Genomic DNA, 144179 nt, shown 5'->3' with positions numbered 1-144179 from the left:
TCGTTCCATCTCTAGCAGAGCAGCCCTGTTTTAAATCCATTGTTCACATTGAGCCTCCTGATAAGACTTTCTTTGACAAAAAGATTTGGAAGGAGGGGGGTCTGGGAGAAGAAGGAAGAGGAGGGGGAGGAGACCAAAAACCACCGCTCTAGCCAACAGCAGAAGATCAATATAAAAGAGTCATCTGGGCACAGGAGGTCTCAAGGCTGGGACTCTCCAAACCATCATTCTCAGGGTTAACAGCTAAAGGACACTCAATCTGCCTCTTGCCTCCACTACACTTACTAAAAATCCTCTCTTTTTTTTTTCATTTTATTACTATATATATAGTTGAAGTGATAACATGCACCATGGGATACTACTGCAGAAGAGAAATCAACAGGATAGCTCTGTCAGGCCTAGTTTTTTGCACTTTGTAAAAACCAAAGATGATTTTTCTCTTTCCAGGATCTATCTAATGGCAGGAAGACTTGACAGCCCTATTTATTTATTTATTTTTACTTTATTGCCGCCTCTGATTTTTAGCTCAAACTTCCATTATCACTTCTTCACATCCATTTCAACTGCCAAGTATGCATTCTTATTTGTGAAGGAACATTTGGAATTTTCACTAACGGAAGCCATTAGTTATGTCCTAAGCTATGGCTCCCTTGATGGAGGTAGGTTGGTGAGTAGCAGACTTGGCTCATGAGGTATTTCCCTTCTAACCCTTTTGAGCCTAAGTTTTTCTGTCTCTCCACAACAGGGACAACAGTAACCTAAGGGTGTAGTGAGAACTAATGAGGAGCTATTGTTGTCAGTACTATACTAAAGGTTGCATGGCTGAGAGGCACCTGTGCAACTTCTTGGCCTGGGTTCAAATGCAGCTCTGCTTATAAACTCAGTGACCTTGGGTAAGTTACTATAAAATAGGGATAAGAAGAAGAGTACCTATATCACAAGGCTGTTGTGAGAAATGAGGTCAATAAGCACGAAGTACTTTGTAGGTACAATGCTATCATCCTAGTAAGAGGTATAATTAGGATATTGCCAGAGGGAGTGAAAAGGAACAATTCAATGTGAATAACATTATCGAGACAGAATGTGATGACACCTGTTTGTACTTGAAAGATAAGGGAGAGTAAAGATAACAGTGGGAAATACGTTTTTAGTGTCCTAGAGAAAGCAGTGTCATTAACAGGAACAGAGGCAGCAGGAGGATAAGAGAACTTGGAGGACAATTAGTGAGTTTTTGGGGGGACTATCAAATATGCTAACAAGATATCCATAGGGAACTAGCTGCCTGGCAGGTGGTCAGTATTGTAGGACTAGAACTGAAGGTCAACACAAGGACTAGATACATAGGACTGAGGTGTTTATGTGGTTAGAGTCAGTGGTTGAAGCTATGCCATTGACTGAGATCACTAATAAGAGAGTGAGGAAAAAAGATGACAGAAGATAGACATTTTGGGAAGCCTAGAAAATGCCCTATTATAGCCAGTTTTTAATATATAAAACATTATCCTCCCACTATATTACAAGAATGGGGAGGGAGTAAGCTATGTATTAGTGATTTTTAGGAACTTTTCAAGTTAAAAAAAATGTAATGTTTGCTTACTGTAATGAATTCATAAATATAAGAAAGTGCATGAGGAAAAATAATAATCACCCAAAATCCCACTATTAACATTTAGGTATATTTCCTTCAAAATAATGGTATACTTCTATCTTATACTATTAAAATCATACTACTTAAAAAGTTATATTTTTCATGTAGGAATTATATGACCCTCCCATGAGAGTTTCCTTATATCATTAAAGATTCTAAGGAACTATTTAATGAATGGCTGCATAGTATACACATATTACTCTAAGTAATCACACACTCTAAGGAAAGAGAACCACCATATGAAACATTTAAACTGGAATTAATAAGAACAGCTACCAACAAAACCAAGTGCATTTATTATTCACACTCAGTCATAGCCAATTAGAATTTCTTTTTGGAAACAAGTATAATCCCATTAGTGTTTGAAAGCCACATTAAGCACTCTAGAAAGGCACTCTTGTTTTTTGGCCAGAAGGACTCTACCATCTTTCATATTAGCAATAAAGACTTTATTTCAGTTTTTAGCCTGGCCCGGTACATAGAAAAATTCACACACAATTTATAGCAGTATTGTATGAAAAAAATTGTCGATTTTATGTACTTTATTATCACAATGTCACAAGCTAAACAAACTATTTGGGAGGAAGGAATTGGTAAATTGTTCCCTTAAGTTCATAAATTGGAGTTATCTGCAAAGAAATATTAATTTCTCCCATTAAGTTCCTTTATCAAAGCAATCATCCTATATTTATTCACTGTAAAACAGAGGAGGTGAAATTAAAACTGTGTTGGCTTCTGATAATAAAGCATAAAGGCTGAACTATGGGAAGATACGTAAATTCCCCTTGCATCCTGCCTCACCTACTCAACTGTAAGGTCAATCTTTTAACTAAAATGTGAAATGTGTTTTCCAAATTATTGGTCTTCAGTAGATGCTATGAAATTATTTAGACAGTATACAAGACAGGCTCATAAAAAGAAAGGAAAATTATTTCCAAAATGTATTCAGAATGTAAGAAAAATAATATCTCTCCATTTTCCTTTATCCATGTTGTCCAGGATTCATGTAGCTTGTTTGCTATGTTGTACAAACTAGAAGAAATGGATAAATTCCCCCAAACATAAAACCATTAATATTTAATCACAAAGAAATAAAAAATCTGAATAAAGCAATTACTACTTAGGAGATTGAATCAGTAATCAAAAATCTCCCAAAGAAAAAAAGCCCAGGACCAGAGAGCTTCACTGGTGAATTTTTCCAAATATGTAAAGATGAATTAACACCAATCCTTTTCAATTTTTTTCAAAATATTGAAGAGGAGGGAATACTTCCAAATTCATTTTACAAGGTCAGCATTATCCTGATATTAAAGCCAGACAAGGACACTAATAGAGAAGAAAACTATAAGCCAATAGCCCTGGAGGATATAGATGCAAAACTTTTTCAGCAAAATGCTAGCAAACTGAATTTAGCAGCATATTAAAAGGATTAGTCAACCATCATCAAAATGAAAAGGGAACCACCCATATGGGAGAACATATTTGACAATGATACATCAGACAAAGGTTTGATCTCCAAAATATGTAAAGAACTTATATGACTCAACAAGAAGATGACAAACAATCCAATTAAAAAATGGGTGAAGGACCTGAATAGACACCTCTCCACGGAGGACATATGGAGGGCCCAAAGATGTATTAAAAAATGCTCAACATCACTAGCCATCAGAGAGATGCAAATAAGGTATCACCTCATACTGGTCAGAATGGCCATCATTAATAAATCTACAAACAACAAATTGCTGGCAAGGATGCAGAGAAAATGGAATGCTAGTGCACTGTTGGTAGGAATGCAGACTGGTATAGCCACTGTGGAAAACAGTATGGAATTTCCTCAAAAACTTAAAAATGGAATTGCCTGTTGACCCAGTGATTTTGCTGCTGGGAATATACCCTAAGAATCCTGAATCACCAATTCAAAAGAATTTATGCACCCCTATATTGATAGCAGCGCTATTTACAATAGCCAAGCTCTGAAAACAGCCTAAGTGCCCATCAGTAAACAAGTGGATCAAAAAACTGTGGTACATTTTTTACAATGGAATACCATGCAGCAGAAAGAAAGAACTCCTACCTTTTGCGACAGCATGGATAGAGCTGGAGAGTATTATGTTAAGTAAAATAAGCCAGGGAGTTAAAGACAAATACCATATAATCTCACCTATAAGAGGAATCTAATGAACAGAATAAACTAGTGAACAAAATAAACCACAAGCATGGAAACATGGAATAGACTGACAGTGACCAAAGGAGAGGGGATAAGGGGATAATGGTGAAAAGAAGGGGAAGGGATTAGTTAAAGAGATGCATGAATGACCCATGGACACGGACAATGGTGTAGGAATTGACTGTGAGAGTGGGGTTGGGATGGGAAGAGGAGGGCAAAGGGAGGAAAATTGGGACAACTGTAGTAGAACGATAAAATAATTTTTTAAAAAAGGATTATTCACCATATCAAATGGGATTTATCTTTGGGATGCAAGGACGGTTCAGTAGATACCAGTAAATCAATGTGATTCATCACATTAATAAAAATGAAATATATGATCATCACAATAGACACCAAAAATAGAGTTTGACAAAATTCAACATTTGTTTATGATAAAACCACAATAAATTAGACATAGAAGGAATATATCTTAATAATAATAACGGACATATATCTAACATTATACTCGATGGTGAAAGGTTGAAAGGTTTTTCTCTATAATCAGGAACAAGACAAGGGTGACTACTTTTACAATTATTATTCAACATATTATGGGAAGATCTTGCCAGAGTAATCAGGCAAGAAAAAAATGCATTAGAATTGAAAAGGAAGAAGTAAAACTGTCTCTATTTGCAGGTGATATGATTTTATATATAGAAAATCCTATCATTGCAGCATTATCTATAATTGCAAAGATATGGAAGAAACCTAAGTGTTCATAGATACACAAATGGATAAAGAAAATGTAGTACATGTATACAATGGAATATTATTAAGCCACAAATAATGAAATCTTGCCATTTGTAACAACATGGAAGGTCTAGAAGGTATGCTAAGTGAACAAGTAAGAGAGAGAAAGACAAATACCATATGATTTCACTTATATGTGGAATTTAAAAAACAAAATAAACAAACAAAATATAAAAAAACTCATTGATATCTAGAAAAAATTGATGGTCACCAGAGGTGAAGGAGGTTGGGGGATGTATGAAAAAGGTGAAAGGGATTAAGAAGTAAAAATTTCCAGTTATGAAAATAGTCATAGGGAGCCCTGGCCAGGTACGTCACTTGGTTGGAGTGTCACCTGGATACACCAAGGTTGTGGGTTTGATCCTCATTCAGGGCACATACAAGAATCAACCAATGAATGCATAAATAAATGGAACATCTTTTTCTTTCTCTCCCTTCCTCCTTTCCTCCCTTCTCTCTCTCTTTCTCTTATCAATTAAAAATAGCTGTGGGGATGTAAAGTACAGTATAGGGAATACAGTCAATAAAACTGTAATAATTATGTGTAGTATCAGGTGGATACTAGACTTATCAGATGATTACTCATAAGTTATGTAACTGCTTAATCACTATATTGTACACCTGAAACTAGTATGTCAATGGTAATTTAAAAATAAAATTTAAAAACAAAATTCTAAAGAATCTACCCCAAAAGTGTTAGATCTAATCAATGAATTCAGTAGAGTTGAAGGACACAAAATTAACCTACAAAAATCAGTAGTGTTTCTATATACCAATGATAAATTACCTGAAAAAGAAAGAAAACAATCCTATTGACAATAATGTCAAAAATAACAAAATAGTCAGGAATAAACTCAACCACGAAGGTGAAATATTTCCACTCTGAAAACGATAAAACACTGATAAAAAAAAAAGATCAAGGAACACAAAAATAGAAAGGTATTCCATGTTCATGGAATAGAAGGATTAATATTGTTAAAATGTCAATACTCCAAAAGCCATCTATAGATGCAATACAATCTCTATCAAGATTCCAACAGCACATTTTAAAGAAATAGAAAAAACACTTCTAAAATTTATATGGAAGCACAAAAAAATCCTAAATAGCTAAAGAAATTATAAGAAATAAGAATAAAGCAGGAGGCATCACACTTCCTAATTTCGAACTATATAATAAAGCCAGAGTAATTGGTACTGACATAGTGTTATATAAATAGACAAATAGAACAATGGAACAGAAACAAGAGTCCAGAAATAAACCCAAGCATATATGGTCAACAAATATTCAACAAAAGAAAGTCAAGAATATTCAATGGAGAAAAAAGAGTTGCAGCAATGAATGGGAAACTGAATGCTGGGAAAATTGGATAGTCACATGCAGAAGAATGAAACTTGATCCTTGTCTTACACCACTCACAAAAATTAAGTTGGACTAAAGACTTAAGTGTAAGACCTAAAACTATGAATCTTCTAGAAGAAAACATAGGAAAAAGTCCTGACACGGGTCTTAGTAATGATTTTTTGGAAATCACACCTAAAGCACAACAAGCAACAAATACAAAAGTAAACAAGTGGGACTCTATAAAACTAAACAGTTTTTTTGCACAACAACAGAAACCATCAAAAAATTGAAAAGACAACTTATAGAATGGGAAAAAAATATTTGCCAACCATATATCTGAAAATATAAAGAAATCATGCAACTCAATAGCAAAAAACCCAAATAATCCAATTTGAAAATGGGCAAAGGACCTTAAAAGACATTTTTGCAAAGAATATGAATGGCTGACAGGTAGATGAAATACATGAAAAGATATTCAACATCACTAGTCATTAGGGCTATAACCTGGCACCTAATAAATTGGCCATCATCAAAAAAGACAAGAGATAACAAATGCTGGTGTGGATGTGGAGAAAAGGGAAACCTTGTGCAAGTTGGTGGGGCTGTAAATTGGTACAGCCACTTTGGAAAACAGTATGGAGATTCCTCAAAATATTAAAAGTAAAACTACCATATGTTCCAGCCATTACACTTATGAGAATATATCCAAAGGAAATGAAAACACTAACTTGAAAAGATACATGCACCCCCATGTTTATAGCAGCATTATTTGTAATAGCCAAGACAGGGAAGCAACTTCAATGTCTACTGACAGATAAACATATAAAGAAGTTGTTTTATACATATTATATAAAATGAAATGTTATATATATATATAATGAAATATTATTCAGCCATAAAAATAAAAAAATCTTACCATTTGAGACAACATGGATGGACTTTGAGGACATATTGGCAAGTGAAATAAGTCAGAGAAGTACAAATACTCTATGATTGCACTTACATGTGGACTCTAAAAACAAACTCATAGAAAAGATGATGATTTGTGGTTATCAGAGGCAGAAAATGGGGACAGGGAGAATTGGAGAAAGGTGGACAAAAGGTACAAACTTTAAGTTATAAAATAAAAAATACTAGGAATATAATATACAACATAATGTCTATAATTAACACTAATGTGTAATATATAGGAAAATTAAGAGAATAAATCCTATGAATTCTCATTGCAAGGACAAAAATTTTCTCTTTTATTGTATCTATTGAGATGATGGGTGTTAATTAAACCTATTATGGTAATAATTTCACAACATATGTAAATCAAACCATGACATTAAACTTATACAGTGATATATATCATTTATTAATAAAATTGGAAAAAAGTATACAGTTCAGTGGCTTTCAGTACATTGACTGTGTTGTATGATCATCACCTTCATCTAATTCAAGGGCATTTTTATCACCCCCAAAAGAAACCTGTTGATACTTTATAGGAGCAGAAGAAGGAATTCTCTGCTTTGTGGTAAGTTGCTATTCTTTTAATGATTTCAAAATTCTTGCTTTGCTATTGACTTTCGTCAATTTGATTTTCATGTTTCTTGGTGAGGACTTCTTTATATTAATCTATTTGAAGGTTTCTAGGCTTCATGAATGTTGACATTCACCCCCCTTCCCAGATTTAGGGAGTTTTCTGTAATTATTTCTGCTTAAAAGTCTTTTATTGATTACCGTATAATTTCTTTCTGATATACAGTCAAACCTAAATAATGCTGGGGTCTGGGCACTGATCCTTGCAGTCAAAAATCCACAAAGAATTTTTGACTCTCCCACAACTTAAATTGTCCCTTGGTGTTGTAGGGGACAGGTTACAGGACACTACAGATACCAAAATCCACAGACGCAAAATTCCCCTGTATAAAATGGCACAGATAAATGCATACAATCAGCCTTGTGCATCCTCAGACTGGAAAATTCATTTTGTTTAAGGTTCAACTGTGTATACACTAAGTTAAAAAATTCTTTGTCTATATACTCTTGAAATAGGGCTTGAAACTGGAAATCAACCTCAAAGAGAAACTTCAAAAACTTTCAAACTCATGGAGACTGAACAGTACACTATTAAACAATGAATCGGTCAATAATGAGATAAGAGAAGAAATCAAAAGATTTCTGGAAACAAATGAAAATGAACAGACAACAGTCCAAAACCTATGGGACACAGCAAAGGCGGTCCTGAGAGGGAAGTTCATAGCAATACAGGCCTACCTAAAAAAGATAGAAACATTTCAAATAAAAGACCTAACAATATAACTAAGAACTGGAGAAACAACAGCAAATAAATCCCAGAGCAAGTAGAAGGAAGGAAATAGTCAAGATTAGAGCAGATTAGAGCAGAACTGAATGACCTAGAGACGAAAAGAACAATTCAAAGGATCAACCAAGCCAGGAGCTGGTTCTTTGAAAAGATAAATAAAATTGACAAGCCTTTAAGCAGACTCATCAAGAAAAAAAGGGAGAGGACCCAAATTAATAATATCAGAAATGAAAGAGGAGAAATAACTACGGATACCACAGAAATACAAATGATCATCAGAAACTATTATGAACAAATATATGCCAAGAAATTTGAAAATCTTGATGAAATGGACAAATTTTTAGAAAAGTATAATCTTCCAACACTGAAGGAGGAAGAAACAGAAAGCTTGAACAGACCGATAATAGCTGGGGAAATTGAAGCAGTAATCAAGAAACTCCCGGCACACAAAAGCCCAGGGCCGGACGGTTTCACAGGAGAATTTTACAAAACATTTAAGGAAGAGCTAACCCCTGTCCTTCTCAGACTATTCCAAAAAATCCAAGAGGAGGGAAGACTCCCAGACTTTCTATGAGGCCAACATCACCCTGAGGCCAACATCACCCTGATCCCAAAACCAGATAAAGACACTACAAAGAAAGAAAACTACAGGTCAATTTCGCTGATGAACATAGATGCTAAAATCCTCAACAAAATATTGGCAAACCGCATCCAGCAATACATTGAAAAGATTATCCACCACAATAAAGTGGGATTCATCCCAGGCATGCAGGGATGGTTCAATATACGCAAGTCAATACACGTGATACATCACATAAATAAAAGACAAAAACCACATGACGATCTCGATAGACGCAGAAAAAGCATTCAATAAGGTATAGCAGCCATTTATGATCAAAACACTCAGCAAAATGGGAATAAATGGGGCATTCCTCAATGTAATAAAGGCCATAGATGAAAAACCTACAGCCAACATCATACTCAATGGGCAAAAACTGAAAGCTTTCCCACTAAGATCGGGAACATGACAGGGATGTCCGCTCTCAGCGCTTCTTTTCAACATCGTATTGGAAGTCCTAGCCACAGTGGTCAGACAAGAGAAAGGGATAAAAGGCATCCAAATAGGAAAGGAGGAAGTAAAGCTATCATTGTTTGCAGATGACATGATAGTGTACACAGAGACCCCTGTAGACTCTACCAAAAAACTCCTCAACCTAATAAGTGAATTTGGCAAAACAGCAGGATACAAAGTCAACATTCAGAAATCAAAGGCATTTTTGTACACCAGCAATGAAATAGAAGAAGAAGAAATCAGAAAAAAAAATACCATTCAATATAGCAAGAAGAAAAATAAAGTACCTAGGCATAAATTTAACCAAAAACACAAAAGACCTGTACGCAGAAAACTATACAATATTGAAAAAAGAAATTAAGGAAGACACAAATAAATGGAAGCATATACCATGCTCATGGATTGGAAGAATTAATATCATCAAAATGTCCATACTACCCAAAGCAATTTATAGATTCAACGCAATCCCTATTAAGATACCAATGACGTATTTCACAGAAATAGAACAGACATTTCAAAAATTTATATGGAACCATAAACGACCTCAAATAGCTGCAGCAATTTTGAGAAAGAAAAACTAAGTAGGAGGGATCACAATACCGGACATCAAACTCTACTACAAAGCCACTATACTCAAAACAATATAGTATTGGCACAAGAACAGATCCATAGACCAGTGGAACAGAATAGAAAGCCCAGAAATAAGCCCAGGTCTATATGGACATCTAATATTTGACAAAGGGGGCAGAAGCATAAAATGGAGCAATAATAGCCTCTTCAACAAATGGTGTTGGGAGAGCTGGACGGCTACATGCAAAAAAATTGAAATTGGATCATCAGCTGACACCATACACAAAAATAAACTCAAGATGGATAAAAGACTTAAATATAAGTCGCAACACCATAAAAGTCCTAGAGGAGAACATTGGCAGGAAACTCTCAGATATCCCACACAGCAATTTTTTCACTGATATGTCTCCTAAAGCAAGGGACGTAAAGGAAAGAAGAAACAAGTGGGACCTCATCAAAATAAGGAGCTTCTGCACGGCTAAAGGAAACATCAGCAAAATGAAAAGGGAGGCAACTGTATGGGAAAATATATTTGCTAATTATACATCAGATAGAGGTTTGATCTCCAAGATATGTAAAGAACTCACTCGACTCCACTCCAAGACGACAAACGATCCAATCAAAAAATGGGCAAAAGAACTGGGCAGACGCTTTTCCAAGGAAGAGATACAGAGGGCCCAAAGATATTTGAAAGAATGCTCAGCATCACTAGCTATCAGAGAAATGCAGATCAAAACCACCATGAGGCCATCATAAACAGATCAACAAACAACAGGTGCTGGCGAGACTGTGGAGAAAAGGGAACCCTAGTCCACTGTTGGTGGGAATGCAGACTGCTGCAGCCACTGTGGAAAGCAGTGTGGAATTTCCTCAAAAAGCTGAAAATGGAACTGCCTTTTGATCCAGGGATTCCCCTGCTGGGACTATACCCTAAGAACACCAAAATGCCAATACAAAAGAACCTATGCACCCCAATGTTCATAGCAGCACAATTTACAATAGCCAAGTGTTGGAAGCAACCTAAATGCCCATGAGTAGATGATTGGATCAAAAAGTCATGGTACATATACACAATGGAATACTACGCAGCAGAAAGAAAAAAAGAACTACTAAACTTCACGACAGCATGAATGGAACTGGAGAGCATTATGCTAAGCGAAATAAGCCAGGGAGTGAAAGACAAATACCATATGATCTCACCTATAAGTGGAACCTAACCAACAATACAAAGATGCAAGGAAAATAAGACCAGCAACACTGAAAGGAAAAGAAACCAACAGAGACAAGAGGGAAGGGGGGGCGGGGAAAAGGAAGGGAAGGGGAAAGTCAAGGAACATATAGCAAGGACTCATGGACAAAACCAAAGGGGAAGAGCTGAGGGAGGAAAGGAGGGAAGGGGCAAGGGAAAGTGGTGGGGGGTAGGCAGAAAAAATAATTCTTTGTCTATATGCTCTTGATTTTGAAAATTTTTCTGTGGATTAAATTGTAATTCATCATTGATTTAAATATCTAAATATATTACATGTTTAATAATTCTAATAATATTTTTGTAAAGACATCTGAGATAGATGGGGCTTTCCCTTCTGCTTGGTTTATGTTCCTTTGGATGAATTACTTATTGCAAAACTGAGAGAGAGTTCACACTCAAAAAATCTTGTTCACACAAATAAGTAAATGAAATATAAAAGGTCTAATTATAGCAATGTCACTGAGTTCTTTTAATTCTGAGTTGGATGCCAAAAATATAGTAATTTTTTAATAACATATTATTTTATTTTAATTTTTATGTATTGGGTATCTTCTAGTAATCCTGGAACATCGATGCCATCCTTTTCTACCTACTTTCTCTCTGGAGGCTAATCTGTATAGGCTACACCGAGGTGCTTTCTGGTCCTCCTGCTTCCAGTTGGATTTAACCAGTGAAGAGCCCTTGCAGAGGTGGTAGGAAGACAAGGATATGTATTCTCCCAGCTCCTTCCCTGAAAAGTGATCTTTCAAGATGACCCTTTCTACATTGATGGTCTCCTTCTGGGGTCTGGTAAACAATCCTTCTTATCCTTTTAGGCCCCAAAATGGTAACAACCTTCCCCTTACTATCCTTAGGGTATTGCACTGTTTTTAAAGTTTCCCTATACCCTGCTCACATTTATTAATAGTACATTTATGAAACCCTCCTCGGACCATTCTCCTAATGTGCACGTGTTTCTCACCATGTGACCATGAGTGGTTGCCATGACTCATTCAGTCCAGCATTAGACAATTAATTATATTCTCTTTCAAGTCTGTTTAAAAACAGGACTTGTTTGATCTGCACTGCCCAATATAGTAGTCACTAGTCACATTTAACAAAATTTAAATTAATTTAAATAAAATTTAAAATAAAAATAAAATTTTAATTAAAACTCAAGTCCTCAGTTACATAGACATAACTCAAGTGTTCAATATTCAAATGTGGGTAGTTGCTACAGCATCAGACAATGTACATTTAGAACATTTCTATCATTGCAGAAAGTAACGTATGGTCACACATGAGAGAAATTGAGGATTTCGTAATTTGGTTCCAGACCACTTTCATAAAGTAAGCATTACAATAAATCAAACATTAAATATAATCTCTTTGCTGATGGAAGGTCTTGACTTAAAAAAATGCAACATCTGTGAGTCACAATAAAATGAACTGCAATAAAATGAGGTATACCTAATGTTTAGACAATGATTGGTGATTACAAAATTAAGTCTATACTAGGAAAACATTTATAGTTTTAAAAAATATTCATATATGAACTGAAAGTTATTTTTTGTATTTGTTACTTACAAAATTATTTAATTTAAAAACTATTTTCAAAAATAAATTTAAAAATAATATATGTCAGTGTAGATCATAAACCAATGTAAGACCAATGGGCATAAAACCTGATTCAGAATTAGATGAAACTTTAGGAGTCTTTGAAAATGACTATGATTGCATTAGAAAGTGATGTGAACTTTTATAGCCTGAAAGAGGGCTGGTAGATTTGTCTGCAACTAGGGACAATACAATTACTCTCACCCCTGTGTTCATGTCATTTCTTTGACCAAGAAGGCAGATCTGTTCCCCCCATACCTTAAACCTACACTAGACTTGTGATTTGTTTTGGCAAATTGAACGCAGCAGAAATGATAACATGGAATTTCTGAGCCCAAGCTTTCAAAGGTTATATAGGTTTCAATCACAAGGAATCCATGTGACTCCATGTAAAGAATTCATGTCAAGAGAGGCCATGGGGAGAAAAAGAGGCCCTGGAGCCAATGAAGGGAGAGAGAGAAAGAGGCACAGGCAGCTCCCAGTCAATTTACTCAACTAGATAAGAAGGACATGTGAGGAAAGCTGTCATGGATCCTCCAGCCAGCATCACGTTTTGCAGAGTTGAACTTTTCCTTGTGAGTACTATGTGAATTTCTGAACAACAGATTTGAGCATTAAATGGTTGTTTTAAGTCAATAAGTATTGTAGTGGTTTGTTATTTAGGACTGCTCATGCAAATACTTGGCATGTACCTAATTATCATTTCCCATGTGTTTTGGACTGAATGTCTGTGTTCCCCCACCCCCAGATTCATATGTTGAAGCTTTAACCCCCAATGTGGCTCTATTTGGAGATAGGAGCTCTAAGAAGTTAATTAAGCTTAAATGAGGTCATATGGGTGGGCACTGATCCAACAGAATTAGTGTCCTTATAAGAAGAGACACCTAAAGAATTCTCCCTTTACATGAGCAGAGAAGGAAGACCACGTGAGGATAATGTCAGAAGGTGGCTAGCTGCAAGCCTGGAAGAGAGTCCTCATCAGAAACCAAATTAGCCAGAACCTTGATTTTGAACTTCCCAGCCTGCAGACTGTGAGAAATAAGTTTCTGCTGTTTAAGACACCCAGGCTATGGTATTTTATTATGGCAACCCAAGCTAACTTAGACACCACATTTGTCACTGACTTTGTTGATGGAGAAACTGGGCTTTATGCCCCCCCCGGGCCATGGCACAGATTGTGGTGCAACTTGCTGGAAAACTGAGTGGTTAGCTGGGGGCAGCAGCATTGAATGCTTCTAACCATCGCCTGAGACGATAAGCTGTCCGTAGATGTCTCTGTCCTAGGACACTGTGTTTTATCAGAAAATACTCTGCATCCTGTCTTTGACAGGGAAGTGTTAGTTATGTTGAGTCTGAAAAGGGCAGTAAGGGAGAGAAGGGGTTATGACCAGCCATTGTTTAGATTTATCAACGTGTTAAAGGGACAGCTCTCTTCACTGTATGTGTCTTTCAGAAGTTGGAAGTAGGAAGTACCAAACCTATTCCAGGTGACTTTAATGCAAATATTGATAATAATACTTGGATAAAATATGAAAATATCCAAGGAAAATGCTAAACTGGATAGGATGCTGAGACTATAACCTAATACTTTTCCAGGCAAACTAAGAGATTTTGGTTTCTCCGTTTCCGATGACTATACCTTGAAGACACATCAAGACTTAAACAATTGACTATTAATTATATCTGTTATACTTTCTAATGGGACATCTTCTTTATGGAGCTGGATTTGGTCAAAACCTTGTAAAAACATAAAATTGGAAATTTCAAGAATTCTTTTCCCACCTCCCCCCACAGGAACAAAGATTTATTTTATGCCAATTTCAATATTCTAGTTTGACTTGAAGGGCAGTAAAAAGGTGTGAGAGATGGCTCTGAAGAAAAAAACCTGAGAATTATTACATATGGCTTGCTTAGTAATTTCATTTCATGGTTGAAAATTATTAAGTTTATGATTACACATTGATAGTATTAAAATATCAACATCTGAATAGAAGGAACTAATCCTAATGAAATAAACATAATTTTTTAAATTTCAGGATATTACATCCTAGATTGCATTTTGAGAGTACTTTGTCATACACCCATTCCTAGCTAGACATTCTCCTTTGAAGAGTGCAGTTTACGCTATTGGGAATTAACAGTAAAGAAAAGAGAAGATATTGCATCCCTAGTATTTGCAGATTTTATAAAAAGTACATTAATGATTGCAGTGAAGTGAATTATCTACAGGACAGCAACATTAAGGACATAAATAAACAGAATGGCTGATGACTGACTGATACTGAGCAACAGACATGTGCCCATGTGAAAAACAACAACATAGATTTCTGTTACACAGTAATCTTTGAAAAAAATCGATGATGCAAGTAAACGTGGATATTTTTATCTTTTCCTTGAAACCATGCACAATATGCAGCTGGAAATATAGGCCAAGACACAGGTTAATAACACAAATCACCAAGCTCATTTTTACTACTGGGACTCATAAAGATGCACAGAGAACACAGTTCTTAGCTGACTGGGACTTATTCTAGTATTCTTTTCACAGGTAAATATTTTAACTCTGTGATAAATCACTAAACACTAGATGGAAACATTATTTCATGAGTTTGTCTCTTGAATGAAGTAAGGCACCTAAGCCTTTGGTATTTCTTACTGATGATCTTTTCCTTTTTCTCTGGTAGTATTCCATATGTTTAATAGTTCCTTTGATTTGATGAGAGTTTTTTATACCCTGTAAGAATACAAGATGATTGGATTCAAGAAGAGAAGAGGTTTGTTCTTTGGTAAAGTGGTGAGAGGTCGGACATGAGCCACTGCAAGGCCCAGAGCCCATAGGCAGATGGGGTTTAGGGAAGACTTCATATGGAAGGCGAGGATCTGGAGCTGCACACTCCAGGTCTCCTAGGGCCAGTCTCCATGACTCTGACGTATGCATAATGCAGTGTGAAGAGTGCTGCTTTTCCCTGTCTTATATTTGGTAAAATCGGTTGTCTTTAGTGAGTAATAGGTACTGCACTCTGCCACAGCCTGCGGTGTCGGTGTGCTCATTGCCTGCCCAGGAAGATGAGAGTGTGTCAGGATTTTTCATTTTGATTCCTACTTTTGTGACTTTCAAATTGGATAAGAATTCAAATTTACACATTTTACTGCATCTCTGTGCTTTAGTAAATGCTTAAATGCTCTAAGACTTATTGAACCCAGGTGTTTTATTTCTCAGTGATTACCAGAACTCACTTGATTTAATTATGTGGATCTGTTATTTTCAAGAATTACTTTTTAAAATTCTTCTTTCCAGTTATCATTTTGAATCTGTGGCTTTCTTAGTCTAAAAATATTATAAGAAATTTTATAATCATATGAAAGTGTTTCCTGAGGTTTTTCTCTTTTTTTATGCTATAACAAAGCTTAATAATAATGATTAATAATTGGGGCAAATTCTAAAACATATTTCTAGCAATGATCTCCTCACTTCCTCACGATTACAAAGCAATCTTATGTCTTTCTGGGACTAAAAGTGAATAGCACAGTGATGTAAGTCCTCATTAAACACATTATTGCAGCTCCATAATAAAAACATTTTTGCTTAAATAATTAGTATTTTTGCTTGTCCATAATGAATTCATATGAGACAGGAAAAAAAATGTTTTCCCAGATGGTCCTTTTTTGCATTAATATTACTAACCCAGAAATCTAAAACAAACAATACGGTGTTGAAATACGTAATCTGGGCCAAATCTCAGAGCTGTGAACTTTCAAGGGCTTTTCATTTTAAGGGGACAGCTCGGTGCGCACGTAAGGTCTGCTCGACTGGACTGTCACTTCTCCTGTGTTTCCCTTTTCTATACAGTCATTATGTCTTTTAGAAATTACTTCTTTTGGAAATGGAAGAATGATAATAATCATTCCTGAACTTGGGACAGGCATAAACATTTGCTTACCTGTTGTAAAAGAAGAAAAAAAAAACAATTTGTTTTAATACTTATAGTGAAATTTGTTGTTTTTGTTTGCCAGGTCTCTATTTTTTGCCTAGAGAAAGAAAAAAAATTATCTTGACTAGGAACTGCTGGAGTTACTAAATGGAGAGTGGAGATGAGATATGATAGAGGGATGGGGGAAGTGGGTAATATAGGGAGAGGAGAGGGACAGAAACAAAGACAGAGAGGGCAGATGTGGTTTTGGGTATTTTAATTACATGATCCAAAAATTCATTCCTTGCTTCCGTAAGAGTTGCACCTAAATGAGTTCTAAAACAAAATCTATTCAGATGTGGTCATGTCAAAATGGGACAATTTATCACTCGTGAGGACTTTCTGTGTGCCAGGCACTCTGCTGGTCCTTGGGGACATGCAGGGATCAATGTCAGGGCTTTTCTGTAAAAGGATGGTGCTCTAAACACTTGAATGTATTTCCACCCAGTGACAGTTACAGAATCTCTATTTTTTTCTAAGCAAGATGTCCTTTTACAAAGTTTTTGCAGGTAAGAGGAAAATAGAGAGGGAGAGAATCCGAATTACGTTTGGTTAGTATATGACGTGTTTCTTAACTCCAAGAGAAGTAGCTAGCACTTTAATAAAATGTTCTTTTGGACAAGAAACAGAAGGGCTATTGTTATTTAAATGACGGTCTTAGATGGCAATTCTTGAAGAGACAGAAACCTCCAGGGCTAAAGGCTCTTAACAGAACTACTCAGCTGAGGTTGTGGTTACATATTCTTTCTAAAGCAATATCAGATAGTCAGAAAAAAAAAAAGATTATACTGTTAGGCACCTGATTAAACATAGATTTTAGTATATTTACATACATATATATGTGTACATATATATTTGAAGAGGTAAACATTTTAGATTATTCCTGGTTTGTACATGAAGAGGCTTATCTGTTTCAAATTTTTCTTGGCTAGTTCAATAAGACTTCTTCTTCTCCCAAATGTACACAAGCATACATACACTCTATATCAGTGGAAAGAATGGTTATCATCATGGACTATTTAATATAAAACTTATATTTTAAGCCCCTCAAAAACACTGTAGGCCAGGGTCAAACATTTTAAAAGACAGGATTATCTGCTCTTTTTCTGGAAGAAAGGGAGCAGTGGAGGTTGCCAGTTATGAGTAGCACTCAGTGGGCCCAATGAGTTCATGTACTCAGAAGAATTTGTAGTACAGTGAGGTGAGAAAATAGGAAGAGAACTAGATGAGAAGAACTTCTCATTGTTCCAAGTCAGAAGTTGTCAATCTGTGCCCATCTGTGACCACCTTCCCTCATCCCTGCCACCCCTCACTACCACCACCTGGTACCTACTATTCCCTCACTCTCTGACAGGAAGTCAGGTGGACAGAATGGTCCACTGCATTCACTATTTCTGCCTTTGCTCTGTGCAGAGCTCTTTAGGGAGCAATGAGAGCTACCCCTTCCAGCACAGACTCAGCCACGGGTGTCCCACAGCAGATATGGCCTGGACTTCAAATCCTTTAGGAACCAGGTGTTTCTAATGCACTCTCAGTCATTTCCACTCAGGACACACCCTCAGTGCCAGGGGGTACTGGTTCAAAGAGGTTCTTGCAGAGGCCATGCACTGAGTCCAGAATTAGTGTTCCACTCAGCCGATTAAGGCCCTGGCATTGAATCAAGGTTACCAGTGCACTCGGCTCCCTTCTGGCAAGCTGTAATTACTCTTGCTGGCCATCTGACCTCCACCAGGGCTTTTGAAACCCATCAGATCATTCTGACAACTCTGAACCTGAAAATGGAGAAGTTCAAGTCAGATTTCTGATAGGCCTGGGGAGGTCTGTAAGACCCCATCTACCCACAGAGCCAGAGCCTGGGGCTAGACCCCGCAAAGAACCAGCTATGTCCACCTCTCAGCACCGGGTGGCTTTTTATTTCACATTTATGTCATACAATGGGTTCTTTTGGAATTTCTTTCCTCCTGAAAAGGAAGCCAGCTCCAAAGGTGAGCTGACATTTTCATCATTAGGGACAGAAAACTGTCAGTGATTTTTAAGTAACCCATTTTCAGTTTAAAAAAAAAGGTACAAAAGTTTGCCCATTGAAAGAACTCCATAAACGAAGCTTTCTTGTATTGTCATCATTATCATCATTATATACAGCCTCACTCGTTCCACAAAGGACTACAAGTCCTATTATGTGCTAATTTGACAGTGCAGCTCTCAGTGGTACAGCTTTGCTGTCATATCTGTGCATTTTCTAACTCAGGGTCTCTAACTTCTACCAAAGTCCTTCTAATGGCAGAGGACACTTGTTCCAAGTGTCACATCTCACCTTAAAAATTCATGTCACCTTTGCATTTTACTCCATATTATATTCATTTCCTTTAATACAAAAAGTTGGTGATTTAAATTTGGTAATGGATCAAATGATTCATCACTGAGTAAAATTGACTATGTTTACCCAGCATCTTCTTGTTCATCAGGACATGTACATTTATACCACCTTGAGAAGCATGGCCTATGACGACAAGAATATTAAGTGTGAAGTAGGAAATCTCCTTAGGGATTAATAGCCTTGGCATTTTATGTGGCTACTAGAACTTTCTCAAACACAAAGAAAGGGAATACAATTGGAAAACATGGGCAAGGAGGAATTCCCTGAAAATTTTAGTGGACTCCATTCATTGTCTCCCACCTGACAGGTGACAAAGCACAGATCTTGGCTCCTGAAGCTTTGGCCTCACAGCTATGGACACTGATGATTCACAGGAAATCAGCATGTGCCCGGCTGCTAGGAACTGCCTGCAGCTGGTTTGAGAAATACAGTCATGAAAAGTGCCAACCAAAATAAATTGTGAGTGAGAGAAATCACTGTTAAGCTGAAACACATAAAATGTCCAATATTTGGCCATTTTTTAAGTATAAAAATGGCAATCTCTGAAGTTCAATCTAATATTTCTCTAAAGCCTATTAACCTATACTATGCATAACACTGGCTTTTAAGTTAAATATTACCACTGTAAATCATAATAAGAATAGTAGTTTCAGACTTTTAAAAAGTACACACAGAATAAAAATTGTTGAAGTAGAAAGAAGAATCTAGTGGATAATGCTGAAAACAGAAACTGAGCATTGCATTGTGATCATGGTTCATAGTCAGAATCCTTTTGCACAATTTTGAGAAATGATCTTGTGGGTGCTTGTTCATCTCACAGATGTTAAGAAATAAAACATCAGGACCAGAAGAATAATCCTTGAGTATTTCATGAAAGCACTTGGAAAGATGAAGTTCCCTGTGCTCTTAAAGGCCATGAACAAAGTGCATTAATTCATGCCCTTTGAATTATGCCATTTTATCAGTGTGAGATAGAGATATCAGGGGTTGTTACTCTTCCTCTGTTTTCTTCAGTTGCCAGACAATACTCTACTGCCACAGGAAGAACTTCTTTTCACATCGCCATTATCCTTAGTAGGCACCTTAGCACCCATGACAGATTTTTCAGATTCTTGTATTTAAATCAAGATGCATTCTTTCCTAACATTCATTTAAATTCTAGTCTTTTTTTAAAAAGGAATTCCTTTCTTTCTTTCTTTCTTTCTTTCTTTCTTTCTTTCTTTCTTTCTTTCTTTCTTTCTTCTTTTCTTTCTAGAGAGAGGGGAATGGAGGGAGAAAGAGAGGGAGAGAAACATCAATGTGTGGTTGCCTCTTGTGTGCCCCCTATTAGGGACCTATTGCAACCCAGGCATGTGCTCTGACTGGGACTCAAATGAGCAACGCTTTGGCTCACAGGCTGGCATTCAATCCACTGAGCCACACCAGCCAGGGTCTAAATTCTAGTCTTTATCTCAAATCTTAAGTTGTGTACAGGAGTTGAATGACACAGAGACAGAGAGAGTAACCACACTGAGCAGCATCAATGACACAGGAAGAGCACAGTTTCGAGCATACAGTTGCTTTAAACTTTGCAAATTAGAGGAGTACTTTTGTCATGAGCCAGCCGTATCTGCTTCTTCAGATTTTAAATTCCCAGGTCTGGATCTGGATTGGGTGGAAAGGAGAAACGGAGGCTCAGAAATACGTATTTGGTAATCAGGAAGGGAAAGGAGAGGGTATTTCTAAGCACATATGAGAGTTTCTACATTTAGTCTGATATACCTTATATAGCCTTGAATTTCAGATTTGCTGCCTTAATTATTTCTTGAAGCTTATGATTTGAAACTTCAGTGGAGTAGGCAAAAAAAAAAAAAAAAAAAAAAAAAAGAAGGAAAAAACCCCACAAACTCCAAACCCTAACTAAAATAAAAACCAAATCAAAGTCAGAAAAATATATGAACCACAAATCAACAAAAATTTTTCTGATGAAAGCATAAGTGGCAAGTTAACAAAAATCTTGGCTTCCCATTACATCAGAAATTTGATCCAAATAAAAAGTATTTTCTAATTTCAAATTTTAAACATATACAGAAATTGAGAGAATAAATTGTAAAAACTACTTAGATTCCAAATTTTTAAGTTTTCATCCCTGCTTTATTGATCTTTTTTATTATTGTTAAAGAGACAAATCACAGCTCTATATCATTTTACTCCCATATATACTGCAGTATGCATCACTCACAAGTTAAGGATAATGAGAGAGACTTCCAGTCAAGATGGAGGCATGGGTAAAAACACCTAGTCTCCACACACAACTAGAGCAGAAATTACAGCTACACTATAAAACAAATATCATCCAGAATTGTCATAAAATTGAGCTGTGTGGAAGTCTGACAACCAAGTATTTAAAGAAGCCATATTTATCCAGACAGGCAGAGACACAGAGACATGGAGACCACATGGAATGGGAAGAACCACATCCACAGTAATGGATAAAAAATTGGAGGGATATCTTGGGAGTGAGAGACCCCAGCCTCAGTCCAGACCACCCAAGCCCAGATCCCAGTGCCAGGAAGATAAATCCTCAGAACTTCTGGGCATAGAAACTAGTGGGGATTGGGACAGAGAAGAAATTGCATCCTCTTAAAGGGCCCACAATGGACTTAGGACTCACACAGACCCATCCCCACTGGGACTCAGCACCAAGGCAACAACTGGAAGGGCATATGTGGCATACAGGGAGAAAGTGAAATGCAGCTAGAGACAGCTTCTTCCTGGGCAAAACTCCAGAGGCCAGGCATGGCATTATCCCCTACGTAAGCCCTCCTCAACACAGAGCCACAGAGCAGTGACATGGGTTGCCTTATCCTGGTAATTACCTAAGGCTCTGCCCCAAACAATTTAACAGGTATGCTAAAACAGGGAGTCAACGCAGCTCTACCTAATACACAGAAACAAACACAGGGAGGCTGCCAAAATGAGGGGACAAAGAAATATGGTCCAAATGAAAGAACAAAACAAAACTCCAGAAAAAGAACTAAATACAATGGAAATAAGCAACCTGTCAGGTGCACAGTTCAAAACACTGGTTATTAGGATGCTCTAGGAACTCATTGGGTGCTTTGATGCCATAAAAAAAGACCCAGGCGGAAATGAAGGCTGCATTATGTGAAATAAAGAAAAATACACAAGGAATCAACAGTGGAGAAGATGAAGGTGAGAATCAAATCAATGATTTGGAACACAAGGGAGGAAAAAACATTCAATCAGAACAGCAGGAAGAAAAAGAATTTTAAAAAAATGAGGAGAGGCTTAGGAACCTTTTGGACATCTTTAAATGTACCAACAATCAAATCATAGGGGTGCCAGAAGGAGAAGAGGAAGAGCAAGAAATTGAAAACTTATTTGAAAAAATAATGAAAAAAAACTTCCCTAAGTTGGTAAAGGAAATAGACTTACAAGTCCAGGAAGCACAGAGGATCCCAAAAAAGATGGACCCAAAGAGGACCATACCAAAACACATCATAATTAAAATGCCAAACGTTAAAGATAAAGAAAGAATCTTAAAAGCAGCAAGAGAAAAGCAGAGAGTTACCTAGAAAGGAGTATGCATAAGGTCATTAGCTGATCTCTCAGAAGAAACTTTGCAGGCTAAAAGGAACTGGCAAGAAGTATTCAAAGTGATAGAAAGCAAGGACCCACAACCCTGATTACTCTATCCAGAAAAACTGTCATTTAGATTGGAAGGGCAGGTAAAGTGCTTCCCAGACAAGATAAAGCTGAAGAAGTTCACTATCACTAAGCCATTATTATATGAAATGCTAAAAGGAATTACATAATAAAAGATGATGATCAAAATGATGAACATTAAAATGGCAATAAATTCACAACTATCAATAATTGAATCCAAATAACAAACTAAGCAAACAAGCAGATCAGGAACAGAATCATAGATACGGAGATCATTTGGAGTGTTATCAGTCGGGAAGGGGAAGGAGGAAAATGGGGGGAAAGGTGCAGGGATTAAGAAGAACAAATTGGTAGGTACAAATATACAGGGGGTTGTTAAGAACAGTATAGGGAAGGGAGTAGCCAAAGGACTTACATGCATGGGTAACTTACACAGAACTTAGTTCCTGACCCACGTACATGAACTAAGGAGGAAAACTGCTGGAAGGAATGGGGATACCTGATGGAGAGGGCAAAGGAGAAAAATTGGGAAAACTGTAGCAGCATAATCCATAAAATATATTTTAAAAAATTAAGGATAATTTCTTTCATAACTACAATGCCACTTGAGCAAAATTTTAAGTGACAGTTTATTACTTAAAAAATTTAAACTTGCACTCTGACTGGTATGGCTCAGTCGGTTGGGAGTCATCCTGTGAAGTGAAAGGTTGCCAGTTCGATTTCCAGCCAGGGTACATGCCTGCAGGTTTGGCCCCTGGTTGCAGGTTCTGTCCCTGGTTGGGGTGCTTACAAGAGGCAGCCTATCCATGTTTCTCTCTCACATCAATGTTTTTCTCCCACTCTTTCTCCCCTTTCCTCACTCTAAAAATAAATACAATCTTAAAAAAATAAAACTTGTATTTACTCTTCATTTATACTCTGCTACATCATAAAAAGAATACAAGAAAAAGAGATAAAACTAAAAGGAAAACAAACATAAGATGGCCAAATGAAACCAGGAATAAAGCATTAAACATCAAGGAATATGGAAGGCCCTAGCCTAACCCTAAATCCAGTCCCTGCTTCACAGAGGCCAGAGCAGGAGAGAAATCCTGGCAGTCACCCACTCAAGTGTTGCATAAAGGAGAAATATAACCATTTCTCTGGAGAACATAGCTTTTGCTGTCTCTAAGGTCTCTGACGAATTTCTCCTGGATATCTTCATGAAGAAGGCAGTGTGAGATTTATTGGCCAACATACTTTACAAAATCCCCATAATAAATACAAAAGGGGTTCTGTGCTGCTTCTTATTAGGGTGCCCTCCTAGCAAGCAAAGGCATAATGCTGATGTCTAAGTGAATAAAAATCATCCAAAAAGCAGCCAGACCAGTGTGTCATGTCTGCCTGGTGGCTGCAATCCCCAGGTACAGCACAAACCCCATTCGTTTCAAATAAGCTTTTCGTCTGCCTGAGACTCACCTCGTACTATTTCCCCCAATGAAAAATACAGCCCTAATTTTAAAAACTCGAGTCCAGCTGTTACTACTTTTAAGTGCAGCTATCCATAGCAAGTCAATGTGACACAAAATGTGTCCTCCCCATTCATTCACTGTTTGTGAATTTGGCCTAACCACTGGATTTCCCCTCTGTTGTTCAGAAGGGTTGCCACTGCCAAAAAGCAATCAATCTATATGCAAATCAATGTGAACAGCCCTCAACGGGAAGAGCTTACTCTGCAGCTATCGGGTTTTTATTTTTCTTTCTTTCTTTTTTTAAAATAGCAGCTTGTCTTTGGATCTAATGACCAGGATACCCACGCACTAAAGGAGCTGCCTTTGCTCAGCTTTAAAAAATTTTTTCTTATTCGAAGCTAGCTTTGCAGAGTGTCCAAGCTGCAGGAACAGCTTGAGGCTAGGGGCGCTGTCCTGCTCCACCAGCGGAGGAAGCCGGCGGCTCCGCGTGCGTGGCTCTCTCGCCTGCACCCTGTGGCACTGAACCTCCATCAGCACTGTGGCTCCTCAACAATCTACTACCTGCCATCAGTGTCTCCGTGGAGGGAGGTATTTCTAAAATGCAATTTCTTTTTGTCTTTAGTGTTGTGTGACATAGCTCATCATGCTTTTGAAGATTTCCTCCTGGCTTCTGCTAACAGGCTTTGCTTGCTTTTTCTGCAGCTCTATTCATCCCGCAGCAAAATAAACCTGTCTGATGTTACCATCTCTCAGGAATCCCACCTGAAAACAAGCTGAAATCATATATTTCGGTGAACTGATATCAAGGAACAATGAGGAAAAACAATGTCAATAAATAGGAAGGAAATGTGAATGCACAAATATTTTCTTGTAAAACTGAAAATAAAAAAAGAAAGAAAACAAAAATATTTTGGGAAATTTGAACATACCCATAATGGTAAAATATGTCCTGCTCCACACTGCTTATTTTCCTGAGTGTAACATTCCTATTTTTAAATTGTAGCAACAGATTCAAGAAACAAATGTCTTTGAAAATTCCATTTGGTGGAAGCATCACTGCATGCATTTAAGCTTTTTCTTTCCTACTGAAAATTATTGTAAACAGCATGAAAAATGTCAGTTCAGGAAACAGAATAAGTAATGGATGGTCTTAGAAAAACAGAGAGATGAAAGTGTTCATGAAATGCTACGTTTAAATGACTGATGTTAATACTTAAGTAAAATTATTCCCTGTAGGCAAGAAAGTAAGATGTCTACAGAGTAATGTAAAATAACAGTAGCAGGAGAAATAAAATTTAAAAAGTTAGTAATATTTGTAGATGATTTTAGGAATTTGGCAGAGAGAATATCCAACAGTAGAATAAAATTTTGTTAGTATTTCCCAGAAACTGAAAATTTCTGTTTATTTTCCAGCACACCAAAATAAAAAAAGTTGTTAGGTGTTTTGTTGTAGTTGGTCTGAAGTATCCAGATCATTATCTCTATTTCCTGTGTCGCTTTGCTGAAACCTTAATTCTTATTCTTGTACACTGTTTCCCACATACAGACATCCAAACGTACTTTTATTTTACTTTATTTTTTATCCTCACTTCACATTTTTTTTCCTTTTCATTGCTTTTAGAGAGAGAAGAAGGGAGAGAGCAAGGGGGAGAAAGAGAGAGAAACATTGATGTGAGAGAAAAACATCAGTTGGCCACCTCCTTGTATGTGCCCCGTCCGGGGATTGAATTCGCAACCTGGGTGTGTGCCCTGGCTGGGGATCAGACCAGCTCTGTTGGTCTATAGGCTGATGCTCCAACCGAGCCACACCAGACAGGACCCAACCTTACTTTTAGATTTCTATTTATGATTAACAGTATTTTAAGTTCTCTAAACAAAGTCCTTTATTTGAAATCTTTATCATTAAAAAGTCTAGGTGTTGAATCTTACTTTCTTGTGTTATCTTAGACATTTGCTTTTCTAAATTCCAAAACAAGTGTCTCACATGTGCCTCACCATTACTCCATTTTAATTGAAGGTGCCTTGTTAGTATTGTGTTTAATACCCAGGGACTTGCAATATCATACAATCGAGGTATTCACAATTGAATTTTCTTTTTAAATTTGAGGCTAACGTGGAAATACTTGCCTGGAAGAGGTGAAGTTCAAGCTCCCTGTTAAAGAACAGGAGGGATTTAGGTGAAGAGAACAGAGGAGGCTATTTCAAACAGAAAGGATGATATGTAGACCACTTGGCTGCAGAAGAAAAACCTGGACACCAGAGGGATGCCTGGAAGGCTTATAATGGTTACGGAAGCCACGCTGCTGACGAAGGTCAGTGCAAGCTCCGGAAGGTGTTGTATTGGACATGCCCTCTTTAGTTTCACTGCGGGGAAGCAGGGACATTCCCCCACTGAATGCACCCAAAACCACACCAGAAGAGACACGCCCCAGAGATCAGAGCACATGAGGAGCCACTTCAGGGAAGCTTTGAGCATGATTAAAGTGTTTGGTAACGAAATGTTCCACACTAATTTAGATGCTCCATTGCACGGCCTACCCAACTCTTGCAATTCAGAGAGCCCTTCTGGAACTCATCAGCATCTTCATCTACCATCACTGAGTCTTCCTCATGCTAATTAAGGGCTTCCAATTCTTAATTGCCTAAATCTCTCCAGGGAAGTCTCAGAACACAAATCACAAAAACAGAGTAATTTGTGAGACAAAATTACTGTATTTTCCCTTTAGTTTTAAATTCTCTTCTAAATACCTATTAGAATCTATGCTTGGGGTCATTCTTCATATAAAGTTGTAGCACATTACAGGAGGGGATATTCTTAATGACCTAATTCATCTGTAGCTTCACCATAGGTACAGAACACCAAGTTTTACAATCAGATTCCAAATTTGAAATAGTTAAAGAAAAGAATAAGGATTAGAGAAAAAAGCCTTCAATTTATTACTTGATACTCTAATTTGGAGTAATAAATGAGGGTGAATATTTTCCAGAAAATGCTTCATATCTTTTTTCCAGCTTTATTGAGATATAATTGATATATGAGCATAACATTGTGTAAATTTAAAGTGTATAATGTGATTATTTGAAACACATATACTGCAAAATAGAGTTAACACAGTAAGTTTAGCTGACATGTAATTTACCTCACATAATTAACATTTTCTTGTTATGGTGAGATTATTAAAGCTCTACTCTCACAGCAACTTTCAAATATACAATTTAGGACAGTCACCATGCTGCACATCAGATATCTGGAACTCATTTACATTATAACTGAAAGTTTGTACCCTTTGACCAGCAGCTCTACATTTCTCCCCGTCCCTCAGCCCCTGGTAGCCACCGTTCTGCTCTCTGTTTCTGTGAGTTTGATGTTTTTAGATTTCACGTATTTGAGATCATACAGTACTTGTATTTCTCTGTGTGACTTATTTCACTCAGCGTAATGTCCTCAAGGTCATCCATGTTGTTGCAAACAGCAGGATTTTCTTCTTCTTATGAATAGTATTTCATTGTATTCATATATACACAAAATATATATTATCACATATTTTTATATCCATTCATCTGTTGATGGACACTTAGGTGGCTTCCACGTCTTACCTATTTGAAATAATGCTGCGATGAACATGAGGTAGCAATATCTCTTGAAGATAATGATTTCATTTCCTGCAGGTATATACTCAGAAGTGGAATTGCAGATCATATGTTAGCTCTGTTTTTAATTTTTTGTTGAGAAACTGCCTTATGCCAAATACCGTTTTCCATATTCACTGTACTACTTTACAGTCCCATCAACAGTGCACCATGGTTCCTTTCTCTTTACATCCTCCCCAGTATTTGTTATCTCCTGTCTTTTTGATAATAGCCATTTTAACAGGTGTGAGATGATATCTCATTATGGTTTTGATTTGCATTTGATTAGTGATGTTTTGCACATTTTCATATACTTGATCATTTGTGTGTCTTCTTTAGAAAAATATCTATTCAAATCCCCAATTTATTTTTAAATTGGATTGTTTGGTTTTCTTTACTATTAACTATTATGAATTTCTTATATATTTTTGATATTAACCTCATCAAATATATGGTTTGAAAATATTTAAATATTTTCTTCCGTTCCATCCATAGATTGCCTTTTCATTTTGTTGATTTATTTTGCTGTACAGAAACCTGCAGTCTGACATGGTCTCGCAAGTTGATTTTGCTTGTTGTCTGTGCTTTTGATGTTATAGAAGAAAATAATCATTGCCAAGACAGAGGACAATGGTGGAAAGAAGGGGAAGGGAGTAGACAAAGAACATGTATGAATGACTGATGGACAAGGACAGCAGAGTGGGAATTGACTGTGGGAGTGGAAGTTAGGGGGTGGGATGGGTGGAGGGGGCAAAGGGGGAAAAATTGAGACAACTGTAATAGAATAAACGTGATTTAAAAATTAACAACAAAAAAAGACTGAGGTCAAGAAGCTTTTCCCTATGTTTTCTTCGTTTTATTGTTTCACTTCTTATATTTAAGTCTTAAATCCATTTTGAGTTAATTTTTGTGAGCAGGTAAAATTCGGGTCTAATTTCATTTGTTGCATGTAGATATCCAATTTTACTAATAACATTTATTGAAGAGGCTATCCTTCCCCATTGATTATTCTTTGCTCTTTTGTCAAATATTAGTTGACCATATATGCACGGATTTATTTCTGGGCTTTCAATTCTATTCCATTGGTTGATACGATGTTGTATGCCAGTACTGTACTGTTTTGATTATTATTGCTTTGTAATATAGTTTGAAATCAGAAAGTGTGTTGCTTCCAGTTTTGTTCTTTCCCAAGACTGCATTGGTCATTTGAGATCTTTTGTTGCTCCATATGAATTTTAATATTTTTTTAAATAGATTTTATTTATTTAGTTTTGGAGAGAGGGGAAGGAAAGGAGAAAGAGAAGGAGAGAAACATTGATGTGTGAGAGAAACATCAATCGGTTCCCTCTCGTACACACTGCAACTGGACACTGAACCTGCAACCCAGGCACATGTCCTTATCGGGAGTTGAACTGGCAACCTTTTGCTTTGCTGAATGATGTTCAACCAACCTGGCCACACTAGTAGTGCAGGGCAAGGCTTTTTTTTTTTCTATTTCTTTGAAAAATGCCATTGGAATTTTGATAGAGATCATATTGAATCTATAGATGGCTTTAGTAATGAAATTTTTAACAATATTAACTCTTCTGACCCAAGAACACAGAATATGTTTTCATTTATATATTTTTTAATTTCTTTCATCAATGTCTTATTATTTTTGGTGTATAGATCTTTAACTTCCTTGGTGAAATTTATTTCTAAGTATTTTACTTTCTTTATGCTATTATAAATGAGATCTTTATTTTCTTTTCATATAGTTCATTGTTAATATGTAAAAACACAACTGACTTTTGCATGTTGATTTTGTGTCTTGAATGATTACTGAATAAACTTTCAGGGTTTTTTGTTATTGTTGTTGTTATATTTTAGGATTTTCTATATATAATATCATGTCATCAGCAAACAGAGATAATTTTACATCTTCTTTTCTTTTTAAAGAAATATTTTATTTATTTATTTTTAGAGAGGAGACAGGAGGGAGAAAGAGAAGGAGAGAAACATCAATGTGTGGTTGCTTCTTGGGTGCCCCCTACTGGAGACCAGGCCCACAACCCAGACATGTGCTCTGATTGGGATCGAAACAGCAACCCTTTGGTTTGTAGGCTGGCGTTCCATCCACTGAGACACACCAGCCAGGCTCTTCCTTCCTGACTTAAATATTTTTTATTTCTTTTTCTTGCCTAATTACTCTGGCTAGGACTTTCAGCACTAGGTTAAAAGGAATGGACACCCTTGTCTCATTCCTGACCACACAGAACAAGTTTTCAACTTTTCATAATGCTGAGGTATGCTCCTTCTATACCTAATTTGTTGAGCATTTTTTAATCATAACAGGGTGCTGAATTTTATTAAATAGTTTTTTTCAATCTACCAGGATGATCATATGATTTTTATCCTTAATATTGTTAGCAATATTTTTTATTTACATTTGTTGAGTTATCCTTCCATCCCAGGAGTGTCATTTGATTGTAGTGTATAATTTTTTAGTGTACTGTTAAGTTTTGTTTGCTAATATTTTGTTGAGAAGTTTTTCACTAAGGATATTGGTCTGTAATTTTCTTTTCTGGTCATGTTTTTTTATGGTTTTGGTGTCAGAGTAATGGAGTCCTTGTAAAATAAATTTGGGAGCATTTCCTCCTCTTCAATTTTTGGAGGAATTTGAGAAGAGTTGGAATAATTTTTCTTTAAATGATTGGTAGAATCCACCTGTAAAGCTATCTGGTCCTGAATTTTTCTTTAATGGGAGGTTTTTGGTAACTGATTCAATCTCTTTGTTATTGATCTGTTCAGATTTTCTATTTCTTCATGATTCAGACTTGGTAGGTAGCATATTTCTAGGAATTTATCCATTTCTCCTAGGTTGTCCAATACATTGGAATATAATTTTTTATAGTAGTCTCTTGTTATCTTTTGTATTTCTGTGGTATCATTTGTAATATCTCCTTCATTTATAATTTATTTGAGCCCTCTTTTCTCTTTGTATGTCTAGTTAACGAGGTTTCAATTTTGTTTATCTTTTAAAATATCAACTAGATTCTAGTCCTAGCCAAGCAGCTCAGTTTGTTAGAGCATCATTCCAATACACCAAGGCTGTAGGTTTGATTCCTGGTCAGGGCACATACAAGAATCAACCAATGAATGCATAAATAAGTGGAACAACAAATTGATGTTTCTCTCTCTCTCTCCCCCCACTTCCTCTCTCTCTCTACAATCAATCAATAAAAATAAATAAACAAAAATTTAAATTTCAACTAGTTTCCAACCTTTCCTGTTGTTTTTCTATCCTGTTTCATTTATTTCTTCTCTGATCTGTGTTAAATCTTTTCTTCTGCTAACTTTGAACTTACTTTATTCTTGTTGATCTAGTTCCTTGAGGTTTTCAGTTAGGTTATGTATTTGATATCTTTTTTTCTTAACACAGTCATTTATCACCGTAAACTTTTCTCAGCATTGCTTTTGCTGCATCCTATAAATTTTGATGTTTTGTCTTTATTTGTTTGTTTTAATATATGTTTTGGTTTCATCTTTGACCAATTATTTATTCAAATGTGTGTTTAATTTCCACATATTTGTAAATATTTTCTTTTCTCCTTTATCAATTTTTAATTTCAGACCAACATGGCTGGGAAAGATGCTTGGTGTAATATCAATCTTTTTAAATTTTCTGATGCTTATTTTGTGACCTAACGTATATCTATCCTGGAGAATGTTATGTGTGTGCTTGAGAATATATATTCTGCTGCTGTTTGATGAAATGCTCAGTATATATCTTTAAGGTCCTTTTTTATTGTGTTGTTCAAGTCTTTTGTTTCCTTATTGACTTTCTGTCTGGATGACTTATGCATTGTTGAAATACATACTACTATCGTATTGCTTTCTATTACTCCTTTCATATTTGTTAGTGTTTCCTCAATGCACTTATGTGCTCCAATGTTAGGTGCATATATATTTATAATTGTTATATCCTCTTGATGAATTGACCCCTTTATCATTATATAATGACTCTCTCTGTCTCTTGTTACAGGTTTGACTGAAAGACTATTTTGGCTGACATAAGTATAGCTATCTCTGCTCTCTTTTCATTTCCACTTGTGTGAAATATATTTTTCCATTCCTTCACTTTGAGCCTGTGTGTGTTTTTGAAACTGAAGTGAATCTGTTGGAGGCAAGATAAAGTTGATTATTCTTGTTTTAAATTCATTCATTCATTCCCTCTCTTTGGTTGGAGGATTTATCCATTTATGTTTAATTATTGGTAAGTAAGAACTATTACCATCTCATTAATTGTTTTCTGGCTCTTGTAGTTCCACTGTTCCTTTCTTACGCTCTTGCTATCATTCTTCATGAAATGATGACTTTCCATTGTAGTACACTTGGATTCCCATCTCTTTATCTTGTATTTACTATAGTTTTTTGTTTTGTGGTTACCTTCTGGTTTACTTGAAACATCTTATAGATATGTTTCTTTTAAACTGATAATTTGACTTTGATCACACACAAAATCTCTTCTCTTTTACTCTACCTTCCCACATTTCAACTTTTTGATGTCATAACTTTACATCTTTTTATATTATATATCCATTTAGAAATTATTGTAGCTATATCTGTTATTGATACTTTTGTGCTTCCACCTTTATACTAAAGTGGTTAACACAACACCATATAACATTACTACAGTATTCTGAATCTGACTATATACCTGTCTTTGCCAGTTTTTCCCATATGTTTTCACGTTACTAGTTAGTGTCTTTTTATTTCACATTGAAGAGCTCCTTTCAACTTTTCTGGTAAGTCAGGGCTAGTGGTGATAAGCTCCCTCAGCCCTTGTTTGTTTAGGAATGTCTCCAACCCACCTTTATTTCCAAAGGACAACTTTGCTGGAAAAAGTGTTCTTGGCTAGCTGTTTCTTTCAATACTTTGACTATATCATTTTATTCTCCCCTGGTTTCTCTTCTGAGAAACCTGCTGACAGTCATATGGCGATTTCCTTGTATGAGATTTTGTTTTTTTTACTTGCTCCTTTTAAATTCTCTCTTTGATTTCTGTCACAGGGAGAGCTGCATGAGGCATTCCTAGACCTGACAGTTACTGTCCAGAGCCAGCTGAGGAGGGAGAGGGGCTCTGAATCCCACAGAGCCAGTCACAGGGTTGTCACAGATGGGGGAATAAACATGGGTCATTGCAAACACTTCTCTGTTTGCCAGGAGAGGGGACGTGGCTCTCCCCTCTAGGGGAGAAGGCCCTGAGCCCCCATGTCCAAAGGCTTTTATTGAGAACCATAAGCATAGGGCTATGGATGCAAAGCTCATCCATCAATGTCAAAACGTTATGTTTACAGAAAACAAGTAGAGATCATAGATAACAATTGAAGGAACACAAGAGATCTGCCTCAGGTTAGGGTCTATGAATAATGTAAATTTCCTTCCCAATATGAGCCAGTTATCATCGCTTTTGAGGGAAGAACAAAGCATGCTTTAAGGAACTTACTTCTAGGCTTGATTGTCTCTGGGAACCACCAATCCAGGTTAGGGCTGTACCTGCCTTTAGTATTGTTTCAAGCCTGACCCAGGTGGGTGGGGCAGAGCCACCAAGTGATAAGGAGACTTCTTTCAGATAGAATGAGGACTCCGGCCATATCAAAGCCAAGCCAAGGGGTGCAGGCCTTTTTACCCTTTCTTCGTGTCTCCCAAGTCCTTGTCTGCTGCTCATACTGGCTGTGTCTGTCTTAGGTTGCCTCTCCTCTTTAGAGATCTTACCCGTCTTTGACTAACCAATCATCACAGGGCCAAGCAGGGTGATGTGAGCGCTGCCAGAAGAACAGTTTTTGTCTCTTCAGTGGCCTATTTCTCCAAGGCCTCCTTGATTAGCTCCAGCCTTGGGGCCCTCTCATCTGTCAGTGGGGCAACAAGTCCCTGAAACCAGACAGGGCGTTTCCCAACAGATTTCAAATGGTTTTATTTTACTGTGTCTTGGAAAAGATCATTTTGGATTGAAATTTTGTGGTGACGTATTAGCTTCATGAACTTGAATGTCCAAATCTCTCTCCAGGTTTGGAAAGTTCTTAGCCATTATTGCTTTAAATAAGCTTTCTATCCCTTTCTCTCTCTTCTTCTCAAACTCCAGCGATATATAGATTGTTTCTCTTAATGGTGTCCCAGTAAGTCCTGTAGGCTTTCTTCCTCTTCATTCTGTTCTCTTTTTGCTTCCCTGACTGGATAATTTCAAATGATATGTCTTTGAGTTTAGTAAGTCTTTCTTCTGCTTGGTCTAGTCTGCTGTTGCAATCGAATATTTCAGTTCAGTCATTGTATTCTTTAGCTCTAAAATTTCTGTTCTTTTTTTTTTTAAATCTTTATTGACCTTTCCATTTTGTTCTTGTATTGTTCTCCTGATGTCACTAAATTGTTTATTTGTGTTTTTATAGCTCTCTGAGCATCTTTAGAATGATTATTTTGAATTCTTTATTGGGCAATTCCTGCATCTCCCCTTCTTTGGGGCCAGTTACTGGAGGCTTACTGTATGCCTTTAGTTAAGCCATGTTTTCCTGATTCTTTATGCTCCTCATAGCACTGCATAGGTGTCTGCTTATTTGAGGCAGTCACCTCTTCCAGACTTTCTAGACTGACTTTGATAAAGAATGACTTTTACCTGTGGGTGAGGGCATGTTGGAGTGTTCTGTGACTCCAGACCAAGTGATATAGGAGGGCACCAAGTACTTGGGTGTGTGATAACACTAGTCTGGAAAGACATAGTGACTCATGTGTCAGGCTTTGACATATTATTGACGAAGACATGGTCTTTTGTGAGCATTGTAGGGGGTGGGGAGGTTTCAGAGCCTGCAAGGGTTATTGGGGTCCACAGGAGTGCCCCTGGGTCCAGTGGCTAGAGCTGGTAGTGTGCACATGCTTGGCTACAGGGGCCAGCTGCAGATGCCTGGGTAGTGTTAAGGGCTGACTGCAAACTTATATGTAGTGCTGGGGACTATAAGTCAGTTTTTAAGGACTAAGGCCAACTGTGAGGACACTGGAAGCTGTGGGCACCCTTGCTATTGGCAAGTACTACCATGACATCACAGTCTTCCGTGGGTGTACACATGCAGTGACAAGTGTCAGGCTGGTGGTGTGCAAACACATAGTTGTACCAGCTAGCCCCAAGTGCACACACAGTGATAGGTGTCAGCTCTGGGGGTCTAGGCTGGTGTCCTACACTCACACAGCTGCAGAAACCTGGGCTGTAGTTGTGGTTTTGGGGCCCTGGTTGGTGCAGGAGAAAGGAGGGTGTCGGGTGGAACTCAGGTGGCTGGTGTCAGCAAACACAAATACCTTTGGGGTAAAAGCTGGTGAAATCTGCAAGGCGTCCACAGAAGCTTTGTTGGCTGTTGGTTTCTTCAGTGGCAAAAGCTGCTGAGGTCATTTGCAAAGCTGTGAGGTCACTGGGAACCTCAGGTGCTCATGCCTTGTGTCTACTACTGGTGAGGATGTGGAGAAAGGGAAACCTTTTTGCACTGTTGGTGGGAAAGCAGATTTGTGCAGCCACTGTGGAAAGCAGTAAGGAGATACCTCAAAAAACTAAAAATGGATCTGCTTTTTGACCCAGTGATCCCAGAATATATTCTCAGAATATATCCAAAGGAACACAAAACACTAATTCGAAAGAGCATAAGCACCCCTATGTTAATTGCAGCATTATTTAAAATCACCAAGATATGGAAGCGGCCTGAGTGCCCATCGGTAGATGAGTAGATAAAAGAACTATAGGACATTTACACAATGGAATACTACTTGGCTGTAAAAAAGAAGTTTTGCTTTTTGCAACAGTATGGATGGACCTTGAGAACAATATGCTAAGTGAAATTAGCCAGTCAGAAAAAGACAAATCACTTATGATTTTTCTCAGTGTAATCTAATGAACAAACTGAAATAACAAGCAAAACAGAGACAGACTCAGAGAGAACAGGATGACAGCTATGGCTGGCAGGGGGATGGTAGCGGGTGAAGGGACTGAGCAAAAATGAAAAAGGACTCATGGGCATAGACAGCAGTGTGCTGATTGCTGAGGGGAGCGGGGCATAAGGGGACTAAATTGTAATGGAAACAAATACAATAAAAAAAGAATATCCCATATTTTATACCAGATATGTTTGAGCTCTACACAACTGATATGTGATTCAGTCATTCTAATAATCCTTTATTCATTTTTTTCTTGCCCTGTCTCTGTTAATGGTCACTGATGAACACATACTGAACACAGAGCTCCAAGCAATGAATGTGTCCCAGGAAACTCAGCTTCTTCGCTTCCGCCTTGGCTCAGTATCTACAAATGCCTGTGACTCAGACTGTCTCTAACCAAGAGACTGGTTTTCACCTGCCTGTTTGTTGTGTGATCAAGCCATTGGATGTGCACAAGTCCCAAGGGCCGTTCTCTGTCCTAAACATTCTGATCTAATCAGAATGAAAAACATTCACCATAGTAAATACCACTTTAATTATAAACTTGCTCCAATTGGATTAGAATCAAAATAAGCATGCTTAAGACAAAAATTAGATCTGAAGAGCAAAATTAGTCTTTGAGCTTCTGAGAGGGGAGTCCATTTCTATTTCATGATTAAGTGATTTTCTTTTCTAATTCTTATTTTAATATTCTCATTTCCACCATCAACCTATGTCATCATCCAATCCCATAAATTATTTCTTAAGTAATTTTTTTCTTTTCTATCTGCCTTCTATTTACTTTTCTGTTATCACTTTAGGTTTATTGCCCCTCTCCTCTTCAGGGCACCCCAAGTTTTGGATGCAGATGCTAAGCATTGCAAAGAAGTCCTAGCAGTGGATATTAGTAAGAGGAGTATGAACGGTGGCTTTAGAGTGAGACCTGCTTTCATATTCTGGCTCCACCACTTAGTGGTGTAATTTGCACACAACATTTATCTCTCTAAGCTTTGATTTCCTTCGTAACAAAATAGAGAGAAATCATACTTATTTCACAGGGTGATTGTAAAAATAAATGATAATGTAGGTGAAGCCTTGACAAAGGGCCTGGCAAATGCTGTAATATTATCTGACAAAGGCAACTTACTGATATGAGAGAGAGGATGCTCAGCAGGTCTACAGGTAAGTCTGCAATCAGGAAGACTTGAGTTTGAATCCCAGATCTGGCTCCTGAGAGTTGCAAGAACCTGGGCAAATTGTTTAATTTCTCTTTGCGAAATGGAGATTAAAACACCTGTTCTGTAGGTATCATTTTTGGGTGCTGTGTTTATTAATACAAGTTTCTTCTAAAAGATACATTTCAGGCTATATTGATATATAAAGAAAAAAGTGACCACAATACACCTTCCTCTGAAATATCCTGGTAATGAGAAACAAACATGACTGTCACGTTACAAAGGTTTCTAGGGGTAGGTACTCTTGTTCTTATCCCCATGGCAATAAACACCTTCTACTCAAATAATTTAGTATCAGAGTTTTTACTTTAGGTGGGGTTCTCTGCAACTAAATAGGTAGAGTTATGAGCAAGTTTTCTCTGCTTTGTATTCATTCTACAGATTCAGGTTACAGTAGGAAAGGAACCAGTCCAGCCGGGTCTAGCTGGAGGCTGATAACAGACTCCAGAAACCACAGTGGCTTACTAAAGAATCAAATATAATACCTCAGATGTTCTAAGCATGGGATTCTTTTTTCTAGTCAGGGGTAAGAATACTACCTAGGAACTAGCTACTTTGTCACAAGATACATAGAAGAGAGTGTGTGAGCTGTTTATTTTTCCATTAGCAAGTGGCCTTGCATTACCATCCTGTTAGTTGCTGCTGCTTTCTGTGAGGAGACTACACGTTTCTACCCCATTAACATCAGATTTTATGTGACTTGATTTGGCCAATGAAGTATGAGCATTAATGCCACTTCCAAAAAGAAGCTTCAATAGCCATTGGTCATTCCATGCTTCTAGGAATTCCTTGAAGGAATCCTCCCTAATAATTGCCTTATGTGGGTCAGCAGTACAAAATGGTCACTGGACTTGACCAGCCTCTTCTTGGCAATGCCGTAAAAATAAGCAGGATATGTCCAGCATTTCACTTTAGAATGTAGGAACACATTGTCCTTGAGTTTGGTTTTTAGTCCACACACACACACCACCCCCCCTTCATGTATTTACTTTTTCTAGAATGCTGAGTTAATTCTCCTGTCTTTTGTTATCTCCTGTGCAATAATTTAACTTCTTAATGCAGTTGGAAAATGCAGTGCAAATGATACTGTAGTAAATGAAAGAACTTCATCAACTTCTAATTAGAAATTGAATCACTATGTGGATAGCATAATAAAATAGCTGGTTCAGAGAAGACTTTATTGAAAGGATAAGATTTAAAAACTGTAATTAAATTTATTTTTTAAAACTATCTCCCTGCCCTGGCCAGGTAGTTCAGTGGGTTAGAGCATTGTCCCAAAATGCCAAGGTTGCAGGTTCAATCTCCTTCAATAAACTTTCAATAAAGTCAGGACACATACAAGAATCAACCAACAAATGTATATGTAAGTAAAACAACAAATTAATCCCTCCTCTTTACCCAACCAATCCCCTGCCTTCCTCTCTAAAATCAAAATTTTTCAAAAGTATCTCCCTAACTTCTGGATCAGCACTGTCCAATAAAACTTTTCATAATGACATAAGAATTCTATAATTGTGTTGTCTGGTATGGTAGCCATTAGCCACATGTGGCTATTGAAAACTTGAAATGTGCGAGTACAGCTGAGGAGCTAAATGTTAAATTTAATTTAATTTATACTTAAATTTAAATAGCTGCATATGACTAGTAGCTACTAAATTAGAAAGTGCACCTTTGACCCTACATTGGAATAATGTCTTTTCCTAATAGTTGAAGTACTTTTTCATGTTACTATATTTGGTACTAAGAACCTCATATGTATGCATATGCATGTGTGTGTGTATATCTATATCTATATATATATCTATATCTATATCTATCTAGTTCTTTCTCTCTCTCTGTAAGTAGCAGGCAACCTCACCCTTTTATGTTTATATCAGGCAGCCATATTGTTGCAGATCCTAGAAAGAACTGCCTGTTCTGTTTCAGACTCATATGGGTATTCTCAATAGGGATCTCTTTTAACTTCATGAAATAAATTTTACAATAAAGCATTTCCCCAAGACGGTTCCAATATGCAAAAAATAGTACCACATCCTAGAATCATAAGTCAAAGATGTTCTTATTTACAATTCCAAATACAGTGTTGTTTCTTTTAAGATATTACTTGTTCTTATGAGAAATGAACACACAATGCAACATATAGATGGTGTATTATAGATTTGTACACTTGAAACATATATAATTTTATTAAACAATGTTACCCCAATAAATTTTATAAAAAAGATGTTCTTATTTACTCTATCCATTGATCTAAAAAGGATCACTCCCAAATTATCCTGACAACTTCCAATATTATACTTCCAAATCTCCGTACTTTAGCTCTTCATCTTTATGCTGTAACTTAGATTCCCATGTTCTCCAAATAACCAGAGTTTAGTTGCTCCAGTCACTGAATTAAATCTTAACTATATTTCGTCTTACTATATAACTAAGGAGTTTATGTCCCCCATTTTCAAGAGATTTATCTCACGGTAAAAATATAGTATTCTAAAATGTACTATAATTGTTAAGACCATGGGATTTGGAAAATAATAATTTCTAATTGTGAGGATATAATTATTTGGGAAGGCTGGAAGTTGATGTATCATGAAGGACCTTGGACACTGATTCTTTCTCCATTCCGTGGCTGAGGCCGTCAGGCCAGACACATCCTTGCCAAGACAGGCCACAGTGGTCATGGCTTCAGAGAGGGCCTTTACTGTGGAGTAATTAACTAAGACATTTAATCTATTCTTAACAAGAGTGTGGTGGGTTCTCTTGCCCTTGATTATAGAGCACCAGAAATAACCGGGCTCTACTCCCTAGGGACAATGTGAGAATTAATTCAGTGATAGTACCCAGAATAGAACTAATATCATGTCCTGAGAAATGATTATTGATATTGATTTGTTTTTATTGAGTTCTAAAATTAAAGTATAATTTTACTCAAAGAACAAGAAAAGCCTCTAAGAAGTATAGATCCTTTGGAATAAAGTAATTGACTATTCAATAGAAAGAGATGAATATACACTAAGTATATTAACAGCAAAGGTACTCCTGAATGCAAGGTTTTATAATTTTCCATTAAAAAATAAAATATAACAGAATGACTAAAGTCAGTCTCCGTCCTACAGACAAGCTAGGCATGACCAAACTTGATGTCTATTCATCTGAGAAAAGGAAGTTAATTAGAAAATATGAAGAAGGAAAGCTGAGACACTCAGATTTTCCATATGCTGTTTGTAGCATGGCAGACCTGGAAGTTCTCCCCTGCTTTGTGTCCAGATTCCCTCAGCCCAATTGCAGTGTATTCATAACACTCTAATCCATCTGCCCCTATGAGCAGTGGGGCACAGGAAGCTCTTTGGGTGGTTTTAGGAATCCTCTCTGCAGACTGGAAGCAGCGGACAGTGCTAGTCACCAAGTCTTCCCACCACAGAGAAGTAACGCCACCGGTAGGACTAGCCTCAAATACACAGGGTGACACATTTGAGTCAGATTTTCTTAACTTGGAAACTAAGTTAACAGCTCTAAAAATGTATTAACCCTTTCAAACACTAACCTGAAAGGGAAATGCCATTTTCCAAAGTGGCTGACCAGAATCAGGATTCAAAGTTACGGCTAAAGAAGAATAAAATTTGAGAGCAGATATTTTACAATGTTTAATGCAAACCCTCTACCAATCTTACAAGGGGTTTATCTAATGCAAAAGACAAATCAGGTTTATTTATTTCTCCAAATATAAATAGAGCAAGGATCAGAAAGAGTGGATTTATCAGGAATATGTTATATATTTTTTGTGTGTTTATGTTCTAGAGAAAAATGTAAAACTGTATAGCTAAAGCATCAACTTGTTTGCTTGGTAATGGCTAACATTTAAGAATTTTCTCTGGGGGAAATAAAGTGGAAATTTAAATAGTGTTGCATTTTGTCATTCATGCAGGTTTTCACTGTCTATTTCCAAATGCAAGTGAAAGATAATGGGGGACCTGCTCGGACTACATTACATTCAGTCAAATCCTGCTTTAACTGCATGGATGGCTTTGTTTTTAAGCCGTTAGCTTTTAAAAACACTTTAAAGTTTCCCTGTTTAGCAAATATTCCTATAATCCTTGGAGACAAAATGTCTTCATGGGCACAGAAACACAGAGATATATTTTATATTCACCAAACAGAACAGCAATTTATTCTAAGTTGCAGAGTCATCTCCCCTAAGAAAATATTGACACTCATTTCTGAAAATATATAACGCCCACCCCCAGCCTTTGTTGGATTATGTACTGTCCAGCCCTCTTACTTCTAAAGCCCAGAAGAGGGTCTACTATCCTGTGAGATGAGTCTAATTAACTTTTAGGGCATATTCAAAATAAACAAAAATAATACAAGAGCTCAAGCATAATGACAATAATAATCATCAGAGCTGTCATGTAACACTTTTAATCAAGCACCCTAAATAAACATCATAATGCAAAAGTAGAATAGAATTTAACTTTAAATCAACATTCTACCCCATTAAAACAAAACAGGTGGGTGGGAATGAAACTAAAAATACTTTTACTTTACCCATGTAAACATCAGACTATTTTTTTTCTCCCTAGGCTTGCTTTTCTTTCTTTGGCATGACAGTTCTGATTCTTCAGCCTCCCCATGAAGAAGAGAAAAATTCCCTTGAAGCTGAACTAAATTCATCAGCAAATGAAATTACATTCATTTGATAAAATGCTAAACGGAAAAAGGCAGGTTTATTTTAAGCCGTCAACAGGCTGTTTTAGTTAATCATGCACAGTGCAGAAGACAGGAGTTTGGTTGCTAAGAAAATGGTTGGCACAGTTCCACAAGATCCATGTGACGTGAAATGCATCTGCTCCTTTTAACGGTGAAAGAGAAAAAATAAAATAAACAGTTCAGGGTGTATTTGGTGAGTCACTGTGGAACACAGGGCCAAAATAACTTATGTGTTGTCAGTTTATTTTATACAACCTTATTGTTATGGTATAAGCCTTTTCTTATAATTCAAATTTTTTCATTTTAATAGTGATATTTTGTTAGAAAATTGATGCATATTTATTGCAGATAAATTGGAAAATATAAAATCATGAAATTAAAATCTGCAATAGCACACATGCAAACATGAATACCAATATCTACAATGCCTGATGCATGTGTAGGGGCTCAATAGTTGCTGAATGAATTAATATATATTTTATTTACAAATATGGGCTTATACTGTACTTATTTTTATAACCTGCTTTTTGTTCATTATAATATTGATCATAAACATTTTTCTGTGTTATTAAATATTCTTCTTAAACTTTATTTTAATAGTCTCATTTTTATGGGACATATAAGCTGTTCTTTTACAAGACTTTTATCAGAGCTAGAAACTGGCTCCTCCCCACAAGTGAGGTTGATACCATGGTGCTCATGAGATCCAAACATGTTCAAGATTTCCTCCTTGGATGTTATACTTATTTCTCTGCCTATTCAGTCAGTCACTGGAGACTCAGCTGTTCTAAGTATATGCAGTTTCCCCATTTCCACCAGCAGATACAGACCTCACTACCTACGCAGATGCTAGCTGTTGTCAGCATCTGGGCGCACTATGTGAGAGGGAATAGCCAAAGACGGCAACCTGCTGGGCATTCCCTTGCGTGCCACGTGGTCTTCAGAGTAAGGTAACCATGGTCATCAATGTCCGCAGCATCTTCAAGGTGGCTGCTGTGGACAAAAAAGCGCGGCCAAGTCTTAAATCACAATGTGGAAGAATACATTGGTTTAAAAAGGTATTGATTACATGATCCAGAAGGCAGGGAAGTTCAAAGCAAAAAAAGGAGAAGCAGAGAAACACGGTTATCTCCTGAGAACTCACTCGAATCCACTGTCTTCACTAAGAAAAAAAATAGAAAATGGGAAAATTCAAGGCAAAAACAATGATGGAAGGTATACAGATGATGCTTGAAGATTAAGTAAAATCATCAGCTGGCTGAACAAGAGCTAGCCAGCTAAGAAGGAAGAATTTGAGTATCAGCAGGCACGCTGAAGAATTCCAGAATTTTGCAAGTTCATCACCACAAAGTGTACCAGGGAGCTGAGGACAAGCTCTCCCAGGGACAGAGCACATCTGTCACGATGTGTCTTGTCTGAACCCACGATCAAAGAAGGTGACCATGCTGACAAGAAAGCATGTTTTACAGATAGATCTGTTGCAAAGTTTAAATATGTGGCCAAGTCAGTTCAGTTTTAAAAACTGTATTTAAACTGTGAATTAAGCTGTAAAAATAAATCGATTGAAGTATGTTTAAGAACTAAATCAGGAACTCAATAGGAGTTCATCTCTTGCTCATTTAACAGTCTAAGGCAGGTGTCCCAGCTTGGTGGACGGTTCTGCACACGGTGACTCAGGGAGTGACCCTGGCTCATTCTGCCTAATCTCCACCAGGGCTCCTCAGCACCTGCCTCCAGTCAATGACAACAAAAAAAAGAGAACATAGAGGGACTACACATCTGCTTCTTTGCAGCCTTGTCTCAGACGTGGTATTCATCACCGAAAACCAGTCAGGTGATCTAACTGCAGAGAGGCTGGCATATGGAGTCCAATTGTGTGCCCCAAAAGAGGATAAAATGAAGTGGTGGAAGGAGGGGGAAGAGCTAGCATAGTTTTCAGCTGTTTAAATTTGATCATATTTTGGTCATATTTTGTATATTTGAGTGATTCTCATGGCACTCTAGCACTGTGGTAATGAGTAAAAAATAAAATTTATGTCTTGACGAATAAAGACCCATTTTAAATTAATGCCTTGAAAACAAGTAGCATTTCTGGGTCAGATGGCATAGGAAATTTTAGAGCTTTTCATTAAATATCATCAAATTGACCTCGAGAATTTATTCAGTTTATACTCTCACCTCCATGCCATTAACTACACCACTGCTAACACTGCATACAGTATTAACGTTCTTAAATTTTTTTATAAATAAAATTAAGTATTTAAACAATAGAGAAAAGATGAGGGAGGGATACAAAAAGAAAATCACCAGAGGTGATCACCACTAATCTTTTGTTGACTATCTTTTCCTTCAACTCTATACACAAAATATTCCACACAAAAGATTATATTACACTTAACATTTTAAAAACTCGTGCAATGCCCTATTCTCTTGTTCTATTTTCCTTCATATTTTATGGTATCTTTATCTCCTTTTTCCTCCCTTCCTCCTCTCTCTCTATCCACTTTCTCATGCTTTGTTTTTGATGGCTCTAACTGATGTGCTTTACTGAGCCAGTCCTGACTTGAGGAGGTCGTATAGCATGGTAACTGAGAACATGGGTCCTAGAAACACCCTCTATGGCTCTGAATGCTATCTTGTCTCTGTCTTGCTGCCATAATCTTTCTGTGTCTCAGTTTCCTTATCTGTGAAATGGAATAATAATAGTACCTACCTCATTAGGTACTATTAATCCTTGTGAAGATTAAATGAGTTAGTACATGTAATGTGTCTTAAACAGCATCTGGTACATAATAAATACTGTGTGTTTGATATTATTATTACTAATCTATCACATATGTTACCAATATTTTCCCTGGCTATTGATTTTTTTGGCTTAATGTACAGTACTGTTTTCATGCAGTAAAATATGCCTAGCCTTCCCTTTATAGCTTTTGTATTTCCAAACATGTCTGATAAAGGTCTAACTCCTTATTTCCTTTTATGTCACCATGTTACATATGTTTCTTCTAATTTATGCTTTCTTTTGATGATAATTGAGAGTGGAGGTTTTGGTGATTGTTTTGTTAAAATAAAAGCTATCATTCTTTCTCTTCAAAATTTCCATATTTGCTAGCCATTTCCAGTGTAATTCATTTATGGAGAATTGATATAGGTAAAGAGGTAACTTTTTTCTAAATTGTTTGCTAGTTGCCTCAACAGCATTTATTATTCTAAACTTTGATTAAAGGGATCCACTGAGGCTTGGTCCCTTACTCATTGGAATTTGACCTGACTGAAGCCACATTCCATCTTTAGTTATAGTATTCTTTAACAGAGAGGTCTGTAAGTAGAGGCAGCTCTCAATTACCATCCCATAGATAACCTACTTAGGAGATCAATAAAATTAAAAAACAAACAAACAACAGACTCAAATTTAAAAAACCCCATCCTGGCTTCTCACATTAACTTCACATAAGTCAGCTTGGAAGAACACTTTTTTAAAGCTTTATAAATTTTTACAAAGCTAACTATGAGTGAATCTTGAAATTCCACCATTTAGTTTTCTGTGCATTTGGCTGTTTAATGATTACAAGTAATGCAAAGATGAATAGTACATCTGAAAAAATGAAATCCACATGTGGTTTCTCTGAATCAGGTACTCTGATATGATTTTATAGAATAGGAATCAGAAGACAAAAGGGATTAAAGGAAGTTTGGCAGAGGTAGGTAACCCAGAGAAGACATAGATTTTTTTTATTCTGGAATTTAGGATTAGTCAGTTAACAGCTCACAAAACTTTTTTTATAAGCACTTCCTTGTCATGGAGGTGCTTCCATGTCAACCGTGAGCATTCTGAGTGAGGACCTTAAAGGATCTCAAATGCCGTCATGTCTTTTTTTAATCCCTCCCCCCTCCAAAAAAAAAAAATCTTATTAATAGAGTGATGGAGCTTGGACTTTTAATATCCATTTCTTAAAATAATTATGGCTGAGTTATGGTCTATAACAATGTTCCTCAAATAATCTGTGGTAAAGAACCAGTTATTATTTTTTAATTTGCAAAGGAACATTTATGTATGGTACTGTTTGCATGCAGTAAAATCTATCTAGAAATAACAATGAATTACAAGAAAAATAAAAATGAAAAATACATACAAAAGCAGAAGCCCAATTTTTTTTATTATTAGGTTTAACAGATACAAAATTATTATGTCAAATGGCTATAAAAGTTTCTTAATGTGAACTTCTAATTTGTGTGCTTATTTCATTGCAAACCCGTGATTGTTGGCGGACGGGACAGGCCGCTGCTACCTGCCACTTCCAGCCCCCGAAGCGCCGCCCGGAAGGCTCCTCTTGCAGAGGATGCTGAAGGACGGATTGAACTACGACAGTGACCTGTTGTGTTAGATGTGACTCCGAAAATATGTCTTTTGGCTGAATATTTAGTTCTGAACCGATAAAGTCATGATACATTTGGAATTTCCCATTCAGTAAATAATGTTCAAATCCTAAAGGTGTTGGTTGTGTAGCACATTTTCCTTTCCAACTGTAATTTACTAAGTATTTGTTTTCTGTGCTTTAGGTTGTTTGTTTGTTTGTTTGTTTGTTTGTTTTGTTTTGTTTTAGATCACTGCCTATGAATTCAGAGCCTGGTACATAGCTCTATGGTACATAGCCCAGAGCTTCACATTCTTGTTTTACTCCAAGTGGGGATTCTCCAGGTCCCCTTTGTTCTCTGGTTCCCTAAACTGGGAGCTCTTGGCTTTTTAAGCACTAGCTCTGCCTTTCTCTCCACGTTGGAAGACTCCTTGCATCCAAACAGGAGCCTTCATGGAGATCATGCTGCTGATGATTGCTTTTCCCCAGGACTTCCGTCATGCTTTCAGCGCCCCCTGTTTTGCTTATGACATGTACCGTCATTCAGGGTGATCAGACTGGGTCAGGTACTAATAATCACAATTATGTCGTTGGACTGTAGGGAAATCCATTTCTTGACTGTCCCGTCTCTATTAAAAATGTGAATTTAATCACCCAGATTTAAAAAACACCAATTTTATGTAGTTACTTAGTGGTATAACTTCATTTTACTGTTTAGATATCAAGTGGGAATTTTCTTGAGCAATACTGCTTCATGCAACAACATAGTGGTGGGCAAAAGTACATTTACAGTTGTAATACCAAAAAAGAATACAATAATTAATTAATAATAATACAAGAATAAACTCTGTTTCACATACTCATACTCTAAATCTACTTCTGTGAACCTCATATTGCTCCTTGCAATACCTTTAAACATTTGTATAAATGCCGAAAAAAATTAAACCATTTATTCACTTTCCATGGTATACAGCAAGTAGTTTTCAGTCACCTTTGAATAGGTGTTTTAGAAAAAGTCAGTTTAGGGTTAATATACTGGGGACAACAAATAAGCAAAATTTTAATGTCAAGTTCCCAGTGAAATGCCATTGCATACTGTTAATTTTATCACAGTCTGTCTGAGCTCATGATGTTACTGACAGTTCTAGCTTAGCACTGACACTGTAGCTGGCCTCTTTTTTGGTTGTCATCCTCTTTTACTCCCTAAATTTGTTATATTATCATTTTAAGAAAGAAAATATGCTAATATGAAAGTCCACATTTACTAAACAAATACTACTCTTAAAACATTTATATGCCAATCAAACATATATATGGTTATACATAATTAACAAGAATTATAAATAGGAGTAATTTCTAAGCTCTACTCTAGATAACTTTTACTTATTCACCAGAAAGATAAAGTCCATTAAGTCTTAATAGTCTCTCTGAATCTGTTTCAGAGAAAAGGCTGTAATTTGAAGGGGGAAAAAGGGGGTGGGGATATGAATATCCAGAAACCAGGCATTTCCCCAAGCAGGGGGAGAGACTACAAAAGCTACTAATTAGTAAAACCCTTGGAAAGACTCAAGGCAAGCCACAGACTTTCTGTCTGACCATCAGGCATCACCCTTTTTCCAGGACTCATCCTGCCACTTCCATTCTGGATTTCATCTCTTCCAGCTCCTTCTTCCTCTGGGACCCAACTCCATTCATTGCCCTGGACCTGTGGCTACAGAAAATTCAAGTCTAGGGAGCTTGATCATGTTCTTATATCTTGTTCTTACACAAAGGTGAAAATTCCTCCAAAACATTTCTAACTAATCCAATAACTGGAATTTCACAAGTGAAAACCCACTTCTGACATTCATTATGTTAATTATCAAACCTCTGGTGTTAGAGATAAAAAATAGCTAAGGCACATTTAGCTGCCTCTGAAGTTTGGCATTTTGATTAAATGCTACCAGTAACCAGCACCGGAGTATGTATTTCCAATTAGAGTAACTGCCTGCCTTAGGGTCTAGATGAAAACAAACTGAAACCCATATTTGCACACATATTGTCTACTGAAGTATTTTAAAGCAAATTATAGGCCACATTAACACCTTACCTTAAAAAAAGAAAAATCAAGCCACTTGAAATAGGACTGCACATCAGAATGTCCTCTTCCTCATTCCCTGTTCACTTTTAACCCACGGCTGTCCAGCTCCCGCCGCTTCCCTTGCAATAAAACTGACCCTGCCCAGAGTGTTCATGGCCTTGAAGCAAAATCCAATGTGCTAGACCCTAGCACAGGTCCTGAAATATCAATGTTCCTTTCTATCATTTTAGGAGGAGTTAAACGTGCCTTAATCCTGTTTTTCCCTTGCCCTGTACTGAAACACCTTGATTCAGGCATGAAAAAGGAGAATCTGGTAAAGTATTTAAGTGGAATATGCTATATTCATTACTCAGCAAATGAATTCTCACCTCCCATGAAATGGTTTAAAAAAATATCAGTTTATTTCATTAAGTCCCCAAGCTCTCCTGAAAATGCTCTGCCTGACAACCCAAATACCTGAAAATACCTGAAAATAATGGTAATTAAATGCCTCTGGAGAAAGCACAGCTAGTGAAGATTCTCTCATGGACAAGTTAGGTCCCATACTTTTCTAGTAAATTTAGTAGTCTACTAATTGCTGTTAACAAGATTCCTTCTTGTATTAATATATACTATTTTCCAGTGCATATCAGCTTTAACTTCTCTTCAAAGACTCCAGACTAAGCACGTTCACAGGGGAACCTTTAGGCATGCAATGGTTATATTATACTGTATCCTGTTCTGAAGTTGTCTGAATCTTAATTCAGTACAAACAGGAAATGCACGGTTTCTACTCAATGTATTTGAGTGCTTTCTCTCTCTAAAGGATGGAATGTTGGGCACGCCTTGATTTTCATTCAAGTAAATAATATGTACGCGCATGAAATGTGGGAGATGCCACAAGTAATAGCTGAAATTTTAGTTTGAGAAAACACTCAATTGCAGAGAAATAAGAGCACATTTAAAGTAAGGAGCTGCCAAAACATAAGCAGAAACATGCTACAAAATTCTTTTCCTATTTTTCTGAAACTCAGAATTTTGAGAGCTTCTCTGATTATCTTTGAAACAGCCCCACCAATCCCAGAGAAAGCTGCAAGGAGCAGAAAAGACAGCTGTATAAGGAAAAGTTATCCTTTAGCGGGGAGAGACTCAGACTCCGAGTCAACTGACATTTATGGTGCACCTAAGTTTTAGACACTGTGCTTAGTGTTTTCTCAAACAGTAATACACTGTTGTGTACTACTGTGTATTTTCCTGATATTCAAAGGTATGAGTCAGGGAGGGAAGAAAGAGAAAAATGCATAAGTGCACATATATTTTTTCTTTTTCTTTTACATTATGTGTGTAATAGGACACTTTCTCAGGCCCTCTTTCCCAGAGCTGGCTGACCCAAGCATGCCTGACCCTAACTGTTTTATGAGCCTTTCTCCTCAGGACTAGAAGATTACTGGAAGCACCCTGAAGGCTCAGAGGCCCCGCGAACTTATGAAACAGGACACATCAGACCACAATGACCACAGGACCAGACCCTGCACCCAAAGATAACATCGACCCAAGATGCAGCCTAACTGAAACACCCTGCTCTACAACCACCCCATTCCCCATAAATGCCCAGAGCCCTAACCCCCCAGGGCCGGTGCTGGTGCAGGTTTCCGCACTGAGTCCTTTCCCTCCCTTGAGAAAGTAAAAATAAAAACCTTTACTCCCTGCACTTTCTTCTCTTTGTGAATTCTTTCACAGCCTGTGTCACCGACCACCCTAACAGTGTGTATATTTACATAAAATATATACAGGGGAGGGCAAAAGTAAATTTATAATTGTTCATATTGTAAATAAAACAATAATAAATAACAATACAAGAGAATAAACTCTGTGCTTTCCTATTCACAACTTTTGCCCGTCCTGCATATACATTTATTAATATTTACATCTATTAAAATATACATATATATTAATTGAATAATTCCAGTGATTTTGCCCATCATTTATGAGTAAGTGAGCACTCCTGCAGAGATCATGCCTGGGGTGGGCTTAGAAAAGTACAGAGAAGTCCTTCTCCCTTGTCCAGTCTCAGTTCCCAAATACCTCACACATGGTGAGCATCTATGTACATGGTGATCCTGGTGCTTTAAGAGAAGGATTTTTTTCATGGACACACCAGCCAGATTTCCCTCATGTTCTCTACTGAAGAATTAGTGATTCATTCTAGTACTAGAATTATTAAAGCTGGTGGTGCTCAGTAGGCGAGACTAAGCAGAGTTTTCTTCTAACATTGAGTTGAGAACCTAATCCCAATACAAAATGTTTCTCTACTGAATTCCCTTTAGTTGAATTCTCACAAGAAACTTGTTGGGATTAGCAGATTAAGTGGAATAATAAATATATTGTTCTCTGCTCTATGGTAATAGCCTTCCCTGTTTTAGGGGGACTTGTGCTCCCCTGACTCCAACCTCACAGTTCAAGTGAGGACTTACCAGGTCAGGGGTGACCACAAGGGAGGTCTTGTGACTCAGAATGACCTGTTAACCTGGTCACAGTAACTGTTCCAGGAAAACGCTCGTGAGATCCAGACGAGGCCCACTCAGTGCTCTCTCCTTGAATTTTTCAGCTGGAATTGAGAGGAAAGAGACTTTCTTACCTATGTGATTAAGTTCTGTAAAAATGTTACCCTCAAGTGTCAGCAGGCCATGTCCCTAGATTATAAAGATGTCTGAAAATATAAAATTAATACAGTTGACCCTTGAACAGTTCAGGGGTTAGGGATGTCGGCCCCCAAACTGTCAATAATCCAAATATAATTTTGACTCTAAAAACTTTACTACTAATAGCCTACTCTTGACTGATAACATAAATAGTAGTCCATTAACAGGTGTTTTGTATGTTGTATGTATTCCATACTGTATTCTTACAATCAAGTAACCTAGAGAAAACATTATCAAAAAAATCATAAGAGGAAACACATCTATTGAAAAGAAATCTACATATAAGTGGACCTGCACAGTTCAAACCCATGTTGTTCAAGGGTCAACTGTACTCAGAGAGGAACTGAGATATGAGGTAGAGCCCTGCCAGCACCCCAGCCCCTGCATCCAACATCCTGACGGCCAGATCCTACCCAAGGCTAGTTTTGTTTGTTTCTTATTTTTTATTTCAGAATCCTAATTATTGCCTCTTTTGTCCTGTGTAAGTTAGTGTCTTCCATTGATGAGGCAGTGTTGTCTGCTTCACAGGTGAGGACAACACAGTTCACAGGTTAAATAACTTATTACAGTCCCAAAGCTAGAAATGAGAGAACCAACCAGCTACTAGAACCAAACATGTCGAAGGTATAACACCAACATTCGTAACCCTGGGACTTAATGGTTAGTAGAGGTTTTATGGGATAGATTTTTTAAAAAGATTTTATGTATTTTTAGAGAGAGGGGAAAGGAGAGAGAAAGAGAGTGAGAGAAAGAGCAATGTGAGAAACATCAGTCGGTTGCCTCTCTCACTCACCCTGACCGGGGAACCTGGCCCACCACCCAGGCATGTATCCTGACTGGGAATCAAACCTGTGATCTTTTGCTTTGGGGGATGATGCCAAACCATCTGAGCCACTAGAGTCAGGGCTGGGATTGATTATTTTTCTTACTTCTTTTTAAGTGAGAGCAATTCCTTTTCTATATAGGTACTGGCTGAAAGTCATCTTGGATGATCATTTTTGGGAAAAGTCAGTAAAAGTGATGTCCCCTCCATTATGTAAATGAATAGCAATAAACACTTTTCCTGGGGGGAAAATAAAACAGAAACTTTGGGGATCCATGAGAGCCCAACTTTGTAGAATCTGTTGAACCAATTTACAGAAGGAGCCCAATGCTTTCTGGAAAGAAAAAAATTGAGACCCACTACTTGCCCTCAGAGATTCAAATTTAGGAATGACCCTGTCCTAAACTCTGGTCAGGAAATAACAGCAGGATCTTTATGTTCCTTAATAGTGAGCAATTTTAACTTCCAGATGTGACTTATTAGATGTATTTATTCAGCATTCCCTCACTGGGAGGAGAAAACTTAGCTCCAACCATACAGAGGATATCAGCACCTAAGGAGGGGCCATCAGCACTGCCTTAGATGCCTCCCTTAGGACCTGAAATGCCACACACTGCAGTCATTCCTCCTGAATCTTCCATTACTGGGGAGCCGTCCAAACACCTGGGTCAGTAGAAGGGGCCTAATGAAAATAACAGACAATAGTTTACTGAGTCCATCGATGTGTCGGGTCTGATGTTAAAGAGCTGGACAGTAATGTACATCACAACGTTATCTACACTGGCATCCCTCTCACTCTATCATTCTCATTCTTTTGACCGTGCTTTGTATTTCTTCATGGCATGCACCACTGCTTAATTATATTATAAATTGGTTTTATTTTTTGTTAACTGGCTCCTTGTATAGAAAATCCCACGGCCTTTTTCTCTTGTATATTTCCTTTACTTTCTCACAGAACACTTCACTTCTGACAATTTCAGTAACCAAATGTGTGAGGGTTGCGCCCCCTACCCTGCCAAGCAATTCTCTGTGACACCAATTGGTTGTCCTACAGTCTAACTCAATTTTGACACTACCTGGAGATGCATCAGATCTCACAGGATTAGTCTGCCCCCGCCCCCTGCCCTGACACACACTTTGGATGACAATTGCAAGTAGTAGGTCGCCAGGTCACCTGCAACTTCTGTCTATTTGACTACAAGTCAGAGATTCCTTTGACCTCCTCCCCCTTGAATTCTATTTGCTAAGACAGCTCAAAGAACACAGGGAAACACTTCTTTACATTTACCAGTTTACTGTAAAAGGATGCAATGAAAAATACAGATGAACACACAGATGGAAGCGATGCACAGGGCACGGCCGGCGGGAAGGCGGCGGGGCCTCCATGCCCTCTCCACGTGCACCCCTCTCCCAGCACCTCCGCTTGTTCCCCAGTCAGGAAGCTCCCTAAACCCCTTCCATTTGGGTTTTTTCATGGAGGCTTCATTACAGAGGCATGATTGATTAAATCATTGGCCACTGATGATTAACATCTCCAGCATTTCTTCCCTCCCCAAAAGTGGGTAAGGGAGGGAGGACTGCAAGTTCCAACCGCCCCCCCCCCGCCCCGCCCCCATCCAATCACTGGCTCCACTGGCAACCATCTCCCATTCTTAGGTGCTTTCCAAAGTCGGTCACCTCATTAACATAACAAAAGGCATATTTATGGCTCTCTTTACTTAGGAAATTCCAAGGGTTTTAGGAGCTCTGCCAGAACCTGGAGAAAGACCAAATATGTATTTCTTATTATAAATCACAATATCACACTCCCAAACTAAAATATGAGCTCCAAGAGGAGAGAACTCTGTGCTGCCACCAATTCCTATACTCAGACTGCAGGCAGACAGTGTACTTTCAGTTAAAATTCATCCAATGAATGACGGTAGTATGTGAGTCCATTATAGGAGTCTTACGTCACAAGTTTTTGATAGGTTAAATAAATAGCACAAGACAACATTGCTAGCAAGTAGCAGAATAAAGATCTGAATTCAGTGGTGTGTGACTCCAAAGCCTTCACTTTGAGCCACTAAGTTACACTGGCTGGGGTACCTTGAAGCACTTATTGAGTAGATAGCAGAAAACATAAGAGAGAGAGAACTTTGCCCACTTCACATCTCTGACCAGGGCTTAGCCTTGCGACCAGTATCTGCTAAAGCACAGTCTTGAAGTTTAAATCTGAATTCCATTCCTGAGTGTACCATTCCTCCCGTGGTGACCTCAAGGCCACGTAACATCTCACAACATCAGTTTCTTCATCTGCTATCACCTATTGATGGCAAAGGATTTAGAACAGTTGCTGAGTTGATAAATTATACAATAGTAGCAGTGATCCCAGTGAGAGAGCTTGGTTGTAACAGAAACACCCTAGCTCTCCTCCACCTTCAGTCTGCCCTAGGCTGGCTTCTAATCAGTGTTAATTGGTTGACCACTGCTGAACAACATAGTTCATTTAATATTTTATCCTCTTTCAAAGCCCTTCTTGTTCCCTATGACTCTATATGCGTAGGGAGATCCCAAATGAAATGTCAGAAAAGGCCTTGCTTGCAATGAACATAAGGATCTGATCCGAACTGCCCAGTGGAAGAATATACCTTTCAATGGATTATTGAGCCTGTGTACGTTCGATTTATAAAGGAGCCCCCAGCCCTATGATCTGCCAACATAACAGGGTTGAAAGCATATTTTTCAAATTCTCTGGTAATACATTTGAGGCCTCAGATATTTGGAATTAATTTCCCAGGGCTATCACTGTGAGCTGAGAGGAGCACATAGATCTTCTGACAATTTGTTCAGCAGGCTCTTCCTGCTGTCTTTAGACAATTTTAATAGAAGAGATGACCATTGGTGTGGCTCTTTTCTCTAGTTATATATCTGTGCTAATTTTTAATCATAAAGACCTCTTTTTAATATCAAGAAATATTATGTAACACCAGTGCTCCCCAGAAGAAATTCTCCAGTGACTGAGAAAATATGAAAAACAGTTATAGTTCTTAATTACAGACTTCTAAATGAATTGGAGTTGTATAAATGACATTGACATCTACATGTATTTGGAAGATGGCAGTGCATTTATGTGTATGACATCTTAGCTCTTCAGTGTCTAGGCATCTGGAAAGCTGAGGAACCCCTTGCATTAACATCCTGGTGCCTCAGAGACCTACCTTCCACAGGCTGGGAACTAATGTCTAAAGACATTTAATTGAGAATTTGTAGAAGAAAATGCCACAAAGTTAATTTGAACTTTATCTCTTAGAGTGGTCTATAATTCTACTAATGACTTGCTGAATTTAAAAATTAATATAATGATAGGTTGACTAAATAGAATTTTGTTTTGAAACAGGAAAAACATGAATTTCTAGTTGCTTTGGAGTCTAATTTTTTAACTACAGTAGACTAATCTAAGTCTTGGCAGGATAATAGACATAATTTGAAACCATGAAGCTATAAACCCAAGGAGCAATGTGTATAATGTTTGAGTTACGCTCAAACTGATCAGGGGAAAGGCTATGGGGATTTATTTATTAAAATTATTGAACAGGAAAGTGCTTTCAACCACAGTATAAAAGACAATTTGCAATTACTGTTCTACTTTTCCTCTACTTTCCGTTCTTATTTTAGAGCACAGGCAATTTGTAGCAAAACCAGCTTTTGTGTCTCTTGAGTTTATGTTTTTACAGCCCCCCCCCCCCCCCCCCGCAAAATGCCATCATGTAACAAATTGCTCTCACGTCAAGAGAATTAGTCTCCTTTCTTGCCTCCTTACTTCCATGAATCTTAAAGGGAGTTTCAGATTTACATAGAATGAGATGCAAATTCTTTTCCTTCTTTCCTTAAATGATAAAGCAGGTGACACTGGTGCTATTTTAAAGATTCTGAGGATGAAATGTATATTTATGATACACTGCAAGTGAAGCCTGAACAAAATGAAGCCTTTTTTGGGCAAATCAGTATTTTAAAAGTGGAATCAAATCAAATGTATATACCTTAATCATTTCAGACTAAGTTAGCTCTGGGCTATTTAAAAAGAAATCTCTTACTATAAAAAAATACTGTTTAAATAAAATCATAATTTTGGAACTTAAATACCTAAGAATTATAGAATATAGGAGCACTCAAAAAATGATTTTTTGTGTGTGGATTTGGGGATGAAAATACTACTATTTTTTTCTTAGTATTTTGTTTTTTAATTCTAGACTTTTTAAGAGTTAAAAGTTAAGATCTAAAGAAAAAATTTCACAAATGAACATGTAAACAAAACTATGAAAGCACATTGGAAATTAAAAAGTAATACTGGACCTACACCTATCAACACTTTAATTGAAAACCTATTTCACAAATATTTCACAATATTTTAATTGAAAACATATTACTAATTCAAAAACCATTTGTTGAGAAACAGGATTCTGCTTGTGCTTAGGACTGAACTCTGCACCAGGCAGTGGGAAGCTATATGTTTCAGGCTCCTAGAGTCTGGGTTTGAATCCTAGTTTTGTCCCTTGCTTACCATGCGACGTTGGGCTAATTATGTAGCCTTTCCATGTTTTGATTTTTTCTTCACTGAAATGGTACTTTACTTCATTTCCTTCATGGTACTTCAGATATTAATGGTACTTTACTCATAGAGACACTTGGAGGGTTAAGATGTATAAGTATCGTAAAACTCTTAATGCAAAAAGTGCTTGGAATGGTGGTGTGTAACCTTGACTGCATGCTAGAACCATCCAGAGAGCTTTTTAAAAACATCAGTGAGTTCTTCAGGTGCTACAGCTCTGGTGAGGACAATGGCATGGGCTCTGATTGCTGATAGTGTCATAATGAGGACATTCAAGTCTAGCTTCTCCCAACTCCCTAAAGGAGAGCCCAGTAGAGGTTTGGAATATTGAAGGTAGATTTTAACCAGTCATAACTTTCCCCAAATGGATACAGATGTGCATAAATATCCTAAAAGGCTATAGAAGAATCACAGAGCTTAGATTGGGCCATATTTTACAAGGAAGAACCAAAGAACCTGGTTTGTTCTTTCCCTTGCCATGAAAGATGGTTTGATCAAAGTGGATATGAGAATGATTACACTTGGCTATTCCACCTGAGGAGAAACTTACCAAGGATTCAGTGGCAATTTGTATGGATGATGTGGTCTTTCACCACGTTCAGAATGTCACTGTGACAAATATCGCCAATGCTGACTCAAAATCCATATTTTAGAATCAAGACTCTTTCTTGGGTCCAGTCTGACAGAGGAGAAATTGCATACAACATGCCATGTGCCCTGGATGATACCATTGCTGCCAAAAGGATAGAAGTGCAGTGTGAGGAATTTAGGAATGCAAACTCATCTGTGCAACTCCTATGAGCTATGGTTTCAAAAGCATAGTGTCCTACAGAATCCAAGCCAAAACATTGCAGCTCAGGAGGAAATGGCTACATCCTGGGTTCTGAATTGAAGCCTCAGTGGTCAGTACCCAGCTTCCAGGCATCTTTAGATCTGGGACTTCCAGGCACCAACCAGAGATGCTGAGAAGAACTCTGTCATTGTCTTCTTCTGTTCACAGACATGTGGTGAGGCATTGGATTAGTTTCTATGGCTTCAGTTACAAATTACCACAACCTTAGTGGCTTAAAACAACACAAACATTTTCTTACAGTTCTAGAAGTCAGAAGTCAAAAAAATGGGTCTTATGGGCTGATCAAGGTATTGGCATGGTCACATTCCTTCTAGAAACTGACCATATTCCTTGGTTTGTGGCCTCTTCAATTTTCTAAGCCAGTAATCACATCATTCTGACCTCTGCTTCCATTGTCACATCTCTCTGTGACTCTCCTATCTCCTTCTTCTCCTTATCTGGTTCTCACGTTTAAACTGGGCCCACCCAGATAGTCCAGCGTAATCTACCCATCAAAAAATCCTTTATCACCTGTTCCAAGTCCCTTTTGCCTTGTAAAGTAGCATATTCACTGCCCTATAGAGGTCAAAGAAGAGATTAACCTTCAACACTGAGGAGAAAGTAGGGCAGGGTGACTTAAACCTCCCCTCTCTCTCTCCTTTGCCACATGTTGACTTCGGTATGTCTACAGTCCATTGCAGTTTAAAGAGTTGTTAGCCTGGAAATACCAAGAGACATACACAAAATGGTGATTTTTGAAAGACAATCTCTTAGCTTATAATATTTAACAGTTTTTAATCATTGAAAAGTAGGTTAAATTCCTCTTTTTTTTGGCTTTCTATAGGGTCACTCTGAACCCTAGAAGCTGAGACCATGTCCAATGTGTAGGTTATAACCACCACTGTAGACCTTCTCGTATCCTTTGCTCACTTTTACAGAACCTCTGATTGAAGAAAGAGTTCTCCAGTACTGGTTTGATCTCTGAGCCCAAGCTATATTCTGTAACAGTCCTTAATCTGAAGATTAGACATTTCCTTGCTTGTGTTTTTGGCACAAAGTAAGTAAGCTAGACAGATGATAAAGGTTCCCAACCCTTCCTTGACTTTTAAACCTGCTGTTTTAGCAATCCTTAACAAAACAGTGCTGTTTTCTTTAACTACTTTGGACCTTGTTTTTTTAATGGATGATTCTACTTTGGATTGTCATTTGAACCAGGTAAATTTTGTCCTGCAAGAGTCTATTTTCAAATATCAGGTTTTAAACATTTTTGTTTAGCTCTGTAAATGAATTTTTCTCTACTGAACCAGAGTCAAAGCAGAATAGCAATTTGAACTCACTCTTCTAAATAGCTATTTGAACAGCTTCAGCACTAATGTGCTTATCCTACTGTCTTCAGGGGAGAGATATATTTTACTCCCTGTGTGCGGTCTGCTACTGTGCACTGTGAAGGCCTGGATTCTCACAGTGTACAATAATATTTGCACACTGGAATATATCATATGTGGGACAAGAGAGACATTTAAAAAGCAAAAATCCCAGCCTATCCCTTGCCCATTTGCTTTACCCCACCCCCATCATATAATTGATCTTGGTAAAAGTAGGTGTCCTTCCTGGACCTCAGTTTCTTAGTATGCAGTATTAGGAAGCACACTCCACTCTCAAAGGCCTGTGCATCCGTGCACAGGACACTCTACTTCCTGGGTCTAGGAAGTCAGCTATGGACATTTATATAATTTCTTCTTTGAGGATCTGATTTCACCTTAAAAAGTCCAAAGCTCAGGCCATCCTTTCCCAGAGCCACCCTTGGCATGTGTCCTTGGCTGGACACATCCCAAGGCCAACCAGTCCCAGCCTCTAGTGAAAGCCCCCTCCCTCTTCCCTGAGCTCAGACCCACGCTTTGGCTTCTCACACCCAGGCTCCTAGCCAAGCTTACTGGAAGCATCTGGAGTTTTTGTCTAGAACTCAAGATGTATCTCCTTATTGAAGTTTAAATTTTAGTTTTATCTACTTTCTTCAAAATAATTTAACTCCATCCTGATGGAAAATTAACTTGTCTGACTTAGAATAATGTATGTATTAAAAAAATTAATAATAGAAACCAATGAGACAGAAAGTGTGTGGGGCTGTCAAACATTTGTTCTTAGAAGCCTTAGAACCTGGAGTTTGCAACTACTGGCTCTACTTTTTCTTAGCAACTTCCTAGCCCAGAGAAGTTAAGCATAGGCATGTGCCTGCCCATGTTCCTGGCCAGCAAAACAGAAATGGTATTTTATGGAGCAATATTTGAATGAGTGACTGAAACCTTGATGTTTGAGTTCCCTAGTACAGTGATCACACTAGACAATGTGTCTGAGTGAAGGAAGAAGGCTGAATTCAGGCTTCTGTGTGATGCTCTATCTGATATTATTTAGCTGCCACTAAGGAAGAAAGTACCTGCTCAGGACATGCGGCCTTCTAGGCAACAGACTCTCCAGGGCCTTTGCCAAACCACAGCTACAAAAAAGGACAGTACACAGAAGCTGACTGCATCCTTTAATTTTAATAGATGTCCATACCTAATACCAGGAATCTGATAGAACAGAAATGTCAGCTGGCTTATTCAACAACCTTGGTTTGTCAGAAGATCTGTGAAGTATTTTTTTAGTCATGATTCTTTTAAAAGGCACTGAAGGTAACCACATCTGCTTGGCTAAAATTCCCAGGACAAAAGTGAGTTGCAGGCCAGCTGTTAATGGCTGAAGAAAGACCAGGTTATAAATAGGTGTAGCAAATTAATAGATGCTGTAATAAAGACTTAAGGGACCACTGTTAAAACTCCTCAACCTCAACTTGAGCCACATAAATATATCCTACAATAACTATATAAGATATTTATAACCATATTTTTGCCATAATTATTTACTTTTCCCTTTTCCTACAAAGTAATCGGTCCAAAATTTTTAATGCCAAAATTTTAAATTTGAGGCATTACATGTAAATAGTGAATAAAAAGAATAACTTTAAGATCCAGGAAAATGTACTGACAGCACACTTTTAGGCAATCATTACATGATTTCAAAAAAAAATACAGGTACTCCTGGACAAATGATATTTTATCAACTGCATCTTTGTAACTAATAAGTAAAATACTCTTTTTGTTTTTAAAGAACAGTCATTTCTGTTGATGTGATTTTTATCCAACTTAAAGGTCAAAGTTATATATTAGGATAGAAAACTGGAACAAAAGAAAAACATTTCTATAACATCTGCATTCTGACCACAAGAAAGAAAAGCTAGATTAAATACAATATTCCCCAGAAAATAAAATTAATTCAAAGGTCTCAGGAAAAACTAGTTAATGATTTTTCTATGTAGAAGCCATGATTGCATCTTCAAATCAAAAGAGAGTTTTTATTTGAGGCCCGTAAGACATAATTAAGAAAAGTGTATTCATAGAGAAAAAAAGTAAAAATATTGCTAAGATAATAATAAGTGATTTATTGTGTATCAGCTGATGAGATTCATTTCTGAATTGTGAGTTGTGCTTTACATTCATTAACCTCTGAGTTCAACCGCTGTTTCATGTCACTTTGTTCCCTATTTGGTTATTTTATATACTGCTAGAGTGAATGATGCTGTCTGGTTATTCAGCACCAACCAGAGCTATACACCTATTCATCTGTGGATTAACAGTTGTCTTGGGTGCAGACCCCTAAAAGACTCTGTATGCATTGCAGGTACGCATTAGGGTAACAAAAAAAACACACAACAACTTTCTCTCAGTTGGGTGTTTGGGGCAGAAAGAGGAGGGGAAATAATATGAGCACTTGAGTAATTCTCAATTTGAAGAGGAACCATAAGGTCTCCTAAATTTGGTGACCAAATACCATGTGCATGAAAAAAAAAAGCGAGTAAAATAGTTTATAACTATGACATAGCACCAAGAGTGCTTCAAAATATAGTCTATAAAGTTTTTCAAAACTAATCATGTTTTATGCTCCTTTTTTAAAGAGATTTTTTTTCAGTTAAATTATCATAAAAAATGTAAAAAAAAAATCACATTTCCACTTTACAAGGTTCAATAAATTTTGCCTTGTGTCAAGTGTGTTTTTCTGGCTCCCCAATAACTTGTGAAAGGCCAACAATATTTTTACCTGGTCTCAGCCACAGGTGATCAGAATTGTAGTTTGTGAGACTGGACCTTGGACCTTGGACCTTGGACCTTGTAATATATAGTACCCTATGGTTCTAATAGTTCCTCAGTCCAAGTTTTGCTCCCACATGCATACTAGAATTTCCTTCCAAATTCTTCCATTGCCCTCTCACAAGGTCAGGGATGACCCCAGGAATGTATGCTGGGAGGAAATCATGCAAGGGCAGACTCGCCAGTGGTTTTAAAAGCAGCGTCAGGAAAAACAGCTGGGATTCTAACAGAGTGAAACGTCCTGCCTCTCAGCCCAGAGCTGAAGCCTCTTCTTCAGGCTAGATCAACTGGTAGGAAACTCGCTTCCTATCTGGGTCACGTCACCTTGAATTAAGATATAATTACTATTCTGGCAGGTGCGTGCAGTTGGCAGTAATTGATCCCTTTTCCTGACTCAGAAAGAACCTGGGACAGTCCCCATAGTGATTAGCAAATCCCAGTGACTGGGTTAGTCCTGGGGGGCTACTAGTGCCTGATAAGAAAAGGGATATAGAACTTGGAACTAATTATTTTCCTGTTATATCTGGCATTTCAGTAGAAAGAAAACTGGGATCACATTAGACTTCTAATGAAGAGACTTTTTCACCTGAGTCTTAATCAAGTATCAGGTTCTAATCTCCTATCACTTCTTTCTTTCACCACACAGCTCTTACCTAGAAATCGGTGTGTGTTCACTGTTGGTGCGGACAATACATGCTCAGAAAAGAAAGCCTGTGCGTTAAACCCTGCTAGACCAGGAAAACAAGCAATTATCTGAAAACTTCTGACCCCTAATCTTTTGTGTCCTGCACTACTCAGATAACGCAGGTGAAAATGAAGCTTCTTCTAAATCGTCTCAAAATTGCTTCAATTTCCTTCTTTGCTAGTGGAGAGTTTGTTGCAGTGTGCTTTTGCAGCTGAAAGGCGTTTCAAACAAGAACAAGGTTAGGCATTGTCCTTGTGTCAATAGGGTAGGCGTAGGTTTTCTGAGAGATTAGCGTGATTGCATGTGTTGCTCTTCACTGACCATTGCTCTCAGACACCTCGGAATGCTGATGCGAGGGCTATGGACTAGCACAGCATGAGCCTAGGCAGAACTGTTCCAGAGAAGAACACAGCACAGAATCTGTGGTCAGGCAGACCCGGGTTCCTATCCTGGCTCCTCCCCCAGTTTCCTGTGTGTTGAACCTCTCTAGCTCTAGTTCCCAGTCTGACAGAGGTCTTGATAGGATTGTTGAGACGATCAGATGAGATAACCTAGATTTAAGCAGCTAGCAGCATCTGGGAAACAGGAGCAGTGAACATTTCATTTCCCTTCCTGACCACATAGGAAGGATGGCCATACATCCTGGTTTTCCTGTTGTGTCAATATAATTATTAACAGCACCCGAAGAGTCCCAGTTAGGATGATAAATTACATGGTTGCTCTACCCCCAGGTAAAGTTGGGTTTTTTATTATGTCCCTCAGTCTTTGCTAGAGAACTTCAGTGGCAAAGGAAGAAACCCACTTTAGCCAGCTTAAGCAAAGAGGCGAATTTATGGAAAAGGTGTTGAGGTAGTTCACAAAACAGCCAGCTTCATGAAGGGTCAGAACTCAGAAACTGAAGTCTCTGTTTTTCTCTCTCCAGAGCTCTATGCCTTCTTGATTGCTTCTCTCTGTACATCTGGTTTTGTCTTCTCCCTTTTGGCAGCCTGGCTTTTACTGCTTTAGCATGCATGTGGCCACCATTATCTCTGGCTTTAATATCTTCTTCAGTTCACATGGACTAAAGTCGGATCTTTCACCAACTTCCAGATTCCTGAATAAAAGGATTTCTGGCTTTTTTCATGCACACAAATACATTCCAAATGCATTGCCTTGAGTCTAGCGTCTGTCTATCGCTAAGTCAGCCATGACTGGGGAGGAAAGAGGGTGTCACATGCTCCACTCCCCCGTTTAAGAGGTCTCTGAGCATCCTCTCTACCAAGGGACCCTGAGAAGTTTCTCTAACACGGAGTGCAGGGTTGGCAGAGGCAAAAATGACCTCTTTAGTAACCCGACCCCTCACAGATAGCTTTCTGACATCCCAGTGAGGCACTTTCCCACTGTTGCTCAACAGAAACGAATTCAAGCAAACCTATGCTTCTGGAGTCTCAATACTTCAGGTATTTGCTCTGTGTTGGGTGAATAAACTTGTCTGTCCTTCAGTATTCATGATTGGCAGGGAATATAAATGTTCCCTCGCCCCTGCGGGTCAAGAGGCTTTGTTTTCCCACAGGCTTCCTAGGGAACCTTCAACCAGCACTTCTCAAACTTTGTCAACAAAGTGGCCCTTACTATAGAAAGATTCATATCCTTGGGGTTCTGGGATTCTGGGATTGTAGCACAAAAGAAACATAAAATTTCTCACATTTTAGCTTTTAAACTCAGTTCGGATTTGCATTTTATAAAATATTGTTTGTTTTGATATATTACTTTCTCTCAAATTTTGGCATGAAGCCACCGTTCTTGAACAATGTACCATGATTCCCCTGGAACTGAATATCTCAGGCACACTGCCACACACTTGCCAGGCTGAACAAACACAGATTCAGCCCAATAAAAGGGAAGGAGGATAGTGGAAATCTAGACATCGGGATAAATGAGTGAAGGAACCATTTTGGAGTAGAGGGACTTTTCTCTTTTTATCTCTTAGACCATGTAGCATTTGAACATCTGTGAGTAGGGCTAAGTCTGGATGATATTCATCCTTTCTCCCACTTTCTCGAGATAGACATGGGCTCTAGTCCTAGTGCTATCTGGGCTCTCCCTCCAATTCTCCAACCTATTAGCTATGCAATCTTGAGTAAGTTATTGGACTTTTCTTGATCTCAGTTTCCTTATTAACTTAAATATCAAAATGGTTAATAAAGGACTACTGTGAAAATTGAACGAGGTGCCATATGTCAAATACCAGGTGCGGTGTCTGGCACATGTTATTTCTCCTCTTATCCCTTTTCTATCTTCCTTATGCACATAGATTGCTCCCGCTCTCCTTTCCCAATCTCTAACATGCTTATTTACTCATGTAATTGTTGTTTTATCTCTTTCATTGAAGTATTTTCACATTCTGGGCCTCGGGGGAAAAATAATCAGACAGGCAGGGCTAAAAATCAGGCTGGATTCCTGCAGATCTGAGAGTTACTATTGTACCCTCTTGCCATATGTAAGGAACTGTTTCTTATGTTGCCATTCACATCCACCCTTTCTTTCCTCTTCTACTTTCATATACCATATGGAACCCAGAAATGAAACAGTTACTAAGGAAAGCTGGCATAAGCAATTTCAGAATTCAAGGCTTTAAAGGAGAAGTATTTGAAAGGACCATTCGCTCATGGAGAGGCCACAGACAATTTACAGAAAGCACCGGTGACTACCTTTAGGAACCTCTCAGGTTCATCTGTCCTGTTTTGCGCCTGCTTTCTGCCCTTCTCCCCAGCCCATGCTCCAGTCCCTCTCCTCATGACCTCCATGCTCAGCACTGGCTCTTAGAAGCACGGGCTGGTTTCTCCTTGCTAAAAAGACAGAACAAGGGCAGAAGGGGATTTTGCCTTGCTGTTAAAACCTTCCTGAATGAGTTCCTCAGAGAACAATATAAGATGGACTCAGAACTTGGGGTCCAAAATGGACAAAGCCCCTTCCATACTCAGGTAGATTTGCCCAAGTGTCATTATCTCAGTAAGAATAGAGCAAGAAGAGTGTAAGACAAACTTTACCAGGAGACCACAAAGACCACTATACTACAGCATAAACTCCTTGTTGTTTCAAGGACATAGAGGAAAAAAATAATCTGGTTATTCCTAGAAGGCCCTTAGCCTCAAGGCCATGTTAAGTGTAAACAGGGCCAGCATGTCAACTCTTGGGCACTCATTCCCCTTCCTTCTCTGACTCATACAACCATAGAAGGTGGAATCACAATGCAGGAGAGTGGCAAGGGGAACACTCCCGGTAAAGAACCCAATATCATGAGTGTAATTTGGGAGTTTAGGAAGAACCAGGTATTTGTTAGTCAGCGTTCGTTATAAAAATTCTGCATAGTTACCATCACCCCTTATTCTTACACCCATGGATCTGTGTGTCAGCTGGGGCCTGCTGCTCTCAGCTGGGACCAGGCAGGCTGGGCTATAGGAAGTGGGCTGACTTCACGACTGCTCCACACATATGGATTTCAAAGCCTAGACTAAAGGGGCAGAGGCTACCAGGAGCATCTCACAGAGGATCACAGGGGCTCAGGAGCTGAGCCAACATGAGCAAGCACATTTAAAGATTCTGCATGAGCCACATCCTCCAACGTTTCATTGGCCAAAGCAAGTCATATGGCCAAGCCTAAAGTCAATGGGACTAAGGAATTGTTCCCTATCCCAAGACAGAGAGGGAGTTGAGTGACTATTTGCTGAACAATAATTCTTCTATTACACCAGGTTCAGTCACATACAGTCTCCACTACCACCAATTCACTGAACCCCCACAACCTAGAATTGGAGAAATTAGTCAGCACCTCTTACAAAATCCCCTCCCTAGTACAGGGATGCCGTCCTGGGAATAGGATTCCTGGATTATATGGCAGTTCTGTTTTTAATGTTCTGAAGTTTTACCTCAGGAAACAAATGGAGTCCAGTATTGCAGGGGCACAGACACTAAAAAAAGTTGCAAGAGACAAGGTCCAGTTTGTAAGTCAAGTCTTCACGAGAGAGCAATTGAAAGCCTTGAAAGTTTCAAAGCAGGGAAATAGCATAGTACGATCTTCATTCTCAGTGTGTAGTGTGGTTTAGACAGAGGTGACTGAGTTCATTGGGAGGCTACTCGGTAGTAATTCAGGCAAGAGATGAAAATAGTTTGGACTGGGGTGCCAGCAGTAGAGATGGAGAGAAACTGGTGGATTCAAGAGGTACTTAGGAATAAAATAGACAGAACCTAATAGCTTAGATAAGAGAAGTAAGGAGAAGAGGTATCAAGTATGGCCTTTAGTGTGTCATTTTTATAAGCATATGAATAGTGGTGCTCTTGATTGTGACAGAAACACTGGAGATGGAGTGTTTGCGGAGGGAATGGGATAAGTTTGATTTTAGACTTGTAGGGTTTGGGTACCACTGAGACATCCAAATAGAGATGTTGAGAATAGCAACAGCAAGTGTTTATATTACGTTACATGTCAGGTGCTTTTCAAAACACTTGTACACATGAATTAATTTACTCTTTACAGTAACCCGGTATGGTAGGTACTGTTATTATTACCATTTACAGAGGAGAAAACAGAGGCACAGAGAGGGTGAATAATCTCCCCAGAGTCACATAGCTAGTCAGGGGAGAGTTCAGAAAATAAGTTTCGAGCTGCGATGAAAGGCCTGGACTAAAGTATAAATTTGAGAGTCATTCAGAAGCCATAGGTATGAAGGAAATTGTCACAGAAAAAGAGCATAGGGTAAAAAGAGCTGAACACTGGGATAGAAAACTCTCTGTACTCTGGAAATAAAGCCAAGAGGATGACTGCTTGGTCTTTCAGTGCAACCCAAGTCATTGTTTATCAGACCTATCCATGGATTATTTAATTTTTTAAGAAAATATACCATCATTTAACTTTTCTTTTTACTACTAATTAGGGACTTATTCTGTGAAGTTCCATTTACTCGTATGTTTGTGCCCCGCAGAGATGCAAGTAATTTCTATCCAGCAGAAAATAACATCCCAAAGGTTAAAGCTAAAAAGAAAATGAACCAACTTTGTATCTAAACAGCACTTTTACTCCACATTTCTTGTATTAAAAAGACTATGTAAGTCCCTGTTTCTTAAATCTTTTTAGAGTCAGCTTTACCATTTTGTTGGTTACAACATTAATTAGTGGGTTGAATAAAAACAGTTAACACATATTTATTCTCAGTTTGTACAAGAGTCATGTTTTAACTTCTGAGAATTACCCTATAAACGAATTGGGTCTTAAACACCTTCAACAATCTTTGGGAGACTCCTTTTACTAGCTTCAAATCCATCCACCATTATTGAGACCACATTTCTCCTTCTTTTCATTTATTTGTTTGTTAAATATTATTACTGGAGAAGTACTTAGTACAAGGCATTGTATAAATCTCATAGTGTGGAAAAGAGAGAATGAAAAATGAAAATGATACCTTTGAGGGCTTATGGTCTTTGGGGGTGGGGGGAACAGAAAAATGAACAGGAAACCATAATATGAAAAATGCCACAAAGGAAGAATGCTATAAAGCATACGAGGAGGCTTTGCAATGGGACTTAAATGATAAAGTGGACTTCGACAGGTAGAAAAGACAGGAAGAAAGGAAACAACAACATGAACAAAAGCAGCACAGAGCCAAATGAGATATCATATTACTCTTTTGGTGACATTCACATACCGTTTGCTTTGGCAGTCTCCACTGTGCCGTTTTAGATTCTTTGTGAATGACTTAACCCAGAAACACAAGCTGACTCTCAATGCTTACTGTCCTCCTTCCTGCAGACTCAGAAATGGTTTGTGGTCGCAGCATCTCCTGATATGGGACTCCCATCTAGAACACAGATTGGCATTATACATCCCAAATGCTACATCTGCTCCTTTCATTGCTTAGGGCATGGCATCCATATGGGACTTTGAGTGGAAAACTAAACTTTGTCCTTATCTGTTGAAAAGGAACTAACCAATATAAAAACAGAGAAGTAAAAAAAAAATGGTTACATGGATGGATTTATTTTTCTGAGGAGGTAGTTTTGAAACTCATGCATAAAATGGATAAACTAACTATCCAAAAGCAGACCAAAAACCACGTCCGTAAGTGAGTCCTGAGCAGTCAGGGAGGCAGTCCTGTTCTGCACTCTGCTCACTACCAGAAGCTCTTACTATCAAGCGGGCGTTCTGCTAGTTTCTTTCACTTAATCATTCTTAATTCTCAAAATAACCCAGTAGGATTGTTCTTTCCACTTTACAGAGGAGCAAAGGGACTTCCAAAAAGAGCAGGTATTTTAATATAATGCTGAAGGATATGCAATTGGAGTTTCATTTGGACCTTTAACTTAAAGAATGCAAATGTACATTATTAAGAAATTAGGCATCAGGTGCTATTTCCTGTTTGGGCTTTCTGGCTCGATTCTTGTCACCCATGTTCTACTAGTAGGCTTGGGATTTCTGGCCACATTCTGACAGTGGGAAGAGGAGACTCTAGAGCTCCAATCTTTTTTATTGTTTATTCTCTGCCCCAGTCCAGCGGCTTTACTATCAGAACTTTCATTTAACTCCTTAGAAAATTTTATCTAAGATCTTCCTTATAAAAACAGATCTAGCTAGACCACACCATCAGTAAAAACTGATCACTTAGTTGGGGACCAGAAATAGGATCTTAATCTATGGACACCAGATCAGCAATCTTCCACAAAGACCAAAAAGCCCAGCCCCTTCTTTGCCTCCAGGAGAAACCTAGTGTTTCTCCTACAATTTATTAGTTTCCACAAATATTACCAAACCTGAATTATGTGCCAAGCACTGCTCTGTGCCAAAAGTCACTGAAGATGCTAAAATGTAAAAGGAATAGTCCCTGATTATGTTCTCATCACTAGGGGAGATCAAACATGTTCAAATACCATTAAAGGAGGGTCTGAGAAATATTTGTGGAAGCTTTAACTGGGATACTCTGTTTGATGAACAATTTGGCAGAATTTATCAACATTTTCAATATGTACACTTTTTGATACAGGAATTTTATATCTATACATTTAAATTTAAAGTGCTTACACACATATACAAACATAATTTAAATGCCCATGACAGATTTGTCCTTAACAGTGAAATGTCATAAAATAAATGGCCACCTACACATTACACTGAAGAGAACGAATTACATTTTTATGTACTGATAGGAACAACTATCCAAGTAAGTAATTTCAAAACAATGCAGGCTATTTCATTTATGAAAAACATTAATCACTATTACATGTGCATGTGTATCTGTGCTCACATGTCTACATGTATATGGAAATGCCAACAAAAGTTCTGGGTAGACACACACCAAATTGCCACAGGATATCATCCTGGAGATAGGAATGAGGTATAGATAGAGTCAGAGTCAACATGGATAGATCTTGAGACTATCATTTTAAATGAAATAAATCAGATAGGCCCTGGCCGGTGTGGCTCAGTGGATTGAATGCCAGCCTGAGAACAGAAAGGTCGCTGGTTCAGTTCCTGGTCAGGGCACATGCCTGGGTTGTAGGCCAGGTCCCTAGTAGGGGGTGTGCTAGAGGCAGCCAACCAATATATCTCTTGCACATTGATGGTTTTCTCCCTCTTTCTATCTCCCTTCCCCTCTCTCTAAAAATAAATAAATAAGATCTTTAAATCAGATGGAAAAAGTCAAGAACCATATGATTTCACTCATATGTGGGATATAAAACTGAAAGCAACAAATGAACAAACAAGACAAACAAACAAAACTCATAGACAATAATATGGTGGTTACCAGAGGGAAAGGGAGTGAGAAGGTACTAAAGATTAAAGGAATTCAAATATATGGGGATGGAAGGAAATTTCTGTGTGGTAAATATACAGTGCAATATACAGATGATGTAGTATAGAACTGTAAACTTGACACAAATCATTTTCTTAACCAATATCAACTCAATAAATTAAATTAAAATGTTAAAAAGAAGGGAGTCAGTGTAAAGATGGTCTTCCACTTTTTAATGCCACATATCACTAATTTAAATGGTTTTTTTTTGTTACTTTGCATGTTCATTTAAAATAAATTAAAGTTGTGCCATGAGAAAAACACAGCATGCTGTAGGAATTCAGAAAGGTAACAAAGCCCACCATCACATATACAGCAAATACAGCAAATACAGCCCAGCCACAACAGGCAGGTACCCACAGCTCATACAGGGGACACAGTTGGATCACCTGGCCTTGGTGACTAGGGTGGATTGTGCCACTGGGCCCACAGGACATCTTGTACATAAGGCCACTCTTTCAAGACTAGGAGACATAACTGATGTACTGAATATATAGAAACAAATATCAAGTTTGACAAAATGAGGAAACAAAGCAATATATTAAAAAAAAATGACAAAACCCCAGGGAAAAAAAAAAAACACTAAATGAAATGGAGATAAGCAGCCTACCAGATAAAGAATTGAAAGTAATGGCCATAAAGATGCTCCATGAACTTGAGAGAAAAGTGGATCAATACAGTAAAAACCCATCAGAGCTGACAATAATTGAAATGAAAACTACAGTAGAACAAATCAACAGCAGATTTGATGATGCAGGAGAATGGATCAATGACCTGAGAGTTAGGATGGTGAAAATAACTCAGTTAGAACAACTAAAGCTAAAAAGAAATGAAGATAGTTTAAGGGACTAACAATGAAACAGCAGCCTTAAATGACACACTAGACCAAATATGTTTAATTGACATTTTCAGAGCATTTTACCCCACAGCAGCAGATTATACATTCTTTAAAAGTGCACATGGAATATTTGCCAGGATAGACCACATGTTAGGACACAAAACAAGTCTAGTTTTAATTGATATTTTCAGAGCATTTTACCCCAAAGCAGCACAATATACATTCTTTTAGAGTGCACATGGAATATTTTCCAGGATAGACTACATGTTAGGACACAAAACAAGTCTTAATAAATTTAAGAAGACTGGAATCATATCAAGCATCTCCTCTGATCATATTGGTATGAAACTAGAAACCAATCACAAGAAAAAAACTGAAATGCACATAAACACATGGAAGTTAAATAACATATTACTAAACAATGAATGGGTCAACAATGAAATCAAAGAGGAAATCAAGAGATACCTTGAGACAAATAAAAATAAATATACAACAACCCAAAATCTACAGGGAACAGAAAAAGCAGTTTTAACAGGGAAATTCATAGCAATACAGATGTATTTCAAGAAATAAGAAAAATCTCAAAGGAACAACCTAAACTTACAACTAAAGAGAAGAAAAAAAAAAAAGAACAAACAAGGCCAAAGCAAGTAGCAGGAAGGAAATGATAAATAAAAATCAGAGAAGAAATTTAAAAATAGAGTCTTAAAGAAAAATACAAAATGTCAACGAGACCAAGAGCTCGTTCTTCAAAAAGATAAACAAGATTGATAAACCTTTAATAACATTCATCAAGATAAAACAGAGAGGATCCAAATGAATAAAATCAGAAATGAAAGAGAAGTAACAATTGACACCATGTAAGTTAAAAGGATTATAAGAAAATATTATAAACAACTAACTATATGCCAAAAAAGTTGGACAGTCTGGGAGAAATGGATACCTTCTTGGAAATGTGCCCTCTTCCAAAATTAAGTAAAAAGAAACAGAAAATATGAACAGACCTATTATAATTAATGACATCAAATCAATAATTTTAAAAAATTCCTAAAATATAAAAGTCCTAGACTGATCACTGCCCAGGTGAATTTTCCAAACATTCAGAAAAGACATAACACTTTTCCTCAAACTATTCCAAAAAGATTCAAGAGGAGTGAAGCCTCCCACACTAGTTTTACGAGGCCAGCATTATCCTCATTCCAAAATGAGATAAAGATACTACAAAGAAATAAAATTATATTCCAATATTTCTGATGAACATAAATGCAAAAAATGTCAACAAAATATAAGCACTTTCTTATACTGTACACAAAAATGGGTTAAATTCTCAAGTGTAAAATCTGAAACCATAAAACTGGAGAAAAAAATAGGCAGTAAACTCTTTGACATCAGTCTTAAAAATAATTGTTTGAATATGTCTCCTTAGGTAAGGGTAAAACAAGCAAAAATAAAGAAGTAGGACTACATCAAACTGAAGAGCTTTGCACAGAAAACAGCAAATGAAAAAGACAAACTACTTAATGGGAGAAAATATTTGCAAATCATATATACAATGAGGGGTTAATATCCAAAATTTATTAAAAACTTATATAACTCAGTATCAAAAAATACAATTAAAAAATGAATGGAGGGCATGAACAGACTTTTTTCAAAAAAGACACATAGATGATTAACAGACATCTGAAGAGTTGCTAAACATCATTAATCATTGGGGAAATACAAATCAAAATAACAATGAAATATCACCTCACACCTTTCAAAATAGCTATTACAAAAAATACAACTAATAACAAGTATTGGTGAGGATGTGGAGAAAAGACAACCCTTTTACGCTATTGGTGGAATTGTAAATTGGTGTAGCAACTATGAAAAACATTACAGAAATTCCTCAAAAAATTTAAAATAGGTTCACCATATGACCCAGAAATTCCACTTCTAAATATTTATCCAAAGAAACAAAAATATTAATTTGAAAAGATATATGCACCCCTATGTTCATTGCAGCATTATTTACAATGATCAAAATATGAAAGCAACCTAAGTGTTCACCAATTGATGAATGGATAAAGAAGATGTGATATATATATATATAAATAACTCAGCCAAAAATGGAATGAAACCTTGCCATTTGCAACAACATGAATAGCCCTAGAGAGTTTTATCCTAAGTGAAATAATCAGAGACAGGTAAATACATTATGATTTCATATATAAGTGTAATCTAAAAAACAAAACAAATAAACGAAGAAACAAAACAGAAAGGACTCATAGATACAGAAAACAATCTGTTGGTTTTCATAGAGGATCAGGTTGGGGGATGCACAAAAAAGGTGGAGGTGATTAAGAGGTAAAAACTCCCAGGTATAAAATAAATAAATCACAGGGATGTAATGTGCAGCACAGGGAATATAGTCAGCATATCATAATAACTTTGTAAGGTGATGGATAGTTGCTAGACTTATCATCGTGATGACTTCGCAAGGTATATAAGTGTCAAATCACTATGGTGTACACCTCAAACAAGTACAATATTGCATGTCAACTATGCCTCAAAAAAAGGAAGGAAGGAAGGAAGAAGGGAAGGAAGGCAGGAAGGAGGGAAGGAAGGAAGGAAGGAAGGAAGGAAGGAAGGAAGGAAGGAAGGAAGGAAGGAAGGGAGGGAGGGAGGAAGGAAGGAAGGAAGGAAATGGATTCTTCTGGCCTGGGGAAATCACAGCAGATGAAGAGGTACATTTAAGGATCAGGCCTGAAAGGATCAGAGGTATTTTATGATAAGAAAGCATTTGGAACGAGAAAACGGAGTGAACAGAAGCATGCTATGCATCTTGCCAAATGCCTTCTGACAATGACTAGCAGAGGTCCGGAGTGCTCAGAATATTCCAAATGACTGAATTGAAGCATTAGCATCTCTGAGAAACTTTCCATGGTTTTCCTCTTTGATTTAGATATTTTATGTGTTTGTCCATTGTTTTCATTAGCCTAGGTGCTCAATAAATATTTGTGGAACAAGTGAATTAAATTACCATTAATTATTTAACCATAGTATTGTGTGCATATCTCTATCCTAGCACTTATTAAACTCCCCAGCTAGACTATAAGTCTTTTGATGACGGGACAGATGCCTTTTTCTTTTCTTTTTGTATCTGTCGGGTCTAATACTCAAAAGAGACAATCAAAAATTTTAATGAGAAAATGAATATGCCAATAAATTAAGTAATCAAGTGCAAGATAAAAATATATACACATACATATATACATACATAAATACATAAATAAATGAAAACTAAATTGCCATTCAAACTACAGACAACTGTCATTGCCACACTAAGGCACCTGGACTTATTCTGAGGGGAGTGGGAAATTTTTTCTGCAAGTAACAATGCTATCAGAGCTAATTAGTGCATGAAGAGGAAGGAGAGCTAAGACACTGTTAAAATAGTCAAGATACAAGGGGGTGAACATATAAAACTACCCAGATCAGATCAGATTTGATTCATTTACCACAATGAGAACAAATGAAGAGAACACAATTAGCGCGTTTTCAACAACATCTGTATTCCATAGAGAACGATTCAAAAGGGTGAGAGAGAGGAGGAGAGTATCATCGCAAGAGAAGGAGCAAGGATAAATAGGTAACTGTGTAGCTAAAGGCAAAGATCACTCTGTTCTCTATTTTCCAGGTCAGCTTCTTACTTTCATCTATGCACAAAATATTGCTGATTTGTATGACTGCCTGCTCACATTGGCTCCTTAGCAAGGATATGGCTTCAAGAAAACTATGAAATAAAGAAAGACCGCTGCACATTTATTTTAAGATAACACGGGTAAGCAAGAAATAGGGGGAGCCTTCATTATTCTAACAAACAATGCTGTGGATAGAAAGAGAAATGGGAAATTTAAAAGCATAAGTAAAAGTCTGAGTTACTGCAGCATAAAGTTCCCAAGCCCTGTTGCCCCAGATGACCCCGTTCCTGCTATTGCAGTCTTCTTTACCTCACATTGAAAAGGGAAATAAATAAAATTGGTGTCAAACAAAATGTTTCCTCTTTTGATTGAAGAGGACATGAAAAATTGAGATAAGTTTATACAAATAAACTCTAGGAATCCCTTTCTGCTGTCAAATTCCAGTGGCAGCATTTGGCAAAGTAATACATAGGCCTCAACCCTGGTGGCAAACTTTGCAGCCACCTGAGCAGGAAACTCGAGTTTCCAGCAGAGGACGGAGAAAGAGGAGTGACTTGGGCCTGCTTAAGTGAGAGGTTTTTGACAGAACAGCCACAGACATGAAGCTTTGTCCTTAAAACAAGGAAATAAACTTAAAATTTTTTTTAATGCATGTGACTTTACAGGAAGCTGAATTCATGTCTGATTATACCCCAAAGAGTCAAGGCATAAAACAGGAAAGTTTTCTCTGTTTATCACCTGAAAAGACACATTGCTTGTGTTCTATTTAGCTCAAAGTGGAAACTGGATAAGTGCAACTATGAAATAGTGAGATAGAGTTTTCAAGCAAATGTTAGACTTTAAACAGCTGGTATTTGATTGGGCAGCCAGAGGAGCACAACTCCTTGGGGACGCATATTTACCTCCCCACAGTAATCCCCGGGAGGAGGCCACTGTCCAGGCCAGGAGGGGAACTTCTCCCAGGAGCTGACACTAGAGTCAATTTATTAGACATGCCAGAAAAGCAGTTGTCGCTTTACAACCCCTCTGTGTGATGACTATTACTATGTTAACCCTCTCTGAATTTCAATATGCTTTTCTTGGTAAAACAAACTCTCATCCTGTTTCTGCAGGGCAAAGAAGGCATGAGAGGGAAGAAAAGCAGCATTCATTCATTCATTGATTTGTTTGACAAAATAGGTGCTAAAGTGTGAAATTTGGGGACAAAAATGGCCAGCAAAATGACATGTTTAAAAAGATCCTGCTGGGGTTCTTTACATGTGATTCCTTATAGTGTGTTAACTTCAGAGGAGTGTTCAGCAAGCGAGCCTCCATGAAGCAGACCTCTGCTTTTGAATCTGTGCAGAAAACTGTTAACGTAGCAGGTCTGAGACTGCTAGCAGTACCAAGTCATGCTTCTAAGGCTGGGTCTTGCCTTGTACCTGGAAATTTGGATTTGGGGAGTGTTTCCATCATTCTGTAACTGATAAGGGTGGTTTACTGCAGCTAAATTATTTGTATAACCAGTGTCATTTATAATGAACACTGCTTTCTTTCTGGGAGTCTGGAATTTTGTTATTTGCTAGGCAGATGGTACCTACATGACCAGTGTCCAATAAAAACATTGGGCCTTGAATTTCTGACAAGCTTCTCTAGAACACATTTCATATGTGTTTTTACATCTTGTTGCTGGAGCAATTAAGCATGTCCTGTATGTCTCCACTGGGAGAGGACTCTTGGAAGCCTGTGCCTGCTTTCCTCCAGACTTTGCCCCATGTGCCTTGTTCCTTTGCTGATTTTGCTTTGTATCCTTTTGCTGTAATATATCACAGCCATGAGACAACTATATGCTGATTCCTGTGAGTTATTCTAGCCAATCACCAAGCTCAGAGCTTGTTTCTTTTCGGGGACCCCCTGCTTTGTCTCTACTGAACCCTATACTTATGACCCAGCCTGTCAGATAAGTTCTTATTTAGTGCCATTTCCAGGAACTTATTTGATGGGAATTTCTGGAGACAGAGAGACCCAGGATGAATTCCAAAAAAGAGGAAAGATAATGAAGGGGATAATGCAGTTTATTTAGATCATATTGACTCCCCTGGACTTCAGTATGTGAGGTTTTCATTAGCTTTTTGTTGTGTTTAGTATTAGTTGTTATTACTAGAGTTAGAGTTTAGTGTGTGCTTTTTTTTAATGTCATATTTTACGTTTCTTATAGTCTCATGACAACTAAAGATCATGCATCTCAACAATTATTATAAAAAATAATATTTTGCAAAGTGTTGAGTTTACCATTAGTCTCTAAGTAAGGATTTTTAAATAGCAAGCATTAGATTCATGGCAAAAAAATACTCTATCAATACTTTTCTGTATTTATCACTAGAGCTCCTTTCAGGGTTATTTTCCCTCATTTTAAATTGAACCTTAATTTGTCAATCTCTGCCTCTTGATTTTTAACAATAAAGACAACTGTAAAGCATTTACATGGTTCCTCTGGAAGTATACACCCATGTTCACATCTGTGTGTACATATACCCATAGGTACATAGTATGGAGCATTTTGTTTTGCCTTAATTGTATTTTCTTTTCCTTTGGCCTACAGATACATCTTTCTTTCCTATACCTTAATGGTTCCACTAAGCTTACAAATGCAAGTATAGGGCCTTTCAGGAAGCCTTAAAAGTTTTTGAGCAAGTTTCAAGGAAATAAGCATCCCTATTTGCATCTGTTACCTTCAGAGCTCTAACCAATCCCGATGGCCCTCTCAGGCAATGGTACACCAGCAGTGACTCAAATGGATTAAAGACTTGAATATAAGACCGGAAACCATAAAGCTCCTGTGAGAAACAGAGGCAGTAAGCTCCTTATCATTGGTTTTAATGATGATTTTTTGGATCTGATACCAAGAACAAAAATCAACAAGTGGAACTACATTAAATTAAAAAGCTTCTGCACAGCAAAAGAAACCATTAACAAAGTGAAAAGGCAACTTACTCAATGAAAGAAAACATTTTCAAATCATTTATCTAATAAAGGGTTAATATCCAAATTATATTTTAAAACTCAGACAACTTAACATAAAAAACAAACAATCCAATTAAAAATTGGCAGAGAACATGAATAGACACTTTTCCAAAGAAGAAATACAGATGGCCAACAAGTACATGAAAAGACATGAAAAGATTCTCAACATTACAAAACATCAGAGAAATGCAAATCAAAACTACAATTAGATATCACCTCATGCCCTTTCCCCATGAAGAACTTGATAAATATGGCAGCTTAAAATTTTCTACATTATAGTATCTCTTAGACCTGAGTGGAGACTTTCCCTAATTGAATTGATGCTGATATTGTGTAGGTAAGTTTATGATGAAAAAAACTGGTTTTATTTTGGTTCTATAAGTTAGCCTAGCACTCAGCCCTTAGTGTATGGTGTTTTATTTTACATTAAATGAATATAAATTATTTCATTGTTGTATTGTAAGGCGATTACATATATATTAATAAGTAAAAAATTAAAAATGTCAATAAAATTCTTCATGTGAATAGAATATACATTGGGCACTAAAAGTGTGGTTTCTCATGCTGAAGGTATTCAAACTATGCGTGTCATGCTTTGCATAATTTAAAGTAAAACAAACAGAAATCAAAGCCAAAATGAAACAAAGTCATATAATTTGAAGCTTAGATTTTACAGAAGTCACAGTGACAATAAACTGTCCAGCATCAAAAAAAGAAGAGATAATGTTGTTGTGGACGTGGAGAAAAGGGAATCCTTTTATATTGTTGGTGGGATTGTAAGTTAAGTTGGTACAGCCACTATGGAAAATACTATGGAGTTTCCTCAAAAAATTAAAAATATAATTACCACGTGGCCCAGCAATTCTACTTCTGAGAAAAAATTCAAAAGAAACAAACGCACTACCTTCAAACTGAACTAACAAGGAAAATGGGGACAGAGTCACCAATAGAGAGCACGATGACAGCTAGTGGAGGTGGGGGTGGGTTAGGGGGTGGAGGGACTGAGCAAAAAGGAAAAAGGACTCATGGCCATGGACAGCAGTGTGGGGACTGCTGGGGGTAGGATGGTATAAAGGGACTAAATGGTAATGGAAAAAATACAATAAAGATTGAATGCTAAAAAAAAAAGAAAAGATATATGCACCCTCATGTTCATAGCAGCATCATTTACAATAGCCAAGGCATGGAAAAAACCTAAGTGTCCACTGACAGATAAATGGGTAAAGAAATTGTGTTACACACACACACACACACACACACACACACACACACACACACAGAGGAATATTATTTAGCCATAAAAAATAATAAAATCTTGCCATTTACAGTAATGTATATGGACCTTATGAGAGGAGTATGCTAAGTTAAAGAAGTCAGATAGAGAAAGACAAACACTGTATGATCTCATATATGGAATCTTAAAAAACTCCCTGATCTCTTAGATACAGAGAACAGACTGGAGGTTGGGAAGAGAGATGTGAAATGGAAAAGGCCAGAGGGGGCAAAAGGGGGGGCAAAAGCTACAAATTGCAGTTATAAATGAATTAAATCATGGGGATGTAATATATAATATGGTAACTATAGTTAATAATACTGTATTATGCATTTGAGCTTAAAAGTTTTCATCACAAGGAAAGGAAAATTTTGTAATTATGTGGTGATGGATGTTAAGTAGACTTATTGCAGTGATCATTTTGCAATGTATACAAATATCAAATTATTACATTGTATATCTGAAACTAACAAATATATGTCAATTACACATCAATAAAAATATTTTTAAGGAAATGTACAAAAAAAGAAGACTTGAGTGTATTACAAGCTCAACTGCATCCCCCCAAATTCACGTGTTGAAATCCTAGTCCCTAATATCCCAGAATGTGATTATACGTGGAGACATGGTCTTTCATGGGTAATTCAGATTAAATGAGGTAATTGGGTAGGCCCTAATCTAATATGACTGGTGTCCGTAAAAAGAGAAGACACAGACAGTGGGACAACCATTGGAAGACAAGCAAGAAGGCAGCCATCTGCAAGGCAAGGTGAGAAGCCTCAGAAGAAGCAAGACTTGTCAACACCTTGATTTTGGATTTCTAGCCTCCATAACTGGGAGAAAATGATTTAATTTTGTTGTTTAAGCCACTCAGTCAGTGGTATTTTGTTATGGCAGCCCTGGCAAACTAGTAAAGAGTGATAAAGAGAATAATATGGCAGTACTTAGAACAGAATATATGAGTCAAACCATTTTTTGTTATATTTATGGAAGAGTATTAAGCACATTTCTATGGCAAAGGAAGAGATAGAATAAGCCTAGATACCCAGTCTAGGGTGTTTGTTATTTTATCTCACTACTTCATTTCATAAGTTTCTAGTTCTTGACATGCCAAGAAAGTCACCATATTAATTTGACTATGTCAATGCAGTAAGCATTTGTTCATCATGAGAAAGTGGCACTTTTAATCTTGATAAATCAGTCCAATCAATGGATTGACCTACTCTCTGTACTGGTAGATAGGACCTAGCAGCCTGCAGGCAAAAACAAACAAACAAACAAAAAAAACATTTTAAAGCCAAATCCACTTTAATCGGAGTCAGCTGTGTAACCTAAGCATTGCACCATTTTTATAGTTTATGACTTCATTCAGATTTCCAATTTATTGTCTGTTGATTAAGCTAATTGTTGCTTTGAAATTTAATCGATAATATTTTATTTAATTTCCCTTAAATTAGGTAGATTGTATCTGAGCAGCAGCATATAGCTAATTTTCACAAAGGAGCCGCAACACCCCATCTTCAATAAAGCTTAATTCAGATCAACAGACCAAAAATGACTTACTTGCAAAATAAAAATTGAAATATTTGTAGGATATTAGGACTTTCCAGAAGTTCAGTGATTGTCACTGTAGCTTCTATGAAATCTAAGCTTCAAATTATGTTACTTTGTTTCATTTTTGCTTTGTTTTTTATTTCTCATGCTTTTAAATTATGCAAAGTGTGACACAATTTGAATACTTTCAGCATAAGAACCCATACTTCCAGTGCCCTATGCATATTGTGTTTACATGAAGAATTTTATTGACAATTTTTCATTTTTATGTTAATATGTACATAATAGCCTTATAATACACAAGGAAATAAATTATATTAATTTAATATAAAATAAAACACCACATACTTAGAGCTGAGTGCTATGGTAATTTATAGAACCAAAGCAAAACCAAATTTATTCAGCATAAACTTAGGGAAACTCTCCACATCAGGCCTAAGAGATAATATAATGTAGAAAAATTTAAGCTGCCATGTTTATGAGGTTCTTCATTGAAGTAAGGGCAGAGATGGGGGAGAAGGACTGGGGAGAGAAGGAAAATTAAGTAGAAAAATGCTAAATGATTTTTATTAATAGTTATTGTTCAACTATATTTTATAAAACAAGCCATGGAAATGAAGGATAAGTGCTCTCTGCTTTACAGGGAAGTTTTTCTGCTATAGAAATCTCCAAATAACTGATGGGCAGTTGAACATACTCAAGACTGCTTGGTTTTTGCAACTCTGTCAGGAGTTTCAGATTCCTATCTTCAGTAGTTTCTTTTTTTTTTCTGTATTCTACTTTAAATTAGGTTTGACTGGAGGTCAGGAGGTAGGAAGAATGTCTTATAGAAAGGTATCCTGAACAAATATAAATACCATCCAAGAGAAGGACAAAATTGTATTTTTTTGCTAATGCTGCAATTTGTAACTTTACATCCTCATCGAACAATTCTTTTCCTCCCTCAATTTTTCTTTCTCTCTCTCTCCCTCTCTCTTACTCTCTCTCTCTCACACACACACACACACACACACACACACACACACACAAACACACACGTCATTTATTCTAGCACACAGGAGTCTGTTTGTCAGCTTTCACCCCACCCAGACTCTTTCCCAATGTTGTCCTCCATTTTCCACTGCAATCAAAGAAACCACTCTCCCAGTCTCTTGACCTTATGCTTCTATTCCAAGTTCCACTTGTTGCTTTTTGTTTTGTTTTGTTTTGTTTTTGTTACCAGTATTCCCTCTCTGAACATTCTGGCACTTTGTATCTCAAAGCTCCGTCAGTTCTGAGCTCACCTCCAACTTGAAGTTGCACGAAACAAAAAGGGAATAGCCCCTCTATTCAGCAGCTCTAGGGAACAGGGTGAACACTGTCCTACAAGAAAAAGGCCCAAGTTCCAGTCCCAATTGTCTCTTATTTAGTTATAAAACCACAGACTAGTCTCTCAACTTCTGGGGACCATGGTCTGCCAACAATAATTTCTGCCAAACTAAGGGGTTGTTGTAAGGCTTAGAATTTACACTAACTGCTATTTCTAATATTTGTTAAGGAAAATTTGTTAAGGTAAAACAAATTTTGACACTTTTCTCAAAACTTCTAATTTCCCTTGGCTAGGATATTTTCCCCAAAGGATTTTGTATCATTTGAGTGCAAGAACCATGACTTAATTTGAATGATTAATACCACTGTCTGGCAATTGCTGTGTATTCCAATAATATTTACCAAATGAGAAAATGAATGAATTAAATGAAAGTAAGTAGTTTGTGTGACAACAATGTTCCAACATTAAACAAATTATACAAATGCAAGGTGTTATCCTTTTTTTCTTTCATTCATTCGTTAAACAGTTCTGGAAAGTTTGCTCTGTGCCAAGTATTGTGCTAGTAAGGAACAGCAGAAGCCTGTTGCAGGAAGTAGTGATTCTTAACACCAGGGAGCTCTTACTGAAGAGTTACTGTAACTGGATAGTCAGGCATGAAGGGAGAGTAAGCCATCTGAGAAGTAAGAATTTCACTTTAATTTTATGAGAGGTCTTGTGGATAGAAATGCAAGAAATATTCTAAATTTAATATTTAATGACTCAATACACTTTACCCAAATGTGCTATTTCTCTTCTTCCTGTCTTCTGTGTTTTCATTTGCCTATGGATAAATCCAGATGTTTTAATGCTTTATCTTTAAGGAATCAGATCAAATCAAGAGTACCAAATGTGTGAGTTCTTAATTTGTAGATATTGTCACTTTTTTTCAAATGAGAGAATTTAGTCTTAGACTTTTTTCAATGATAGTCATTGGGCAAATAAGTTTCTCTCTTTATAAAATGTTGAGTATACAGCAAACAGAGCCAGTTAGACAATTTAATTACCACAGCATGTATTAGAAGTTCGCTAAATACTGGGATGAGTTCTAATGGGCATATAAATTGATATAAAAAAAAACCCACAGGTTTTTTACCTGAGCTTTACCACTTCAGTTCAGTACATGATTTCAGGGACTTTTGTGTAGTAACAATGATTCTTCTTGTATTTTATGAAGCCTATTCTCGAATCCTTGTTTGTATCTCTAAGTAGAGTCTACACAGGCTCAGATTTTCAATGCAATATTAATGTTGCATGTACATAGAAATGTTCTCATTTACCTGTCTTTGCTGTTCTTGTACCAGTACTTTAAAAGCAGTTTGCAGCTGAGCCGTTTGTTCCTCTCACCATGTGAGATAGGCTTATAGTTCACATGTAGTAGAAACATAATAGCTAAACAGTTTTTATTTTAGCCTGGAGGATCATAGACCTGCCCCCTGGGATTTATGCCATCACTTCAAACCCCAAGCTAAGAAAAATGTGTATTGTCAGACTTGCTCTACCATTCTTTCAAATGAAAGTTTAATCAACTTGACATTTACAGTAATGAGTGTCTTGATGACCGTGTTTATGAAGCATACAGTAATCTCTCTCTAAAAGTAATCTCTTACTAAAAAGTAAGTATGAAAATGCGGAGTGAAGCAGGGTGGTTGTGTGTCAAATCAAGACTCCGAGTCTACAAGGAGTGTTCAAGTACAGAGACATAGCTGCAGCCATCTCGTGTTTTAGGGGCTGCGCTTTCACCTTCAGAATGTTTGTAAGTTTCAGGGGGAGAAAAAAGGATTCTTTAGTCAATAAGTTTTGGAAACACCTGGGCCAAACGCAGAAAACAAATGTTCAAGACTTCTTAGAATTGTCAGTGTATTAATATGCTATTTGAATATCCAAAGAGATATATATTATGCAGCTTTCCAGAAATTTTATAATCAGAGAAACTTGTTTTTCCATGGGGTATCTTTGGGGACAAATGTTCTATGAAAGGCATTTACCATCAAAGAACTTGGCTCTATCTGGGGTCATTTACCATGTCATTTCACAATGAAAGAAATTTTTTTTAACTCTTTACTTTCCTCAGAAGTTATTGAAATTGCTTTAAAACTTCATTTTAAAAAGCCTGCATTCAGAAGTTAATAGGCGAACTCCCGGTAAATTCCCATCTTACAGAATATTCATATATCAAAATAGCTATACTAACCGGGTTTGCATTGTATTGGTTACGACAGTGATTTTCAACCTTTTTCATCTCATGACACACATAAACTAATTACTGAAATTCTACAGCACAGCAAAAACAATGTTATATTTTTTGCCAATCTGACCAAAAAGGAAAAAAAACAACGTGTAATTTTGCTTCATTCACACTGGACAGCTATTGTTGTGTTGGCCATTGTCATGTTTTTAATTTGACAACCTAATGGAAACGAGGTCAGTGCCCCTGACTAGTCAGGTACTGCATGTTTTAAAAATTCCTGTGGCAAGTGGGGGCGGGGGAGGCAGAGACAAATGTATTTAAAAATAAATAAAGTAAGAAAGAAAAAAAAATTGGGGCAAAAAAAAAAATTCCTGTGGCACAGTAGTGTTTGTCTTGCAGCACATAGGCTGAAAATTGCTGGGTAATACTGTGGTTATGAGATCTGGTTTATTATAAAATATACTATTTATAGTTTATTAAACTATTTGAACTGTGTGATTACACTTATATGAAGTAGTTAGAATAGTCAAACTTGTAGACGGAAAATAGATTGGTGATGGCCAGAAACTGGGGGACGTAGGAGGGAGAGGTGTTTAATGGAGTTGTAATAGAGCTTCAGTTTTGCATGAGAAAGTTCTGGAGGGTGGTTGCGCACCAGTGTGAATCTTCTTTACACTATTGAACTGTACACTTAAAAGTGGTCAAGACAGTAAGATTTATATGTATTTTACAGAAATTTTAAGACGCATGTCACTTTCAATAGAGTGTTGTATTAAATCCTACCACCTGTAAAGACAAAAATGGAATTGCTTGAACATGTAAATTTATTTCTCTCTCTTTATGAAAAAAGAAAACTGGTAGAGAAAAAACCTAGTTCACTAGAATGGAAATCTAAAGGTTTAAAATAGTCTCCTTAATCAAGGCTGCAACTAACAGTGCAAATATTTGGTGTTCTCGTGACACTTTTTAAAAGTGTATGGCTCTCAAAGTAAAAGGCACTTTAAAATTTCAAATTAAATTATTTCCCTAAATATACATATACAAGTTTCTATTGATCATATTTTCAATCTATATTGATTGTATATTTCTAAATCAACTTTTATTAATTAAAGACACATATCTATCTCTAAATTTGAATTTTTGGCATTCCAAACTGATATTATGATTACTATTACAATTAACTGTAGATTTTTGGCTAGACTCATAGAGATATTTGTCATCTTTTAGGATGAGCATATGCCCTGAAATGGGAAAAATACACTTCAGTACTTCCTTCTTGCCCAGTTCTGTTCTTTTGCTTTTTTAATTCCATATATGCAGTACTTATTAAAAGCACAATTTCTTTGGGAATTTGAAGACATGTACACTTAATAATTATGTGTAGCAGAATTAGAAAAACAAGATATGTGTAGCAGCACCAAACACCTTCTCACATCTGGAGTGGGTACTGCTACTCCACTTTATGAAGCTTTGGGCAGCTGCTCTGCCTCCCGGGGAAATAGATATGAGGTCTCCAATTAATAAATGATAACAGAAACATTAATATTCCTGCTCTGCAACCAAGTCTACTCTATGAGATAAGACTACATTCACTGTGTACAAATGGAGGGGCGAATGCTCTCCGTGAGGTGGTAATTGAAGAGGGAGTTGTAGGAATTCTCGGGGAAGAGAGCTGCAGGCGTAACTTGCCATTTGTCTTCCTTATAGCCCCAGAACAGAGTTTTAGGGGCTATTTGTGTGATTAAGGAGGGAGCCTGGGGAACTGTTACAGGGTCGGAGTTTCAGGAATGAGGCGAGACTCTGAGGCAGGTGACTAAAGAAGATGAGTCCAGAAAGGCCCAATTTAAGGGAATTGAAATCATCCTTTGAGAAGACAAAATTGTTTTTTTCCTAGGATCAGAATGACCCTTAAGAGCGCCAAGGTAATTAGAAATTCCTGTCATGTTAAAAAAGATAGTTGATCAATGTGTAGGTTTCACCTAATTTCCCACTTTTTTATGTAAACCTGGAGGACTTGAGGACTTAAGGCTGGTGGGGAAGTTGCCTGGAGATGTACAGAGGGGAACAGGATGCCCTCTGAGTTCCCACCTACTGTCTCACTCCTGCGTCTTCGGGACAACTGCTTAGAAAGAGGGTCCCATATGGGTGAGAACTGTGCCTATGAAGACGGGGAGAAGGAGTAATGATGTCAGCCCTATGCTGCACCTCCAACCACAGTCTAAAAATGTAGGTAGCATCAGATAGAGACCTGTCAGGATAATGAAAAGACGGAGTCCATGAAAAAGGCAGGAAAGGGCGACCAGTCCCTTTTGAAGGGTAGGATAAGAACAGTTACTATGAAAGCTTTTGAGTATTTCTTAAAGCTTTCAATACTTTCAGGTTCACTGTTTTATTGTCCTTGGTTTCATAATATTAGCATCAAAACCCTAAAATAAAAAGGGTGATCTTTTAATTCTGCATCAAAGAAAAGCCAGAAAGCTAAGAGCCTGTATCCTGATTACATATTCATAATGTCGAGAATAAGATCAGCTAGAGAAAAGGGAGAGAATCAAACACATCCATGAGATTTGGGGTTAATAAGAGGCCCTGCGTGGGAAAGCCTCCATGCAACAGACCAGTAAGCCCAGGAGTTTTACCCCCAAGTGATCCCATGTAGGCTCTGACTGATTCTAACTTACATATTTATTATTTTTTCTGTTGAATTGCAAAAATAAGACATTCATTTCTATTAGATATCTAGATGTTACAGTATAACTTGATAAACTAAATTGTAAGGTAAAAAAGGAAATCATGTTTTAAAGCTCCAGTGTAAGGCAAAAAACAGGAAATCCTACGTTCAGTTACTAAATCGTTTGTACTTTTTTCTCTAACAGTGAATCATTTAAATTAAGAGTTATGCTTAGAGCAGTTGGGTGGAGTGTCATCCTGATGCACCTAAGTTGTGGGTTCAATCCCTGGTCAGGGCAGATGGCACATGGCTCATGCAAGAATCAACCAATGAATGTATAAGTAAGTGGAACAATAAGTCAACCTCTCCCCCGAACCCCAAGTCAAAAAAGAAAAGTATAGCGGTATGAGAAGATGGTGGCTGAGTAGGTGGAAGCTGAGCCCACTTCCTTGTGCCCGCAGCACAGATTTTCAGCTGATCTTCTGACAAGTGATCTGAACAATCAATGGAATCTCAGGTGATATGAATTTTTGAAGCCACGGAATACAGAGGATGATTTGCACTGTCTAGTAAGAGATTTTATAAGATGAGGGGGAAATGTCCCCTGCAAGGTGCCTGTAGCAGAGGAAAGATCAGACAGAAAATGCAGCTTAGTGACTCTCTCCCCTCCCAGAGTGGGGCCTCTGATCACACACAGGGAAACCCCCAACCCTAATCAGGAGATACTTGAAAGGATATGCAAGGCCTTGGAGACTTCGGCTACACACACACAGCAGCAACACATCCATAGCTGTCGCACCAACCAGGAGAGCTCCAGAGAGAAACTTGGTCCCCTAAAACTGTCAGAGGCAGCAGCAGAGGCTGTGGACAGTCCTGAATGAGAGAGATGTTTTGCTTTTTGGGGAGATGGAGCATGGAGAGAGCCTGTCCATAGCTTGGTGCTGTAGTGTGGGTGCCACAGACTTTTTTAAAAAGGGAGTTGGGGCGTGGCTAGTCAGGGACTGTAAGCACATGCATGCAATGGCTCTGCCAAAAAACAAACCAGAGTGAAAGTGCAGTGCATTCTCACTGAGTCCAGCTGCGCAGGAAGAACAGAGAGTGGCACAGAGAAGTGACTGTGGGACCTGACCCCCTGTGGCTGGTGAGCAGGGGAATGTGCAGAACAGAGAGTTCAGGTCTACTGAGTCTACTCAGGTCTGAGTCTACTGTAAGAGCAGCAGGCTGGGGGCTGGAGGGCCAGCAGCTGAGTGCCTGAGGTTCCTTGCAGCCAGGCAGGTCACAGACAGGTGTGCGCAGTCCCCACCTGCAGGATTACAAGCTCTGTAGAATACCGAGGTCCCTGCTGAGCACATATCTGCAGGGGAGAGAAGGGGAAGCTCCAAAAGGGCCCTTTTTGAACTTTTATCTGACGCTACGAACTATGCTGATTCCTTAGGTTATATGGAACCAAAAAAGACCCCAAATAGCCTCAGCAATCTTGAGAAAGAAGAATAAACTAGGAAGGGATCACAATACTTGATATCAAACTATACAACAAGGCCACTGTAACCAAAACATCATGGTATTGGCATAAGAACAGAAAAATTGATCAGTGGAACAAAGGAGAGAGCCCAGAAATAAACCCGTGTCTCTATGGTCAGTTAATGTTTCACCAAAGGGGCAAGAGCATACAATGGAATAAAAATAGTCTCTTCAATAAATGTTGTTGGGAGAATTGGACTGGTTCATGCATAAAAATAAAACTAGACCACCAACTTATACCATACAGCAGAACAAACTCAAAATGGACAAAAAGACTTAAACATAAGCCATGCTACCATAAAAGTTCAAGCAGAAAATATAAGCATTAAAATTTCAGATATCTCACATAGCAATATTTTTGCTGATATATTTCCTTGGGCAAAGGAAAAAAGGAGAAAAATAAACAAATGGGACTACATCAAATTAAAAAGCTTTTGCATGGCTAAAGAAACCATATCAAAATGAAAAGAGGATTGTCTATATGGGAGAACATATTTGCCAATGATATACCAGACAAGAGTTTAACCTCAAAACTATATAAATAACTTATATGATTCAACACCAGGAAGACAAACAATCCAATTAAAAAATGGGACCTGAATAGACCCTTCTCCAAGAACATGCAGATGGTCTATAGGCATATTAAAGAGAGATACTATATCTCTCTTGTGTTCAGAGAGATGCAAATTAAAGCCACAATTGAGATAGCACCCTATACATGTCAGAATGTCTATCATTAATAAATCAACAAACAGCCAGTGCTGGTGAGGATGTGGAGAAAAGGGAACCCTAGTGCACTGCTGGTGGGAATGCAGACTGGTGTTACTACAGTGGAAAACAGTATGGAATCTCAAAAAATTGAAAATGGATCTATCTTTTGACCCAGTGATTCCACTGCTGGGAATATGCCCTAAGAATCCCAAAACACTAATTCAAAAGAACTTATGCACCCCTATCTTTATAGCAGTGTTATTTACATTAGCCAAGTGTTGGAAACTGCCTAAATCTCATCAGTTAGATGAGTGGATTAAAAAACTGTGGTACATTTACAAAATGGACTACTACACCGCAGAAAGAAAGAATTCCTACTTTTTGCAACAGCTTGGTTGGAACTGGAGACTATTATGCTAAGTGATATAAGCCAACTGGTGAAAGACAAACACCATATGATTTCACTTATAAGAGGAATCTAATGAACAAAATAAACTAATAAGCAAAACAGAACCAGAGACATGGAAACAGGGAACAGACTGACAGATGTCGGAGAGGAAGAGGAGGGGGACAATGACAGAAAGAAGGGGACAGGATAAGTCAAAAAACATGTAATAATGATCCATAGACGTGGACAACAGTGTGGGGATTGACTGAGGGAGGTGATGGGCTGGGCGTAGAAGGGCTAAGGGGGAAAATTGGGACAACTGTAACAGAATAACAATAAAAAAAGTTATACTTAGGGAAATTTTAAAACATACCTTATTTAATTCTAGAAAACACCATAAAATGTGTCATACTGACTCACAATTTCAGAGAACCCTGTTTTCTTTTCTCCCGTGCACCTGTGTTTTCGTGTCAGTATTAACACAAGGTTAAATTCATCATTATTTTCTTCTATTTAAACGGTTAAATTTTGTTCTGCTTTATAGGTCCCTGCCGACTCATCTTTTCTATCCGTTTCCACACTGTGTTGTCTGAAGGGTCGGCCTCCATGGACAGGTCCAGGGCATGTCATGTTCATTCTTGCTGGGGGTTCAGGACATTTTCTACACTGACATCCAAATGTCTGGAAGTGGCCCTCAAACCTTTACATACACAAAAAACACTGGGAGATCTTGTTAAAATGTTAAAACTAGTTTGCTCAATGGTTCAATTGCTGATGTTCCCAAGATCCTACTTTTACACACACTGTTTTATTTTTCCCTTTCGCACCTCCCTGAAAGATCCAAACCACATGGACATCTTCAGACTCTAGAGTGGTATGTTGACCTCTGACTTAGCCCTGATAGTTTATCTTTCTGCCCTGTTGCTTATTTCATGTGGTTACATCTTACATGATTGAACACCCCTGGGAGGAGCCCCATGTCTTAAATGATGGTATAATAATGCATAATTAATGTTAAATAGTATTGACATAGAGTGTCCAGAGAGCCTTTTATGGCAATGAATGGAGTTATTTATAGCTTTGAAGATAACTGTAGAAAGAGGCCCTGGAAGAAAGCAAAGGCATTAAAGGAAGGAAGTGTTAGCACATGGACAGTGTTGCAGCTCCTGCCTGCTTGGTGCCTCTGTAGAAATAGAAACATGAAGGCACTGAACAAGCAGCACAGAGCCCCATAGACGCCACATCCCCAGGCTGTCTTGGTCCTCCCTTGCTATGTTACCTGGGTGGGTCCTTTTTCTAGATTTTAGTGTACCCAACTATATAAAGTAAGTTTTTTTTCCTCAAAATATTTTATTTATTTATTTCTAGAGAGAGGGGAAGGGAGGGAGAAAGAGAGGAAGAGAAACATCAATGTGTGATTGCCTCTTGCATACCCCCAACTGGGGACCTGGCCTGCAACCCATGCATGTGCCCCAACTGGGAATCGAACCAGTGACCCTTTGGTTCACAGTGTAGCACTTAATTCACTGAGCCAAACCAGCCAAGGCCATAAAGTAAGTTTTATTATATGGTCTCTAAAATCCCTACTGATTCTCCAGAATCACTGAATTTACAAACCTGGGAAACACACCAGAAAAATTGGCATTACACAAAGGAAGTACAGATGCTCCTCAATAAAACCATGATAAGTTGGAAATACATTTAACACACCTAAGCTACCCAATATCATAGTTTAGCCTACCCTACCTTAAAGGTGCTAAGAACACTTACATTGGCCCACAGTTGGGCAAAAACCTTCTGCTACTGTTGCCCATAATCATGAAAGAGTATCATACCAAAAATTGTTAGCCTGGAAAAAAAATTAAAAATGAAAGAATGGTTTCTACTGAATGCATATTGCTTTCATGAAGTTAAAAAACAACAACAACAACAAAAACTTAAGTTAAACCATTGTAAGTTGGGGACCATCTGTCTTTTCTGACTGTGAAGGTAGTACCTTTGTTCTCAGCTTTTCATAATTTCAAATTAATTCATCACTTAAAAAATCTTTGTTTTTTCAATTATATTTTCTTGATTATGGTATTAGAGTTGTCCTGATCATCCACCTTTGCCTCCTTCCATCTAGCACTCCCCTCAGGCAACTCTCATATCATTGATCATGTCCATGGGTCATGCATATAAGGTCTTTGGCTACTCCATTTCCTGTAGTGTATATTCCAGTCCTGTGGTCATTCTGTATTTATCAATTTGTACTTCTTAGTCCTCTTACCTCTTCACCCACCCCCGCAACATACCCCTCCCAATTGCGACCATTTTCTTAAATATGTCCCTTTAACATTTCATATAATAATGGTCTGTTGATGAACTCCTTTAGCTTTTTCTTGTCTGAGAAGCTCTTTATCTGCCCTTTGATTCTAAATTATAGCATTGCTGGATAGAGTAGTCTTGGCTGGAAGTTCCAATCCCTTCTAGCCTGCAAAGTTTCTTTTGAGAAATCAGCTGACATTCTTAAGGGGACTCCTCTGCAGGTAACTAACTTCTTTTCTCTTGCTGCTTTTAAGATTCTCTCTTTACCTTTAACCTTTGGCATTTTAATTATGATGTGTCTTGAAGTGGGCCTCTGCATCCATCTTGTTTGGGACTCTGCTTCCTGCACTTGCATGTCTATTTCCTTCACCAAATTAGGGAAGTTTTCTTTCATTATTTTTTCAAGAGATTTTCATTATCTTGCTTTCTCTTCCCCTTCTGGTACCCCTATGATGTGAATGTTGTACTTCTTGAAGTTGTCCCAAAAGCTTCTTACTATCTTCATGGGTTTTTTTTTTTTCTTTTTTCTTCTTGTTCTGATTGCTTGTTTTTTTTTTGTTTTTTTGTTTTTTGTTGTTTTCTTTTTTTGCTTCCTTATGTTCCAAATCATTAATTTGATTCTCAGCTTCATTTACTCTACTGTTGTTTCTCTATAAAGTGTTCTTTATTTCAATTTGTGAATCCTTCACTTCTAATTGGATCTTTTTTATGCTGTTGAGCATAAAAAAGCTTAGTGAGGTCTTCACTAAGTTTCTTGAGTATCCTGATAACTAGTGTTTTGAACTCTGCATCTGATAGATTGCTTATCTCCATTTTGTTTAGTTCTTTTTCCTGGAGTTTTCATGTTCTTTCCTTTGGGCCATGTTTCTTTGTCTCCTCATTTTGGCAACCTCCTTATGTTTATATCTATGTATTAGGTAGACTTGCTATAACTCCCTGTCTTGGTAGCATGGCTTGATGTAGTAGGTGTTCTGTAGGGTCCGGTGTACAGCCTCCCCTGTACTTGAGGTGCGCCCTTTGTGTGGGCTGAGTACACCCTCGTCTCATAGTTGAGCCTTGATTGTTGTTGGTAGGTCAATGGGAGGGATTTTCCCAGGCCAGTCAGGTGCAATGACTGGCTGTGAACACTGACCACCGGCCACCAATCTCTGACATCCTTGGAGGATCAGCTGTGCAGGGGCAGGGTGGTGGTGCTCTGAAGCGATCTGTAGCTGTCCCCTGGGTGCATAGGTTATGGTGTTTTCCTGGTGGTGCAGGCCAAGGTCAACCCCCACCTGTGTTCTGCCTGTGACCACTCTGCATGAGCTATAAAGCAGACTATGATAGCTGCTACTTGTGCTGGGTTGAAGATTCCCAGGCAAAGCAAAGCTGTGAATCTAGGCTGGCTACTCCTAGTGCTTGGCTTGCACTACTTAGCAAGAAGTATCAGGACTGGGGTTCACTGAGGCCAGCTGTTGCTTGTTTGATAGTATTTAGGAAGTTGTGAAGCATAAGCCAAGACCTGCCATTCGATGGAAAAGTCTGTTAACAGTTTTGGTAGGCCCATAAGTTGGGTGGGATGGAGTCTCAGTGGATCTCCAGGGTGGGGAAAACAGTGTTAACCAGGTTGATAGAGTCTGAGATATGGACCCCACCTGCCAGCTTTGTGTCTCTGTGGCAGGAGGGCTCAGAAAAGGGACAATGGCCTCTGCTCACCCTTCTGTCTGGGACAAAGCTGTCCCCCAGCTCCTGACTTCAGTTCCTCCCTGTATGCCACTGTTGGCTTTCAAGCTACTACCCTGATGCTGGGGCTCAGAAGGAATGAGTCTGAGTAAGTTCATGTGTGGGTTCTTTAAGGGGAACTGCTTGGGACTCCAGAACTTTCTTCCACTGACTCAATTCCCACTGGTTTTTACAACCAGAAGATATAGGGACTTATCCTTTTGGCACTGGACACCTGGGCTATGAGCCTGGTGCGGGGCTGGGACCCCTTTCTCCCCAGATATCCCTCCAAATTTTTATCCACCACACATGCATGTGGTGCCAGCTTGATCCACATCTATCCCTCTACCAGTCTGGATGGATATGGTTTAACTCTGTAGTTGTGAGACTTGTACCAGCCTGATTTCTGATGCTTCTAAATGATGGCTGTTCTATATTTTAGTTGTTTTGATGTGGTTGTGCAAGGAAGTGTGTCATATTTACCTTTGCTGACATCTTGGCTGGGAGTCCCCTACTGAAAAAAAATCTCTATGCATAGTTTTTCCATTGTTCTAAATCCCGTATAAATTAGAGTCAATGTCATTTGATGTTTTTGTCATTATTCAGAGAGTGTTTAGCACATTGATATTCCTTTCTGCCATTTGTGAGAAGTGTTTTCTTTGAAGATTTTGCATCCAAGAATCTTCCTGAGATATTCTGCTTTATTATCCCACTTGTTTTTTTACTTTTGCCAATACTATCTATAAAACCTTTTCCACTTCACAATTTTTCTTTTCCATTGTTTTAGAATGCGCATTTCACAATATAGTCACATTATACAAATCCCTGGGCTCCTTCCAACATTAAAAGAATATGTATAGTTTTATAACCAAGGTTTTTGTAAGTTGATTCCTATTATTAGTCTACTTGATATATAGGAATCATTTAATTATCTTTAGTTTTACAAAAGAAACAAGAATAAGCAAGAACATTACTTTTCAGTTTTCCTTATAATTTTTGGTACAAGTATTTATAATTGTATTTCTTCTGTCTTCTGTAACAAAATACATTTTAAATATTTTGTATATTAATTATGTTTCATTTTAAATATTATTTACTTTTATTATTAAGGCAAAATAATAAAGTTTTAAAAATTTAGAAAGGAAAACCATTCATCCCAATTCCCTCCATTTACAACAGAAGTTTTCATTCACAGATGTTGTTGACATGAATATTTTAACAAAATTACACTTATAGTATCCTGCCATTTTGTAATCTTTTTTACTTGCTAGTATATCATAGACATTATCTCATAATCATTATCTAATTTTTAAATGGCTGCTTAATGTTTCATTGATTTTGTGTGACATACTTCCCCTCTTTTTGCATGTTTAGGTTACTATTTTTTAATTATCAATACTATTGTGGTCATGTGTATGCAAATAGCTTTTTACTACTTTAAGATTATATTCTTAGTAATGGGATAGCTGAGTCAAAAGAAAGAAACAGTTCAGGGGTTTTTGATAAAAATTATCATATTCCTTTCCAAAGTGGGTTGTATAAATTTATATTCCCACTCTCAGTATAAATGCACTAGTTAAACACAATTTTACACTTAGCAGTTATTCATGTTTTAAAAGATTGTGGTCAAATAAATAACAACATTTACCCTTCTAATCATTGTAAGTGTGCAGTTCAATGGTATTGAACACATTCACAGTATTGTACAGGCATCACCTTTATTCATGCCAAAACCTTTTCATTATCCCCCACACAAACTCTGTAACCACTAGATAATAATTTCACATTCCTCCCTCTCCTCAGTCCCTGATAACCTTTGTTCTACTTTGTCTCTATAAAACCTGTTCTAGGTACCTCATACATGTGGAACCCTACACAATATTTTTTTTAATATTTGGCTTTTATCACTTAGCAAATTGTTTTCAAATTTCATCCATGTTGTAGCATGTATCAGAAGTTTAAAATTCCATTGTATTTATATACCACATATTGGTCCAAACCATATGGACATTTGGGTTGTTTCCACCTTTCTCTATTGTGAATAAATGGTTCTATGAATGCTGGTGTACAGTACCTGAGTCCCTACTTTTAATTCCTTTGGCTACATACCAGTAGATGGTAATTTTTGCTTAATTTTTGAGAGGTACTATTCTTTTAATGATTAAAAATTTCTTTCTTTTACTTGGTACAGTTTTACTTTTTAAATAAGATGAATATTTTCTTTACCTATATTGCACCTTCTGTGAGTTATCAGTTCATATCCCCTGTCCATTTGAGTTTTTTCTTGATGTATTTCTAAAAATCTGAATGAACCCCATGGTGGACCCCTGGTCCTTTCACATGCTGAGAGACTTTTCCTTCCATACCTGGAGTTTTAAAAATTCAGTTAGGTAGTCTGGTTTATAATCAGACTTGATAGAATATATTATATAATTCCAGGTCAAATTTTATGTAAAATGTTTCCTAGTTTATTGACTCCTTTTAAATTTTAGTTTTTCTATTTTTAAATATTTGGAAAATTTCAATTTTATAGAATTAAAGCTCTCAAACTTTTAAATGACTTCAGTTTCTTCAACCCTAATAAATCATTTTTTCTTCACCAGGTGAAAATTACTCTCTTCACTTTCTATTTTGATTATATAAAAATTGTTCCAATTCATGCCAAATTTTCCATTATTCTTAAATATGTTAATTTCTCATATTTCCTAGTAGCAAACTATGTTAAGTTGATATATATTTATATAACTCCAACTCTCTAGGTCTTGGGAAGTATTTGATCTTAGGTTATAACAGATACTTTCCATTTATGTGGAATCCATTCCAAAGCTCCAAAGGATAATGATGTTTTACAAATATTAAATTTTAGAAAGTAAGGAATTAGTGGAAGTGTGTACACAGCTAGTCTTTGTTTCTCTTCCTAGCCTCATTTCTTCCTTTTTCTTTCTAGTGCAGCAAGAATGAGAATCACATAGGAGGCAGAAGAGCAGCTTTATCCCCTAGGAGGGAAGCAGAGTCCATGCTGAGAAGAGTGCCCGAGTCAGGAGCAAGGACTGACCTGGAGAATGTGAAATGTGAGACCATTAACTTGAGTAACTGACATAAAAGTATTGGAGGCTCACTCTTGTCTTCATGCAATGGGGTCTAACCTGAGAACTTAAAGCAGAGTTGTAAAAATAGTAATAACAATAATGTAAAACTTTCTTATCACATGAAATAGAAATAGACAGAAGCTGAGTGTCTACAGCAGGTAACAGCAGGTTGCTCTGTTGAAACCCAGAGCATCTGATTTCTTCTTACCCCACAACAATCCCTCCCCTAGCCTTGGGACTCTAGGATTCTGCAGGACACAATTCAAAGCTGACTAGTTTACAGGAAACAAGGCATCGTACATCAACACAGTTTGTGCCCAGGAGAAAATGGCTGACAGAGGCTTAAATAACACTTCTTTCTGAAGGCATTTTCATTGGAATGGGGATCAAAGGGACTGAGACTTGATAGAAGAATTTCATAAATCAGTCTGAACAGACGAAATCGCAGGAGGATGGAGGTGGTAGCAGGCATAGAACCAATTCAATTGCTCTAAAATCATGTTCTGTGTCCTGTCATCTACTTCCTGGATGAAGTGCTAGCCACAGTTAATTTATTGTGAGTCATCGTCATCACAAGACACTTGATACTCTTCTAGAAGCCTCAGTATACTATTCACACAAATTAATCCTAATCCTACCAAATAGGTCACCTCATGTTTAAACCTAAGAATAAATATGCACTTGAAATGATTCCCAAGAAAGACTGGGAGAGGAGAGTAACATTTGAATACAATTACAGCAAATTAGAAAGAAGTTAAGATTTTCTCCCAATCAAACCAGGTTAACATATGTAAAGTGAAAATGGCAAGTGGTGATTATTTAGTGTCTGAGAGGCTGACAGAGGGTTTTGTTTGTAGTCTCAGCCAAAGAACTGGATGTTCCATAATGTCACTGAAGAACGAAATGTCATCTGGTGGAATTAATGGCTGGTAAATTTAGAGCAAGGCGAAGAAACTATTACTTTGTACCACATTTAGCCAACCTGTGAAACCCATTGCCACAGGAGGTTATGGAGTTGAGCACTGCCACTAGGTTTAAAGCAGAGTGAATAATTTTATGATTAATAAGTGCCAGCAGAGGCTATTCATGCTAAGATAAAAGGGATAATCAAGTATGTATTTCAGAGACCAATTGCTTCAGGGATCAGAAGCAGGAATCTTTCCCCTATAAACAGTGCTATGAAATCAGCTGTAGAGAAAACAGGAAGCATGTTTATCCTTGTGGTAGGTATTGCTCTCTGTAGAAGCAGAGTCCTACCCGCTGGTCCAGGAGAGGGGCTGCTGTGGAATTAAGCATGTAAGATGGTCCGAGAACTGCCTGCACTGAGCTTCCCCCGTGAGCTACTCACAACCAACAACCAAACACAGTCAAGATGTTTGTCTTGCCACCTTTAGGCACCTACTCTGCCAGTCCCATACATTTCCATGCTGGGGTTCTACCCTGCTAACTAAAATAAATGTTGGGTTTCCTCTTTCTTCACTAGTAGAGCACCTGCTTCCTGTAGTCCATTCTGTGCCTTATCTTCAACAAATGAAGAGCCTCTGTTTCTGAGCACCTGTTTACAGCCCCTAAGCATTTTCTCATCCTGACGATTTGGGCTGCATCATGAAGAAATACGAAGGATCCCTAAACACATTTTACACAGGTGTTAAAAGTCAAAAGTCAAAAGAAAACCTAGATAGGTAATGCAACACCAAGCTGATAATGTGCACAGCACCCCAAGTACAGGAATATTTAGCTTCCAGAAATAGAATCAACATTCTTTGTTTTTACTAAATTAGAAAAGGATTGCAAAATCTAAACAGATATTTTGGATTATAGATTAAAATAAAAGGATTAATTTAAGAATTTCTAATTCCAATTTATCTGATTTAGAATTGGAAAACTAACATTTTCTTTTCCTGCACAAGATGTATTAGGCTTTATATTTTTCTTTGAAATGGACAGTCTAAAATTTGGCCTTAAATCCTTTAATTGGGAACAATATTTAGTTTTATTCCATTTCATAATGGAGAACAGATGTACCTTAATGTAGTTACTTTCAAACATAGTTTGTTTTTATATTTAGAGTAACTACTCTCAAAACATTTGAAGAAATCTAATTTTCTAATACCATCATTATTTAGCTCTCAGTATCATATAATGCCATATGATTCTATTTGATAACCATTCATTCTATTAATTGTGAGAGACAATGTGAACAACATTAGTTTATTCTAATAAATTTTAAGTATAGAACCATGTTTAGAATTGGATCCTCAACTCTGCAATTGGGGAATTCCTATAATTTCCATTTCTGAGAACTGATTTAAAGTGTGGTATATTATTTCTTGCCAAAGAAATAACTTTTCTAAGAATGTAGTGATCAAAACATATATTTTAAAATTATTTATAAGCTTTTTTATATTTACATGAATAGATAACTACTTTCCATGATAGTATTAATCTATATGACTTCAAAATAGAACTTCAACTGAATTTCGATTATTTTTTCTCAGCTCATTAAAATTTCCATCTCACACTGTCTTTGTATTTTTTTTATAACAATGCCTTAAATTGCATTCTTTTGACAAAGATAAACTTGTACATTAAACATCTAAGGGTAGTCTCTAATTCAACAAAGAACTCTGCTCTCTTCTGCTTTTCTTGAATTATATTGCCCTCTCAGTCTGTACCTCATTTTTCCTCTTTTGCCAGAGGCATGGAGACACAGAACATTTCTTACCTCCAAAAACACAACTATCATGAAAGATGAGATCTGACACTTACCCTCAGTGTCAGGCCTATAAAATGAGATGTGGCTCCAATAAACTGGAGAGAGCATGCCAGTCTAAAGAGAATGGCAATTCCATAGCCAATTGCCATGTTACAGTACTGAGACCCAGTGTTGCCAGAACATCTGGGTATTTCTAGAAAGGCCAGATGCCTAGATTTTTGTCTCAAGTATTAAATATAGTTGACTAATTACATTTTTAAAAATATGATGTATATCACTCTATACTCATTAGAAGGACTATAATTAAAAAGATAAATAATAAGAATTGGTGAGGATATGGAGCAACTGGAGCCTTTATAACTTTGTTGGCCAGAATATATAATAGTAAAGCTACTTTGGAAAACCATATAGCAGTTTCTTGAAAAGTTAAACATAAACTTAACATACAACTTACTAATTCTCCTAGGAATTTATCCAAGAAAAATGAAAATGTTTTCCCACACAGAGGCATTTTTACAAAATTTATATCAGCGTTAATATAATGTCCTCAAAATAGAAATAACTCAAATGTCCATCCAATAGTGAATAAAAAAAATGTAGTATATCCATATATTGGAATATTAGTCAAACATAAAAAGATATCCACCTACTATTATATTATAAACTTGTACCTTGAATGAAATGCAAATCCTTATAAGTTAAAGAAGCCAGATGCAAAAGGCTACATATTTTGCATCTTTACTTACACGAAATGTCCAGAATAGGAAAATCTATATGTAGAGAAAGTGGATCAATAATTGCCTAGGGCTTCAGAAATTGGGAGAGAGGGAGAAACATGGAGGATGACTGATAATGGATAGGGGATTTCTTTTGGGAATTATAAAAATATTCTAAAATTGATTGTGGTGATCATTGGACAACTCCGTGAGTATGCTAAAATCCATTGAACTATCCACTTTAAATGGGCAAATAGTATAGTATACAAGTCCTATAAAAATAAAGTTGTTTTTTTTTAGAGACAATAGAACAAAAAAAATTTAAAGCTGGAAACCAGAGGAGCCAGAAAAGAATGGTAAAGAAAGCAGGAATGAGACAAGGAAGTTTGGCATTATCTGTTGTGGCCTAGAGAACAAAGGCAAGGTCTGGGATTGGTGGAGGGAATGGCTGAGGGGTTTACCCCTGAGTCTACCCAGAGCTGAATGCTTGATGATTATTGGATGATTAAGGAGAAGGAACGGCATTAATACTGGCAACTACCATTATCAACCAGCACCTCTCCTGTTTTGTGTTGTTTTTTAAATGCCCTATAAGACAGAGAAAGGATATCCCAATGACTATGAAAATTAAATGCCCCATCATTGATGTGAGTGGGATCTCAGAGTAGATTGAACTTGAGTTAGAGGAATACTGTCACAGGGCTGGCTGAAGAGGGCACTGTGATTGCCTCATCGATATTCATTGTCTTTCTCCTACTTTGTGTAGTGGCCCTGAGGTTGGTGGAGACTGATCCCCAAGGACAAGCCCTGATTAGTGTTAGTCAATCTGAGTAAACCCTATCTCCTTCGTCACAGTACAGACCTACCCGCCATAAAATGTTCTGCTTTTTCACTAATAGTTCTTTACTCTAAAACACCCTAAGCAAATAATATAAGTAATAGTAGAAGTAATAAAAGAAATAATAAAAATTATTTTAAAAATAAAAATAATAAAAGTAATAACTAAGTAATTTTTTTATTATGGTTTAGGCAAAGACACACTCATCAATTTACTCAACACAACCTTTTTGCAGTCAGACAATAGCATGTGGATCTAATTTGAATTGTGTACAATGTTTAGATAAACCAAAAGAATTGACTTTGCTTATGAATGCCAAATGAGAGAAATAAAGGGTTTGCAACTTCAACAAGTCTTTTTTGTGAACATATACCATTTCCATATGTTCCAGAGCATTCTTTTGCTCAGCTCTTATTTTATCCTAAAAGTGCTTTTTTATCATGAAACATATTTCTAAGTGCAGTTTAAGTGCAAGATCAAGAGTCCCAAAAGGTTGAACAATTGATGAAAAGAATGGTAAAGAAAGAAAAATAAATAAATAAACACTTATTATTTCCTAATTTATGAATATACTTGCATTTTTACTTTTAAGTTATTGGATTTTTAAAAGTTATGTAAACTTGTTTGCATTTTTAGTTGCCATATAAAATAATCGAATATCTTGAGATGAAATGCATCACAATTCTTCTTTTAAAATTAATATAAATATGATTTCCACTTAATGACTTTTCTCTTAGGATCAGGGGTTTCAGGAAGGAATTAGTCATTAAGCAAGGAACAGGTGTGTTTCCTTGGTGCAGTGGTTGTGCACTGGGGAAAGTACAGGAAACTCACTTTACGGTTAGGGAAGGGACAAGCTCTCTTTACCAGAATGTGGATGATGAAGGATGTAGCTCTGCAAGTAGCTGGCAACCATTCTGTGACTATGTCAGGGAGAAAGAAGGGTTTGGATTTAAGCTTACATTATGAGAAGCAGAGTGAAGGGACAGGAATAATTTATGGCTTTGATGATATAATTTATCTGCTGAAACAAACTAAACAGAAAATCACCATATTTCTGGAGTTTCTGGTTACAGCTCCTTAATGCAAACTGATCTTGGTTTTCTATAAGTTACAACAGGAAATATCATAAATTGTGTCTTCTGTTTCCAGAAGTATGACAGACTACATGTGTGCAGAGAAATCCCTTCAGGATTTACAAAATTAAATATTTTTTAAAATCTTTCTCAGAGCACAGCTGAGCTGGAAGTTAAGAAACAGAAACAGAGGAGACAAACAATAAGAAAGTATGATTCCACAAGAATTAGATGAACACTGAAGCCAGCATCATCCCTGAGGGTATTGCCAATTATAATGCCTCAGCTGGGTTTTAATGGCCATGTGTTTGGGAAAGAGAAACCAAAACCAGGGGCCAGAGCAGAGTGGAAAGTAGAGTCAGAGATACCTACATGAAACAAGGATCACTTAAAGGGCAGTCCCCACAGTGGATGAATCAGAAAATAAATGTGACCCACAGAAGGAAAGATGCATGTCTCAACCTTCTCTCTAGATGGAGCAGGGGAAAAAAATGTCTCCCTTGAGATTTCTTAACCCCAAGCCATATTCACATAGGTTTGCCACCGAAATTTATATGACCTGAAAAAAAATAAAAAAACAAAAAACTAAACAGTGAGTTTAAAGGGATCTTAGGTTACTAACGCCTCATGTACTACTGGTTATGAAGATAGCACTTTAAAGACAGGCCTCAAAAAATTCCTATAGACAGAAATCCAAGGATTATGAAATCACAACAAAAATGATTAACACACAAGGAAACAAGTAACCAAGAACAAAAGTCATCATAAATAACATCTGCAGAAGCAGCTGTACATTAATAAAAATACATTTCAAAACTTCTGGACTGTAGCCAGAAATCCCGAGGGACATTTAAAGCCAAACATACTTATATTAGGAAAAAAAAAAAAGGCAAAACTCAAAAGCCAATTCCATAAGCATTTATCTTAAGATATTATAAAAAAAGATGAGTGAAATAAACCAAGAAAATGTAAATGGAATTAAACCATAAAGACAAGAACAGGAAAAATGTGAAGTGAAAAAACAAAAATATGATAGATTTACCAAAACTAAAAGTAGTTCTCTGAAGAAAAATGAGTGAAACTGACAAACTTCAGGAAGAATTGGTTAAGGAAACAAAAGACACAACAAAATATATTAGAAATGATAGAGGCTAACTAAAAAAGCAAGAGAGATCAAAATTATAATGAAATATAATTTTAATGGCAACACATCTAAAAAATGAGCTGAAATGAACAAAATACTTTAAAAATTTACCAAATGACTCAAAATTGATTAAAAAAAATCAGAACAGTTATCAGTAGTTCAAAATTTTCCCTTAAAGAAAATAGTAGCACCAGATGTTTTTACCAGAGTTAAACAAAATATTAAAAAATAGGTAACTCCAAACCTAAATTTCCAATTAACAAAGTAAAAGGGAAGGCTTTCCAACTCAGTTTATCTAACTTCTTGTTTTATCAAAAGTAAAGAGAGTAAAATAAGGGGAAGAAAATAGGCCAATATTAATGCAGGAGAAAAAAACTTTCTCAAGAAGTGCAAATTGATTCAACAGTTCATTAAAAGGGTACATATTCTAGGAATACAAATTCATTTGACATTAGAAAATATGTTAAATAACTATCACATTAACATATAAAAGTAGAAAAATTATACAATGATTTTAATAGATACAGAATAAGCATTTGATATCATTTAACAGTTATTTTTAATGTAAATTGTCAGTGGACAAAGTATAAAATGGGATTTCTTTAACCTGAACAAAAGTGTGTATAGAAACCTTATAGCAAACATAATCAATGGTAATGAGAACATTAGAGCTGCTCTCTATATAACTATTTCTCTTCACCTCTAGATTAAATGTCATAGTGCAATAAGATTTTTAAAATAAAAAGAAAAGCCATAAGAATCAGAAAGTAAATTGTTATTCAGAGATAATATGATGTGTACAAAATGAAAAAAAAAAGGAATCTACCCAAATATTTATAATTAATCATAAATTTTAGCAAAGTTACCAATTGCAAGATCAATAACCAAAAATCAGTGGCATTTTTGTATACCAGCAACAAACAGCTAGAAAAATGAAAATTAAAGAATGTACTATTTATAAGAGATAAAAATGTAAAAGTACCCAGGAAAAGGTGCTAACAGAAAGTATGTTTAAAAACGTTTTTATTTATTTTATTTTCTTTTTGTTTTGGTCATTTGTGCTTTATTCCTTAAAACAACTCAAATAGAAACTTCAGCTATCATTTAAGTGAGCTTCTAGAAGGGAGTAGAGGTAATGGAACCTTCTTCAATAGACTGTCAACCAATCCTTTCTTCTTAGCCCCTACTGTATCTCACATCCAGAAGTACCAGGGTGATGAATTCCTGAAGTTTGCAGATTCTGAAATGCAAATTAGTGTGCTTCTAGATTTTCCACATGGATGGTTTATTATTTACCTTTCTTGCCTCTGCTTAATCAGTTACCATATTCAGCTACTGTCCAGATTCCACTATCTTCTTTCTTGCTCTCTTTGTCTTAGATGGCTTTTACTCCTCTCTCCCCACAACATTTCACATCCTACCCCCAAATCTACTACTATTTGAGAAAGGTTCTGGAAGGACAGAGAGGTGATTGTATGTATTCAATTCACCATTTTTAACCAGATGTCCATGTTAACATTCTATGAGCATATCTCTGTGGGAAATCAGTGTGCTCTTGGAAATCAAATAAATGGGGTATTTACTTGGTAACTGAGGAAAAAACATGTTTTGTTTTGTTTTGTTTTGTTTTGTTTTGTTTTGTTTGCCGCAAGGCAGATTGTTCCTAGAAACTCTAACCAGTAAACAGCAATCACATTAACTGACTTGGCCAATATACCAAATTTATTTAACCTAGGTCAGCGACTGAGTCAGAGTCAAGTCTGTAACAAATAGGTTACAAGGAGGAACAGAGTGTTGCTCCTTGAGGCCTGCTGAAATGCGGCCTTCCCCTCACAGGGTGAAAAATCCCAAAGCTCTCTACCAACTGCCCCCAAAAAGAGATAAAACATCAGGATACTTTTGCAAGGGATGTAAAAAGGCCTGTAAATAAAGCAGTGATTTGCCCTTCTCTTCTTCCCAAGACTGAAGAAAATATGAGTGTAATGCAATGACTTGCCTTTTAGAGTTCACCCTTTGCAACTTATGCTTAATATATACTGTTTGCTACTGCTGTTCTGTTTCAGGTTTTTCATCTTACACATGCACTTAAAGGTGATAGCCTGCAATTGACACAGTTTTAGAAATACTTTTTAATGAAGATTTTAAAAGATAATAGTTATAAGAACTTTACTAATTTAGGCTGTGGATCCTTATCTACAGCTGAACAAAATTACACTCTAATTTCCTTGAAACTTGTAATTCAGCACAGAATCAAATCTTTCCTTTCATCTTCAGATCCTCTGCCTAGGTTCCAAATCCCTTGAGATCAATCTAATCCCCCTACAATTTTCTTCCCTTTAACTCCTTCCTTCTCAGGATCTCAAATCATGAAACTGTTCCCCAGAACTTGTCAGTGAGAGTCCCATAACCCATCTTGGGCAGCATTTTAAATGTTAAAATAAATGCTCTTTAAATGACCACTAATGTAGGAGGTTAGGATTTTGTGTATTCAAATGTGCCCTGTGCGCTTGGAGAATACCTTAACCCCAGTTTTTCTATTCTTGTGAATGAAAATAATAGCATTTATAATCCGTATCGTCATCTTTGTAAATAAGGTGTATAAGAACACAAAAGATAAAGATACCAGAATACATTATTGTTATCAGTTCTTGATACCTGAGTACTGAAATATTATGAAAAGGGAATAAAATAAATGGGAAAGGGGAAAAAAGAACAACGTGAATTATATAAAAGAATATAAAGTGACTCTTTTAGAGAAAAACCTAGACCGATGTTTTTAAGAAGCTTCTGTCCAAGGAAGTGGCACAGGAATATCATCATGAACTGTATAAAACAGGCTTAACAGAAAGACTGACAAAATAGTAAGTAAAAATAAAAGCAAGACATTATTATCATAGTTGGCAAAATGAAAAGTGAAAAATTTCATAGAAATAATTATTTTAAATATGCTTAATAAAAGATACTTTTTAATGTTTAGAAAAGAAAAAATGTCTTGCTGCTATATTTATGCTTTTAAAAATCATCTGCATTTTAAAATTGAACTTGCACTTGTTTCAAACATTATACCCTCTTTGAAGCCTTTTCCAACTTCCAAAACAAAATTAATTACTCTTCCCCTTAAGGTTTCAAAGACCTATGAACTTAAGTTTCTTGTAGCATTTATACCTAATATTTTTGGTGTTGATTCCCCACCTTCCTACCCAGGCCTCTAGGAAAAATATTCTCTTTGAACCTTGGTGCTGAGGTACATAATATAAATAAAAGAATATTTTATTTTTTTTATTTTGTCATCAATTATTGGCTTTTTAACTTGTGTGTTTTACTTATGTCTATCCACCCTCATTTAAAAGTATATTTATCATTTCTTTCATTTAGTTAAGATATAATCTTTCTAAAATTATAATATATAGCAACAAGAGCCATAAAATAAAATGGCAATGATACCTATTTTTATTTGGTGATCTTCCTCATAAAAATAGAATTCTTTATCAGTGTATTAATATTACAAAGCTAAATGCCCAAGTATAGTAATTTTAAAGTCACTTGTATCTTTTACTACAAGTTGCTTTACACAGGATTAGCCAATGATGATGGCGTGTTTCACTGACCAGCTTTCTAAATTTGGGGTGTATCTGGTTAAAAACAGGTATATCTGGTTGAAAAGCATTAGAGAAAAATCTATCTATACTAAACTTTCAAGACACAGTTACTCCTTACACTCCCCAAATTTGTCTAAAATTGTCTAACTCAGAGGAGTAAAACAGAGTTGTTTATTTAACTGCATTTCATTCAAAGATAGAAGAAAGTAACTAACCTATAACTCCATTCACAAAGTGTTAGGCTATGGATCTTAAGGTTTCCTGTCCGGTTCTGGTTTCAACACCTCTGTCATTAACCATACGCTTTTCATTATGACTTTTTAACCTCTCAGACAAAAAGATAAAGATGTAGGGCTATATGATAGCCAACGTTCTTTCCAGGACTTTTGCAGATTTACTGTCTTCTAACAAAGTCTTTTACTGTTTTTGTAACCAACTCACTTAGGACGGAGTTCAATCCTTACCCACCCATATAAAAATCCAGTCTAAACCAAACAGTATTTATAGGGAAGCTATAGGGTGTGTGCATATACATAATCACACTCCATGCCTGCAGGGTTAGAAACATAGTTATATCTGATGATATAAAGCAGCCTTGAGCTGGTGCTAGGTTATCATTAAAAGGATTGAGGCTTGCTTTGACATGGGCTGACATCCAAAAATTAGATTTAATGTTAACAGTTGGAATGCTGCAGAAAATAAAGAGTAAGTAAGGGAGAGACAAATGGAGTTAAATTACAGTAAGTGGGTGTTAAAGGCATTTGGAATTATTTTCAACTCAGTTTAGAAATGTTTCATGCAATGGCTAAAAAAGTAGAGTTAGCATAAATTCTCATCTATGATTATAACATAGAAGGAAAAAATGCCTTAGGTAGAAAATGCCATCTTTCAAGGTAAGAATTGTGCCAGTGGAAACTTTTTTTTTAAGAGAAATGACTAATCCTAGAGTTTTTAAGCATTTTTCAGCTTCATAGCACTTGAAAAATATGCTAATTCTTTAAGAATCGAGAAGACCTGTTAAGTCTCAGAAGGCAAATTTATTTTTCTCTCAGCATATTTGCTGAAAATTAACTTAAAGATGTGAGTAGCACAGGTTAAGTTTGATTAAAATGTTTATTGATGGCTGACAGGGGGTGTATACCTCAAGGTATGTTCAGTGACCTGCAGGTAGTTGCTAAGAACCAGGATATTAAGAACCCACGAATTCCTGTCTACCTATATCTCTGTGCTATATGGACCACCTCCATCTGAGTCACAACTGGGGTGGGAATTAGGAGTAGAGGATACGGAAAGTGCAAATGCAAGGCCCCCAACTGAGACCTACTGAAGCAGAAACTCCGAGGATGGTACCTAGGAACAAACAACCCGGGTGATTCTCATGCCTACCAAAGTTTAAGAAGCACTGACCTATTTCTTGACCATTCTCAATATTCTCTAGACTAGATCACTCATATTTACTGGAGAGAAAAAAACAAACACTTGATAAACCCTGACTTACACTCATTGGGGTGGTGGGTATTACCAAAATTTGAGATCTTCACTCAAGAAGGTCTAGTATGTCACACAAACATGAAAACAAATATATGCCCAAGATCACTTTGCTTAACATGCCTCCATTAACCCCTCATTGCTAAATTCTTTCTTCTTTATTCTCTAGACCCAGTTGCCACATCTCCTCCTCTTAACGCCCTACAGTAGAATTGATTATATTGTTACCAGACAGGGTCTTAACCTGGAACAGATCTGCCTCCAGCTGCAGGTAGTGTGTGGGTTCTTGACTTCATGTAGGAAAGATTTCACAACATAAGTCCAGGTGATTTTGAGAGTATATTTATTAAAGGTGGAGACAGTGAAACAAAGGGATGGTTTAAGGTAGAAGCAACAAGAGAGAGAAAGTCAGAGAAAAAGGGAGCCTTGGAGACAGGTACGGTGGGTAAACAGTGAGCTGCAGCTGCCCACTGCTCCTTTGGTTGCAAGTCTCATGGAGACCCACAGAATTCAGAAGGAAGACAGGAGAGATGTAGGGTGTGGGCGAGATATAAGAAGCAGGTCCACAGCAGAGACGGCCAAATTCAAAGGTGTCCGTAATTGGATGCCTTCTCAGGAGGGGAGGTGAGAATATTCTAGAAAAAGGAAGCTCCAAAGGCAAATATGTGGAGAGTTTCCGTCTCATGGAATAGATACTCTGAGTCTGGCAGACCCAAATATTTTAATCTTGGAAAGGTTTTATTTCCTTTTGTGAGGCAGGGGTAATTCATAAGGCTTGACTATATCCTAAAAAACTCACTGTGCTCTGATTTTATTCTCACCCAGAAAACTGATATGTTATCATATTTTTCTTTAAAAAAAATCAATAATACATTCTATTGATTTAATAATGAGTTTTCAGGAAAAATACATATATCAATGTTAGTACAATATACCTGACTTCAGAAACATTGAAATGTGAGAACATTATAGTGAGCAGAGATTGTTACTTGCTTTCTCCCACATCTATTTTCCCCTTTCTGCTTAATAGCAAAATTCTGATTTAATTCAGGACAGTGATGCATGTTGCATTTATACATTACAATTCTAAGACTCTTCTGAACCAGTTATGATCATAAATTCTAGTAAACGTGATATAAGTAAAGTCCAGGGAAGATTTGTTTCCCTTCCTCTTTTGCCTTTCATCCTCTCTTGCTCTTTTGTGCTCCCTGAAATAGGGGAGTCATAGCTGAAGTTTTAGCATCTGGGGCTTTTAAACAATTTTGAAGATGGGAGCTACCTACTGAAAATAGTGGAACAGAATTGAACACAATTATTCAGTCCACCACCGTTCTTAATAAAATTCTGCACCATGAATGAATGAATATACTAGCAATTATAGCTGATGTGTGTTAATGGTCCAGTTGAATTAAACACTGCTAATGCCAGAGAGATATCAAGAGATGGTACAAAAATTCTGAGAACTGTAAATGTGGAGGTAATCAGGGGCAGAGTGATGTTTGGATATTTATGGTGTGTTAACCAGGACCCAGCAGGAATGATGAGGGGGCAAGTGAAGACAAAGGAGGCATTCGAGAGTCAACGGTACTACAAAGAAAAAGTGTGCCACCAGCTCAAGACAGTAACTAAAAAATGAAGTGTTGGTTACAAATGAACCTGGGCTAGCTACCATGTTAACCCCCTTCTTTTCAAAACTTTATCATTTACTCTTTTTTTCTTTTTTATGGCCATTATTCACATTTTTATCTTTTTTCTGCTGCTTCTTCTTAAAGCAGAACCTTTCACATTTCTTGTATCATTACTTCTTGAGAAATATCTTTCCTTAAGTAATATGCCTCTGATTTTGATACTCCAAAACTTGATTCACTTTATGAAAATTCACTTTGACAGGAAGCATCTACTTTGCTTTGAAATAGTATAGTAATGAACAAGACAGAAAACTGAGTCTACACAAATAGCTAAGCAACATCTAGAGAACGATTTAAGCACTAGGAAAAATAGAGATCTAAGAATAATCACCACTTGCAGAAACAAAATATAGCATTTTTATGGAGAACACAAGCACTAGAGCCATTTATCTTAGGTTCAAATCCCAGCCAAATCACTTTATAAAAAAGGGAGTGATAATAACTAACCTACTTAATAAGCTATTAATGAGAATTAGATAAATTATATAGAGATTAAAAATAATAAGCACTTAATGAACATTAACTATTATCATAGGCAGATGTTTCCATCTTCTCAGTCTTTGATAGACCTGAAGGAGCAGGTAGCATTTAAGAATAATGATCCATACAGGTTGAAATGCTTGTCTAGAGGAAACGTCAGCTTTGCAAAGAGATAGATAGATGGATAGACAGACAGACATACTCAACTGTGCATACACATATATATAAATATCTGTATATGTATATCTGTCTAGAAATATTTTCAGAATGAACACAAATACACATTTGTGTATTAAAATTCTTCTGGCTTTCTCCTTTGGGAAGGAATATTCCAGAGGTAAACAACTTGACAGTTTTATAAAAAGGTAATTTACAAAATAATTATTTGTGATTCTTTATTGTCTATATTTAAACACTGATACTGACAAAATAATATGAAAACAGAAAATAAAAAAACCACTGATAGCATCAGCATATCTTGTCTTTATGATGATTTCTGAAAAATAGTTTATATGTGACTTCTTTGAAGAAGCCCTTCCAGATTTTTCAAAACTAAATTTACTTTGTTTTCCCTCATAATTCCTATAAAATGGTTGTATATGCATTCTAGCCTTCTTAATATTAATTTTTACAAATCTATTTCCTTTAGATTATGAGTTTTGGTACCTAGGATGATTGTTTAATAATAATGATAATTATTATGAGTGATATTTAAATATTCTTATATAATTTACAAACAGCCCATATATACATTTTTCTCATTTCCCCCTTTTTGCTCACAAAAGCCTGTAATAACTTTGCATTCTTGTCATCACCACATATAATACTTTGCATTTAATAGGTTTTTAAAAATATTTTTGGGTTTAATTAAAATTAAAACTGGATTGCCTTGTGTGAGTTAAATTAAAATGTTCCCAATTTCCTGAATTTTTATTACTTCTAAAGCAATTAAGAGAGGGAAAGAAGATTTCTAATGCTTTCACTTTGTCATTTGTATACCACCAATCTATTCCTAAGACAAAAAAATTAAGAAAGTAATCATTTGACCATCAAAATTGCATATAATGACAACATCTAAACAAAACTGGTTCTTAAATGTTTACTTATTTGTGTATTAGGTCAGAACATCTTGCTTCCCCTGTTCCTTTTTCATCGCTTACTCTAGTCCTGGTCAGCACTGTACAAGCTCCACATTCAACGATTACATTATAAAGGAACTAATGACACCCAATACATTTACTTTAAAAAAAAAAAGAAAGAAAGAAAATGATTCTGTTGGTAACCCAGGGCCAAGTCAGTTTTCCCCATTCAATAGTTTTTCTTTAGAAGCCAGAACTTTTTATAGCCTTTTGGGTCCTGTTTAAAGTCTGATGTTTCTCTGGAGATGAACTGAAGCTACCAACCCACATTTCATTGCATGGATATTCCTCAATCACTAGTAACTATGGCTGAATTATAATCTCCTATGATAGCTACACCACATGACAAAAGCTTCCTCATGCGTTATCCTCTCAATGTTATCTGGTTTCATGGCCAAGACTCTTGTATTTTCATGAGCAACCTAAAAATCACTTACAACTCAGAAAATAGCTCACCTCCTGTTTAGTTAAGTCACCTGTAAGCAAATTCTATGCCATGTCAAAAGTAATTTCTTATTTTCACTGGATTCAAATTGCCAATGCTTCCCTGGAATATAAAGACCATTCAAAATGAAATAGAATGAAAGGAAGGCTAATATCCAAAACTAGATTTTTTTTCTTATTAAAAACAAAATTTGAGAAGAGCCCTTGAAGCTAACTATTATTAGGATGAGAGGTTAAGAACTCTCAAAAAAGAGTTAAAAACAGAATGAAGTTGAGTAGAGGAAAGGGAAGCAATGCATTAAGACAGGATTAATGGTATGTGCACGTAGAATATATGCAAAAAGAAGAAAGAAAGAAAAGAAGTGGTCTTGGAATTCCATTTGCAACTCAGACTTTTTTCCTGTGGGCTTTGAGGACACGTTAAATAAAAGGAAAACTCTGCCAACAGTAGTGGCTGTGTTCCCATAGGCCTCTGATAGGCCAGATTCTATGTTAGGGAATGAGGATAATAATGAACAAGACAGTCCTGCTCACAGCCTAATGGTGGAGACATAAGTGTATATAACACAATACTATAGAAATTAGGAGGACAGAAATGCTTAAACTGAGGAAATACTTTTAAAACAGATATGGGGTCAAAAAAGTGGGAATAATTAGTTCATATTAGGGGGATCAGAAAAATCATCATGAGTTAAAATTTAATTTGGAACTTGAAAAGAGTAGGAATTCATTTGGTAGGAAAACCAGGGAAAGCACGTCCTCTAAGGAAACAGCAAGAAGGCATGAAAATGAATATCACACTCAGGAAGCAGCAAGGAGTCTCCCACAGCTGGGGCTGGAGCCAGAAGAGGTAGGAGATGATACCAGAAAGTATGTTGGAACTCTACTGAACCAGAAAAGTTTTTGTGCTAACCGTGACATGATCCCATTTGTGCTCTAGAAAGGCTCTCTCTGGCAGAATTATAAAGAAATTGTCAGAAAGGCACAATTGAAGAGCTTGAAGCCATTGCTATATTCTAGAATCTAACACTGAGAAACAAGGAGGCAACAAATAGAAAAGACATTAGGAGATAAATTCTTTTGGCCTTAATAACTCCTGGGCTATGGAGGATAAAGGGGAAGCAGAAAATGAAGCTAGGAAGATAGCATAATTTTATAATTTTAGCTCTTGGGTATATTAGTTAGGAAATGGGAAAATAAGAGAATGCCATGAAAGAGGAGTACAGTAGATGGGGCTGACTTACACTGAGTTGAAAATGTCACATCATCAGCATGAAGGCAACAGATGGATCATAGGCAGGGCCCTAACATGTTACAAAGAGTAGTATTTTTATAACTCCGTGAAGACACATTTTCACTAATTGACAGATTGCCATTACAACAGTTTAACTGATTTCTGTTCTTTAATAAGTACAGTATTAACTTTAGAGGCACTGAGGTATTTGACATAATGAGTCCTGCTTTACCAGCTTAGAGCACAGGAAACTTCTATTATTCAAAATAATACGACTGACTGCATCCTCATCTTCATGATGATACGGATATCTATTTTCCTTCCTCATTACTGAGTTCCAGGGATCTGTCCTTCTTAATAGCCATCACTGAGGGGAAAAATAAAACATCTCATTGATCTACCAGAAGCCCTCTTCTCAGCTGCACCGAGCTATTCTAGAAGGCCAAAGTTCCCAAAGCAGGGCAGTCTTCAGCACAGTGAGGGAACCCCTCCCAGAAGCCTGCTGAGTCCGAAACTAACCAAGTTGAAGCATTAGCTTCTGCCCCCGCCCTCCACACACACACACTCTTTCTCTCTCTCTCTCACGGGGGCCATTTCCACGTATATGGCTCTAGCGATGTTGTATTCAGAATTGTATTATTTTAGTATTTAAGAAGGAACCCAACATTTTATATATGAGATCCAACAACACCTAGATTGGTCCTCATCCATACCCCCACCGCTGTTCTGAGAGTGGCTTCTCCAGCTGGTGAAGGAAAAAGCAGCCTCTTGCCTCTCTTCCAGTTTATGGTTGTGCCATACCATGGCAGACCTGGGTTTCTCAGTCACAGCTCTTTACTGACAGCAGTAGAGTTTGACTGTGGACAAATGGAGGAAGCACGCACTGACCTTGTTTAAGATGCTTAGGTCATTACATACAAGATGTGATGTGACACAGTGGTTCCCAGGTCAACCCAGGATCTGGTTTGAAGCACCTCTCTCCAGTCCCAGCCTTATCTCTGCCAGAAGATTCCCTCTGAGTCCTCTGCAGTCTCACTGCCGACTGACCTTAGACTAGAGCACCTCAGTAATAAGGGTCTCCTTCCTACTTTTCCTGGCCTCTATGCAAATATGTGCAACTTCTTTTTCCCTAGGAACCTTCAAGTGGAGTAGTTTTGAAGGTCAGTCAGCCAGATGCTTTCTTTCTTCAGAGCTAAAGTTCCCTGCCTTACAAGCTTAAGGGGGAAAATTTATATGTCTGTATACCTTCCCTTCACAAAAATCGATGCCTGTTTATCTTATGTCAATATAACGAAATGGGCCATTAAAATGTCTTTTTCCCCCTGAACAAAGAAAGGCAGCTTCAATAATATATCTTCCTGAATGTAAGTACACATGTGTTACAGCCTTTAAATAGCTTGGTTTCATTCCCTCTCCCTTGCTCTCTCTCTCTCTCACTCTCACACCTTGCACCATTAAAATTCGGCTTCACTGGATTTTTTTCAAAAGGATTTCATAGACATAAGTAAATTTAATTTAAAAATTCATCTAATACACACTAGGGTTACCCACACCGAAGGCAAGCCTAGACGGTTCTGGTACTTGTAAGATTCCTTTGAACTCCAAAATATTGCCTTGATTTTACCAAACAGAGTGGAAATCTCTGGCTCCGATTACTCCATACACAGTCCTTTTGTTGCTTCTCTGGGCCAAGTCAAACCTTAACTGGAACCTAAACTGAAAGTGATTGCTTTAATTTAAACCTCAGGTAGTCTGTGAGTCATTGAGGCATGTCGAGGATTTTCCTTTATTTCAGAAGAATAAATGCCTCATGTATTAACTCGTCTTCTAATTCAATTAACTTAAATGATGTAAGAAGTCAGGTTTCAGCTAAATATGATTTTTTCACTCTTGATTTTACTTGAAAAAAAAAATCCAAAATCTTATATTTGACTTAAAAAATGTTTCCAGAGGCAACTTCCTTATCTTCTTTCTCAATCTTTAAAAAGCCAACTTGGAATAGACTTTATGTATTATATCTTCTTTCTCAATCTTTAAAAAGCCAACTTGGAATAGACTTTATGTATTATATTTAAAATTTGGGGGGAAGTAAACTTAAATAAGGTATTAAAAGGAAAATTAGCAAAAATCTCTAAGAAAGTTCTAAAAATGAGTAGGTGGGAGAAAACTAATTCTACAAATTATTAAACATGTTATCAAGTTAAACAAATCAGCGTAGCACTGACAAAAATTTTCATTAATTATATATTAGCTATTATTTCCCATGATAGTGTTATGATAGAAACTCCTCGTACTGTTCCCTCACCCCCAACAGTTGAGGTAACTTAAGGTTTCTTAAGAAGTTTCAACCTGGAGTCAGAATTTCCAGTTTACAGGATTGCACCTGTGATTTTATCCAAGGGTAAATGTTGAATGGTCCTGACCCAGGTCTTCAGCCAAATGTCTATAGGCTGCCCAGGCTGCTAGTCCTTACAGCCTCTGGTGTGAGATTATTCTGCAATTCTCTCTGGGGAAATTCACTTTCTTAAAGGACTCTTTTTTTGCCCCTATACCACTCCCTCATCTCTGTTGTCTCAAGATGAATCTGTTTGTCTTGGCTTTATGAGTTCTAGAAACTTCTTGCTACCCTGTCCTGATGGTAGGGTCCTCCTGGATTTCTAGAGTTGCTGTGTATTTTATTTTTATTTATTTTTATTTTATTTTTATTGCACTTTTTTCATTATCATTTATGTCCCTTTTACCTCCCAACCTCCACCCCAGCCCATAGTCCCCACACTGTTGTCCATGCCCATGAGTCCTTTTTCCTTTCTGCTCAATCCCTCCACCCCGTAATTCCCACCCCAGAGCTGCCACCTTCTCTCCATCTATGAGTCTTCCTCTATTTTGCTTGTTAGTTCAGTTTGTTCATTAGATTCTACATATGAGTAAAATCATATGGTATTTGTCTTTCTCTGACTGGTTTATTTCACTTAGTATACTATTCTCCAGGTCCATCCATGCTATTGCAAAGGGTAAAATTTTCTCCTTTGATACAGTTGAGTAGTGTTCCATTGTGTAAATGTCCCATAGTTGTTTTATCCACTCATTTACTGATGGACATGGGCTGCTTCCAAATCTTGGCTGTTGTAAATAATGCTGCAATGAACACAAAAGTGCTTATGTTGTTTCAAATTAGTGTTTTAGGTTTCTTTGGATATATTCCCAGAAGTGGGATCACTGGGACAAAAGGCAGATTCATTTGTAATTTAAACAATTTTTTTGAGATAAATAAATGTATACTGTCATTTCAATGGGATCTAGGATGAAGAAGAGGTTTTAAAATAAGGACTTAATCTACTTCCCTGGACAACTCTCTAATGTAGTCAAATTAATCCTCCCTCCCCCTACAATGAGCTCTTTGTTATTTACTTCTATATTTCCCTGTATAACTTTTGCCATTTTATATTTTATTCTTTAATTAGCTTTATTTTGTCCCAAATACCTACACTGTTGTCCTAGCACCATTTATAAAATTATTTGCACCTTTTTTCTTAAAAGAAACTCATATACATTTTGATATGAAAACACATCTAAAATACAGTAATTAAAAAAAGGAAGTTGGTGATGTGTTTGAAAAAAGGGAAAAATTTTATGTATAAGTCAATATATGTTATACAGTATATATACTTATATATAGAAAGAAACTTTATAGAAGGGTATAAATCAAACTGTTAATTGGAGAAGAAATCAGAGGCAAAGGACAAATTTCCTCTGAGAATAATTTCACAATCAGAGGCAGTGTGAACTAAGAGAAGCAGCAGCCTACAGGTGGTTGGCAGAAGAAAGGGCTTGGATCAGCTGACTCCAGCATTTGCTCAAAAATAAAACCATAACTGCACATATTCACAAACTGAGTATCACTAGAAAACAACAACTAACATGAATTGAATATTTACTATATGCCAGAAACTGTTTTAAGAGCTTTATATGAACTGACATTTTTAATCCTCATGACTCTATGAGGGAGGTACTACTTTTCATAATATTAGAGACAGGGAAATCGAGGTACAGGGCAGTTAGGTAAATTTTCCAAAGTCCCATAGCTACACATGGCAGAGCCTGGATTCACCAAGTTGAGCTGGTACTACAGTCCACCCTTCAGCACTGGTACTGCACAGTCTAAAAACCTTCTGCGCAGCTTGCAGCCTCTCTCCTACCCTTCTTACAACTGCCAGAACTGAAAGCACAACCTGTATTCCAACAATGGAATGAAAAGCCTCACTTGGATGGGGGCCAAAAAAAAAAAAAAAGAGAGAGAGAGAGGGAGAGAAAGAAAGAAACCACTCTAAATATAAATTCTATGTTATCTAAACATTCATCTGAAAGTATACTCTGGCAATGGAAAGTTACCAAATACATGAGAAAAGCTTAGAGCAGAGAAAGAATGAACTCCAGAAAAGGGAATTAACTCTCAAGGAAAGAGTTAAGAAAATAGAACAAAATATTTTAAAAGTATAATTTGTATTTTTAGAGAGATACAAGGGATCATGTTCATACAACTATATACAAATCAGTTCTTTGAAATTAAAAACATGATTACTGAGATTATACACTGATTAACTATGTAACAGAATGAACATAAATGATCAAATTAATGAACTGAAAGACTAAAGAATTATTTCAAGATGTTATGTAAATGCAAGGACATAAAAATATTAGGAAAAATGTTGAGACAGAGTCAGGAGTTCTGTGATAGAATAATGGCCCCACAAAGATGTCCGCATCCCCAGAACCTGTGAATATTTTACCTTATAGGGCAAAATTGACTTTGAAGCTGTGATTAAATTAAAGGATTTTGACATGAGGAAATTATCCTGGATTACCTACGTGGGTCTGCTGTAATCACAAGGATCCTGCTAAGTGAAAGAGCAAGAGAGGAGTGTTAGAAGCATAAAACAATGTGAATTTATTGTCTTACAGTTCTGTAATTCGGAAGCCTGAAATGGGTCTCATTGGGCTAAAAATCAAGGAGTCAGGACTGCATTTTTTTTGTGGAGGATTCTCTAGGGGAAAAATCCATTCCTTTACCTTTTCCAGCATTTAGAAACCACCTGCAGTCCTTGGCTCTTCACCTTCCATCTTCAGAAACAGTAGGTGGGGTTCTTCTTATATCCTCTCACTCTGAGTTCCTTTTCTGACTTCCTTTTCCAGATCTAAGGCCGTCAGTACCGCCCCCCTATAATCCAAAACAATATTCCTATTTTAAGGTCAGTGGATCAGCAACTTTAATTCTGCTATCTTAATTCTTTTGCCACGTAGGTAACACAGTCACAAGTTCTAGGGAACAACCTTCAGCTTCAAATGCCTCTTGCTTTTACAGTAGATCATTTCAGTCATGCCAAACTTCTGCCTTTAAACTTTCACACTCTTGTACACTGTTGGAAGGCGTGGTGGGGGGGGGATGTTGATTAGTGTAGGGAGACATAAATATACTAAATGTCCTGTCTAGTGCACTCTTCTGGATTATTTGAGCTTTTCATAGTCTTTGAGCTACTTAAAATTCTGTAAGTTTTAGAAAACTAGACAACTGATATTAATACAAATAAGTCTTGTTTATAGAAATGCAAATAGTGTCCAGAGGAATGCAATTGATTGTTATCCTACAGGTATTGACCAGTTTTGCCAGTTTGCATCCATTTGTCAATTCTTAAGAAGGTTACATATTTATTTTCTTGTTGGATTATCCCTTGAAATCCCTTGAACCAGTTGTAATATTTTATTGTCTCTCACATTAATTTATTTGTTAAATAAAATCTTTGACACTTTTAATTGACTCCAGAGTTCCAAAACAGTTAATCAGAGTCTACTTAGAGCAATTATTGTCTAGGTGGGAAGAAAGATTCCTGGCGCTTCCCACATCACCATTTTCCCAGAATCCTCTGCACTGTTTTTAGAGATCACATTTTGCTAGCACATTTTTGTTCATTTCACCATTTTCCATGTTTCTATGAAACATTGTTCCAAGTGAGCTTCTTATAAACTGTCATAGGATACTCTTTCCCCCAATTTAAACACAGAGGAATTTAATGTAAATTTAACCTATACATACTTATTAATACGTTTGGGCTTATTCCTGCAATCTTACTTTATATTTTCTATATAGCATTTTTTCTTTTGTTGTTGTTTTGGATTTTTTTCATGTCTTTTGTTAAGCAGATGAAATTTTTTCATTTTATTTATGTTTCTCTAGTGCAGGAGTACATTTTCTATAAAGAGCCAGTTAATACACGCTTTCGTGGACTGCACAGTCTCTGCCACAAGTTCTCGATTCTGTTCTTGCATAAAAACAGCCATAGACAGGACCTAACTGAATGAACGTAACTATGTACCATTAAAACTTTACTTTTTAAAAAATCAGGAATTGGGCCAGATTTGGCCTATCAGCTTTGGTTTGCTACCCCTGCTCTAATGTCTTGTAGGTTACATAAAAACTACTTTAAAGCTATCTAGTGACTAACCTTCCCTTTGTGACCTTAAGATCAAGGACAAATGGAACTCCTTTTCTCTTATTCATTGCTTAAAATTGGACCCTTTTTTCCTTAGTATTCAGATCATGGCCATCTTATTCATCTTTCTTTTTTGTCCCTTTTCCATCATATCTCATTATCACATCATGCTTTTTTCACACTTTTCATCATACCATCTCTGCTCTTGGGTCCTTTGTCATTTTCTTGAAGACCCTTCACCTAAGGATCTATCTACCTCTAACCATCTATCCTCCTGTCCTGCTCTGTACTCACACAGTTTTGGCAAGTTGCGTAGTTGTTTCCCTAGGATCTCACTTCACTGCTCTCCTGGACTGAGGCTTCTTTTTTCTGGATCCCATGTTGTCTTCCTCTTTCTTAGTTTGACACCTAGATATTGGGGTACATCCTCCATGGCAATTGTATTTTTAACTTCTAAAATTCTTTCATGCTCTCTAATTGTTCTTTTTTCTAACAAACTTTTACTGATTTGTCTTTGCACTCTCCCCCATGAACATATCATGTAGATTTATTATCTTTTAAGTTTGGTGTCCTTTTATTTTCCCTGCTTCTTCTGGAGTCAGTTTGTCTATTCACTTGTTTGTTTCTGTTGGTCCTCCTTTTCATTTAGTTGCTTTTCCTCAATTATCCGATGATGTCCATTATGTCCATTTGTCTTTGAATGAGAAAATCAGTTAATGATCTAGTAGCAGACATGGGTTTTCTCTCCCTGAGTGGTAGAGTTGATTGCACAGCTCACCTGGGCGCATCCCATCCACTGGGAAGCTTCCCTTTATGATGCCTTGTAGGGGGTCGCTTTGAGTGGTGTTGGGGACTGTAGTCCTCGCACACATGAGTCCTGTCCCAGGTCCCAACAAGTCTTGGCAGTAAAACTGGTAATGCAGTTGATAGGCAGAACCCAATAATAGCTCCACGGTCCCCCAGGGGGAAATCAGGACTGGAAGTAAATTATACTCCTTGAAGCATGCTTTGTTTCTCCCTCAAGCTCTGTTAATCTTATACCAGATAGCCACCTCAAGGCTGGGAAGGAAATTTACATAATTCCTGGACCCTGACCCAAATCCTATTTGGCGCCACTATGTTTACTCATCTTGGACCCAAACAATTTGGTGTGACATTTGTCTTCTTCAAACATCACCTACTCTCTGTAAACTTAAGATACTGATAGAATTAGATTACCTAAACATTCCTGCTACCTATCCCCCGCTGATAACCTTTTCAGTAAGAGCCATGGAGCACAGGGGCTTGGGGCATTCCCCGCTAGAGGGCACCACCTTCCCCTTTCCTTGACGGGCAAACAATACCTGGAATGATTCTTCATCCGCAACGAATCCCGGGACTTTGAGGGCCCGAGATCCCCATAGCGCCTGGGCTTGGATCAGGCAGGCGGGCTGGAATTCCTAGGTGCTAAAATAACAAGGGCTTTTCTCTGGCAGTGGCATTCTTTAGTGCTTTCTCCCTCCTGGACAGGGCTGCCTTATTCCTTTGGTTTGGCTACATTTCTGTCTCAGACCTCTATATCCTCTCTGGGAACCCTCTCCCACCTGATGTATCATTTTCTTTGAGGATATTAGCCTCAGGTTATCACTGCTTTTCTAATTCAATTGTTAGGGCTGCTGTTTTAACTAAATTATTATCCACTTTGTTGTCTTAGTGCTCTGTCCAGTTCTCAGTATTCGTTCACTCTTCTTTTTAGAGTTTCAGTGGATCCTGTCTTATCTTCTCAGTGTTTTTCTCATGTACAAACCTGGGTTTCCTTAACTCTTGTCCATCCAAACCCATTGATTTCTTTCTTCTGGATGCATTTCACAATTTCTAGTCTGTTGATGGTGACTTTTCTTACTTGCCAGTGTTGATATAATTACACCTACACACATTCTGTAAAATTAAGGGGTGTGGGTTAGGTATTTAGATAGACATTGAGTTCAGTTCCCCATCTTATTTATTCTCTTTGAGGCCATTTAAGCTGATCATTTGCTGGGCTGGTTTTAGTCTCTTACTTCAAGTCACAGTGTTATTATCCTTCTCTGGAAATGTTACATTGACCTTTTATGTATATTTTATATATGCTCTAAATTCTACTTAAAATTTTAATTAACCAATTGACATATACATTTCTTGTAAAAATTCAACTAATACCAGTAATACCAAGTTCTTCCAACCTCCCACTCTTATCCTAGAGATAAGCACTGTTATCAGCTTTCAATGTTTGCTTGCAAAACTTTTTCTATAAATGTATAAAGCTACAGAAAATCACATAGAAATATAGTGTTAAAACATAAATGGTATCATAATCTAAATTTTGTTTTCCTGTTGCATTTTTATTTAATAATGTCTTATAGCTTTACCTATAATCAGTAAATATAGATCTAGTTCATTCCTTTTCATTGCTGCATAGTGTGGACTATGGTTTATTTAACTTTAAGTATTAGTTTTATTATTACAACAGTGCTGCAACAAATATCCGGTATATTTCCACTTGTACATATGTGTGAGTATTTAACTGGTCAAGAACTGAAACTGCTGGTTGTGTGGATATGCACCTTGAAAATACCCACCAAGGATTTTTAATCTACAGGAAAATATTCTCTTTACTTTTGAGGAAGAAATTATTATATTTAATGATGTAAAGATGTAAAAGCTTTTTTAGGAGGATACATGAATATATTTTTATATAGTATATAATACATAAAATACTATACATTTAGGAGGACTTTATATAATACTGCATTTAAAAACTAGAACAGCCCTGCCTGCTGTGGCTCAGTGGGTTGACCATCCACCTGTGGTCACTAGTTCGATTCCCAGTAAGGGCACATGCCGGGCTTGCAGCCAGGTCCCTGGTTGGGAGCATGTGAGAGGCAAATGATCGATGTTTCTCTTGCACACCAATGTTTCTCTCCCTTTCTACCTCTTTCCCTTTCCCTCTCTCTAAAAAGTAAATAAAATCTTAAAAAAAAAAACCCCAAAAAACCAAGAACAATGATTGCCTCTGGGAAAGAAAAGAACAAAATAAGAGAGGGACATATATGACTGCAACCTATAATGTTGAATTTCTCAAGGTGTTTAGTAGGTTCATGGGTTTTCTTTATACATTTTATGGTCAAACTAAACTAAATGTATGTGGGTCAAAGATTAACTCTGTTCTACTTAAATCTGGGAAGACTGGAGATCCCTATTTGTAGAAAAAAGGAATGTGCTTACCAAAAATACAGAAGTCTACAACTCTGGTACTAAGAAACTGTACAAACCCAGAAAATACTCAGTGAGAATAGAGCACTTAGGTGGAGAAAAAAACCTTGACAGGTAACTGGAAATCTGTTACAGGTAACTGTATAATTTCATGAGACATCAGTAAATGATCCCTATTTATAGGGCTATGACACTTCCCAGAAACTAAGTGTCTGAACCTCCATATTTGCACATGATGATTGCTCTATGTGGAGTTGTACTTTATGTGTGTAATTAATAAGCCACCAATGCCAGAGCTCATGATGCCCAACTTGCTATACTTGGAGATTAAAGATATCTTTAAAATGAGGCACTATTTCTGCTTTTCTTTGTAGCACTATAGGTCCTCATAGACTGTTGAGTCAACTATTGCTACTTCCTTTATATGTTTTCAACCTTCTAAACACCTGATACCTTCTGACTACATTTTATTTTAATTTTGGAAAGACCCTTCCTTGTAGAAGAGGATTTTTTTGTAACAGAAAAAAGCTCTACTTCCTGCCCATTGGAGCTTAATCCACTAGTCAGTTCTTAAAAGAGGAACTGACAAGAATAGTAGCAAAACAAATTCCCAAGAGCTCAAAAGCCTCCCCTGAAGAGAAAAGGCTGATCTCATTTCTGGACTGGTTTCTGACATAAATTTCTCGGCCCTGGAATATTTTAGAGAATTTTACATGACACATAACAGAACCACATTCCCCCCACATGTGACTCAGAGAGTCATGCTGTGACATATTATAATACTTTTCTATTGTGTGTACTAGAAATGAAAAATCTCAAAATGAAAATTTGGGAACTTGCTGGTTGTACAACACACACACACACACACACACACACACACACCCACCCACCCACCCGTGGCAGGGTTCTGGTAGAATTGAGTGATAAGGAAATTGCCTCTTACGAGTTTCAGAGGAGAGATGTTAAGAACTAGCAAATCACTAACTTAGAAGACTGGAAGCTCAAATTCCCAGTCTTAAGAATATATTAGGAGTGTAATTTTAAGATTAAGATGTAAATCCACAAATGTGCAGCTAAGGGCACTGATAGACCAAGAAAAAAACATTACTGATGTTCAACTCAGTTAGCTATTCTTTCTGACAGGATATTAAAGCTGCCTGTGAGATTTCTTTGACTCTGACTCATTTAATTCATTTAGACATCGCCAGCAGAGCAAGCTACAACAAAGCAGATCCATCTTAACAAGCTCACTCCTGGATGTTCTAATAAAGAAAAATAATTGAATTGCTGATTTTGAGTTTTTAAAAAAATTCACTCAGCATTTGAGTATTTGCCTTCACACAAAATAAACAGAAATATATATTACATCATCTTCTTCCCCAGAATGCATGGGGGGAAAACCCCACTGAATTAGCTCCAGGTACCCTATAGAATCATGTAATATTAAAGTATCTTCCTTGAATTTAGTTTATTATAACCACACTAAGTTAAAACTTTAGTGTCCGATTTGAGCAAGCATGGGTTCTGAGCACATAGATCTGCATGAATAAGTGTATGTGCTGATCTTAAGCACATCTATAGTCAATGGATTTCTCAAGAGGCATCTGCTGCAGCAGAGAGCTGAGGCAGCAAGCTGGCAGCCACAGATATGTCTTATTCAACTTGAGCAGTGTTTTGTTGGGTTTTTTTTATAATGAACCAACACTTTAAAAACAAAATTCCACATAAAAATTTAGACTTGTAATTTTCTTTAAAATTTACAAGAGCTTCATCCCAAACCTATAGGAGCTGAGTAGCAGCAGCCTCCTCTGTTGCTCATAGTCTATGCATTTAGACTTCTCCAAGCCTGCCTTATATGCATCCCCTCTGTGACCTGGAAACACTTGGATTTGGGGCCACTAAGGCAGGGCGTACGGCAGAAAACTTAGAATTAAAAATACTTACATACTCATTTCATAGTTGGCACCAAGACAATGTTCATTTGAATAAATATATTACCTGGATTTTACCCAAAGCCACTGATATGGCAAACCATGTATCATCCATTAAATGTTAGCTCCGCAGAGAAAACTTATTCAAGTAATAAATTGTACTACTTTACTACAGAGTAAATGGTCCTGTATCCCGACTAGGATGGGAGGGAAGGAGGTTATTACTAAAGTTGTACCTATGACTTATAACTCTAGATATTATCTAATTAGAACCTCCTAATTACGATAAGGTAAAAGGGTAGGTATTTTACAAGTTAGAAAAGCAAAGTTAATGGAATTAAAGCAACTCACTTGATATTAAACAATTACTACGTGGTAGGTCCCTATTCAAAGGTAGATCTTTGTGATTTAAAAAATAATTTTATATTTTATCGATTTTACCAACTTTCCTTAGAGACATATCCTCCTCTCTACCAAATGAGAAAAATATTATTAATCATTTGACTCTCAGTTATACACTAAATTAATGATATTTTATAATGTTTGTTATTGGTTCAAAATACAAATATTTCAAATTTTAAATTGCAAATCTTAGAGAAAGTCTTTTTTCTCCAATCTTTGAGTGAGAAGTTCTCCTTCCTTGTATTAGCTCAACAGCAGACATAACAGAGACCCAAATTAACAGTGGCTCAAACATACTAGAAGTGTATTTTCCTTCACACAATAGTGTAGGAATAAGTCTACATCTATTATTGTGGTTCCAAGTGATCAGGTCCCAGGTTCTTCTTATCTTGTTCCATTGTCCCAAACTGATGCTGTCATCCACATGGTATAAGATGATTTGCCACCACCTCTACAACCCAGGCACAGGATGGAGAGAAAGGAAGGAAAATTTGCGTTTCCCTTGGAGGATATGATGCTGAACTTTCCTACGTTATGGTCACTCACATCTCATTAACAAGAACTTAACCAAATAGCCACACTTAGGCCTAAGGGAGCCTAGGGAAGACAGTCATCAGCTAGGGGGCCATGTGCCCAGCTAAAACTTTATTATGGAAGCAGGAGAAAACCAATACTATTAGACAACTGGCCATCTTGGGCACTTTATTTATTTTTAATCCTCACAGAAGGATATGTTTATTAATTTGAGAGAGAGAGAGAGAAATCATTAATAAGTTGCCTCTCACAGGTGCCCCAACTGGAGATCAGACCTGCAACCCAGCTACGTTCCTTGACTGGGAACCAAACCCACAACCTTTTGGTGCATGGGAGAATGCGCCAACCAACTGAGCCACCCAGCCAGGGCTTGGGCACAGCTTTTAAAACTTATATGTAAGGTACCACCAAATCTTACTCTTCCTTCTGAGGTGAGCATGTCTCAGTTTCTTACAACATGACTTGGCCTGTCTTTCTGTTTTTGTTTCATTGTCAAAGTCCTGATCCTGTTGAAAAGTCCTTCCTAGGTTAGATTTTATGTCCACTTAACAACATCAAAGTTCTTGACATTCTGTTTTTCAGTGTTTTCCTATCTCAGTTCCGTTTGTTTTTCATATTGTACTCATGTGGGAATTCCTATTCCCCTATGTTTCAACAAGTGTTATTCTGCCTCTGGATTAATTCAAGACTCATTTATAATGTACCTGTGTGGAGGTAGAATGATAATCTTAGGTGGATTTTTATTTATATTCAGTGGTGTATTATTGTGAATAAAATAAGGCAAGACATTATATTTCTGTTAGCATCAGGTATATGGATGCATTTAACAAGTAGCAATCAGTAATAGCAGTGATCCTCACATTTAATTAGAATCACTGGGCATCCATTAGGCAGGCACAACTGCAATAGTCATCATCAACAATTAATACTCCTTTTGCAAATTGATCTGTAGAGTCAATGCAGTCCTAATCAAAATCTCAGCAGGATTTTTGTTGCTACTGACAACCTGATTCTGAAATTCATATAGAAATGCAGAGTACTCATAATAGCCAAGACAAACTGAAAAAGAGGAGCAAAGTTGGAGGTTACGTGAGTACAAATCTCATTATCAAGCTATAGTATCAAGACAGTGGGGTGTCAAAATAGATAAATTCAAACTGAATAAAGAATCTAGAAATAGACCTGCACATATATGGATGACTGATTTTCCACAACATTATAAAAACAATTGAATGAAGAAAGGATAGTGTTTTCAGTGAATGGTGCCAAGACAACCAAATGCAGATGTGCAGGAGAATGAACTTTGATTGATACATCATATACAAAATTAACTCAAGATATATCATAGGCATAAATGATCAAAAGCATGATTCATAAAATATCAAACTGGTAAGCTGAACTCCATCAAAATTTAAAACTTCTGCTCTTTAAAAGACACTGTCAAGAAAACAAAGAGACAAGCCATACTGAGAAAATACTTCCAAATTATATATCTGGTAAAGCAGTGGTTCCCATCCTCTGGGCCATGCACTGGTAGCAGGCTGGGCCTGTTAGGGACCGCGCCACACAGCAGGAGGTGAGCTTGAATGCAATGCACTGGAATCATCCCCAAACCACCCCCTTTAACCATGGTCCATGCAAAAATTGTCTTCCAAGAAACTAGTCGCTGGTGCCAAAAAGGGTGGGGACCACTGCGGTAAAGCACTTGTTTCCAGAATATATAAAGAGTCCTTAAAACGCAATAATAACAAAACAAGCAACCCACTTTAAAAGGTGGCAGATGGGCACAGCCCTCCAGAAAACCAACATCAGCTCTGGCCCCAGCACCACAAAATGTACTTAGTACAAATGTAAGCAGTGGTTATAATACCAAAAAGAAAAAAAGGAAAGAGACTTAATAAATATCCAACTAAATAAAGGTACAGAAAGTTTGGGATTCAGTATCATTTCCCTAGATGTAACAATAGGTGACTCAGCTCCAATTTATGTGAAAAACATCCTCCCCAGAGGGGTTGCTATCCAAGATGGCCAACTTAAGTCAGGAGATTGACTTAGAGGTAAATGGAATAGATTGAGCAGGCAAATCCCAAGAGGAAGTTGTTTCCTGGTTGAGAAGCATCAAGATGGTAAGGACTGTGAGCCTTCTGGTCTTTCACCAAGAAGATGCTTTCCACCGAAGGGAACTGAATGCAGAGCCAAGCCAAATTTAGATTCCAAAACAGACAAAGCAGAAGATGAGGATGTTTCTTTCACACCTGATGGCACCAGGGAATTTCTGATGTTTGAAGTGCCCCTTAACAATTCAGGATCAGCAGTCTTGGTGTCAAGTGCCAAAGGTAACAAGTCAAGATAGGTCATCGTCTGGATTTGGAAATCTTTGTCAAGTCCATTATTAATGGAAGAGCAGCAGTATCTGAAGATGGAAGGCTTTGGGTGAATGAATGATCAGCTAATAGCAGTGAATGTAGAATCACTGTGGGGCAAGACAAATCAAGATGCATGGAAATCTTCAGAAAACCCATGTTCACTGTAGGGAAAAGCAAGGAGTGATTCAACTCATTGCTGTGAGGCTAACAGCCAAGTGCAATGAGCTGTCATCACCTGGGAGGTCTTCCGGGCCTGAGCTGCCCACTGAAACAGTGTTGGATGATAGAGAATAATGAATTTCCCACTCCCTCCAAGTGGGATTGGGGAGCTCCATGAATCACCAACAAGAAGTGCTGCAGTGAGATAATAAGTAAATGCCCGCTGTCTCCCATGGTGAATATGCCCAAAGATGACACTGTTATTATAGAAGATCACAGGTTACCATGTTTGCTCCATATCTCTCCAACCAGTCATCTCCCAGCTCTTCCAGCTCACATGATGATGTGGGATTCATGAGGACAGATGCTGGCCCCTGGGCTAAGGCTGCAGTCAGTAATTTAGCAGACTGCTCTTTGAGTCCCAATGTAGATCCAGTTCTTAGTTTTCAGCGAGAGAAGTATTTGGACACCAGATTATGTCACAAAAACATACAAAGCAATTTTCAGATGCCAATCAATTGGATTTCATTAAAATGCAAAAATCAAAAAGAACAGATTTAGGGTCCTGGTCAGGTGACTCCACTGGAGCATTGTCCCAGTATGCCAAGGGTGCAGGTTCAACCCCTAGTCAGGGCACACACAAGAATCAACTAATGAATGATAAATAAGTGGAACAAGATGTCAATGTTCCTCTCTCTCTCTCTTTCTCAAATCAATTTTTTTTTAAAGAAAAGAGAATGGATTTAGTATCTGATGAGACTAAAACTCAATACAGTGGATGACCAGAAAGCAGATTCTGCCCCCAGAGATGTGGAAGTTTCCCTGGGTCCAAAGATGTAAAGCTCATTAGAGAGTTTGCGGACAGCAATCAATCACTGAGTGACTTTGGGGATATTCCTTTCCATTGCCTAGAACCACAGGTAAGCAAAAAAAAGGGATGCAATAAGAGCTTCAGAGATGCCTTTGGCAAGTCTTATGATAAACCCACAGTAGACGATGATGATGAAGGCATGGAGATATTGGAAGAAGATATAGAAGAAAAGTTCAAGATCAGGGAAGAACCTGTCTCCACAACCAGTGACAAGCCTTCACATTCTTTAAAGAGATAAATGAATGGAAACCAAGAGAAAGGCAATAGGACTGATAGGAGAAAGGATAAAACTAGAAAAGAGAAAAAGAAAGAGATAAGGAAAATAAAAGCCAAGAAGGAAATGCTGACAGACCTGGGAGACGTGTGCAGCTTTACCAAATGGAGGCCTGAGAGGAGATGAACAACAAACCAGATTTGAAAATGGCTTGAGAAACACATATTGCACAGTTGTTTAAAAAAAAAATATATATATATATATATATATTTACTTTTAATGGAAATAATTAAACAGTAGCACATGGGAGGCAGTATACAAACAATTTGAACAGACATGTTACCAAAGAAGATGGTAGTAAATAAGCTTATGGAAAAATGCTCAACACTCTGAGTCATTAGGGAAATTCAAACCAAAACCACAATGTGATATCATTACAAATCTATCAGAACAGTTAGACTTTAGAAGACTGACCATAAGTGTTAGCAAGGATGTGGAACTGCTGGGAGGAATTTAAAATGGTACAACTGTGGAAATGGTTGGGCAATTTCTTTAAAAGTTAAGTATATACCTATCATGTGATCTAGTCATTTCATGCTTGGGTATTTTTTTCAAAAGACATAAGTCTTACAAAGACTTGTACATGAGTGTTCATAGCAACTTAATTTGTAATGACCCCAAACCGCAAACAACTCAAATGTCTATCAATTCATCAATAAGTAGCTCATTCATCAATAGATGAACGGCTAAACAAATAATAATTTAATCCACACAATGGAAAACTACCCATCAATAAAAATGAATGAGCTACTCATCCATGCAGCACCTTTGATGAATTTCAAAAAAATTGTGTTGCGTGAAAGAAGCCAGACCCCTTCCCCCTCAAAAAGGAGTACATATTAGGAGTCCATTTATATAAAACTCTAGAAAGTGCAGGTTTTCACAGTGACAGAGGCAGGTCAGTGATGCGTGGTGAGGACTCGTGGGAGGGGCTGAGTGCAAGGGGGCAGCAGGGGGAAACTTTCGGGAGTGGTAGCACTGCTCTACATCTCAATTGTTGTGGAGGGCTCGCTCACTCTATTTGTCAAAATTCAAAGAAATGAATTATCTGACAATATAGCTTAAAACAAGTTTTTAATAAGTGATTTGGTAGGCCCTTTTTATATGCCAAAGTAACACCATCAATTTTTAATAAATAAGAGCCAAAGATATTTGTTAATTTTACTCAATTTTTCCTTGATACTGGCCTATGACATAATATCAAAGTATAATTCATAAAAGGTAAAGTTCAAGAGTTTTAAAAAAATGAGATTCAAGGGTAATGATGATCTTATTTGTTTCAAAGATAGAATTTAATGCCTAGAAAAACGAGTAGACTGCTTATCTGTATGTAATTCCTCAACAAATATCACTTCTTACGACAGCATTTATGATAAGCATTAAACAGATGAGTGTTAATGTGAGCAGGAACACGGAATGCAGATAGGATATATTACCTTAGGCAGGATAAGGAGCCTAACAAAGACACATCCAATCCCAGAGTTCCTTCAGAAAATAATAATCTCCACCAAAAAACAAGTAGATGTGCAAATTCTATCTCACAGGCTTGTATTTTGAAACGTTAGCAGACAAATTCTCCTTATGATGAAATATCAATAAACAGATCAGATAAAAATGATTGATATGTGCTCAGTTAAGTTTAAATCTTCACATTTTAGTAGAAAATATATTATTGCTTACATCCGAATTACCATCTGGGCTCTAGTATTCCAAAAGAACTGGTTCACCCAATTATTTAGAAAATCCTGAAAACAGTTTGTCTCAAGCACTATGAAAAATAATAGAGATGTATCAGTGCACAAGAGAGATTAGTACCTTTATGCAGTTTCTCTGCAATCGTTCAGAATCTCTACCATAAAGCATGGTCACAAAAATTGTGGCTTTAAAAACTTTCAAAACAGAAATAACCAATTACCAATCGTTATCCTTCTCTCCCTTATACAGACACACACATACACATATATACACATGTACATATTTTAGTGTTGCCAAATACAGGACTTCTACTATAATTCGTATTTGAGATAAACAATGAATAAAATTTTAGTATAAGTATGTCCCAAATACTACATGGGACATACTTATATAAAACAATTTATTCATTGTTTATCTGAAATTAAAATTTAATCAAATGTTCTGGTTGTTGTTTTTTGCTAAATCTAACTATATAACTATATATAAACATATAGTTCTTTGTATGTGTATATATATGGATGTATATTAGGGTTTCCAGATACACACACACATACACACACACACACACACACACACACCCCTAACTATATGATATATGTCATGTATATTTTTAAGCAACTTCTTGGAGAAACCTTCAAGATGAACTGTGTATAAATTATTAGCCTAGATAATTAAAAATAATCTGTGATTTAAAGTTCTCTAATATAAACCAATTAAGTGCTGTAGGCCAACTACCAAAACTGATTTTCATTTAAAGTAGTTAAATTAAACTATTACTATTAAAAATAACAGGCTATCAGGCCAGCTTTCTGAGTCAATTGATGGTTCAAGAAAATAAAACATCATTGGCACTTATCACAGAGGGATTCATACAAAAATGGAATAAAATCACTAAGTCACTGGGTAAAAAAAAGAAAAATATTCCCTGTGTTACACATCTAAATTAATGTCTTTTATGGTAAGAGAGGATTCTAGGATATGATTGCTGCTACCTACCTCTCTATTCCCAAATACAGGCTGCTCACCTGTTTTGACCAGCCACTTAGACCAATGCAGAGCTGAGTATTAGCATACCCTGGGTTCTGAGGGCACCCAGAGGACAGAAGAGATAGGAGGCTTTCCCCTGGGGCTGGACAAGGGCCTGAGACCTACAACAGGCTTCTCAGGACAAGAATCAGACAGAAGAAGTTTTAGAAAAAGCTTGTCCCCCCGCAGGGATCTGCTTACCATGGAGAAAGGTCTTTCTGTGCCACACATTAACGTGTCTGATTCCCTCCTCAGCAAGTGCTGAATGGGTGTACTATGTCCTCCCATTTCTCAGACTAGAGAAAAGGAAAGATTGGGAGCCTAGGGACTTCTTTTGGTAGCAGACCTGGAGACTGGCAACCTGCTGGCCCCTGCATTGCGAGCCCACACGGGATTGCCAACACCCATCACTCACCATACTGCCGCAACTTGGGGTGTTTGCACCGACCAGCCCAGAACAAACCAGTCATGTAAAAACCCAGCTAAGGGCCCAGCAGCCAGGAGATCAGTCAGGACAATTACAACTTACCAGGTGAAACAAAGATGATAGGAAAGCTGTTCAAGAAAATTCAAATGAAGCACATACACACATGTACGAACAAACATTTTCTGGACCTAAAGCAAGCCATAATTTCCCTATGAAACAATTGGGCACATAAATTGAAGAGGATGATCAATATAATGGCCAAAAAGACTGGCTTAGAACACCATGGAATAAATAATTCAAGCACAGGAATGTGGAATCATGAAAGGACAGATATAACATCCTGAAGATAGATTTAGTAGACATACTACCTAGTAGTAACTCTTGAAAGAGAAATACATTATTAAACTGACAATAAAAAATACTTTCTGTGAGCTGAAGGCAGACCTGAGTCTGCAAACTGAAAGAAATTGCTGAGTATTAGGCATGATTTGGGAGAAAAAGAGCACCCACCAGGTAATGTTCTGAACCCCTCAAATGAAACAACACATTTTCAAACAGAAAAGTCAAGTTGTCCACATTAAAAAAATGATAGCACAGGAAAAAAAATAAGAATTAGTTAATGTAATGGAAAAGTGTGGTAGAACTTTCATATTAACAAGGGTAAATGTCATGAATTGTTAAGTTGATCAAACCAAAAAATAAAAAAAGGAAAGCATTACAAAGAAATAAATATAAACTAAGATAGAGCAAAATGAAGTATATAAATCATTACATTAAGTATAAATGGGCTGATTTCTTCCACTTAAAGTCAGCAATTATCAGCTTGGTTAGAATGCAAAACTCAACCACAAACAACTTAAAGCTGCAAAGAAAGGTTAAAAATACAGGGATAGACAAAAATATTAAGCAAATGCAAACAGAAAGCAAGAGTGATGATACTAAATCAGACAAGGTTGATTTGCCATATGTTAAGATTTGAATTTGGAAACTAATTCTAACAAAAAAATAAGAGTGGATTCTTGAAAAAGCAAGGCTAGATAGAAGAAGAAATAATACTAAACAACATGACTTCAGTAGGTTAATTTGGTTCATATCAAATTTAAATTGAGAAAATTTATTTCAAAACTTTGGTACTTTCTAGGAAATAAGCAAAATCAAATAGTATCTAATTTAATGTGGTTCTCAGCAGCCTTAGCATCACCTCAGAACATGTTAGAAATAAAAATGTTAGGGTTCCACCCTATACCTCTGTCTGTAGGATCCGGAAGTTTGAGTTGAAATGAGGTCTCCAGGTGATTCTGATGAACATTAAACACTCATTAAGATCATTAGGCTGCTTTCTCTGAAAATTAACTTCCCTCCAGATACACTGATTTATTTCTAATTTTTTATTTTCTATTTCCTGGCTTGGTAATGAAAGGTCAGAAGGTTGCATTTAAAATGGATACCAACTATTTTCCACAGAAACAATGCCATAGATTACAAAATGTTTTCTTCTCAAAAAATGATCCTTGCAAAGTTTAGCATGTTTGAGAATCCCTGTGTTGAAAACATTCCCAGTAAAAATTGGCTGTGGCTGAAAATGTTTAATTTGTTAAAAATTGTAAAAGTCTCTTAAAGTAAAAATAAGTCAAAATGTTAAAAGCACTAAAGAATACCTATAACTTCATGAAACATTTACAAGATTAATTATGTATTTGGCTAAAAATAAAAGCTTGCCCTGACTGGTATGGATCAGTTGGTTAAGCACTGTGACACAAAGTAGAGGTTTGCCAGTTCAATTCCTGGCCAGGGCATACGCCTGGGTTGTGGGTTTGGCCTCTGTCAGGGTGCATACAAGAGGCAACCGATCAATATTTCTCTCTCACATTGATATTATTCTCCCTCTCTCTCTCCCTCCCTTTCCCTCTCTCTAAAAATAAAACTTATTTTAAAAAAAGAAAAGCTTAACAAATTGAAGTTTTTTAAAGAGAAAAATAAAGAAAAAACTTTTTTCAATTTACTTTCCTTGATCATACACCAATAAACTTAAATTATAAAAGTTTTAATTTTTGGAATGTTAACCCACATAAACAAATAAAAAAGTGATAAGATAAACAAATAAAAAAGTGATAAGATACACCATAGAGAAAACAATGATATGGAACAGCAGAAGCTATACTCAAGGTGAACTTGTCATATAGGTCTTTATTATTAAAGAAAAAAAGAAGAAATAAAGAAAACTTAGTACTCATTACCAGAAAGTAGGAAATGAATAACAAAAGTAACTAGGGTTAGTTAAACTAATAGCTGAATTAATCGACTAGAGAACAAAACAAGCCAAAAAAAAAAAAAAAAAACCCAACCCAGAAATCACAAATAAATTCAAAAGTTAAAAAATATTTAAGAGCATTAAAACAGATAAACTCTGAACTTTATTAAAGGAAAGGGAGCACATGGCAAACACTTGCATGAGAGGGCACTTGGAAAAATATGCAGGATTAAAAATGAAAAGGAAACAACCTACAGATACAGTCATGATTAAAAGAATTATAAAAGACTATTGCTTGGAATTCTATGGCTACAAATTTGAAAATACAGAAGCGAATGATTTTTTAACAAAATATAAATTACGTAAATTGCCAATCACTGTAGAAGATATCTAACTGGTGATTAAGAATCTATCGCAAAGAAAGACACAAAGACCAGACGGGTTTAATGTTTAAATAACAAGTGATTCCAGTGTCGTTTAAACATTGCCAGGCCATGAGAAGAAGAAAAAAAAAAAAAAAGGAAAAAATCCTCCTAATTCATTTTATGAAGCCAGATTAATTTTAATTTCAAAACCTGAAATGAAAAAAAAAAGCCAGACCCGTCTCATATAAAAATGCAGATACAAGTATTTTAACTAAAATATTAGCAAAATAAAAGGCAGCTTGCTTCCGTTTTACTTAGATCAGGTCCCCATGATAGAGTCTGAGGTAGAAATTTGCACGTCAAAGGTTTTAAGGGGAGTGCTCTGAGGAACAAGACCTTTATGAAGCAAGAGGTTGGGAGTGGGTAGAGAAAAGAAGTTGAACTGCAATCCTGTTCCAACCGTGGGTTCAACCTAAAACACAGAGAGCCCTGAATCTGTCATGAGAAGACTGTGCACTGAGAGGGATGCAGCTTTGAGCCATCAGCATTCACAAAACTCCAGACAGCTAGGGAAATAGGTGGCTCCTGCTGATGGTGGTGGCATCTGAACAGCACACCACAGCATCCACAAGACTCAAGTGACAAGAGTTTCAAAGAATACAATACAAATAAGTAGAATGTTTTCTTGATTACAAATGTGGTTTCATATCAAGACATCTATCATTATAATCCGTTGCATCAACAAATTGAAAAAATGTATTAAGATCACATAATTACTAGATACTGAAAGGTATATGATAAACGTGAATTCATCAGCCATTTCTGACACATCAACATTGCAGATATGTGAATACATCATACTCTGATTTATGTGTGCATGTTGTTTTTTTCTTTCTTAGCTTCCTCTCTTCCTCTTTACCCATATCAACCCCAGTACAGTAAGGGAAAAAAAAAAACAACCCAACGAACTATAATATACTGGCTCTGAATAGCTAGTATATTTGTTCAGGTTTGTTTCAGAAACAAGCATCCTGCACTAACCAGGTTCCCTTTCACACAGACCTGTGTTGAAAGATTTTTACTTTAATTGAACAAATCTATCTCCAGAGCCATTCTCTTGCTCTCCATTGAACACACAAATATACCCTGAAGATAGTTAATTTCACAAGGATAGAAATAAAAATAAGTAAAAGCTAGGAAAATTGGAAAATCATCCAACTGTGGCCATATGTCCAAACAGAAAGCATGTATTTCAGTCAAACTATAGGTTTCCATTTAGAAATTTCCAACCAATTCACCTTTATTAATGGCAAATATTCCCTCAACAAACACTCCCTCCCCTGCCCATAATCAGAGAGATTCTTTTAAAGTGTAAAATTGTAAATATGAAAAACAATGTACAGTCTAATTCTCTTGCAGATATAAAGCAAATATCAGAAATTAATCCATAAGCTTACCTTAGCAGATTCTGTCTGGTGGCTTTACAGGTGGAGAATCTCAATCACTGGGAAAACTGAGCACTTCTAAGACTGAAAAACACATCTGGTTTCAAAGATTACTGGAACTGTGTACGGCTATAGGATTCACCGATTCTGGAAGCTTATCCACTCTACGGCACCTTAGAGCCACACTCGCTGAAAGAGACTGAATGCCTGGCTCCCTGAAATCTGTTTTCACACTCCTCAGCCCAGGTGTGGATCCTTAGAACCACCAGTTGCAGTTAGACAGCAGAAGTGGTTTCACCAGTTTCCCATATGCAAGCCATGCCAACCTCAAACCAAAGGAATCTTTAGAGGCTGCTCTGTCCCAGAATTAGGCTCTAGAAATGACTCTGACCAAGTGTTTTATAGTCTGTCCAGAGTGGTTTATTTTCCTCTTGTAGGCAGAGCTTTGTGGAAATCCAAATGATAACAGAAGTTTCCTTGATACTCATTGAATCAGGGATCAATTGAATTTCAAGTTTAACGTCTGCAAGCTAAGTCAGCTTCATACACTGACCTCAAATTAGACGTGAGATGAACAATGTGATCTGAGTACTGGCGACTATTACCCCTTTTCCTCTAGATGGCAGCTGAATGAGCACCACTAAGATTTTCTCCTATAATTTCCTCTTTTCAATGCTTTTAATTCTAACCAATCTCTCTTCGAATTAGTCCATCTTTCACATATGTAAAGTTAATATTTGATGGGACAATTTTAGTAAATTGTTGATAGCCAAATCCTTGACTTAGTTTGATATTACATGAAATAAAATAAAACAGACATAAAACTCTGTCTGAAATATGTAATATTTGGGACAATTTTTAGAAATGTTAAGAATCAAGATGAAAACCAAGTTTTGTTTTTTGTTTAGTGTTTGCTTGTTTTATATAAAAGAAAGAACTAGCAAACTTAGGCAGCAATCACTGATATCAAACAGTTGGGGTAGTTATCCACTTGGACACAAAAGACTGGATAAGCTCCTTAGACCCTCTTTCAGCTGTATATTATTGATACATGGCTCATGTGACAAAAGATACTTCTTCATATGTTATTCTTCCACTGGCAGCAAGGACATTTCCAAAGAAATGTAAATAATTTTGAAGTTCCACTGATCTCCAATTCTTTATAAGAAACAGATTTTTTTTTTAACATTGAGATAATTGATTTCATATTTTCCATCCATTTGGCGCTCCTTTCCCAAGTCTTTTTTTTTTTTTTAATTCTCCACAAATTCTTTGCTGAAAAACTACAATTACATTTAGCTACAGAGAGGTAGTTAGATGGCGCATGCATAACTTTTATGTTTTAATTCATTCCTTTATTAAATCAGAGTAATATGTCTCTATTCAACTGGTCTAATGACCAAGGTTAATTTAGTTAAGCTGTGATGTTAAAACAACCCAAGTACATTTTATTGAATACTTCTTGCTGACATTACTCTAATTGGCAAGGTGAGTTTTTTTTTTAAGAAATAAAGACCAAAGGCAATCATGTTAAGTGACATTGAATTAAGGGAAAAGAATCTAGATGGAGGTTTAACAACAGTGATCTGCAAGCTTCTCAAATGCAATTTGGCGCTAAAGAGAATAATCAGGATGTGTTCTGGCTTCCACCTGCAGTCTCATCCTAGGAGTGATTCTGTGGCTATATCTGCACAGGAAGTAAGATCACTTTATCAGTCCTGATCACTCAAAACTCACCAGTGAATGAGTTCTATTTATTGCCCAAAATGACTACTTTTCTTTCTACTGGTGAGATATTTTGCCTATGTTCTTGTCATTCAACACTCATTCTTTTCCCTTACCCTACAAATAGGATTTCTTGTCAGCAGCACTGGAATTTGTAGGTAAGAGAACTTGTGGGTAGCTGTCTTCTTGGAACTGGGAATGGAGAGAAGCAAACACTGTTTCCCTTAGTTGTATGTTAATTGAAAGGGGGTTTGTGAGAGTGATTTGAGTTCATGGTAGAGGGTGCTGAAATTAGAGAGGGCTCAATTGGACTAATAGATGAGCCAGAAATTGAGATTCCTAGAGAGGAATCATGTCACACTTTGAAGTGAGGCTGCCTAGCAGGGTAGAATATAACTAAAGTCCAGGTTCACGGAGAGATAAAGGAAAAAAGAGGGCATGGAATATGGTTGATGAGAACCACAGGGTTCCACTAAATACATCTAAGTAAGATGCATCCTTTTGACATATATTGATTCCCCATTAATGTTGCAGTCGAGTACCACATGGGGCATCCTAAGCCTCAGTAGTTAGAAATACAGCCACTTGAGTCCCTCTGTAACATTATGCTGAGCACTGTGCATGACACTTATGTGTTACAGAACCCTTTTACCATTCTGATTATGATATACATACAAACCTTTGTACAGTTTTGAAATCATATTGATTAATTGGTAATACAATAGAAAGCTTCCAATGGGAGAGAGGATGAAAGAGAAAATATGCCTTTTCTGTGTCCCTTTGATAAGGTGAAAATTCCTCAGTTAGGATGCTGAGGTTTTGCTGCTTTCCTTTCACTTTTCTAAAAGATTTCTCTTGCAATGTGTTCACAACTGTGGCCTAGAAAGTATGTCCTATGCTCATACTTGCCTTTTCTCACCTCTTCAGAGGCAACACATAGGGGGCCATGTTACTGGACTGAAGAACAACCAGTACTAGTTCTATTAGTTTTTTTTAAGTATACTTTATTGCTTATGTTATTACAGTTGTCCCAATTTTTCCCCCCTCTGGCCCCCTCTGGCTGGTTCCCCCCTTCCCTCCACCAATGCTCCCCTAACTTAGTTCATGTCTGTGGGTCATGCATATAAGTTCTTTGGCTTCTCCATTTCCTGTACTATTCTTAACATCATCCTGTATGTTTTGTACCTACAAATTATGTTTCTTAATTCATGTACCCTTCCCCGATTCTTCCTCTTCCCCCTCCCAGCTGATAACCCTCCAAATGATCTCCATACCTATGATTCTGTTCCTGTTCTGCTTGTTTGCTTAGTTAGTTTGTTTGTTTTTAGATTCAGTTGTTGATAGTTGTGAATTTGTTGCCATTTTTATGTTCATTGTTTTGATCTTTTTCTTAAATAAGTCCCTTTAACATTTCGGGCAATAAGGGCTTGGTGATGATGAACTCCTTTAGCTTTAACTTGTCTGGGAAGCACTTTATCTGCTTTCCAACTCTAAATGATAGCTTTGCTGGATGGAGTAATTAGGTTTTAGGTCCTTGCTTTTCATCACTTTGAATACTTCTCGCCAGTCCCTAGTAGCCTGCAAAGTTTCTTTTGAGAGATCAGCTGATGCCCTTATGTGTACTCCTTTCTAGGTAACTCTCTGTTTTTCTCTTCCTGCTTTTAAGATTCTCTCTTCATCTTTAACCTTTGGCATTTTAATTATGATGTGTTTTGGTGTGGTCCTCTTTGAGTCCAACTTGTTTGGGACTCTCTGTGCTTCCTGGACTTGTATGTCTATTTTCTTCACTAAATGAGGAAAGTTCCCTTTCATTATTTTTTCAAATAGGTTTTCAGTTTCTGACATATTCTGATTTGGATGATGGCACTTTTGGAGATCTCCCAGAGTCTTCTTATACTGTCCTCATTTTTTTGTTTTGTTTTGTTTAAATTCTTGTTTCTTCTTTCTTTTCTGGTTCAATGTTTATTTCTTCCTTATGCTCCAAATCATTGATTTGAATCCTGGCTTCCTTCTCTTCACTGTTGGTTCCCTGTAGATTTTTCTTTATTTCACTTAGTGTAAACTTCATTTGTTCCTTTATGGTGTTGCTGTACTCAATGAATTCTTTGAGCATCTTGATCACCAGTGTTTGAGCTCTGCATCTGATAGGTTGGCTATCTCCATCTCATTTAGTTCTTTTCTGGGATTTTGTTCTGTTCTTTCATTTGGGTCATATTTCTCTGCCTCCTAAATTTGGCAGCCTCTCTGTGTTTGTTTTTGTGTATTAGGGAGAACTGCTTTTACTCCCTGTAAAAGGCACCCGTCTGGATGGTTATGGCTTCTTTAAATCCTTGGTTGTTGGACTTCCATACAGTTTGATTTTCTAAAAGTGCTGGGTGTTATATGTTTTGAGATTAGTTGTAATTCTTTCTGTGGTTGTGCAAGGAGGTGAAATGTGTCTACCTATGTCTCCATCTTGATCAGAAGTCTAGTTCTATTAGCTTTTAAATGCATAACTTCAAACAAGTCATTTTACCACTCTAAGTTCCATTTATAAAATGAGTTACTAATTCTCTAGTTTTCCAACTATTTTTAGTACTGGAATCCGTATTTGCAAATGGAATTTTATTCAAAAACCCCAACGTATAAAACAGATCGAAGTGGACTCCCTTAATCTAAAGTGGGAAAACAGCAGGTTGCATGTAGAGCCCTATTCATTTGATCCCATGCTCTTCCACTGCACTTCTGCTATGTTAACCCCCAAATCACTTCACTCAGGACACTGACAGTTCATTTTAAGAAGCATCACCAATCTAGGTGAACCTTTCCAGATCTAAATTCTGCAATTCAAAAATAAGTTACTTTGTCCTTCTCCACTTGGATGCACAGCATCTGGCCCAGTTTCAATTAGTGTGTGAAATGTCAGAGAAATGGAAAGTCAGAAAGTAAAAAACGTTGCATAACACTAAAAAGAAAAACACTTTTTTTCCTAAGTGCCAGAAGGAAGTAGATTGCAAATCTCTGTAGGAATGTTTGTTAAATTGGTTTCAGTCCCTCTGTTAGATTTGCAGGCATCACTTTCTGGGTTTGGATCTGTGAGGCTCTCCCGCAGTGCTGAATGTGAAGACAACCTGTCCCTGCAGACTTAGGCTTGCCCAATTCCCAAGCTTTTCTCAACAGAGGAGGGATCCAGACAGATAAACCTAGCCTCAGCCATTCCATCTTGCAGCATCAGGAACTATCAGACAGAATTGAGTGGCACAACCGATTCTGCAGTGCCCCTATGTATCCATAAGGCCTATCTATAGCCAGCTGAATAATGGACGAGGATCAGTATAAGAAAGCTCTGATGCAAAGAAAATAATTTAAAAAGCAATACTTTCATTTCTTGACAATTATCTATAGGCCAGAGCCTTACACTAAGAGCTTTATTACTATGCATATAGTAGCAACAATCCTGCAAGGCAGGTTTTATTATCCCCTACTCCTACTCGCAGATGAAAAAACTGAGACTCAAGAGTTTTTTTTAGAAACAAAGACAGTATCTAGCACACCAAAAATGGGCCTCCGGGCAACTGCAGTATCTCCTTTCCCCACACCCATTGGAACTATGCTTGGAATGCCAACCTGCTTGGCTAAGACCCAGAGATTTGACAGATCCTTGCAACACTGGATGACTGGTCTCCCGGTCTCTTCCTTGGTGCAGCTGACAAATTGGTCACAGAGAGTCCATCAACCAAATATAGGCAATTTACTGATAAAATCCTCTACTGTTTAAAATACCACTAGATGTTTAGAAAATATTTTAGTCACTAACTATAGTGGAAAGTAATTTACATTATGGAAGCAATCATTTAATCACTGTAATTAGCCAAATTATTACCTATTCAGCTAATTGTCTTTTAATGATGTAATTTAAAAAATTAAACATTATATTATTCTAGCCAATGACAAATTCTTATTTCATAATTTCCCTGTGAAAAGTGTAATTTACTATACTGTACAGTATAATTTTCTACAGAAATTAAGTTTCATTTTATTCTTAATTACAGGCTAAATCTTCCCTCAACTATCATGACCTGTACATAACCAATGAGAGAACATGGTTGTTCAGGAAAAATGTAGTTGTAAAGGCTAAAACAAAGGCAGTCAAGTTTTTTTCAGATGTTGAGAAAGTGCTTACTTTCTATACAAAAAGATGATGCCATCAACCTAGCAGTGCTTCTTAACTAATTGCACATTAGAATTCTCTGTGGATCTTTAAAAAAAAAAAAAAAAAACAAAAAAACAAGAAAAACCTCATGCCCAGGGTTCACCCTTAGGGATTCTGGTTTAATTAGTCTAAGGTGTGCCCATCAGGCTTTAAAAATCTCCCCAGGAGATCCTAGTGTGCAGCCAGGGTTGAACAACACAGAAAAGATAACGTTTAGCCGGCGCTGTCTTTAGTTGCAGTTCTGTTTTGTTTTCAGGGGAGTTGCTGGTAGACAGAGTCAAGAAGCATTAGAGTGGGCATCTGGAAGCCAAAACCAGAGTTACAAGAATGAACACAGAAGGCCCAGACAACAAACCTCACTGTAGGTTTGTAACTTAGAATATGAGGAATTTGCAGTGATAGAAAGTTGATACTTGGGCTTACAGCCCAAGATTCTAGATAGTCACGCTCATTTAGCAGATGTACCAGTATCATTTTCAGGGACTTGCAAAACAGGCAGGAATTTGAGTAGATTATTTACCTGTCTTGGGACTGTACACCTTGGATCTTAAAGCAAAAGTTAAATGAGTTAGGGGCTCTTTATAAAATGCTGAGCCAAAGTAAATGTCTTAGTAGATGCAATAGCCATAGCGAAGACACTGTAATTCTACTGGATTCATTAAAGTGTGCATATGCACACTTGACACCTACCAGACCCTAAGTAATGTGCTTCCATTATCAAAAAGTTGAATGACAAGTGGTTTCAGCCCCAGGGGCTCGCAGTCCAGTGATATTCTGTACTTTCCAACATTACCCAGAGAAAGAATGGAAGAGCCTTAGCTACACAGGCTCAGTCCTCAGTGAAAGAGCAAACGTGGCTTAGAGGCTGTCTGCAGCCACAGAAGATGTATCTATGAGGGAAGCTCAAGGATCTTGATAATACATGATAAACAGTTAGCTTTAACTGTTTATGTATGATAAACAGTTAAACCAAGGCCATCTAAAATGTGTGTGAAAACTGAGCACAGAGTTCAAAAGGAAACACACATGAGTTTGTTCTTTTTAAAACAATTTTATTGAGGCATAACTGACACACAGTCAACTGCAGATATTTGAAGTGTACAGTTTGATGTTTGATATTCCTTTGAAGTCAGCAACACATTCAAGATAATATAACCATCACCTCTAGAAGTTTCCTCCGTGAAAAACACACAAAGACATGGAAGCTAAATAAAATGGCACTAAAGATTGAATGGGTTAACAGTGAGATCAAGGAAGAAATCAAAAGATACCTTGAACGAATGAAAATGAGAACACAACTCAAAACTATGGGACACTGCAAAAAATACATAGTATTACAAGCCTACTTCAAGAAACAAGGAAATCTCAAATAATCTAACTTTAAGACTAAAGGATCTAGAAAAAAGAACAAAAGTGAAGCCATAAATGAGTAGAAGAAAGAAAATAATAAAGATCAGAGCAGAAATAAGCAAATTATAGTCTTAAAAAAATACAAAAGCTCAATGGAACCAAGAGGCAGTTCTTTGAAAAGATAAAAAGATTAACAACCCTTTAACCAGACTCACCCATTAAAATAAAAGAGAGGGGTCCTAAGTAAATAAAATCAGAAATGAAAGAGGAGAAGTAACAACTGACACCAAAGAAATACAAAGGATTATAAGAAAATATTATGAAAATTATATGCCAACAAGTTGTACAATCTGGACAAGATGGACAAATTTTGAGAAATATATGCTCTTCCAAAGCTGAATCAGGAAGAATCGGAATATCTGAATAGACAGATTACAACCAATAAAATTGAAGCAGAAATCTAAAAATAAAAACAACTCCCAACAAACAAAAGTCCTGGATAGAATGGCTTTACAAGTAAATTTTACCAAACATTCAAAGAAGAACTAATACCTCTACTTCTCAAACTATTTTTAAAAATTCAATAGTAAGGAAGACTCCCAAGCTCATTTTATGAGGCCAGCATTAACTTAATTCTAAAACTAGATAAAGAATCTTCAAAGAAAGAAATTTGCGCACCAATTTCCTTGATGAACATAGATGCTAAAATTCTGAACAAAATACTAGAAACCAAATTCAGTAATACATTAAAAAGATCATACGCCATGCTAAAATGGGATATATTTTGGGAATGCAAGGTTGGTACAATATCCACAAATCAATAAACATGATACATCACATAAACAAA

At 37.0% G+C, this 144179-nt stretch overlaps 1 pseudogene; it reads left to right on the top strand.

Annotated features, from left to right (window-relative positions):
- The first annotated feature begins 42668 nt into the window (after window positions 1-42668).
- Window positions 42669-128982, top strand: LOC129066876 (partitioning defective 3 homolog; annotated as a pseudogene).
- The last annotated feature ends 15197 nt before the right edge of the window (window positions 128983-144179 follow it).

The sequence above is a fragment of the Pteronotus mesoamericanus genome, unplaced genomic scaffold (genome assembly GCF_021234165.1).
Source record: "Pteronotus mesoamericanus isolate MK-2021 breed Mesoamerican mustached bat unplaced genomic scaffold, CSHL_Meso_final contig_20, whole genome shotgun sequence".
Classification (NCBI taxonomy): Eukaryota; Metazoa; Chordata; class Mammalia; order Chiroptera; family Mormoopidae; genus Pteronotus; species Pteronotus mesoamericanus.
The sequence above is the reverse complement of the archived record's forward strand: the minus strand, read 5'-3'. Positions and strand labels throughout refer to the sequence as shown.